Source organism: Eumetopias jubatus, unplaced genomic scaffold (genome assembly GCF_037043125.1).
Source record: "Eumetopias jubatus isolate StellerSeaLion01/CBP00866 unplaced genomic scaffold, mEumJub1_p1.0 scaffold_8, whole genome shotgun sequence".
Lineage (NCBI taxonomy): Eukaryota > Metazoa > Chordata > Mammalia > Carnivora > Otariidae > Eumetopias > Eumetopias jubatus.
The window spans coordinates 46,839,181-46,983,359 of record NW_028274814.1 but is presented as its reverse complement, the minus strand read 5'-3'; the positions used below and the strand labels follow the sequence as shown (position 1 = coordinate 46,983,359).

Here is a 144,179-nt window from a genome sequence, read left to right as displayed (position 1 = left end):
GTTTCAGCATGGGGTAATAATAAAAAACACATGACTTTGAAAGACAGTTGGCAGTTTCTTAGGATAATGAATACCATTGGGGTGTCTGGGTGGCTCAGGTCATGATCCCAGAGTCCTGGGATCCAGCCCTGCATCCGGCTCCCTGCTCAGTGGGGAGCCTGCTTCTCCTTCTCCCTCTTCCCCTAGCCCCTGGCTCATCTCTCTTGCTTGCTTGATCCCTCTCTCAAATAAATAGATAAAACCATTTAAAAAAGAATAAGAAGAAAGAAGAAACTAAATACACTTATCCTATGATCCAGCAATATTGCTCCTTGGCATTTACACAAATGAGGTTAAAATTGATTTGAAAACTGATGTCCACAAGAAACCTGCTCAAGCCTATTTGTAGCAGCTATATTTGTAAGTGTCAAAGTTTGGAAGCATCCTGTCAACAGATAGATGGATAAACACAGTATGGAACAAATTTAGACTGAAAAAAGAACTCCTATAACAGACAAAATTGAAAGAGTAAGGCATAATAAAGAAATGAAAAATGAGCTAGCAGCACTTAACACAGAAAAAGAAGGTGAAAAATACCTCTGGTATTCTTAACAGAAATATAAGAATGCCCACTGATACCTGTTAAAGGAAAACTATGTTAGAGATATCATGATGTAATATTGACTCTGCGAACCAAGTCAAAGTAATTAAAAAGTGATTCTTAAGAAAGAAAAGAAGTTCTGACGGGCATAAAATTAGTATTCCTGAAGACTAGCTCACAGTAGAAAGTAGCTAAGCATTAACAGAAGAAAACTTTCCTGAAATAAGAAGACAACTAAATATGAGCATTGAATAAATAAATAAAGCACATTTTGGTAAAGTTTCTTATTTTTCAATATAAAGGTAAAGTATGTTGCTCACAATGGGGAGTGCCAACCCCACCTTAGACTTTGCCACAGCCACATCAATGGCTGTAAATAAAAGAATAATGTCAACACTGTCTGAGAAAAACATTGAGTGAGGCAAGTTCTTATGCCCATGTCACTCTGTAACTTTTACAATTTAATTTTCTTAATTTCATATTTATTGGCTGATCAAAAATGTATTAAATGAATTTCTACCTTTGCCAGAAGAATAATTAAGCTAATTTACATTTCTTATATTTACATATTTTTTTAGGTAATGATAATTTCAATTGTGGTTTAGCCTTAGTTTTTACTGTTGTAGGATTTCTTTTCCTTTAATGCCCAATGGAACTACAAAATAGTCAGAAAGCATTAATAAGATGGCATTATGAAGTCCTTACATATCAGTAATTACTCTAAAAGCAAATGGATTTAATTATGCAAATGAAAAGGCACAGAGTGGCCAGATGGAAAAAGAAGAGGAGAGGGAGGGGGAGGAGGGGAAGGAGGGGGAGATGCAGAGTGGGTAGATGGGGGGAGAAAAAAAGAAGATCCAACTATATGCTCCCTGTAAAAGACTCACTTGAGCTTTTGATAGCACAGAAATAGTAAAGGAATCATAAGAGACTACTATAAACAATTATATGCTAGCAAACTGAATAACCTAGAAGCAATGGATAAATTTCATTCTACTAGGAATGGATCACAAAAAACTTAGAATATCTGAGCAGACCAATAGCAAGTGAAGATATCATATCAGTAACTAAAAGCCTCCCAACAGAGGAAAGCCCAAGACCAGATGATTTCACTGGTGAATTCTACCAAACTTTAAAGAAGAATTAATACAAATCTTTCTTAAGCTTTTTTTAAAAAACTGGGCAGGAGAGACACTTTCAAAGTCACTTTAGGAGTCCAGCATTATCCTGATGGAAATTGGCCAATAACTCTGATGAATATAGATAGAAACATTCTCAACCAAATAATTAGCAAAATAAGATCAACAGCACATGAAAAGGATCATACAGCAAGATCAAGTGGGATTTATTCCTGAGATGCAAGGATGGTCTAACATATGCAAATCAATAAATGTGATACACTACGTTAATAGAATGAAATTAAAAAATTATATGATCATCTCAATAGATGCAGAAAAAGCACTTGCCAAATTATGACATTCTTCCATAATAAAAACTCTCAAAACTTGGGTATGGAAAGAAGATATCTCAATATAATAAAGGCCATATACAACATGCCCAGAGCTAACATCATAGTCTATGGTGAAAGGTTGAAAGCTCTCCTCTAAGATCAGAAACAATACATAGCTGTCATTCTCACCATTCTCACTCAACATAGTATTGAAAGTACTAGCTACTGGAAGTACTAGCTAGAGCAATCAGGTAAAATTAAAGAAATAGACGGGGCATCTGGGTGGCTGTTGGTTAAGCATCTGCTTTCGGCTCAGGTCATGATCTCGGGGTCCTGGGATTGAGCCCCAAATTGGGCTCCCTGCTCAGCAAGGGGTCTGCTTCTCCCTTTCTCTCTGCCCCTCCCTACCCTGGCTCCTGCTCGTGTTCTCTCTCTCTCTTAAATAAGTAAATAAAATCTTAAAAAAAAAAAAGAAATAGAAAGTACATCCACATCTGGAAGGAAAAAGTAAAATTGTCTTTACTTGCAGATCATATGATCTTATATATAGAAAATCCTAAAGACTCAACCAAAAAACTGTTGGAACTAATCAACAAATTCAGTAAAGTCATAGGATATAAAATTAACATACAGAAATTAGTTGTATTTCTATACACCAACAATGAAATATCTGAAAAAGAAATCAAGAATACAATCCCATGCATAATAACATTAAAAATACTTAGGAATAAATTTAACCAAAGAGTAGAAGACCTGTACAAATTTAAAGAAATAAATTGAAGACACAAACAAATGGAAAGATATCCTGTGTTCACAGATTGGAAGAATTAATATTGTCAAAATGGCCATATTACTCAAAGCCATCTATAGATCCAATCTATCCCTCTTAAAATTCCAATGGGCATTTTTCAAAGAAACAGAAAAAAAATCGTAGAATTTGTATGCATAGCCAAATAGTCAAAATAATCCTCAGAAAGAACAAAACTGGAGGTATCACCCTTCTTATTTCAAAGTATACTATAAAGTGATAATAATTTAAATGATATGCTATAAGCATAAAATGGATACATAGACCAATCAAACAGAATTGAAAGCCCAGAAATAACTCCCCAATAATGTCTACTAATATTTGACAAAGTAGCCAAGAAGATGCAATGGGGAAAGGATAGTCTGTTCAATAAATGGTAATAGGTAAAATTGGATATCCACATGCAGAAAATAAAATTAGACCCTTATACCACTCAAAAATTAACCAAAGATGGATAAAACCCTTAAACATAAGACCCCAAACCATAAAACATCTAGAAGAAAACATAGGAAAGAATCTCTTTGACATTGGTCTTCAAAATAATATTTTGGATATAACACCAAAAGCACAAGTCAACAAAATAATATTTTGGATATAACACCAAAAGCACAAGTCCACAAATAAGACTACATCAAATTAAAAGTTCCTGTACAGCAAAAGAAATAATCAACAAAATGAAAAGCAGCCTACCGAAACAAGGAAAATATTTGCAAGCCATCTATCTGATAAAGGGTTAATACTATATATATATATATATATATATATATATATATATATATAAACTCATATAACTCAATACACAAGCAAAAACAAAGAAAATGGGCAGAGGATCTGAATAGAAATTTCTTCCAAGAAGACATGCAGCTGGCCAACAGTAAGTGAAAAGATGTTCAGTGTCACTAATCATCAGAGTAATGCAAATGAACTCCATAATAAGGTATCACCTTATGCCTGTTAGAATGGTTATCATCAAAAAGTCAAGACATAACAGGAGAGCCTGGGTGGCTCAGTTGGTTAAGCATCTGACTCTTGATCTCAGCTCAGGTCTTGATCTCAGGGTTGTGAGCTCAAGTCCCGCACTCGGGCTTAAAAAAAAGGGCTTAATTTAAAAAAAAAAAATCAAGACATAACAAGTGTTAGTGAGGATTTAGAGAAAAGGGAACACTTGTGCCTGTCAGTGGAAATGTAAATTAGTGGATCAGCCACAGTGGAACACAATATGGAGATTCCTCAAAAAATCAAATATAGACCTACCATATGATCCAGCAATCTCATTTTGGGTATATATCCAAGGAAAAGAAATCACTATCTTGAAGGGATGTCTGCACCCGCCTGTTTATTGCAGCATTATTCACAATAGCCAAAATACAGAAACAAACTACTTATCCATCAACAGATGAATGGATAAAAAAATGTGAGATAGAAATATGATATAGACAGGTAGATATATAATGGAATATTATTCAGCCATCAAAAAAGATGGAAATCCTGCCATTTGCAATGACATGAATGAAACTTAAGGGCATTAAGCAAAGGAATTAAGTCAGACAGTTGAAAGACAAATACTGTATCATTTTACTCATACACAGAATCCAAAAACTGAACTCGCAGAAACAGATAATAGATTGGTGGTTGCCAGAGAAAGAGCTGTGGGACAGAAGTGGGTGAAGGTGGTCAAAAGGTACAAATGAAGAGTTATAAAGTAATGTACATCATGGTGACTATAGTTAATAATACTGTATTGTATATTTGACAGTTGCTAGGTGAGTAGATCTTAAAAGATCTACTTAAAAGATCTCTTAAAAGATCTTCTCACAGGAAAAAAATTATAACTATGTGAGGTGATGCATATTAACTAAATTCATTGCAGTCACTTCAAAATATATACATTTAGGTAATCATTATATGTACACCTTAAAGTAATACAATGTTACATATCAATTATACCTCAATAGATCTGGGGGGAAAAAGACAAGATATTGCACTCCCATGTTTATTGCAGCATTATTCACAATAGCCAAGATATGGAAATAACCTAAGTGTCCATCAACAGATGAATGGATAAAAAAGATGTGGTAAATATTTAGGATGGAATTTGTTAGTCAGCCGTGAGAAAGAAGGAAATCCTGCCATTTGCAACAACATGGGTGGACTTGATGGTAAGATAAACCAGACAGAAAGACAAATACTGTATGATAGCACCCCTGTGTGGAATCCAAAGGAGTCAAACTTGTAGAAACAGAGAATAGAACAGTGGTTAAGAAGGGCTATGGTTCAGGAAATTGAGGAGATGTTGGCCAAAGAGTACAAGTCTGCAGTTAGAGAGTGAGTAAGTTACGAAGATCTAACGCACAGCAGAGTGATTATAGTTAACAATGCTGTTTTATATATTTTAAAGTTGTTGAGAAACTAGATCTTTAAATTTCTCACCACATAAAAGCAATGATAATCATATGATATGATGGAAATATTAACTAATGCTGAGAGTAATCATATTGCAATATATAAATGTATCAAATCAATATGTTTTATGCTTTAAACTTACACAATGTTAACAATGTTATATGTTAAACTTATCTCAAGTAAAAAAAAAGACTGAGGGGCACCAAGGTGGCTCAGTTGGGTAAGTGTCCGTCTGCAGCTCAGGTCATGATTCCGGAGTCCCAGAATGGAGCCCTGCATCGGGCTTCCTGCTCAGCGGGGAGTGACTCAGTCAGTTAAGCTTTGGGCTTCTGACTTTGACTCAGGTCATGATCTCAGGATCATGAGACTGAGCCCCACTCAGGCTTCTTGCTCAGTGGGGAGTCTACTTGAGATTCTCTCCCCTTCCCTCACCCACCCCCTGCCCGCTGGCATGGGCTCATGTGCTCTCTCTCTCTCTCTCTCTCTCTCAAATAAATAAATAAATAAATCTTTTTAAAAAAATCTTTACTTCTGGATATTTAAATTTGAATTAAGTATAAACTGCTCTTTAAAAATTTTTTCCAACAATGAAAAAATGTAAAAACAAAAAATGTTTCTAGTTTGCGGGCTATAAAAAAGAAGGTGGCAGGAAGATTTGACCCGTTCATTGATCCCTGATATAAAGGTTATAAATTGGAAGAGCTTGAGTCAAGTGATAACATCCTTTAACTCTTTGAGTACAAACAAAATAACTATTACATATAAATCTGGATTAAATGGGTTCACTTCTTTAATATATTAAGAGTTTTAAATATTCACTAAGAAAACCTCTAACGATTCAATATAAAAATAGTCAAATGGCAAAAACAGAAGATTTACCAAAAGGATCTAAAAATGGCTCCAAAGCACTGAGCAGATTCTCCACTCACTCAGAATAAAAGCAATATAAATTTTTAACCAAGTTAGATAGATAGATGATAGATAGATGATAGACAGGTAGATATAGATAGATGATAGATAGATGATAGATAGATGATAGATAGATAGATAGATAGATAGATAGATAGATAGATAGATAGATGATAGATAGATATAAAAATGTTACCACTAAAGACCTTAATAAGGTTACAAAACTTCCAAATTTCCAAAAGAAGGATGTGCACTTATGTACTATGCAAAGAAAACGTATATCATATAGCAAAAGATAATTATAACACACATATGCACAAACACATGCACAAAATAAAGAGATAAAATTTTGGGCAATCTGTTATAGCAACAAAAATACATTGCCACTTGTATGAAATAAAAATTGCTTATTATGAAATGCATGTAAGCAAAAACAAACTCGAAACCTTGAGATTCTCCATAGAGCTAGATCCAGAGAATGAGATCGATGGAGCCACGGACGGAAATCAAGTTTCTCTTTCCCTGAAACGACCTAGGACACTCCTCTTCTAGTCAGCTCCTCTCCTGCTCCCCTACCCCCAACAACCTCTCATCGGACCTTCCCCTTTTGTCACCAGAAAGATTTTCCACTCCTCCGCCTGGCCTGCGTTTGCTTGGCCTCTCTGCCAGACGCAGGCGGTGGTGGCCGAAAGGCAGACTCTCTTGCCTTCAAGAATGATGCCAGTTCTCATGTGGGTGATCTTTTGTTTATTTCCACAGAGGTGATTAGTTTGGGGAACAAAGAAAAGCACTCTGAATAAAAACCATGCCCAGTATCATGCACGTCCTCCTCTCCCCCTCCCCCTCCCCCCTTTTGATGTCTACATGAACCAACAGACGGCATGCATGGCATGCATCGATGGATCGATGGATCGAACGAGCGAACGAACGGAAGAACGAAGGACCAGGGGAGAACGCGGGTCTCACCATGAAAGAAGCCCACCTGGGTGGGACCGTCACTTGTGGAAAATGTAGTGAAAGCAGGATCGATAAAGAGTATGTTGCGGATTAGAGATACTCCAGTTTGATTCCTTTTCCCCCCCAAAGCAAGCGCTTACTCACTTTGGATGCCGTGTCTTGTTTCTTCGTTCGTTCATTTATTATTCTTTTGCAAGATTTTATTTAAAAAAAAAAAAGATATGGAAAATAAAAATATGACCCAGTACATATTTGGGACTTACAGTTAAAAAATTAAATAAGTGATTCAATAAAATAATGCCTCACATACATAACATGTATTAACACTTATGCCCAGGCTTCCTTTGCATCAAGTTAAAAAATGAACAAAATTTACAGATCCTACTAAAGCTGTTTTTTTTTTTTCTTTCCTTTCTCCCAAAGTTAACATCTAATCTGAGATTGGTGCAGACAGTTTGCATGCATGCCTTTTATGCATTTACCATAAATGCATGTATTGATAAATAACATAAACAATAGTTTTATGTAATTTTCTACATTGCATGGTGTTCAAAACCCAAGCAGGTTTTTTTTTTTAAGGCTTTTTTTTCCCTTCAGATAAATTCTCTTACCTTTGCCACCATCTCCCACACCACAACCACCCACCCATCAGCTGGGAATTTACCGAACCCTTTTATTTTTTTCTGAAAACCAAAATTGTACTTTACATTGGTTGTTGCTAACTTTGTATTGTGTATTTGTATTTTATATTTAAATTTTACTTATATAACCCTCCCAACAAATAACATGAAGTATAACATAGTAGATGCTTCATAAATATGGACCAAATGACTGTTGAAATAATCACATGACAAGGGGATCAAATTACTTTATGAAATAAAGACTGAGAATTTGACTTTTAGCAGCTGTCTTATATCACATGTACCTCCTCTATGTTTGATAATACAAACATGATAAAAGAACTGTGCTACTCTAAAAATAAGCACAATTCTTAGGTTATATAAGCAAGTGTTGTTTTGTTGTTGTTGTTGTTGTTGTTGTTGTTTTTCTTTAGGTAGGCTCCACACCTGGGGTAGAGACCAGCGCAGGGCTTGAATTCACGACCATGAGATCAAGACCTGAGCTGAGCTCAAAAGTCGGATGTTGAACCAACTGAGCCACCCAGGTGCCCCTATAAATATGGGTTCTAACAATATTGATCTTCATTTTAGTGGTTGGACGTCAGGCAGATGCTAACAGGGCTAGTGCTGCCTGACCATAGCTGTAAAAATGGAGATGTTTCTAGGAAGATATTTGTGGTATTTCCTGTGCATAAAGGCAACTGACCTCTTTTGTCTGCAGCGGAAATTTCTGAACCTTAAACACGAAACATTTCTGTGCAGTATCTTTCTCATCACAACCTCGAAAATGTTCTCAATATTGGCGTAACCCATTATGAAACAAGCTACAAAAAGTGCATTGACCATTTGAAAAAGTTTGTATTTTGTCTTGGCTTAATCAGTGGGTTCAGTTGGTGTTTAGATATCTTTAATTTTTTTAAGATTTTATTTATTTGTCAGAGAGAGAGAGAGAGTGAGCACAAGCAGGGGGAGTGGCAGGCAGAGGGAGAAACAGGCTCCCCGCTGAGCAAGGAGCCCCACTCAGGACTCGATCCCAGAACCCTGGGATCATGACCTGAGCAGACGCTTAACCAACTGAGCCACCCAGGCATTCCCATAAATAGCTTTTAATTTTTGCAGTATTATCAGCTTATATTAATAATTCCAAGTTCAGTTATAGACACTCCAAACCATCTTTTGCAGCCAAATATAACCATTAGGCTGGTTTAAAAGTGGGAAATTCATTAGGATGTATTATGGATTGAATTGTACTTCCCCCAATCCTCCAAAAAAATATTCATATACTCAAATCCTAGCCTTAGCACCTCAGTATGTGAATGTATTGTGGAAAAAGGTTTTCTGAAGAGGCAATTAAGTTAAAATGAGGTTGTTGGTGTGAGCCCTTATCCAATATGACGCTGTCCTTATGATTTATAATCTCTTCTACTTGAAGTGATTAGGACACAGATGCAAAGAGATCATGGGAAGACACAGAGAAAAGACAGCCATTTACAATCCAAGGAAAGAGCTTAGCCTTAGAAGAAATGAACCCTGCTGACATCTTGAGCTTGGACTTTTAGCTGGACTTTTTTAGAGCTATGAGAAAATATGGTGTCTGTTGTTTCCACCCCCAGTCTGTGGAATCTTGTTATGGCTGCCCTAGCAAACCAGCGCAGACAGTGATTCTACATCTCCTCCCCAGTGCAAATATGAAGCACAGGACAATCACAGCATGTACATCACACATTCCTGCAGCTCTTCAACATATATCCATGTAGTTATTTGCTGGAATTACAAAACAGCCATGCTGCAAGGGAAATTTTCCATTTAATAACCAAACCATAGCTATTACCACATTGCAAATAAATTACAAACATGCCTTGCATGCAAAGTCTGCAGGAACACGGAGCAAGAAGGGATAAAATGTCTGTTTTTACAGAACACTGAAGTACAGACTTAAACAACAACAACAACAACAACAAAAAACCTGATACTTAAGCAGTGCAGCTCACTAATGAGTGAGAAAGCAAAGCGAAGAGATGACAACCAGTAGCCAAATGCTGAGTTCTTTCGTGGTTTGCTGTTATTTCTCTTACTTCTCTGAAACCACGTCTTACCCTTTAATATTTTAAAATTTTCTTAAAAGGCAATAAGTTTAATTGTTTAAATACATCAGGAATCATTTTGTTTGTAATTCTGTATCTGAATAAGCTAGTGAATGGTGCACACAAGTTCACGAGTCAATGTTAAAGGAAGGAGAAACTAAGTGAGGCCATGTTGTTGCACACTTTAATTCTTAGAGACATTTACTCCACTCCCATCTTCCAGCATCCCCTTGCGTTCCTCCAGCAATTGACCAGTTTCCAATTCTCTGGGTGGGAAGATATTCCATTGAAAATACTGTCCTTACATCTTGAGTATTTTCAGATAATATAACCTCCTTTCCCTTATTTGTCATTCTGAATGCTAGTTTTTTCCCAGTTACACTTTTGTATTTTTTTCTATTGTGGCAAAAACACATAAACATGTAAAATTTACCTTCTTAACAGTTTCTAAGTGTAGTTCAGTGGCGTTAACTATATTCCCATTGTGAATTGCAAATCTGAAACTCTATACTCATTAAACAAATGATTGCCCTCCCCCACTGCCAGTAGTCTACTTGCTGTTTCTGTGAACTTTACTATTTTAGATATGTCATCTAAGTGAGATAATACACTATTTGTCTTTTTGTAACTGGCTTATTTCACTTAACGTAACATCCTCAAGATTCATACATGTTGTAATATGTGACAGGATTTCCTTCCTTTTGAAGGCTGAATGATATTCTATCATGTATATATATCATATTGTTTTGGTCATTTCTTTTTTTTTAATGAAGTATAATTAACATACAATATTATATTGGTTTCATTTATAAAACACATTGATTCAGCAACTCCATACATCACTTAGGGCTCACCACGGTAAGTGTAGTCACCATCTGTTACCATATAATGTTATTACAATATTATTGACTATATTCCCTATGCTATACTCTTCATCTTCATGACTTTTTATAACTGGAAGTTTACCTCTTAATCCCCTTTTTATCTATTTTACCCATCCTTCCCACCTTCCCTCTGGCAACCACCACTTTGTCCTCTGTATTTAAGAGTGTTTTTATTTAGGGGCATCAGGGTGGCTCAGGTTAAGCATCTGCCTTGAGCTCAGGTCATAGTCCCAGGGTCCTGGGATGGAGCCCTGCGTTGGGCTCCTTGCTCAGCAGGGAGCCTGCTTCTCCCTCTCCCTCTGCCCCTGCTCGTGTGCTCTCTCACTCAATCTATCTCTCAAATAAATAAATAAGATCTTTTAAAAAAGAGTGTTTTTATTTATTCATTTCTTTGTTTCTTTGTCTTGTTTCTTAAATTCCACATATGAGTGGAATCATGTGATATTGGTCTTTCTCTGTCTGACATTTCACTTAGCATAGTACCCTCTGGTCCATCCATGTTGTCAAAAATGGCAAGATCTCACTCTTTCTTATGGCTGAGTAATATTCCACTGCATCTCTCTCTCTCTCTCTCTCTCTCTCTATATATATATATATATCCATACATGTATATATATGTATGGATATATATATAGCTAATGTATATACATGTATATTTATATATCTTACATCTTCCTTATCCATTCATCTATCCATGGCTACTTGGGTTGCTTTCATATCTTGGCTATTGTAAATAATGCTGTTATAAGTGTAGGGATGCATATATCTTTTTGAATTAGGGCTTTTGTTTTCTTGGGTAAATACCTAGTAGTAGGATTACTGAATCCAAGAGTATTTCTATTTTTAATTTTTTGAGGAACCTCCATACTCTTCCACAGTGGCTGCACCCATTTTCATTCCCACCAACAGCACATGAGGGTTTTTTCCTCCACATCTTCACCAACACTTATTATTTCTTATCTTTTGGATCCTAGCCATTCTGACAGGTATCAGTGTACCACTTCTGCTCCATCCATTCATCTGTCAATGGTTATATGGGCTGCTTCCAATTCTTGGCTATCGTGAATAGTGTTGTTATGAGCATGATTATGCAAATATCTAAGACCCTGCTTTTAATTCTTTGGAATATATACCCAGAAATGGGAATAATATATAATATGGTAGTTTTATTTAAAAATTTTAAGGAACTTCTATATTATTTTCCATAGCAGTTGCACCATTTTACAATCCCACCAACAATATACAAGGGTTCCAATTTCTCCACATCCTTGTCAACACTTGTAATTTTTGCAGGGGAGGGGTAACAACCATACTAACTTGTGTGAAGTGATATTTCACACTAATTAGTATGGTTTTCATTTGTTCAGATGATTAGTGATGTTGATCATCTTTTTATATGCTTATTGGCCATTTGTATATCATCTTAGAGATATGTCTATTCAAGTCCTTTGATCATTTTTTAATCAGGCTCTTTGATTTTTTGTTGTTGCTATAGATGAGTCATAGAAATTCTTTATACATTCTGGATATTAACCCCTTATCAGATATATGATTTGCAAACATTTTCTCCTATTCTGTAGGCTGATTTTTTTACTTTGTTGTGTCCTTTGATGCACAAAAGATTTAAAGTTTGATGTAGTCCCATTTGTCTATCTGGGCTTTTGTTAGCTTTGGGGGCGGTATCATATAAAAGAAATCATTGCTGGGGCACCTGGGTGGCTCAGTTGGTTAAGCGACTGCCTTCGGCTCAGGTCATGATCCCAGAGTCCTGGAATCGAGTCCCACATTGGGCTCCCTGCTCAGGTGGAAAGTTTGCTTCTCCCTCTCCCACTCCCCCTGCTTGTGTTCCCTCTCTCACTGTCTCTCTCTCTCTCTGTCAATTAAATAAAATCTTAAAAAAAAAAGAAAGAAATCATTGCCAAGTTCAATGTTATAAAGATTTTCCTATATGTTTTCTTGTAGAACTTTTACAAATTTAGGTCTTACATTTACATTGCTAATGCATTTTGAGTTAATTTTTATATGTAATGTAAGATAAGATTCCAACTTTATTCTTGACATCTACTTCCCAACATCGTTTGTTGGAGAGATTCTTTTTTCCTCTTGAGTAGTGTTGGCACACTTGTTGAAGATGATATAGCCAAAAACATGGGAGTTATTTCTAGTTTCTCTATTTTATTGTTTCATTTGTCTGTCTTCACACCAGTACCACACTCTTTTGATTACTGTAGCTTTGTGATATGTTTTACAATCAGAAAGTATGAGTTCTCCAACTTTGTTCTTCTTTTTCAAAATTGTTTTGTCTATTTGAGGTTCGAGAGATTCTATATGAATTTTGGGATGATTTCTTTCTTTCTTTCTTTTTTCTTCTTTTTCTTTTCTTTTCTTTTTTTTTTTTTTTTTTTTGTGAGTAGGGGCCAAGGGAGAGAAAGAGAATCCCAAGCAGGCTCTAAGTCCAGCATAGAGCCCAACATGGGGCTCAGTCCCATGACCCTGAAATCATGATCTGAGTTGAAATCAAGAATTGGACACAACTGACTGAGCCACCCAAGCACCTCATTTTTCTTTCTATTTCTGAAAAAAAAATTGTCATTGGGATTTTGATAGGAATTGCATTTAATCTAAAGATTATTTTATGCAGTATGCACATTTTAACAATATTAAGCCTTCCAATCCACGAACATGGGCTACATTTCCATTTATTTATGTATTATCTCATTTCTTTCAGTAATGTTTTATAGATTTCAATATACAAGTCTTTCATTTCCTTAATTGGGTTTATTTCTAAGTATTTTATTCTTTTTGATGCTATTGTGAATGGAATAATTTTCTTCATTTCCTTCCTCCCATGTCTGCCTGCAATACTGTAGCTCTGCTTGCTGCTCACCTGTTTTCAGTAGTTTATCTTGAGTTGGTCCCCTGTGCACTCTGAGTCAGGCAAGACAGAAGCCAGTTCCTTGAGCAGCCCTCAGACAATCCAGAATGTTGGGTGCATGGTACACTCTTTTTTTTTTTTTTTTCCATCTTGAAGGAGGTTACATGGGGTTTCCTCCTGATGGCTCCACAATATGCTGTGTAGGGGTAAGGGCACTAACGAGTGTACCAAATGCTGGGAATTATCCTACCCCTTTTGGTGGAATGTTTTCTTGGTTTTACAGTGGCCTGGGTGCTGCAGTTTCTCAGCTGGTCTCTAGAGTTCTTACAGAGATGTTCTGGTCCATATATGGTTGTTAATTCAGTGAAAGAAAGTGAGCCTGTAGCTTCCTAGTCTGCCTTTTCTTTTATATTATAAGCCTGGAATGGATTTTCTTGTCTCATGATTACCACATATTGCCTCTGTGTTTTCACCTTCTTGCACCAAATTATTCTCTTACCACTCATTTCTCCATTTCCTAGCTATCTTCTGGCCTCTGTTATATTTCTTCACATTCAAAAGTAATGTTTTTATTTTACTCTCTCTTCCTCTCCACTCCAACTCCCACTATGAACCTAGGAAAGCTCAATGTCAAAATAGGTGATATAGTAAAAAGAAAACTATCTTTATTGTTTTTTGAGCTACTCAATATTATTGCTACTATTACACATTCTAAATCTTAGAGTTTGCAATCATTCATTCTCTGAAATATTTAGCTTTAACATCATATATATTATGTGTGCCTATCTCTGTATGTATGTGTATATGTGTATATATAGTCAGGAATGTACTGTCACATATATATGCATATAAGATATATGCATATATATGTGACAGTATATTCCTAAATTCTGATATGCTTTTTGCAAAAGTGCCATCTAGATGATTAGATGAACATAACTAGAAAAATTCTCCAGGTGTGAATTCTTATAAAGGGTTTATGTATACAATCACGATCACACAATAATTGTCTTTTGTGATAGATGATTGTGAAGTTGGCTGTAACAAACAAAATGAACCATCAATATGTTGTATAGTACATATGCACAAGAAAAGACTCATCTTTTGTTTCTACTTCTCTTCGAGCCAGTTTATGCTTTTGCAGTTCAGACTTTTACAAGCTTCTGTTTGAAGGAAATGCTCTGAAAGGAACATTCAAATAAATTATTTTTCATATGGCCATTGTGGATTCCTAATAATCAAATCATGCTGCATAACTTTACTTTTTTTTAAGATTTTATTTATTTATTTGAAAGAGAAAGAGAGCATGAGCTTGGGGAAGGGAGAAGGACAAGCAGATTCTCCACTGAGCGGGGAGCCCTACACTAGGCTCCATCCCAGGACTCTGAGCCAAAGGCTGATGCTTAATGAACTGAGGCACTCAGGCACCCCAGTGTTGCGTAACTTTAAATTAAACTTTAGTGCACTAAAAACATTACTTAAATCCCCTGATTATCAGACTTCTGTTCACTCTATTGATCTTTCTCAAATATCCTCACATTTTTTACTTGCTACATGAGTGTTTTTTTATTTGTGGCTCATGAACCACCTCAGTTACCTGGGATGATTTTTTAGCACATCCCCACCCCAGACTAACTGTATCTTAGGAAGGGAAGAGTATATGTAACAAGATTCTACATTATTAACAAGTTTTCAGGTGGTCCTTGTATAGACACTAAAATTCAAGAATAATTGTTCTATCTAGGTGACCCAGTATACCCTTCCATAATCCTGGCAGATTATGTTTACTCTAAAAATTTAGGTGATTTCAAGTCAAGAAGTTATACAAATACCAAAAAAATAAAGATCTTTACAAATGTTACTTATAATTACTAGACTTTCCCAAAGTGTTTTTTACTTACATTCACTTCTGCCATTAGCCATCAGCTCATTATCATCTTCCTGCCAGTGTACAGTTTCTCTCTCATTCATTGTTAGAGTCAAGATTGGGGAAAACTGGAAATTCATTCTAATTAATTATATTTCAGTCATTTCTATTTTCAATCTTTTGGCAAGGCCCAGGCATTGACACAAACATTTTCATATCAATATGAACTCTATTTTTTATCAATGGAAATTTTAAGAAAGGCAGGGTTGCCATATGGATTTAAATATGGTTGTCTAAAAAGACATGTTATTAAAACTGCAAAATATTAACTCAGTTTTTCATTCAATTATTGTTCTATCTGTAAAACATGCTATATATATTTGATATTTAATTAAAATCCTCTAGGGGTGCTTGGATGGCTCAGTCAGTTAAGCCTTTGACTCCTGGTCTCAGCTCAGGTCATGATCTCAAGGTCTTGAGATCGAGCTCTGTGTTGGGCTCCATGTTCAGCATGGTGTCTGCTTGAAATTCTCTCTTTTCTTCTGCCTCTGCCCTCCTCCCTGCTTGTACATGTGTGCTCTCTCTATCTCTCTTTCTCAAAATAAATAAATAAAATCTTTTTAAAAAATAAAATAAAATAAAATAAAAATTTAGGTGAAGTATGTGACAAAACCAAATGAAATAGCACAAATAAAGTGACTCTTAGTTACCAAATAGTCGGATAGTTAAAGAACATTGTCACTGAGTCACTGGAGAGTGCATACAATGGTACTATCAACCTAAGCTAGTTTTAGTGAGCCAATATATCATAGTCAAGACTCAGAATTTTGGGGGAGGGTGAAACATCCACCTTCTAAATAATGGTGGGTAAACACTGGTGCATCACTCTAAAAATTAAACTCTTACAAGAAAATAAAAAGAAATGTATTAGAAATTTTTAAATTCAGAATATTGTTATCAACAATGCTGGATATATTTTATAATACACATATAAAATATATAACATATATTTTTCATATGTTTCTAAAAACAGCAACTTCTGTTTTTCCCACCATCAGCTTAAGGATATATAGATTATAAATGTAATGGGGCGCCTGGGTGACTCACTCGGTTAGGCATCTGCCTTCAGCTCAGGTCATGGTCCTGGAGTCCTGGGATTAAGTGCCCCCCTTCAAGATCCCTGCTCAGAGGGGAGCCTGCTTTTCCCTCTCCCTCTGCCACTCCCCCTGCTTGTGCTTGCACTCTCTCTCTCTCTCTCTCTCTGCCAAATGGATAAATAAAATCTAATAAAAAATTTTTTTAAATGTCATACTTTTCTTTGTGGGTCATTCAACTCACACATGCTTACTTTTCATAATTATCAGTAATCTTTAAGGAGTAAGCATGTGCTTCTATAGCAGGCACAGAATGAAAACTTTCTGCTGTGAATAGACACTTCCTGCCTTCTGGGGAATCAAAGCCAGGAGACAGTTTTCACTGTCCAGTGATTTTCAGCATTTGGTACAATTCTGCCCTGATTACGGTAAGTGACTTTGAGGAAATCCCTGGTTTTCTCTTTTCTCATTTGTGATGTGGGCATGTCAGAGTTCAGACTTCATGGCATCCAAGGTCTTATGCCTGAAAATCCTTGAAAGAGGAAGTTCCACAGACTCAAGTGCTCCACCTTCTATAATTCTGGCGGATTTCAATTTTTTACTTATGTGCAAACTTTGTTATACTCACGAATGCCTTTAGAACTAAGCTAAGAGTGGTTTATGGGTGCTTTATTTAATTATCTTATTAAGGAGCCGTTTCCACATTTAAATGCTATTTTCCACATTTTGCAGCTTTATTTGGAACACAAATATTTCAGGATGAGAATTTAGAGCTTTTAAAAGGCATCCTGCCGTTTTTGCATAAATGTTTATTTTTTGTAACTTTACATTAACTATTATTTCTCTTGATTACTGAGTCTTTTTGGAGAGTTCCTTAAATATCCACCCTAGATGAGTGTCTCATTTGCCTCATGCTGGTCCTGACCCTGAGAAAGATACTCAAAAGGGATGGTTAGAAGGACAACAACAAAATCTTCCCAAAATTTTGTCAAACAACAGACCAGTTAATTAAGAAAAGTAGATATTACATACCCAAGTATGTCAGACACCCAATAAGTGAATTGTCTCCCTAATTTACAGAGGAAACCCACAGCTAAAAATATGGGTGGGAGGGGTTACAAGAGAAACAACAAAGCATTTCAGACTGGGCACTTCCTTTTGCTGATCTTGACTCACAGAACTTGGAGTCTGTCCTTATACACACGTTAAGTGCCATATTCCCCTGCTTACAATGGATAGACAAGTGGTATATGCTGACTTAAACTTATCCAGGGGCTCTTGCTTTGCAAGTTCATCACCCCCATCACTTCCTCAAGGTAAGTACCTTTGATTTTCCTTTTGGCATTTGTTTATCTTCCAGAGTTAGAATTTCCTCTCATATTTATGGTTTTAAATCACTGCTCTGAGGATGAGCAGCAATTCTATATTATGGTTGCAGTGGTGAAGCAGAGTTTGTCTGTAGGTAACACTAACTGCGAAGAAAAGCACGCACCTTGTAGATTTCTTTTTTTATCAAGATATTAGTGTGGGGGCGCCTGGGTGGCTCAGTTAAGTGCCTGCCTTCGGCTCAGGTCATGATCCCAAGGTCCTGGGATCAAGCCCCACATCAGGGATCCTGCTGCTCCCCCTGCTCGTGCTCCCTCTCTGTCAAATAAATAAATAAAATCTTTAAAAAAACAAAACAAAGATGTCGAGAACCAAAATACATTTCATTGATTAATTAATTACTTAAGCCTCCCATTTCATTAATACAATCACAAAAGAAAATAAAAAGAAATACCTTAGAAATTTTTAAATTCAGAATATTATCATCAAGAATGCTGGATATATTTTTATAATATATGAACATACATTTTTCATATGTTTCTTTTTTTGCCTTTTATTTTTATTATTTAATTTTTTAATTCAATTTTATTACGTTATATTAATCACCATACAATACATCATTAGTTTTTGATGTACTGATCCACCATTCATTCTTTTCATAAAACACCCAGTGCTCCATCCAGTACGTGCCCTCCTTAATATCCATCACCGGGCTAACCCACCACCCCCCACACCCTCCCCTCTAAAACCCTGTTTGTTTCTCAGAGTCCATAATCTCTCATGGTTCATCTTTCCCTCCAATGTCCCCCCCCTTCATTTCCCCTTCCTTCTCCTAGTGACCTCCACGCTATTCCTTACGTCCCACAAATAAGTGAAACCATATGATAATTGATTTTCTCTGCTTGACTTATTTCACTTAGCATAATCTCCTCCAGTCCCATCCACGTTGATGTAAAAGTTGGGTATTCATCCTTTCTGATGGCTGAGTAATATTCCACTGTACATATGGACCACATCGTCTTTATCCATTCATCTGTTGAAGGGCATCTCGGCTCTTTGCACAGTTTGGCTATTGGCGGACATTGCTGCAATGAACACTGGGGTGCATATGGCTCTTCTTTACACTACATCTGTGTCTTTGGCGTAAATACCTAGTAGTTCAATTGCTGGGTCATAGGGTAGCTCTATTTTTAATTTTCTGAGGCACCTCCACACTGTTTTCCAAAGTGGCTGTACCAACTTGCATTCCCACCAACAGTGTTAAGAGGGTGCCCCTTTCTCCACAACCTCTCCAACACTTGTTGTTTCCTCCTTGTCAATTTTTGCCATTCTAACTGGTGTAAGGCGGTATCTCAGTGTGGTATTGATTTGAATTTCCCTGATGGCTAATGATGATGAACATTTTTTCATGTGTCTGTTAGCCATTTGTATGTCTTCTTTGGAGAACTGTCTATTCATGTCATGTCTTCTGCCCATTTTTTGACTTGATTATTTGTTTTTTGGGTGTTGAGTTTGAGAAGTTCTTTATAGATCTTGGATACCAGCCCCTCATCTGTAGTGTCATTTGCAAATATCTTCTCCCATTCTGTGGGTTGCCTCTTTGTTTTGTTTTGACTGTTTCCTTTGCAGTGCAGAAGCTTTTTATCTTGACGAAGTCCCAAAAGTTCATTTTGCTTTTGTTTCACTTGCCTTTGGAGATGTATCTTGAAAGAAGTTGCTGTGGCCGATGTCAAAGAGGTTACCGCCTATGTTCTCCTCTAGGATTTTGATGGATTCCCATCTCACATTGAGGTCTTTCATGCATTTTGAGTTTATCTTTGTGCATGATGTTAGAGAATGGTTGAGTTTCATTCTTCTGTATATAGCTGTCCAATTTTCCCAGCACCGTTTATTGAAGAGACTGTCTTTTTTCCATTGGCTATTCTTTCCTGCTTTGTCAAAGATTATTTGACCATAGAGTTGAAGGTCCATATCTGGGGTCTCTATTCTGTTCCATTGGTCTATATGCCTGTTTTTGTGCCAGTACCATGCTGTCTTGGTGATCACTGCTTTGTAATATAGCTTGAAATCGGGCAACGTGATGTCCCCAGCTTTGTTTTTCTTTTTCAGCATTTCCTTGGCGATTCAGGGTCTTTTCTGATTCCATACAAACTTTAGGATTGTTTGTTCTAGCACTTTGAAAAATGTCATTGGAATTTTGATTGGGATGGCGTTGAAGGTATAGATTGCTCTGGGTAGCATAGACATTTTAACAATGTATTTTTCATATGTTTCTAAAAACGGCAACCCCTTCTGTTTTTCCCACCATCAGCTTAAGGATGCACAGATTATAAATGTACTGGGGCACCTGGGTGTCTCACTCAGTTAGGCCTAGGGATCAAGCCCTTCCTCGGGCTCCCTGCTCAGTGGGGAGCCTGCTTCTCCCACTCCCCCTGCTTGTGCTCTCTTACTCTCTCTGTCAAATAAATAAATAAAATCTTTTTTAAAAAAAGATATTAGTGTGAAAAGTCAACATCACTTCTATTACTGAGCCTTGGTTAAAAACCAGGAAGAAACATTTTACACATATGAACAAAGTAATATTTTTTAGAAACACATTGCTACCTTCCTGCAATGGTAACCTACCTTATTCCAAATCCCTTCACAAAATACTAAGATTAAGTTCCAGTGAATTCACTTCCATAGTATTTTTTTCACAATGGAAAGTATTAGCTTAATGATTAACATCCTTCACTCTCCAAAGAGAAGGGGGGAAGAATTTCTGGAAAAAATCATATTCAAGATTGAAGACTTCAGTATAATTACAATGTGATGGTTTGACATTGATAGCTTTGACACTTGATACTTGAAAAGTATCACAGTTTAGGAGATAAGCCTTGAGACACTGGAGAATATCATTAACGAAAGAACCTATTTGACACTTGCTGGAATCAGCACTTTTCCGTGTCAGTGAACAAAATAAATAAATAAATAAAATGGGGACGTGTAGTATGAAGTAATAGGTGAGGGATGCCATGACCTGGACATGGGTGAAAAAAGACCTGGAACTAGGCAGAAAATACGTATGAAATTATCATGACTTTCTGAAATCTAACCAAATGTAATATTGGGATTTTTATCTAACCTGGTATTTGTTTCATATTGGGCTAAGCATGTGGACTCTATTCTTTTAGGATGACTTGAGGTGGGTTTGAAACTCTTAAATTATCAATGTTCCAAATTGGGAAAAAAGGTTCGGGGTTACCAAATAAGTTTCACTATACTTTTCATATGGGGATTAAGGGGAATTGGAGGATTTTGGTAACTTACGGTTGGCGTTTGGTCTAGCCACAGTTATTTTTTTATGGGAAAGAGTAAAACTTCTCTGACCCTATTCAGATCTAGCAAAAGTGGAGAGAAAGGAAGATGGTGTTGAAAGGGGATGTCAGAAGAAGGGAAGAAAAAAAAAAGGCAGGGAGATTTTCCTCAAAATCTACTCTCTATGACCCCAAATCAATGGGTCCAGAAAATTTGTCTGGTCTGATTATATTTTCATCCTACAAAATATCATCCTAAAAACGAACCTGAAAAAAAGTAGGATAAAGTCAACAAAATGTGTCATTAAAAGACACTGAGCTGATATGACAATTACTGTGACACCACTCCTGAGCTTTTGGCTGTTTTTCAGGCTGTGGTTACCATAAAATAGTGAGAAAACCAAAGGAGTCAGTAAAGCCAGGCAGAGATGTGAGCGTTGACCTATTTTGTTCCAGCCGAGGGGTTTGGTCCCTTAGCAAAGTAAGTAAGGTGTTGGGAAAATGCCTCTAGAGGTTATTCATTCATTCAAAAATAAGCACCTTCTGTGTGCTAGGCCATCAGTGCTGAGATGACAGGAGTCAACAAAATACAGAAAAAAATCTTTTCCTTTATTATGTTTATATTATACTACTATAGACACAGATAGACAAAGAACTAAGTATATGTAAAAAAGAGCACATGATATTAAGTGCAACTGATAAAAATAAAAAATAGAAGTAGAATTTAGCTTTGGGGGAGGGACAGTATCAAATGGAATATCTACAGAACCTGATGGCAAGATGACATTTGAGTCAAGACCTGAAAGAATTGTGGGACAAATTTTTTTATTAGAAAATTATTCTCATTATTTTTCCCTATGAAATCCAAATTTTTAAAGATGTCTAGAACCAGGATGCCTAGGTGGCTCAGTCAGCTAAAGCATCTGACTTTGGCTCAGGTCATGATCCCAGGATCCTGAGATCAAGCCCCCATCAGGGAGCCTGCTTCTCCCTCTGCCTGCCACTCCCCCCTTCTTGTGCTCTCTCTCTTTCTGTCAAATAAAAAAATAAAATCTTTAAAAAAATAAAACAAATATGTCAAGATGTCGAGAACCAAAAACATTTCATCAATTAATTAATTAAGCCTCCCATTTCATTAATTAATACAATCACAATCTGATGAATATGAGATATACAATACATTGTAAATGATATGACTACAGAGAAATACAAATGTATTTGATATTTTGTTAGACTATGCAATGTTGTAGACATCAGTTGGTGCTATGTTACATTCGTTGAAATACTGAAAATAATATGCAGCTTCACAAAACACTCTTCCTTGAATGCCATACATCTGACTCAAGTTGGAGATAATTGTTTTAGATGACAATAAAGTAGAGGAATCCATGTCCAAGAATAGAATTGTTGTATATCACCGAAACCTAAAATGGTGCTTAGCACAAAATAGAGCCTCAATAGAGCTCTTTCTAAAACACCTTGAATGGACAATGGCCATCTTTTTTTAGACAAAATTCTTTGACTTACTCCCTATAATATGGTATTTGTTTCATTTTCACACAGCACTTGGAATTTTTCAAAACTTTTCATATCTAGCCCATTTGATTATTATACCGATCATTTGTACATAAGACAAGCACAAATATATCTGTTTTATCAGTGAGCAAACTCTCAGCTGGATCTGACTGAGGATCCACCTCGTGGGTCCCTAATATGGCTGATTGTTCTTTCCTGCCCCCAGCTCCCATCCTGAATCTGTCTATACGTGATCCAAAACACCCTTGCTTTTTGTACCAGATTAACTCAACTGGATTAACTGAGTGTATTTTCTTAACTTCTCAGATGTCTGTCAAGGTTCACCTTGGCATCAATTTGCTCTGAAACTTGGTTGTACTGTGATTATTCTTCTTACTTTGACTGTGATTGGACTGAGTGTTTCAGGTAAGTAATTCAAGATCATTTACTTCAGAATATTTATATTATTTCTATCACAAATATTAGAGTATCAACATCATTTGGCCACCCTAAACTTAGTGAAAGACCAATAAAATAAAAACAATTACAAAACAAAGCTTTTCACAATGCTCAGCCCAAATCTCTGCAAACTTCAGCCTTTCACATTTCTCTTCCTAATTGTTCTGATCGTCTTCATGGGGTATTTTAGATGTGCTCCCAGAACCTGAAAATGATCACAGCTATAATAAAAACATGACAGTGACAAAGAAAAATAAAATTTTCCCTTATTTACAGTTTTTTAAGTGCCTACTAAATTCCACATTGCACTAGGCAACCTCTCCCATGGGGTAGACATAATTATATTTATTTTGAAGATGACAAAGCTTGGTCAGGAGTATAAACAACTTAGGAGTAGACAGCAGGTAAGTCAGTGTCTGTGTGAGTTCACCGTTCCATGTGTTTTCTTGTGTATGTATTCTGGGTTCTAACTAGACTCTTGGCTATATTACTATCGCTTTATCTTCTGTCCACACTCAGCCTTGTTGAGATAATATAGTCTCCTGAAGTGATCAATGTAACATATCCATTTCACCACATTCAGCATTTAATCTTCTTAATGGTTTCTCCTTACTTACTAGTGATTTTCTTAAGACGAAACTCATTCATAGAAGAAAGCCGAGTGGATGCTCAAGAGAACAGGAATGAAACAACAGGTAATTTGGTAGCTTGAACTTCCTAAAAATAATAGCCCATATTTGACAGATACTATATGTTACAGTAGTAAAAGCTCCTAACAACCCATAAGTTAAGATGGCATTATCTTTCTGATTTTATGTTTGACAAAACTAAGGAATGGAAAGGGAAAGCAACTCACTTAGGGTCATACACCTAGTAAGAAGTGACAACGGAAATTACACCTATGTTTGACAAAATTAAGAAATGGAAAGGGAAAACAACTCACTTAGGGTCATACACCTAGTAAGAGGTGACAATGGAAATTACACCTGTGGCCAGAAATTACATCATAGATTAAGTCTATGATCTTAATCACCAGTTCACGCTGCCTCATGGGAAGTTGCTGTTAGAATATTCAATAATTAATAGCCAAATACCATGTTAAAAAGTTAACTATGCACTCACACAAAAATATTTGATGATCTTAATGAATATGTCAAAGAGTTAACTTTTGTCCATTAATCTTAAGACATCAATCTTGCTCCAGTAGGTAGTGTGAGTTAATAAAGACACTATTGTTTAATGACTGTAGCAGAATGTGATCATGGATTGTGCACATTCTTACAGAACAGAAATTTTAGGAAACCTGGAAAATCCTTCTGGAAAATGTTATCCAATAGATTGCCTTAAGTTAGCAAATAGATAATTTGGCAATTAGAAATTTTCCATAGAATTTGTCATTAATTTAGTGAAATCAATTATTATCTGCCTTGCAGTTTACATGTTGTTTAAAGTAAACATTTTTTAGATAACTACATATTGGATGTATAATGGAGTCAGCACTAGTGATGGATTTAAGGAAACTCAGGAATAGTTTTGACTCTACCACCATCTGATTGTGTGGACTTAAATTATTCTGTCAGTGCCTTAAAAAGTAGGATGTGGCTGCTTAAATGATGTTGATGGTCTTTCCCTATTCTAATATTCTATGACTCCATTTATGCTCGATATAACTGGTCATGAATTTCCAATTCTTGATACCAGAATGAACAGTAAGTCTCAAAAACCTCAAAATTATAATAAATTCATTTGTTGTTCTCACAGTGATAATTAGAGACTTCTGTGCATCTATAATGACCTGTGCATGTGTGATTAGTTGTGGTGAGTGGAGACAGGATAGAAATATAACACTTATTTATTTCTTCTTTCTGTTTACTTCAGAGAAAACAGATCTGTTAAAGTGCCCAGAAGGTTGGCATATACTCACAGAAAAATGCTTGTTTCTTTCTCGTGCTTCCAACACTTGGAAAGATAGTCTGACTGACTGTTCCACAAAAGAATCCAGTTTGCTGCTTATTCGAGATCAGGAAGAATTGGTAAATAATTAAATAAGATACCTTAATAAAGCTTAGCACTTTTTTCTAACCATTCCAAGATCTTTGGGCTTTAGCCCAAAGGTTCTATGCAGATAGAAGTAGCAAATTTCACTTCAAGATGCTCACAGTGTGAGAGACTACACACAGGTGTAGGCAAATAATTGAATATAATTTGATGCATGCAGCAATATGGATATAAATATAGAGACAATAATATCACAAAGAAGGAATAATTAACTCTGATGGGGAGCTAGGAAAGGCATCATAGACTAGGTGAGATTTGAACTCTGTTTTAGAGAATGAGTAGAAAAATGCAAACCATGAATAGATAATGCAGATTCAATATTCAGTCATTTCTTTTCATTTTATTGATAGAAACTCATACGAATGTGGATAAATGAAAAGGGAATGCTATTTTGGATTGGACTAAATTTAACATTATCGGAGAAGAAATGGAAGTGGATAAATGGTTCATTTTTAAATTCAAATGTGTGAGTATTAGATCAGCTAATTTGAATATTCACTCCCAAATCAGGTTAATATTTCAGAATAGTAACACTGTTATGGAAGATTGAGGTTTGTGGTTTTAATTTAGTTTAGAAATTTTCAAAAGGTTCAGAATAGACTAAGATGAATGATGTTGAAGTTGGTTGGTTGAAAAGTTCCATATGTGAAAAGACATCAGCCCATTATAGCAATATATATTTTTATCTGCAAGGGTGTTTTAGAGGAGAAGGGAACAGACTAACTTTTTTGGGGAGGAGCATATAAAACTAAGCAATCTCTAGCTGGAGGTTTTTATCGTGCAAGCATTTTTAAGTAGTGTTTTTCAAATTGTGGGACAATATATCTTGGGAGGTCATAATCAGCACTGGAACAGTAAATATAAGAGGGAAAAAAAAGTAAATATCAGCATGCAGAACCCAGACACATGAAAAGCCTTATTGATTAACATATATTTTATATGTTATATGTATTCTATACCGTATTCTTACAATAAGCTAGAGAAAAGAAAATGTTATTGAGAAATTATAAAAACAGAAAATACATTTACAATACTTTACTGTACTTATCGAAAAAGAAAAAAATGCATAGAAGTGAACCTGTGTAGTTCAAACAAATGTCAGTTGAGGGTTAGCTGTATATTTTAACCAGTGGTGTAAAGGAGACAGTTATTTGAGGGAATGGGATTAATATGGCATAGGCCACAAAGGATCTAATTGCTATTTTCTCTTGGGTGTCTCATTATAGTTTCTTGTGTAAGATGGTCAAGATAACTAGCAGTGTAATAGGAGGGTTGATGCTGCACAGGTAAATTACATATTTTAACAGAATTCATGGTTAATTGTACAACAAAGGAAGAGTTTTTTTCCCTCAGAAGCAAAAGTATGTAGGAATTCAATAATGTTTCTGTAAAGAACTTTTTGATAAATTTTTCAGAAGAGATGATATTATGTTGTGTTTTTTTGTCTGTGAATGATTCAATCAAATTTGTATAAATTATAGTTAAAATTTTTTTTATCCTTCAAAAAACATGAGGAAAAAACATGAAATTTAAGACGCAGGAGCTTGTTCACGTTTATCTAAGCTATAGTGATAATTGTTATGGAAAAGTATTAAAGCTGGCTTAATTAGTAAATTTTCACATTGTTTGACCCATGTTCTAAACTATTTTTTAAAATGTGATTCTTTAAAAGATTATTTTAAAATAAGTGTTCCAGGAAACGCAGTTGGTTAAGCACCTGGCTCTTAGTTTCAGCTCAGGTCATGATCTCAGGGTCCCGGGAATCGAGCCTCGTGTTGGGCTCCCCATTCAGCATGGAGTCTGCTTGGGATTCTCTCTCCTTCTGCCTCTCCCCGTGTGCTCTCTCTCTCACTCTCTCTGAAATAAATAAATCTAAAATAAATAAATGAGTAAGTAAATAAAATAAGTGTTCTGGAGTAGAATAAACTTACGAAAAGGCAAGCATACTCATTCTGTTAAATAAAATCTATCCTCACATCACATGTACACAACAAACACACCACAAACACACACAGCAAAACACACCAAAAACAACACCCACATACACCAAACACACATCCCACATACACCACACACACCACACACAAAACATACTCACTACACATATACAACACACATGTACACCACACATACCCTACACATATGTCACACCCACACACAAATCTATCCTCATTTTTATATGCTTTCTGGGTATTATTTTCTATACTTTATTTACATATAAATGAAAATTTGATATTGACTTATTTTTATTTTTTCATGCATAGTAAAAGTTAATTTTGGTTGATTCAATTTAGTATGTGTGTATACTTATTTTACTGAGGTTCATAATAAAATTGGAAAACACTGAAGTGTCTGTGAGCAGAAATATAGATAAAGTGGATGGATTAAATTCAGCTGAACATTCCATTTTACTCTGGGATAAAAATGATGCTTTGATTAAGATGGCAGTGATCAGATCACCCTGGAAGGTGTCAGGTTATAGTAGAAAGGGTATCAGATTCTGCTTTCATTTTTTTTTTTATTTTTTATTGTTATGTTAATCACCATATATTACATCATTAGTTTTTGGTGCAGTGTTCCATGATTCATTGTTTGTTCATAACACCCAGTGCTCCATGCAGAATGTGCCCTCCTCAATACCCATCACCAGGCTAACCCATCCCCCTACCCCCCTCCCCTCTAGAACCCTCAGTTTGTTTTTCAGAGTCCATCATCTCTCATGGTTCGTCTCCCCCTCTGACATACTCCCCTTTTCTTCCTCTCCTGTTATCTTCTTCTTTTTCTTTTTTCTTAAAATATGTTGCATTATTTGTTTCAGAAGTACAGAACTGTGATTCAACAGTCTTGCACAATTCACAGCGCTCACCGTAGCACATACCCTCCCCAATGTCTATCACCCAGCCACCCCATCCCTCCCACCCCCAACCACTCCAGTAACGCTCAGTTTCTTTCCTGAGATTAAGAATTCCTCATATCAGTGAGGTCATGTGATACATGTCTTTCTCTGATTGTCTTATTTCACTCAGCATAACACCCTCCAGTTCCATCCACGTCGTTGCAAATGGCAAGATCTCATTCCTTTTGATGGCTGCATAATATTCCATTGTGTATATATACCACTTCTTTATCCATTCATCTGTCGATGGGCATCTTGGCTCTTTCCACAAACAGTTGAAATTAGAGCTACCGTTCGATCCAGCAATTGCACTACTGGGTATTTACCCCAAAGATACAAATGTAAGGACCCGAAGGGGTACGTGTACCCCAATGTTTATAGCAGATTCTGCTTTCATTTTAACTGTCAGCCTGGCTTCCTGGTAAGGAGAAAAATAGAGGGTGATAATAATTTTTCTCTCAGGACTGTTTAGGGATTAAATAAGGTAAGTTTAGAGAACCAGTCTGAGATTGAGGGCCTTTTGGAAAGACAATCATTGACCTGGCCATCTGAGCATTAAAAAAGTTATCTTGAAAGCTGAAGAATGCATCAAAAGCACAGAAGAAGTAAAACATGGCAGACTTCGGCAATAGCCTAGTTGAGAGAAGTTCAAAATTTGACAAGAGTGTCAGACCCTGGGGAGGAATCAAACTGGTTGCTCAGGCCCAAGGGGCTGCATGAAGAAATGCAAGGAAGTAACAAAGAAAAGCTGTGACAGAACCTTGTCCACCACCACCACTCCACTTGGTTTGAAACACATGAGTCTTGAACTCACCCCATCCCAGCACCTGGCCCTAATGCTGCCTATTCCGTTGTTGATTCTACTCCTACCCTCACCCGCAGTGAGCCACAAGCCTCACACTTGTTGGAATTAATGGCATATTGAAGAAGACACCTGCCAACCTCTGTTTGGAATGGAAAAAAAAGGAAACTCCTGACCACATACCACACAAACGAAACCTCTCCTAGCTGCGTCCAAAGTCTGTAGACCCTGTATGCCCATCACTCACTGTGTACTTAATGTTTACTGAGCACGTATATCATTTAAGCATTGTCATACTTTCACATGTGCTACCTCAATGTCTCCCCCAAATATTAGTGGTTATGTCCTGTATATTTAAGAAAATTGAAGTTTGGTAAAGAAACTTTTCACATGATATGTCAATGGTAGAATAAGAATAAGAAGAGAATCCCAGTTTCCAAAGCTTGTGTTCTTTGCATATGTTATTATGAAGCTTCTTGTTAGAGGATGCTTTTCCAGTGAAGATGAACTGGCAAGTTCCCGAGATTTATACAGCTTTAAATTAAAAGTTTATTCCAGGGTGCCTAGGTGGCTCAGATCTCAGGGTCATGGGGTCGAGCCCCGTGTCCAGGCCGGAGTCAAGTCCCACGTCTGGCTCCACACTTAGCACGGAGTTTACTTGGGAGTCTCACTCTCCCTCTCCCTCTGCTCCTCCCCCCAGTTGTGCTCTAAATAAAACTAAGTAACATAACATAATAAAATAAAATTTAAAAATAAATAAATAAATAGGGCACCTGGTGTCTGCCTTCGGCTCAGGTGATGATCCCAGAGTCCTGGGATCGTGTCCCACATTGGGCTCCTTGCTCAGCGGGAAGCCTGCTTCTCCCTCTCCCACTCCCCCTGCTTGTGTTCCTACTCTCACTGTCTCTCTCTCTGTCAAATAAATAAATAAATAAATAAATAAATAAATAAATAAATAATCTTTTAAAAAAATAAATAAATAAGTAAAATATTTTTTAAGTGTTTATACCATCCCATATGTGACAGTGTACTTACGCTATACTTAATAATGTAGCATCCCATTGTTTCCTGAAAGTTGTAGGAGACATTGCCTAGATGAAGAGAATTAATTAATGTTTGAAAATCACAAACACTAAGGGAGGTTTTTCTTTTGCTCCACAGATTACAAATTACTGGTTATACTCAAGAAAAGAGCTGTGTTTCCATCTCACCAACAAGAATTATTTCTGAGGACTGTGACACAGAAAATCAATGGATCTGCCAAAAACAATTAAAACCTGTCAGAAATAAAGTATGTTCTGACTCTTAACTATACATCCCTCTTAATTTCTTTACTTTCCATTATAGGTCTCTGCAATTTTAACTATATATACAGTTAAACTGGTCTAATGTATATTTAATAGCACAAAGTGAACCAATACTGAGAATTCTAAAACTATTGTGAATCTTACAGAAGTTCATGTCTAATCTACTCATTAAATGAATGAGGAAACAAATACATAGGGAAAATATGTATCATTTTAAGATACAGTGTTCTATGGAAAGAAGCCCAGAGCAGCTGAGAGGAATGGTTTCCAGTCCTGGCATATATGTGTGGCCTTCGTTGATCCCCTCTACGCCTTAGCTCACTTCTAGAAAAGTTTTAGTAAAAGATCTCTAAAGTCCTATGAATATTTCATAGTCTATGATTTTTCATATTATTACACAACTGGATTGTGGCAGAACATTGACTTAAGTCCATTCTCTTGACTCTGATATCAGAATCTCATAACCAAAGGATCTTGGGAAGGGATCTAAACCCGCCTTTCCAGTGTTCTTCCCATTTTTTCTCATTACTTCTCTATTTTCCTTCTACGTCTCCTTTCTATGGCTCACATACAAGCTGTAGGAAATATGTAATTAAGTTTTCCATTATTTAATGGAAAATAAGTGTTTTTTCAACAAAAGAGAAATGTTTATTCAGATAAATATCATGAGTGTTCACTTTTTTTAAAACATGCCACATCTTCTATGGAGATCAAATAAATAATAATACTGGAGGCTTATAATAAAATTTCTGAAAAATAGGTATCTACTTACTCTGATCATTCAATGCCAATTTGAATTATATAAATTCGAGTACATACTATAATGACCAAAATAACATTTCAACTTCTGTTTTCCATGATGATACTTGTTAATATACAATTTTGACTATGTCAAAACCCAAAGTATAATTCATTTGTGTCAGGAAATAAATTACTTGGGGAGACATTCTAGACAAGAACATCATTATGAACAGTATATGATAACAGTGAGATTTTGAACTGTTTGGCACTTTTGAGGAAGAGACCTATAAAGAACAGAAATCTGAAAAAAAAGTGTTTCCATAATTGACAGTGTACATGTCCACCCCTTGAAATAATGTTCAATGCAACCCTCTAAAGCGAATCAGGATATGGTTTTCTAAATCCATCCAGTTAATCCAGAATTCATTCCAAACATGGACCTCTTTCTTCTCCTATACTCGTTAGATCCCAAATGAAGTGCCCCTAAGGGACACATCTGTAAGAATGTTTTACAGTGAAATTGACTCCAAGAAGTTAGGTTCTGTCACAAAGATTTGCTATTGCAGTATTAGATGATCAATTAAATTTACCAGTGGAGATCATCTCTGAGACTCAAACTATAAAGATGCAGCTCCCTGAGGAAAGAATGTCTAACCATATTCTAAGCGGATTAAAAAATATTAGATCTACAGTATTTCAGTCAATGTTTATTGACTAACTGCAACTCGAAAACATGTCAAAAGAAATACTTGCTACGTCATTCAAGATCTGCCATCTACATTTCCTCTAAGTGGCCCATATGCTCCTTGTGCAGACTCCTTACCGATCTCCAAACACCTCCTGACATTGTATGATTTCATTGTTTAATACATGTTGTCCCATGAGTGTTAGGTCCTCTTTTCACACATCTTTATGCTTTGACTAGAAAAACCGGAGAAGTTGTGGACGGTTTAAAGCAAACGTTAATTCCTTTCTGAATGTTTCCTCAAGCTTCTGACTCTCACAATTTGTAATTTATTTCTCTTTACTTTTCTGAAATATAATCACAATTCTTCTTTGCTATATTGTAATAAGTTGCTTTTATGTTTCTGAGGCTGATTCCACTGCTCTCCTGGCTGACATTACACAAGTACCAAGACAGAACAATGAAAGGAAGAAAAGGAAGTCCCTGACTCATTTTAATACAGTGAGCTAAGCTGAGTAATGGCACAGTACAGTCTATTCATGCTGCTGTAAATTGACCTTGAGGCTGGACCAGGTAGATTCCTTCCATGCCATGTGCTTGGATTTGAAATCCATTTGCTTCTGTTTTACTGCCGGTTATCTCATTCCACAGCAGGCTTTGATAGGTGCAGTGCGCGGTAAAAAGTAGTTCTCGTGGTATCATATAAGACTGATGAATCACAGGCTTGTACTTCTGAAACCAATAATACATTATATGTTAATTCACTGAATTTAAATTTAAAAAATGTTTTTAAAGGAAAGCGTGTGCCACTGCAGTAGCGAGGGTCCAGTGCTGGGGAAGGAAGTGAGCCTCTGAGGCGTGGCAGCCGAGGAGGCAGCTGGTTGGTGCTCAGACCCCTGCTGCAGGGCAGGTCCCTCCACGTGTTTTCAGCAGCGACATGGAGCTGGAGGAGTTGGGAATCCGAGAGGAATGTGGCGTATTCGGGTGCATCGCCTCAGGAGAGTGGACCACGCAGCTAGTTGTGCCGCATGTGATTACTCTGGGACTCGTGGGGCTGCAGCACTGGGGTCAGAAGAGTGCTGGTATTGTGACCAGGGATGGGAATTCAGGACCAACATTCAAAACACACAAGGGAATGGGTCTTGTAAATCATGTCTTTCCTCAAGAGAATTTGAAAAAATTATATATTTCAAACGTTGGAATTGGACACACAAGATATGCCACTACAGGAAGCTGAATTAGAAAATTGTCAGCCCTTTGTTGTTGAAACGCTTCATTGGAAAATAGCTGTGGCACATAATGGCGAATTGGTAAATGCTGCTCAATTAAGGAAAAAGCTTCTGCGGCAGGGTATTGGTTTGTCAACAAGTTCTGAGAGCAAAATGATTACACAGTTACTGGCATATACCCCTCCTCAGGAACAAGATGGCACCACAGATTGGGTAGCAAAGATTAAAAACTTAATGAAGGAAGCACCCACAGCATACTCCCTGCTTATAATGCACAGAGATGTTATTTATGCAGTATGAGGTCCTTATGGAAATCGTCCTTTATGCATTGGACGTCTTATGTCTGTATCTGATATAAATGATAAAGAGAAAAAATCTACAGAAATAGAAGGATGGGTGGTATCTTCAGAATCTTGTAGCTTTTTATCAATTGGTGCAAGATATTACCGTGAAGTCTTGCCTGGAGAAATTGCGGAAATAACCAAACATAGTGTCCAAACTCTTGACATTATACCAAGGTCTGAAGGAAACCAGATGGCTTTTTGTATCTTTGAATATGTTTATTTTGCAAGACCAGATAGTATATTTGAAGACCAAATGGTTTACACAGTCAGATATCGCTGTGGTCAGCAGCTCACAACTGAAGCCCCTGTGGATGCAGATTTGGTTAACACTGTTCCAGAATCTGCTACACCTGCTGCTCTCCGTTATGCAGGAAAGTGTGGGCTTCCATATGTGGAAGTGCTATGTAAAAACCGGTATGTAGGAAGAACCTTCATTCAACCAAACATGAGGTTAAGACAACTTGGTGTTGCAAAAAATTTGGAGCATTGTCGGACAACTTTAAAGGCAAAAGAATTGTTCTTGTAGATGATTCACTTGTAAGAGGCAATACCATTTCACCCATAATCAAATTGCTCAAAGAATCTGGTGCAAAAGAGGTACACATTATAGTGGCTTCACCACCAATTAGATATCCATGCTTTATGGGAATAAACATACCAACAAAAGAAGAGCTTATTGCCAATAAACCTGAATTTGAACATCTTGCAAAATATCTGGGAGCAAACAGTGTTGTATATCTGTCAGTGGGAGGACTGGTTTCATCTGTACAAGAAGGGATAAAGTTTAAAAAACAGAAAGTGGAAAAGCAGAATATTATGATTCAAGAGAATGGGAATGGTCTGGAATGCTTTGAAGAGAATGGTCATTGTACAGCTTGTCTCACTGGAAAATACCCTGTGGAATTGGAATGGTAGCTGGTAGGGACAGATAAGATTTTTCAAGATATAAAGTTGGTCAAGAAGTTTTAGTGGTGGTTAACATCCTATCCATATAGAGGCGGAGCAAGATGGCGGAGGAGTAGGAGACCTGGATTTCGTATGGTCTCAGGAATTCAGCTGGATAGGGATCAAACCATTCTGAACACCTACAAACTCAACAGGAGATCAAAGAAAAGAATAGCAACAACTCTCTCAACAGAAAAGCAACCACTTTCTGGAAGGTAGGACGTGCGGAGAAGTGAATCCGAGGTGATATTCAGGGGGATAGACGGTGGGGGAGGGGGCCTCCATCGGCTGCTTCTGGCAAGTGATAGAGCCACAGTGCACAAAATCAGAACTTTTAGAAGTCGGCTCCGCTGAGGGATGTCACTCCAGTGGCTAAGCGGGGGGTGGAACCCTCGCAGGACAGTATGGTCTCAGGACCCTTGGGGTCACAGAAAGACTGGGGGTGACTGAGTGTGGCAGAGCTCCCAGGTATCGGAGCGGGGAAGCCTGCTGCAGAGACGGAGCCAAGGCGCAGGCTCTCAGCTCGGGGTTGCCATAAACCATGATCCATGGCACAGTCGGGCCACTGCTCCCCCAGCAGCGACCCAACAAGCGGCAGATCCGGGAAGACGCCCCTTCCTCCCCCAGGGGGAGTAGTGGGGGAGGGCACCGCAGGGATCTGCTGGGTTTGGCGACTCCACATGGGGTCAGGTGCTAGAGATAGAAATGCTCGGTCACAGACCAGGTGAGCACGGAGTGCAGCTGGAGACCGGGGAGATGGGAGTGACTGACTGCTTTTCTGTGGGGGCACACTGAGGAGGGGGGCCCCGAGTTCTCAGCTCCTCCAGGTGGAGATTGGTAGGCCACGATTTTCACTCTCATCCTCCAAGGCTGTACGGAAAGCTTGCAGGGAACAAAAGCTCCTGAGGGCAGGAGCTTAGCCCTGCTCCAGATTACTTAGCCCAGACCAGCAAGGATGGGGCAATTCTGCCTCTGGCAAAGACATTTGGAAACCACGGCACCAGGCCCCTCCCCCAGAAGATCAGCAGGAACAGCCAGCCAAGACCAAGTTTACCGATCAAGGAGAACAGGAGAAATCCAGTGCTAGGGGAATACTGCACATAGAATTCATGGCTTTTTTTACCATGATGCATTAGTTTTTCAAAGTTAATTTTTTTTAACTGTTTTTTTTTTTTTAATTTTTCTTTTTCCCTTTTTCAACCAACATCTTATCAATCCCATTTTAAAAAAACATTATTATTTTTCATTTTTAGAGTCATAGTCTATCCCTTCATGGTAGTTACCCTTATTTTTGGCATATATATATAAGTTGTTCTCGCTTTAAAATTTTGAGATGCAGTTTCTTCTAACATATCAAAATATACCCTAAATCTCTAGTGTATGGCTTTGTTCTTGTCTCCTGCCTGATCACATTCTCTCCCCTTTTTTTTCTTTCTTTTTTTAATCCTCTTTTTTCTTTTTTCAAACACCTTATAATTCCTTTTTTAAAATTTTTTATAATTTTCATCTTTACAGTCATATTCCATCCTTTCATTGTATCAACCCTTATTTTGTACATATATAAGTCTTTCTTTCTTTACAATTTTAGGAGGCACTTTCTTCTAACAGACCAAAATACACCCAAAATCTAGTATATGGCACTGATCGATGCACTAGCCTTATCATATTTGATCATATTCTGGTTTTATTTTGTTCTATTTTTGTTTGTTTTTAACTTTTTCTTTTTTTTTTTCCTCTTTCTTTTTTCTTTCTTTCCCTTTCTCTTCCCCTGGTTTCAGGTCTTTTCTGATTTGTTTAGAGTATATTTTCTAGGGACGTTGTTACCCTGTTAGCATTTTGTTCTCTCATTCATCTATTCTCCTCTGGACAAAATGACAAGACGAAAGAAATCACCTCAACAAAAAGAACAAGAGGTAGTACTGTCTGCCAGGGACCTACTCAATATGGACATTAGTACGATGTCGGAGCTAGAGTTCAGAATCATGATTTTAAAGATACTAGCTGGGCTTGAAAAAAGTGTGGAAGTTATTAGAGAAACCCTTCCTGGAGAAATAAAAGAATTAAAATCTAACCAAGTTGAAATCAAAAAGGCTATTAATGAGGTGCAATCAAAAATGGGGGCACTAACTGCAAGGATAAATGAGGCAGAAGAGAGAATTAGTGATATAGAAGACCAAATGATGGAAAATAAAGAAGCTGAGAAAAAGAGATAAACAACTACTGAATCACGAGGGCAGAATTCGAGAGATAGTGTACAATAAGATGAAACAATATTAGAATAATTGGGATCCCATAAAAAGAAGACAGAGAGGGGCAGAAGGTATATTGGAGCAAATTATAACACAGAACTTCCCTAATGTGGGGAAGGAAACAGGCGTCAAAATCCAGGAGGCACAGAGAACCCCTCTCAAAATCAATAAAAATAGGACAACACCCCGACATCTAATAGTAAAACTTACGAGTCTCAGAGACAAAGAGAAAATCTTGAAAGAAGCCCGGGAGAAGAGATATGTAACCTATAATGGTAGAAACGTTAGATTGGCAACAGACCTATCCACAGAGACCTGGCAGGCCAGAAAGGACTGGCATGACATATTCAGAGCACTAAATGAAAAAAATATGCAGCCAAGAATACTATATCCAGCTAGGCTGTCATTGAAAATAGAAGGAGAGATAAAAGGCTTCCAGGACAAACAAAAACTAAAGGAATTTGCAAACACGAAACCAGCCCTACAAGAAATATTGAAAGGGGTCCTCTAAGCAAAGAGAGAGCCTAAAAGCAGCATAGACCAGAAAGGAACACAGACAACATACAGTAACTGTCACCTTAGGCAACACAATGGTGCTAAATTCATATCTTTCAATAGTTACCCTGAACGTAAATGGGCTAAATGCCCCAACCAAAAGACACAGGCTATCAGATTGGATTAAAAAACAAGACCCATTGATATGCTGTCTGCAAGAGACTCATTTTAGACCCAAAGACACCCCCAGATTGAAAGTGAGGGGCTGGAAAACCATTTACCATGCTAATGGGCACCAAAAGAAAGCTGGGGTGGCAATCCTTATATCAGACAAACTAGATTTTAAAACAAAGACTGTAATAAGAGATGAGGAAGGACACTATATCTTACTTGAAGGGTCTATCCAACAAGAAGATCTAAAAATTGTAAATATCTATGCCCCTAACATGGGAGTAGCCAATTATATAAGGCAATTAATAACAAAAGCAAAGAAGCACATTGACAACAATACAATAACAGTGGGGGACTTTAACACCCCCCTCACTGAAATGAACAGATCATCTAAGCAAAAGATCAACAAGGAAATAAAGACTTTAAATGACACACTGGACCAAATGGACTTCAAAGACATATTCAGAACATTCCATCCCAAAGCAATGGAATACACATTCTTCTCTAGTGCCCATGGAACATTCTCCAGAATAGATCACATCCTAGGTCAAAAATCAGGTCTCAATCAGTACCAAAAGATTGGGATTATTCCCTGCATATTTTCAGACCACAATGCTGTGAAACTAGAATTGAATCACAAGAGGAAAGTTGGAAAGAACTCAAATATATGGAGGCTAAAGTGCATCCTACTAAAGAATGAATGGGTCAACCAGGAAATTAAAGAAGAATTAAAAGAATTCATGGAAACCAATGAAAATGAAAACACAACTGTTCAAAGTCTTTGGGATACAGCAAAGGCAGTCCTGAGAAGAAAGTATATAGCAAACCAAGCCTTTCTCAAGAAACAAGAAAGGTCTCAAATACACAACCTAACCCCACACCTAAAGGAGCTAGAGAAAAAACAGCAAATAAAGCCTAAACCCAGCAGGAGAAGAGAAATAATAAAGATCAGAGCAGAAATCAATGAAGTAGAAACCAAAAGAACAGTAGAACAGATCAACGAAACTAGGAGCTGAATCTTTGAAAGAATTAACAAGACTGATAAACCCCTGGCGAGACTTATCAAAAAGAAAAATGACCCAAATCAACAAAATCATGAATGAAAGAGGAAGATCACAACCAACACCAAAGAAATACAAACAATTATAAGAACATATTATGAGCAACTATATGCCAGCAAATTAGATAACCTGGAAGAAATGGATGCATTCCTAGAGATGTATCAGCTACCAAAATTGAACCAGGAAGAAATAGAAAACCTAAACAGACCTATAACCACTAAGGAAATTGAAGCAGTCATCAAAAATCTCCCAAGAAACAAAAGCCCAGGACCAGATGGCTTCCCAGGAGAATTCTACCAAACATTTAAAGAAGAATTAATACCTATACTCCTGAAACTGTTCCAAAAAATAGAAATGGAAGGAAAACTTCCAAACTCATTTTATGAGGCCACCATTAACTTGATCCCCAAACCAGACAAAGACCCTATCAAAAAGGAGAATTACAGACCAATATCCTTGATGAACATGGATGCAAAAATTCTCACCAAAATACTAGCCAATAGGATCCAACAGTACATTAAAAGGATTATTCACCACGACCAAGTGGGATTTATCCCTGGGCTGCAAGGTTGGTTCAACATCTGCAAATCAATCAACGTGATACAATACATTAACAAAAGAAAGAACAAGAATCATATAATCCTCTCGATAGATGCAGAAAAAGCATTTGACAAAGTACAGCATCCTTTCTTGATCAAAACTCTTCAGAGTATAGGCATAGAGGGTACATACCTCAATATCATAAAAGCCATTTATGAAAAACCTACAGCGAATATCATTCTGAATGGGGAAAAGCTGAGAGCTTTCCCCCTAAGGTCAGGAATGCGGCAGGGATGTCCACTATCACCATTGCTATTCAACATAATATTAGAAGTCCTAGCCACAGCAATCAGACAACAAGAAGAAATCAAAGGCATCCGAATCGGCAAAGAGGAAGTCAAACTCTCACTCTTTGCAGATGATATGATACTGTATGTGGAAAACCCAAAAGACTCCACCCCAAAACTGCTAGAACTCATACAGGAATTCAGTCAAGTGGCAGGCAATAAAATCAATGCACAGAAATCAGTGGCATTCCTATACACCAACAACAAGACAGAAGAGAGACAAATTAAGGAGTTGATCCCATTTACAATTGCACCCAAAAACATAAGATACCTAGGAATAAATCTAACCAAAGAGGCAAAGGATCGTACTCAGAAAACTATAAAATACTCATGAAAGAAATTGAGGAAGACACAAAGAAATGGAAAAACGTTCCATGCTCATGGATTGGAAGAACAAACATTGTGAAGATGTCAATGCTGCCTAGAGCAATCTACACATTCAATGCAATCCCCATCAAAATACCATCCACTTTTTTCAAAGAAATGGAACAAATAATCCTAAAATTTGTATGGAACCAGAAGAGACCCCGAATAGCCAGAGGAATGTTGAAAAAGAAAAGCAAAGCTGGCGGCATCTCAATTCCGGACTTCCAGCTCTATTATAAAGCTGTCATCATCAAGATAGTATGGGACTGGCACAAAAACAGACACATAGATCAAAGGAACAGAATTGAGAGCCCAGAAATGGACCCTCAACTCTGTGGTCAACTAATCTTCGACAAAGCAGGAAAGAATGTCCATTGAAAAAAGACAGTCTCTTCAACAAATGGTGTTGGGAAAATTGGACAGCCACATGCAGAAGAATGAAACTGGACCATTTCCTTACACCACACACAAAAATAGACTCCAAATGGTTGAAAGACCTAAACGTGAGACAGGAGTCCATCAAAATCCTAAAGGAGAACACAGGCAGCAACCTCTTCGACCTCAGCCGCAGGAACCTCTTCCTAGAAACATCGCCAAAGGCGAGGGAAGCCAGGGCAAAAATGAGCTATTGGGATTTCATCAAGATAAAAAGCTTTTGCACAGCAAAAGAAACAGTCCACAAAACCAAAAGACAACTGACAGAATGGGAGAAAATATTTGCAAATGACTTATCAGATAAAGGGCTAGTATCCAAAATCTATAAAGAACTTATCAAACTCAACACCCAAAGAACAAATAATCCAATCAAGAAATGGGCAGAAGACATGAACAGACATTTTTCCAAAGAAGACATCCAAATGGCCAATAGACACATGAAAAAGTGCTCAACATCACTCGGCATCAGGGAAATCCAAATCAAAACCTCAATGAGATACCACCTCACACCAGTCAGAATAGCTACAATACAAGTCAGGAAATGACAGATTTTGGCAGGGATGCGGAGAAAGGGGAACCCTCCTACACTGTTGGTGGAAATGGAAGCTGGTGCAACCACTCTGGAAAACAGTATGGAGGTTCCTCAAAAAGTTGAAAATAGAGCTACCATACGATCCAGCAATTGCACTATGGGGTATTTACCACAAAGATACAAATGTAGGGATCCGAAGGGGTACGTGCATCCCAATGTTTATAGCAACAATATCCACAATAGCCAAACTGTGGAAAGAGCCAAGATGTCCATCGACAGATGAATGGATAAAGAAGAGGTGGTATATATATACAATGGAATATTATGCAGCCATCAAAAGGAATGAGATCTTGCCATTTGCACCGACGTGGATGGAACTGGAGGGTGTTATGCTGAGTGAAGTAAGTCAATCAGAGAAAGACATGTATCATATGACCTCACTGATATGAGGAATTCTTAATCTCAGGAAACAAACTGAGAGTTGCTGGAGTGGGGGTGGGGTGGGAGGGATGGGGTGGCTGGGTGATAGACATTGGGGAGGGTATGTGCTATGGTGAGCGCTGTGAATTGTGCAAGACTATTGAATCACAATCTGTACTTCTGAAACAAATAATGCAATATATGTTAAAAAAAAAAAAGAAGATAGCAGGAGGGGAAGAATGAAGGGGAGTAAATAGGAGGGAGGGGGAGACAAATCATGAGAGACGATGGACTCTGATAAACAAACTGAGGGTTCTAGAGGGGAGGAGGGTGGGGGGATGGGTTAGCCTGGTGATGGGTATTAAAGAGGGCACATTCTGCGTGGAGCACTGGGTGTTATGCACAAACAATGAGTCATGGAACAGTACATCAAAAACTAATGATGTAAGGTATGATGATTAACATAACAAATAAATAAATAAAAACATTAAAATATTTTTAAATAAAAAAAACCACAAAAAAAACATCCTATCCATTTACTGTTACTCCCTTGAAACGATGTAAAATGCCACATGCTTATGTTTACCTTTATAAGTTTTGAGAGTTCTGAAAAGAGTACCAAAGTGCTATGCTTTCCTTAACAATCCTAGATAAATATTTTGGTGTTATCTAGGAATTTGGATGATCCTTTCAGTTTTATTTAGTAGTTTAGTACTTTGAGGCTACCACTTCTGAGATCATATACATTTAATTTCACATCAGCAACAATAATGCAAAGAATAGGTAAATTTCTGTTTTAGTGAGGATTGTCAGGCACAATACCTTCCCACAGATTCTTAGAGAATTTTGTGGAATGTTTCTTGAAAGTTATTGAAATTCAGTTGTGGAATATTTTCATAATTGAAACCTTGCTAATCGTAAATAATGCTACAACATTGGTGTTTCTTTTGTTTTTTGTTCTTTTTTTTTTAATGCACAAGCATCAGCTAGCCTTTTTTTACCTGGTCAGAGAAGGTGGGGTAAGTGGCATTTGCCAGGTCCATGCTTTAAAGAGTTTGCAAGAGGTTAGACTAAGGTGGTGTGATGTAAACAGGACATGAGTTAAATATAACATTTCATGCAAACCTTGAATCCATTATATCCCAAAAGTGTCAGGCTCCTGGAGTTCTCACTGTGGTTTTGACCTTGGCTTCCCTGTCTAAAAAACTTAAAACAAGAACAACAGATACATACCTTTTTGTGCCTCACTTTTCCTGCCTGTGCAACGGGATACTTATATTACAAAATTAAATAATTAATAGAAATGTGAAAAAGTGTCATACTTTTGGTGGTTAGAGCCATCATTTCACCCCTCAGTTTTAGATAGCGCATGATTATTAGTTTTTGAAATGTTGGCTGTTATTCTGAAATAGAGATTTCATTATGTTGAAGGGAGACAGTTTAGCAGTGCTTTGCCACCTGTCTTTGAGATGTCTTGAAAATGATTCTAATAAAAACATGTCTGTGGAAGGTGCTTTCCTACATTTGATTATAAGGTACACTTGATTCATACTACTTAATGCCCTTATAGTATAAACCCAGAAAGTAACCTAGTACATTTGAAGTAAAAAATTTTTAGATTCTAACAACCTTTTTATCCTTATTAATTATATTTTCTTTTAATGAACTGCTTGATCATTTGCAAACATATACACATATATATGTATAAATATATATACATAGTTGCAATTAAGTGACCAAGTAGAAACATTGTAGGGGCCAGTTTTGCTTAAGAATCAAGGTGACAACTATTTCGGAATTAGCATGCCCTTCTAATTCTAAGCATCACCTTATCACTTTTTTCTACTTTATTTTATTGGGATTTAACAATTTTTTAAAAGTGTTTTCTTGTAACCTCTGAGATTTAAAATATTAAGTTGACCTGCCCCAACCCCTGTTTATGTAAGATTTTTTAAAACATAAAAGTGTTTGTTTCTGTGTTATTAAGTTACCTTAATTTGATGTATATAGTGTCCAAATCATCTAGAACTTTAATATTTATTCATAACTGAAATCTTCTGTCTTCATTTGGTATATAGTCTCATATGTTATATTATAGCAGGCCAAGATAAAATCTTGACAGCTCTTTAAGCCCATGCGCAGCAGGCAGCAGCAGTCCACATAACCCTATGGCAGTGACATAAGCAAACTGGCATTTGAAAAAAGCCCTGGGACCATTTGAGTATATAGCCTCTTGTCTTAAATGTATTCCTCATGTCAGCATGGAGGAGGCAAGACCTGTGGGTCAATTTTGAATTGGCCTCAGTTACGTTGGGTTTTTAAAAACAAGAGACTTGGGGAAAGTACTAAACCAAAATCTCTGATTTGACTTTTGTGTTTTCCATAGTTTTTGTCTCCCATTGTTTTTATTTTATTTTATTTTATTTTTAGATTTTTTTTTTAATTTATTTATTTGACAGAGAGAAACACAGCGAGAGAGGGAACACAAGCAGGGGGAGTGGGAGAGGGAGAAGCCGGCTTCCCGCCCAGCAGGGAACCCGATGCGGGGCTCGATCCCAGGACCCTGGGATCATGACCTGAGCCAAAGGCAGATGCTTAACGACTGAGCCACCCAGGTGCCCCTCCCATTGTTTTTATTTTGTTTTACTGAGATGCTTTTATAAAGGAATATGGTACTGTGAGAATTTGGTAATTCTACAAATTTCTTAATGTTTCTCCATCATGACCTTTTATTTCCCAAGTTTCTGAAGTCTGAATTAAATCACAGTTTTATACATATACTCTCAAATGTTGTTTAACTGCTTTAAATTAAAATAAGCAGAGTATTGAAAATCACAAAGGAGGTGAAAAATGTGTTTTCACAGGATCTATCTTGTGAATTAAACTAAGCCTACTTTTTTGTGACTTCATTGTGATGCATTGGTGACAAATGTACATGTACATGTAATAAGTATGTTAAAAAATAAATAAAAATGTTTTTTAAAAAAGCAGTTCTCATGGAAAAACCCTTACGGTGGAAAAGAATTAAATATAAGATATTCTTGATGCATTAGCCTAGCTTTTTAAGAAGTCATTGTTTCCAATGCCCAGATGTGTAGGCAGCCAGTCAGGAGATTCTTTTCCTTTGCAAGTAACCTGCCCTTGTACTTCCGTTGTTTGCTGTGGACTCCGTTCTGCCACCTTGTGGACATCCTTGGTTTGGGTTGTGGTTTCCTGGCTATGCTTGTTCTGTTCCAAGCAAGCAAAATAGAACAAAGGGAAAAACACCTGAAACTAATGTTGTGTGTCAACTATACTCAAATTTAAAAAATTTTTAAAAAGAGAATTTTGTCACAGAGAAATGACACAAACAAGAAATATCAGAAGAGGTTTATCCATTTTGTCCCACTGCAAAACCTTATTTCTTTCATAACATAAGAAATGGGGTAATTATTTTGTTTATCTGTTTATTGTTTTGTTATTGTTCTTATTTTGTTAGGCCAGCTTTTGATCTCGGCTCAGGTCATAATTTCCAGGGTTCTGGGATCGAGCCCGGCATGGGGTTCTGTGCTCAGCAGGGAGTCCGCTTGAGGATTCTCTCTCCCTCTCCCTCTGTCCCCACTCTTGCATGCTCTAACTCTCTCCCTCAAAATAAATAACTCTCTCTCAAAATCTTTTTTAAAAAAATTATGAGCGCCACGAAAGGAAGGACCTATGTAGTATTATTAACCAATGCATTGTTCTGACACATAGTAGGTTCTCCATGAGTATTTCCTGCACAAAAAATTATTGTACAAATTTGTTGACTGACGGCGCCTGGGTGGCTCAGATGGTTAAGCGTCTGCCTTCGGCTCAGGTCATGATCCCAGGGTCCTGGGATTGAGTCCCGCATCAGGCTCCTTGCTCAGCAGGGAGTCTGCTTCTCCCTCTCCCTCTGCCTCTCCCCCTGCTTGTTCTCTCTCTGTCTCTCTCGCAAATGAATAAATAAAATCTTCAAAAAAAAAATTTGTTGAGGCTTGCCGAGATGGTTCTTGCTCAGGGTCTCTAATGCAGTTGGAGTGAGATGGTGCTTGGGACTAGTGTTATCTCCAAGCAAAGCACTCCTCACCAACATTCATAGCTATTGATTATGACTGTTGCCCTGAACCTCAGCAGGGTGGCTGAGGTACAAGAATAGTTTTTCTAAAAAGACCATTTTTCAAATAATAATACAAGCAGCACATGGGGCACCTGGGGGGCTCTCAGTTGGTTAAGCAACTGCCTTCGGCTCGGGTCATGATCCTGGAGTCCCGGGATCGAGTCCCACATCGGGCTCCCTGCTCGGCAGGGAGTCTGCTTCTCCCTCTGACCCTCTTCCCTCTCGTGCTCTCTGGCTCTCATTCTCTCTCTCTCAAATAAATAAATAAAATCTTCAGTTGGTTAGGCATCTGCCTTCGGCTCAGGTCATGGTCCCAGGGTCCTGGGATCGAGCCCCCCATCAGGCTCCCTGCTCCGTGGGAAGCCTGCTTCTCCCTCTCCCACTCCCCCTGCTTGTGTTCCCTCTCTCGTTGTGTCTTTCTCTGTCAAATAAATGAAATCTTTTTGAAAAAATACAAGCAGCAGAGAATGACTTGTCAACATTTAGGAAGTGACCCACTGATAGAGCTAGAACCCAAATCTGATCTCCCAGGTATATGAAGTCATTTGCACACCTACCTCTCCATCTATCCCAACACAATCTAATGCGGCCCTTTCAAAACAAACATTTGAACGCTGCATACTTAGAGTGTGCTTTGGATTTATCATTTGTGATTCATGGGAAATTTTCAATATTCAATAACTTTAGGAAATAGGTAAGCGCTACATGGCTACTAATTCCCAAGCAAAGACATTCAGTAAGCATAATCTCTAAATGTAATCCAATTCTGACTTAAATTGCTCTCCAGAGAGCTTGTGTTCTTCTCCAAGTTTTTATTCAGATATTTTTATTCATTAGTAATGATTTTCAGGCTGAAAGCACGAAAGGCAGTATCCAATTATTACTATATTATTTCAACTTCTTGTTTGGTGCTAATGCAAATATAGGGTGACTTAAATTAATGATTCATTTGTACCTGAGTGATTTTGCCCAACCAGCAATGGAGGGGTGGATCCAGAATGCAAGCTCCTCAATCACAATGATCTCTGTTTCTTCACTGATGTGTCCCAAGAACCTAGAAAGATGTCAGGCACATGGCAGGTACTCAGTGAGTACTGAATGAACGATAATTTAAAAAGAAGAATAAGTATTCTCTGTCAGAGTTTATTTTGTAGGAAATTGTAAGTAGTTAATAAAACGATGTTTCAGGGGCACCTGGGTGGCTCAGTTGGTTAAACATCTGCCCTCCGCTCAGGTCATGATCCCAGGGTCCTGGAATGGAGTCCTGCTTTGGGCGGGGGGGGGGGGGGAGGGGGGTCCTTGCTCAGCTGGGAGCCTGCTTCTCCATCTCCCTCTGCCCCTCCCCCACTGTGTGTGTATGCGGGCATGCATTCTCTCTCTCTCTCAAATAAATAAATAAAATCTTTAAAAAAAATGGTTCCAGGAGCTGCTATATGGGATGAGATGCCTTTGTTTGTGCTGTTTTTCTGAGTGAATGCCCTTTCCTCTGTACCTGTTGGGAACTTTGAATATTTTTAAGATGCAAATTAAGACTACCTTCTATAAAGCGACTTGTGATTGTTTCAGCTGCAGGAGATGCTGTTTTGTGTGAAATTTTATTGCATTTTCGGTCTTGGTCATATACTTTGTGTTAAATATATTATCAATTCCTCTCTCTCTCAATTTTGTTATTATGCTAAGACAAATGCGGTCTTTAGAGTCTTTCATTGTATGTATTTTAAAATTTTCACACTACTGGACGTATAATTGAGCTGCTTCTGGCTTATCAGTATTCTTTCCTGAATTAACATCCATTGCAGTTATCAGACAGAGACAGACAAAAGCAACCCAAAGGAAGAATTGCTAAAACAAACCAAAATAATATCCAAAATTTCTAACCAATCAAATCAGAGCAAACAAGTCGGCAGCAAATTATTAAATTTTTCAGACTTAATTAATGGAATTATATAATGCTAAAACTGATTTATAATAGAAACAATAAGTACAAGTACAATTGTACTTGCTACCTGAGTCAGTTAAGTTTTCCAACATGACAGATCACCTCAAAACTCAGTGGATTAAAACACAATGATTTAGTTTTGCTTATGAGACCATGGGTTAGCTGGAACTTTCTACTGAAACTAGTTCAGCTGATGTTGTCTGGGCTCACTCATGCATCTGTGGGCTGCTGACCGACCAGCTGAAGGCTGACTGGGCTAGGGGGACCTTAGTCACCTGTGGGGCAGTTGGCTCATGTCCACATGGCTAGCAGGTCCAGGCATTTCTTATTCTCCATCAGGTTATCTCAAGTTATTCAGATGGTGGCTGGGAGAGTTCCAAGAGGTAGAGGGGCCTAGGTTTCCAAGTGGACTCTGTCACTCTCCCCACATCTGTAGGACCAATCAATCAAGTAAAAAAACTAGCCCAGATTCAAGGAGTGGGGGTAGTAGACTTCTGATCTTAATTGGAAGAGGTGCCAGGTTCCATTACAAAGGGCATGGGTACAATGGAGGGACAGAGAACCAGAACTGGTGCTATTTCTTTTTGCTCAATTTACATATAACCCTTTAAAATGATTTCTGGTTGTACCATACTTCACACAGTATGTGCAGGAATTTCTTCTATTAATTGGGATATTGGTACTAAATGTCCACAAAGACATTTTCCAATGGAAGGATTCAACAATTCTATGACTTTATCCCCCAAAATTAGAAGGGGGGGTAGATAAAGGGAACTGTTAATCAATAAAATTTGTCAATCAGTTTGAAAATTTGTTTTTCCTATGGAATGGACTTTGGTTTTGAGGTGGAAAAGAGTTGCAAATACTTTGATAACAGTGGATATGGCAAAAGAGGGAAGCTCTGGTTGCTTTGGAAGCTACCAGAAGACAGTAAAAAGACACCAGCCTCCTGGGTACGGCATGTCAGAAAGTTAGCAAGGATCATGAACAAGATGAATTGGTGCAGTATGGGAAAGATGAAATTCACAGGATAATTTATTCAGAACCAGCTCTATCTCCTTTTCCCATCGAAGAATTTATCATTTAAATCTTTCCAGATCTTTAGCATATGTCCTATTGCCCACTGCCTCTTCATCCCTCATAGCCTTGTTGCTTTATTCTCTCCACCTTGCTTACATATGGGATGGCAATGCATAGGAGCAGAAGAGGAGTAATTGTATATATGTTTTCAGAAACGCCTATCCATGTGCTGCAAACGGATATGGTGCACAGGAATATTTTATGGCATCTCCAATCGTATTTGTATATATCTTAAGAGGAACTATGTTTCTTTCTCCATAGGAAACTTGTCACAGCAACAGAATGTCAGTTGAGTTTATCAGGCATTTGCTTCCAGGGTCAATGTCTCTGAGGACTAAGAAGCAAAAATTCATTATTAGAGACTTACCATATTCAAGTTGAACCAAAAAGGGAAAAGATTGTTTTTTACAGCTGGAAAGAAAGTGAAAGATCCCAGAGTCTAATTTTTTTTTTCCATTTTACATGTGAAAGCTACTTATAGTTGACTTGGGTAAGGTCACAAATTAAGCATTAATTGAGCCAGGACTAAATACTATATTTCTCCCAATCAGTCCTTGCTTCTTCCTTTTTCTGTGTTTCTTCCACTTTCCAGCATGCCCGTGTGAATGTTAACTACTCAATTTTAAGTGTGAATTTTCTCAGTGATTCTTACCTCCCGAGATTTTTACACATTTCTCCAGCTGAAGATGTTGTGCTTAAGAAGTATTCTTTTCTGGACGCTCCTTTCACTGGAGGAGCGTCCCTAAATAAATTCAAAAGTGAGTCTATCGCCACCTTGTGACCATTATGTGCAACTGCAACTTTAAAAGTGCAGTTTTGGGGGCGCCTGGGTAACTCAGTAGCTTAAGCCTCTGACTTTTGATTTCCGCTCAGGGCCTGACCTCAGGGTCCTGGAATCTGGTTGGGCTCTGGGCTGAGCACAGAGTCTGTTTGTCCCTCTCCCTCACTCCTCCCTCTGCTCATGCGCTGTCTCTCTTGCTCTCTCTCTAAATAAATAAAATCTTTAAAAAATAAAGTGCAGTTTATAGAGGGAAAGTGTCACATTTTAAAAAAAAAGTTCAGTAAACACCAGTAGTTTTCCTTACCTAGATCTAATACTTATTACAACTTTTCCATATGAACTTTACCTCTCTTTTGCTTTTTATTACCCTCTTTTCTAAATGATTTGAAAGTAAGTTGCACACAGAAATTGATCTATACAAATTAAAAATTATTCAATGTATATTCTAAGATATATTTTGCATCCAAATTTTCCCAAAATGTCTTTAGAACCCCTTCCTTCCTCAATTAAAAAAAAAAAAATTCCTGGTCTAAAGGAGTTCCTATCCTAATTGTTTATGCTCTTACCGTATATACATTTTCAACAAAATGTTTCAATCTGTAAAATATTGTCTCTCAGTATTACATGTGGACACTATATGATTTTTTAATATCAGTCCCAAGTCATGTCTTACTTTTTATGTTTTGTTTGCTTCAGAGATGAGATAGAAGCTCTGAGAGACTGTTAGTGAGCTATTATTTTTTTTCTAAAAGCCTTTTCTAAACAGAAATGTCATATAGATTATGCAATGAGAAAATAAATGGGTTCAAGTCCTAATCCAGTCACAGGAATCGTATAATCTTGAATAAGTGAGTAAAACTCTTGGATACTTAATTTATCTACCAATAATAAGAGCACTCAAGACAATGATATTCTTTCTGGATAGGAAGGTGGCCCCAATCTTACACTTAGGGTAACGTAATGCTGTCAATATCGTTTATTATAAATACTCTGTAGTTATTGTTTGAAATTCTCTTCAGTTCAAGAGTTATTTAGAAGAGTGATCTCCTTTTTTCCAGGCATTTAGTTTTTTGTTTAAAATGTTTTAGTGGTTTCTAAAATGATGACAATATATTTAACTTTATGCTTTGTATTTTTTGGAAAAGAAATGGTGTATTCTCTGAGGTGCATAATTTTAAAAAGCTCATGAATCTGCCTTATTTTTTGTACTATAGTCTGTTATGTCCTAATGAGTCTTTAGTCAAGTGAATCTATGGCATAAGGAGTCTGGTATGACAAAGCTTCCCACTGTAATTTTGATTCTACACATTCCACATATATTTTAAAACATTTCTGTAGATATTCTTTACACTGTGGTACATTAAAGTTCAGAATCAATTATTCATTGAAGAAATAGTGGCTGACCTACAAGCCTGCCAATTTTTGTCCCGTGGGTTATGTCAGTGAACACACTAAAAGAAAGATCCCAGACCTCATTAAGTTTCCATTCCATTATGTTCAGAATAACAACAACAACAAAAAAAATAAGTAAACGTGTAAAAGGCAATAAATAATAAAGAAGGAAAAAAGGAAACAAAGGGTGATGGATTTGAGGGATGGTGGTGTTGTAGACTGCTCTACTAAATAAGATGGTCAAGGTCAGATACATTGAGCATAACCTTGAAGAGAATAGGAGATAAGACATTTAGGCAAGAGACTATCACAGTGAAAGCAGACCCGGGTAAAATCCAGGTCAAAGGAAGAGCCGGTGAAAAACAAATTTCATGTTCCAGGAACAGCAAGAAGCCTAGAGCTAAGACAAAAGGTAAGATCACATAAAACCTGTAGGTCATTGTAAGGAGTTTGGCTTTTCCTCTGTGGGGAATGGACAGCCACTGTGGGGTTTAGAGCACAGTAAGGGCTTGATCAGGTTTACATTTTTAGTTTTAAGTGTTCAGTGTGATTTCTGTATTGACAAAAGACTGTGGAGGGCAAAGACAGAAGCAAGGGGACAGGTACCGCAGCAGCTGTGATAACTACGAAGGTAAACATGGTGGCTCAGAGCAGGGTGACAGCAGTGAGGGTGGTGAGAATGGCTTAGACTCTGGATATGTTTTAAAAGGTGAAATTAATAACGTTTCTGAAAGATTGGTACGGAATGTGAGAGATAGAGGACAGTTGGGAATGACTCCAGATTTTATGGCCAGAGCATAGAAAGGAGATTTGATACCAAGTGAGATGGGGAAAAGCTTTGAGCAGAAGCAGATTTGGGGTAGATTAATAAGAGTTCCGTTTTGGGACAGGTGGGACCCAGATGTTCATTAGACATACAACTGAAGAGTCCTACTATGTAACTCAATACACACGTTTTGCGTTAGGGAGAGGGCTCTGGGCTGCAACCGGAAATACGGGGGTTATTAGCATATAAAGCTAAGGAACTAAATGAGACCACTGAGAAAGGGAATGTTTACAGAGAAGAGAAGAGGCCAGGACCCCCTCTGGTCCTGAACAATGGAAGTAGAAGAATCAACAAAGACTGTGGATAAGACACTAATGAGAAGAAGGAAAACCACAAAGGGCGCTGCTCTGCGAGGCAAGAGAACCAAAGGTATCAGGAAAGAGGAAGCGTGTCAAATGGTGATTTTTCTTTTGCAGTTAAGATATTATCTGCTATACTTTCTTGAATCGGTTAGATAGATGCTAGTCAGGAGCAGTGGAAGGAAGGCCCCGAGGCAGAGTCCCAAGTCCCTGAAGTTGGAATGATAGAGAACCAAGCGGAGGCAAGGACGAGGGTAATAAACAAACTACACCTTATAAGCCCGGGAGCTCAACATCTTGACCTTGTGCCTTCCAAGACCTTGGCCTGACAGATCAAAAACCACAGGTGCAGAACCTGCGCTCTCCTTTTCCACCTCTCTCCTAGGGTAACCCCTAGACTCATTATAATACACTTGCATATCAGGTACCGCCCCCGCCTGATGGAGAAAGGCTGCCCGAGCTGTTCCGTACACACCTCATAGGGTCAAAACTCCCCATGACAACCTGTGGGAGGAGTTTCCAAAAGAAACTAGGCTATTACTAGGCATCGGTCTCTCTTAAGAGAGAGCTTTAATTATATGCTGATTTTCAGTTTGTGTCAGCTAAATCCAAAGACAGACCTAATTGCTCTTTATCCTAAAATAAAGGAGTATTAGTGGAATTTTATGGAAGAGTCTTGTAAACATTTCCCCTGGGCTTACTGCTCTTCTAAATAGAGACCATCAGATCAAGATCTTCCCTTTTGCATCAATTTATTTATTTTTTACCTTCCTGCACTATATCTCATTTATACATAGAAGACACTGTCTGTAGTTTCCATATTCATGCAAGCTTTCTGTTTTTGTTTTTTATTCTTCTTCACATTTTGAGGGTTCTGAAAGAGAATAGTTTTTTGGCTACATTTATGCTTCATCTCTAGCCACTAGCTAGCTAGATTGCTGCAACATTTCCAACTGTCCAATTTACTGTCTTTCGGGAACAAGAAAGAAGAAAAACATTTAATACTTTTTTTTTTAATGCAGAGCAATTCAATTCTCCTTAGCCCTAACCCCAAACATTTTTCTAGGCCTTCTTTTATACATATGATGATACAGTACTCTTCTAAACGTAGCCATATACTATGGTTCCATCTGTTTTCTCTCCAAACTTTTTGTTCAAAAAGTAAAACGTAGGGGTGCCTGGGTGGTGCAGTAGGTTAAGCTCTGATTCTTGGTTTGGTCTTAGGTTGGGATCCTAGGGTCATGAGATGGAGCCCCACAGAGGGCTCCACACTCCATGCTTGAGACTTGCTGTCCCTTTCCCTCTGCCCTTCTGTCCTGCGCTTGTCTGTTTGCTCGCTCTCTCGCTCTCTCTCTCTAAAATAAATAAACAAATCTTAAAAAAAAAAAAGTAAAATGTAGTATAGATCTTCGTTTTCCACTGATACAAACTATGTCTGTCTACCTTAGTGGTGAGACTTCTACCTTGATTTCCCGAATCGATGTCTGCCCACTTAAGACAAGAACAAATCAGAGTTAGAGCTGGGTTGATGGTGTGCTATAGCAAGGGATACCCATACCATAGGAATCCACGGGTGCAAGGTTTTTGACAGTTTGGATATTTGAGCAATTGCAAGACTCCACAAAGCATACTTACATAAACCCTTTACCTAAAAGGCAGAGATGCAGGGCAGCCAGAGAAAGAGTATGTAAGCAAACATTTGGGATCCTGGAGACTTCCGAGCGCAGTCACCCCAGAGTTCTTATTCACACATAGTTTGCATTCTGTTTCTAAACTGAACTATCAATATCTATGCAAAGAACTGTAGTCCTGGGAAAGCTCAGGACAGAAGTTCTCATCTGGTTTTTTATTCCCCAATGGCCACATTATAGTCAGGCTGCCTAATTGGTTGTGGCCAGTTGGAAACCATCAACAAGCTTAGCCCTAGGGGTCATCATGGGAGTTTTGAAGTTTAAACAGCTCATCATAAATCCCACTGTGCTTATCTTTGCCAAGAGACAAAGACAGACAACCAACAGTCCTCAGAGATAGGCTATAGCTTTTCTTGTCCAGTTCAACGGTGAGTCAACTTTATCTTTCACAGTGGAATGTTTTAGTAGGAGAGTACTAGGAAGAGCTTGTTACAGGATTTGGCCTCGCACTAGGTCATTTGGGGGAGGGTCCAAGCATGGTCTTCCTCTGGATTGAATGCTTTCAGAAACTAGCATTTTGGTCCACAGAGCAATTTGATTACTGAGTATTGTAGAGGGATAGGGCTAACTTGCAGCTGTTTTGTGGTAGCTCTATGATTGTCTCCAGGGGTGCCTGAATAAATGCGCTAGTTAATAATTTATTATGTGAGGCTTAACATGCCAAAAAGCATGTGCATGTGCCCTCCATCAGCTCGACTCCATTTTTCACTGAAAATGTACAGATTGACGTTCTGTATTGGGTTAACCCGGTTTCAGAGGCAGGTTTTGCTCTGCAACCAGTGGGCGATAAAAGACCTCTCAATAGACTTGTCCCTTGGTTTCCCTGAGACCAAGATGTCATACGCACATCATACGAGTTCATGTTCCAGAGACAAAGCACGTCTGTGTGAAAGAAAGAGGACCCTGGATAGTGTCCAGGGGTATCTAGGACCTTGGTGATGTTTGCCTGTGTTTTCTTTCTCCGATGGACACAGATCTCTTGTCTTTATCAAAAACTCTATTTAAGTATGCTCTTTGGAGATTCCTTTCCTTGTATAACCCTGTGTAACTGCTGAAAGTTTTTCAGTAGTTGTAATGTAGAAGGCAGGAAGAACGTAGCAAGACCTGAGCTGTATTGAGAAAGAAGCTGGAGTCACATATGTCTCTGAAAAAGGGAGAGACTTGATTATTTTTGTAGTTTGCGCAAGGTTCTGATCTGTGTCTGTACTGTGAGTAGGAGTGGCCTTGCTTTTGTCTCACTTCGACATGATCCCGGAGCGATCTTGGGTAATGTTTGTATTCTCTAAAATTATTATGTTCAGCAGGAACACCAGCTAAGAGCCATCAGGGATGCTTTATTCTATCTTAATCCCCTGCTTTTGGTTAAAGGCCGGTGAATTCAAGCCGTAGGATATGAATCTGTGATACTCGGGTCTTCACAATTGCTGAAATTCTGTGAATCAGGAGATTTTCTAGAGAATGTTGTTTACCATCAAATGAGAGTTACTCCTTCATGTCGTTTTTGTAAGTTGTGGAATCATGTGATGTAATAATGGATGTGCGGTGGAATCTATGACGCTGGATAAAATGCAGTCAACTGCCAACACAGACATCTGCCAACAGCAAAACTGTATTAGTTGTTGAAATAGATAACAAAGCAGGAACCTAGATAACTAAACCCAGACCATTAAAACGTGTCTCAATATCCTTCTAGGTCAGTTTCAGAGAGCCAGGTGGCTTTTTCTGTTAGCTTAGTCATGGGCTGTTTACTTGACTGTATTTATGAGGTACAGAAGGAAGATTTGCTATGGTACAACAGCCCCCCGTTGGGAGTTCCTTAAGAGGAAATGATAGGCCATGTTAAATTTGATTGTGAATTTAAAATGGTTTGTTGAGGTGTTTTTTTTTTTAATAGATTTTATTTATTTATTTGGCAGAGAGAGAGAGAGAGCACAAGCAGGGGGAGTGGCAGGCAGAGGGCGAAACAGGCTCCCCGCTGAGCAAGGAGCCCGATGTGGGACTCCATCCCAGAACCCTGGGATCATGACCTGAGCCGAAGGTAGATGACCAACCGACTGAGCCACCCAAGAGCCCCTTGTTGAGTTTTAAGAGCAGAAGTGATGTCCATGTGAACAGTGGTAGCCCCTAGATGGGCACAGTCCCCATTGGTAATATAAGTATCGTTCATTCTAACAGGAGTGACTCAATCATTGATCCCCTAAGGCAGTCACATTTTCTGAGTAGAGTCAAATCATTCCTGTAGTGTCTCCGAGAAAACAGAAGAGACACTATTTTACTAATGATAGTTCTGAACTTAGTATACTTCTAATGGGCTGGATTTAGCTGCTAAGAATACAATGACCTCAATAGAAGCATTCTGTTGGGGACCGGGTGGGGGATTCAAGGCCCAATTTTTACAAGATTAAAGGTTACAATTAATAATGTAAGGGTAGTTTAAGTACCAGACAAGACCTGCAAAAGAAAATCTACCTTTTGAAATATTTTGACAATGTTTCTCAATCTTTCTTCAATTTTGTTCCCCTAAGGAGCTCTTTTGGGCATTTTGTTTCTAATTGTCATACCCAAGAAATTTTAATACCATAGATTTAGATATGCTGTATACCTGTTTATGTACTGTATGAATAACCATGCTTATACATAAAAAGGTAAGACATTTTCAACCCATAAGAACTTATTTTTGCTCTCTTAGAGGTGTGACCCCTGTTGAGAATGCGTATTTTAAAGAAACAGCTATTGGATGCTTGACAGCATCCTGTGTATCATCAAGGCTTATGGCAATTCCTTCAGCCATGGAAGTTCTAGAGTCTCTGAGAGCTTTGCCACTTTTCAGTTTTTTAATTCCATTTGTTCTCCTAATTTTCACTGAAGATGGAGGATAAGAACAATAATTTTTAAGTAAAAAGTAAAGCCTTACAAAGGTATTTAATAACATTCTCAGTGAAAGGTAGTTCTTAAAATAAGCAAATAATGACCAGGCATACTAGAACATGATCATTATTTGTTTAAATGTTGAACTTTATTTTTTTTTTAAGCTGGAAGGCACAGATAAGGATAATTAACTCAGTCATGTGGATTAATTTAAATTCAGGAAGTGGTTCATGTTCTAAGATTGAATTTAAATCTGTAATTGGATAGCCTGCTTGGTAATTTCAAGTTTTTATTTTTAAGTGTAAACAACTCTAAAATAAAATTAAATCAGGATTATCCAAGGAAATTACAAAAGGCCTGTGTAAAGCATAGAATATTTTCTAGCAGAGATTAAACCACTGAGGAGTTTTGTTAAGTAAAGGAAGGAGCACTCCTGGGTTCAGCATGTTACAATGGTGGATCGCTATGTTAACAAGAGCCAAATAGGAGGACTTTAATATAACTCTAAGTGCCTTCAATTAACAAGAGTACTTTAAACTAGGATCCTAGAAACAATAGCTTTTTATAAATAATTATAATACCAGTCTTTGTGCTTCAACATGAGTGTTCTTTTTTTTTAAGCTTTTTTTTTGTAATCCTTATTTACAATCATTGTAACATATTTACAATATATTACTTAGCTTATATGTCGTAAATCTAGGAGGATGTACTTTCTTCTAGATTTCTCAGTTCTTTTAAGTTTGGTAAAAAAAGTATTCTCACAGTAGTGTGAAATAATCAAATTTTGAGGCTGACAAACAAACTTGATTATTTTTATTATTATTATTTTATTTATTATTATAATATTATTATTCCCTACTTCTTTGAGTAAAATAAAGGAATAAATGTGATACCTGGGGGCCTTTCCAGGACCCCAAAATTGATTATACATAAAAAGATATCTCAACAGTTCTATTATTCCTATTTGGGGACCTAAATTTGAGAAAGGCAAAATTGACTATTGCCAAAGGAAACAAGAAATAAATAGAATGCTATGTTTTAAAGACACATTTCAACAAGAAGCAAAGATGAATAGGAACATTAATATTTAAAAAAGGAATTTTGTTAAAATATATCAAGATCAAGTTTAACAGAATAGATTGGTAAACAAAAAGAGCACTTGTTCTCTGGACACAGAAAAATAGTCATTTTACAGAAAAAGAAAAAAATTCTAATTTTGCTCATGTGTACCATTTATGCAAAAATTTGCAGTAAAGGATTTATTAATAAATTTCTATGTATGCATTTACACATATAAATATATATATGTATGTGTAGATATACAAATGGAAGATATACTTAACTAAAAATTAAAGTAAATTTAACTTAAAATATAATTAACACGGTACATTAAATAGGAGACTCTCTGTATTATATTACCATATAACAATGTTACATTGGGGCACCTGAGTGGCTCAGTCAGTTAAGTCTGCCTTTGGCTCAGGTCATGATCCTGGGGTCCTGGGATTGAGCCCCACATTGGGCTCCCTGCTCAGTAGGGAGCCTGCTTCTCCCTCTGCCTCTGCCCCTCCCCCTGCTTATGGTCTCTCTCTCTCTCTGTCAAATAAATAAATAAAATCTTAAAAAAAATGTTACATTGATAATACAGGACAATATTCATGTTATATTGAAATTGCCATCTTAATAAAGTGTAAAAATGTCCTTAATGAGCAGATAAATCATATTATCTTGTATACAAAATCATGTTTCTCTGTAAGCATTGAACCAAAAATGTTTAATCGCTTAGATTAATTACCATATTCAACCACATTGATAATTCTCTATATACAGGTATCCTCTATAATTTAGTGCATGCAGAACCAGTAATTTTCTCAGCTTACATTGGTTTGACTCATACAGACTTATAGATTTTCATATTTAAAGAAAAAGATATTTTATGTAAGTAAAAAGAATTTATTATAATGTAGTGTACTAGATATAGAGATTTTGCTTGGCTCTTCTGGGATCATTTTTCTGAGCTTCTCAAGTTTTTACTCTCCACATAATGAGCTAATAAAACTAGATCTAAAAAATATGGAAAATCTGTATTGTGTGACTTTTTTAAAAGATTCATTTATTTATTTTAGAAAGAGAGAGCATTAGAGAGAGGGAAAGAAAGAGAGAGTCTCAAGCTGACCCCATGCTGAGTGCAGAGCCGGACTCAGAGCTTGATCTTAAGACCCTGAGATCACGATCTGAGCCGAAACCAAGAGTCTGACACTTAACCGACTGTGCCACCCAGGAACCCCAAAATCTTTATTGTGGACTACTGCCATCAGTTGTGACTAGGTTAGAAGTCCTGGTTTCACTCTGATAATGATGGCTTTGCAATTCACAACTTTATGCAGAAGGTACTACCTAGAGTTATCTCTAAGAATGACAGTATTCAATACCAGTTGAGTCTTTGTGGCACATCTGGTTCACAAAATATCTTTAATTTGTTCACTTATACACTTTTGTTTTTTTTACTTCACTGATGCACCAGCATTCTTCACTATCAAAATATTGAAGCTAAAAATAGTTCACTTCTTCATCTCCATATAAAAATAACTCATTATGGGGGCGCCTGGGTCGCTCAGTCATTAAGCGTCTGCCTTCGGCTCAGGTCATGATCCCAGGGTACTGGAATCGAGCCCCACATCGGGCTCCCTGCTCAGTGAGGAGCCTGCCTCTCCCACTCCCCCTACTTGTGTTCTCTCTCTCGCTGTGTCTCTATCAAATAAATAAATAAAATCTCTTAAAAAAATAATAAAATAACTCATTATGGATCTTCCAGGATAAATTAATCTTAAAATAGTTAAGTGAACTAATTTTCATAACTTGAATATATTTATTTGCCTAAACTTAATATATTATTTTGGCAAATTTTATATTGAATTATTCATCCTAAACATAATCTCACAGGATTATTTTCTTCTTGGGGTTACTTCTGGAACATGCTCGTAAAACTATGGTGTAGACTGACAGTCTTATAGGTGCATCAAAAAATAAACCCAACAGAATGAATTTTAGCCTAAATGCTTCACATTCTTCATTTAGATACTTAGGATTGGTCAATCCTAAATGTAATTCATCTTGTTGACTTGGGCTGGAGAACACATAGAATTGAATATATGGGAAAATTTTCATTCAAATTGATTAGAACATTTATTAAGCCAATACTGTGTTTAGAGGTCTGTACTTCAGTTATATAATGGGAATTGCAACAGTAACAAGAAAATTCTATAACTGCGATAATAAAGAACTCAATGGCTCATATTTTTAAGCCAACATGAGCTGGGGTCATGCATTCATTTTGTTCTTCAAGTCTTTTGGTAAGTCCATGGAACATATCTGATACTCTACAGTACTTTTTCATTTAGAATAATCTGACAAGAATAAGGGAGGTACAAATTCTTATGGTCAAAGCATTATATATATAGTCCCCTGAGATTTATAGATATTAGTGTTCTTAAACCCTAATAAACCCTGCCAAAAAGTATTTTTTTCAGAAAAATTTTGACCTAAAGTAATGGATTTATATTTTAAATCCAGATACATTATGAAAATATATTAAAACTCAAAAGAATAATTATGAGTTTGGACCTTTTATAAGTCCCACTTGATGACATATCAAAAATCTTTTAAAAGAAACTTCCAGGGAATCTGCTTACTATAGAAGTATATAAAAACTAATTTTTATAGCAGATAAATATAACTGTTACTATTGGTTTAATAACCTAAAAAAATCTGACTGGCTAAGCTTGACCAATATTTGATATGAATATTAACTATATACCAACCAGGCACAAACTTCACAAATTTATATCTTTAGCTCCCATCCCTCCCCTGCACTCCAGACCAATTTATCCATTCGTCTACTTGACATTCCCACATGATGTCTGAGGGGGAAAAAAAAGTGTTCATATTTTATACACAACACGTGTAAAATAGAACTCTTAATTCTCTATTCATTCATATTCCACTTCAGAAATTGGTTTTAAGTAGTTATTCAGTAGCACTAGCTAAAATAAAGGATTCATTCTTTACTCCTCATGTTCTTTTATTCTTCATAGTAAGTTAAGGTTCCTTCCCTCTCATAACATATTCCAAATATCTTCTCTCTTCTCCATCTTCCCAACTACCATGCCAGCACAAAGCTACATTACCTCTCTTCGCATCTCTCCAGTAACATCCTTAGTGGTCGACCTCCTTCCATTTTTGGTTCCCTAAAACCTATTCTCATCAAAGAAGCTGAAGTAATTACTTTTAAAAAATCAGACTCACAATCATTACTTGAATGAATGATGTTCTACCATAATATATTTATATACTATACTATAATTATATACATTAAAAAATATTTATTGAACAATTACCATATGTTACAAGTTTCAGTTCAAGGCACTGAAAATACAGTACAAAAGAAGGCATAGTTTCTAAGTCTCTGCCCTCATTAAGGTTGTATTTAAGTAGGAGACAACAAATACTGAATCATCAATTTCAAATGCAATACAATACGAAGGAGAAATCGTAAGTGGTGCCATGGGTAAAAAAAAAAAAAGCGATGGTGAATTATGATAGTTTGAAGATATTGTTTCCTAATATATTATCTTATACCTGTGGTCTAGTATAGAGGTTTTCCAAGAAATGAAAAATAAAAGCATCCTCATTATAGAGCATAGCATGGGGAAAAGACCTTTCTATTTGAGGAACTGAAAGAAGTCCACCAGATCTTAAGTGGAGCAAACATTTTTTGAAAATACATTTGCTTTTTTTGCAGACTTTTGTTGAGCTCAGACTTTGTAAATTAGGGCTTGAAAAATAAAAGCACGTTCTAACTAGAAAATTTGCATTATTCTAAAGTTATGTAAATGAAATCCATATAAAGCAAAGAGTGCCAGTTCTCCACATCTTCAAAGAAACAGACGACCTTTGTTTAGAGTCTTGACCTCCATCAGTTACACTGGCTCCATGCAAGGTCAGCTCCTCTTGCCAGGCACCTCAAGCCTCAGGGTTATTCTTGATAATATTCATAAGTAGACTAAAGTCCGTAGTCCTAGATATTGTAATACAGAGGAAAGTGAATGTGATTTGACTTAAATATTAAAGGAGGAACTATTTTTGTCTACTTTTGGTAACATTTTTTGTTCAATTGTTTATTGCAAAGGCATTATCAAGACTGTATTCTTACAGATACAATGAGGCAAAAACTAGTTGGTTCAAAATATTAGCTTGTTTTAGCCATGGACCAATTGTCTAAGAAGTAAGATTTCAAAGACATGGATAGTATGGGATCTAAAATATAGATGGAAGAAGAATTTACCTTAAATGAAGAAGGGACGTTTAATCTTCTGACATAAAAAAAAAAAAGGAGTTGAGGAAAAATGGATTCAAATGTATTTGAAAGTTTGTGAGAGATGTGGAATGAAATCATATGTGATGTTCTCAATTTTATTGATGCAATAAGATAGAACTTTGAAAAATTAGAAGAATTCACAGGTGATACTGAGTGACTGGCTTGGCTGGACCATCACCAGTTTTGCTCTACAAAGGATTAACTCGTGTAGTTGTGTTATTTCTTCAAAACGAGACCGTGATTAAAAAGGAAAGCACATTTATTCTTGGTCAGTGCTATCTAGAAAAATAAGAATTTTACAATTTAAAAAATGCTCCATTTCTTTTGTTGAGTGCAGGATAATAGATTGGTAGCTTCTCTCTTTACTTCTTTGTAATACTTTAAAGATATCACAGATCAATAGACAAAAAAAAAAACATATACCATTCATATCTTTAAGAGGCTTTCAACAAAGAGTCATTCGTAATTCTAGAACATTTTCTAATCCCAAATAAGTGCTTTCTTATTTATACAATCTTTAGTTTACAAAGGAAAGTGCCTGGCTTTCTAAAAGCTCAGTTACCCGTGGATTTTTCTTTTTTTTTTTTTTTTTGTCCCAGTGAATGGGTTTGGTAAGGAAGAAATCTGGCCATGTTTGCATTGGACTAGATTAATCAAATATTGTTGTACTAATTTGCACAATTCCAGACCAATTAGGCAGAGTCCAAGTCACAGCAAGCAACTGATTCTCTTTCTCCTAGGAACGATGCAAATCACTGCCCTGGCACCAAGCAAATGACCACTTGCTCTCCTAAACAATCGATTCTATTTATTTCTTGAAATATCAATTAGTCTAACTTCAGAGATAGGATGTATAAGCATAGAAGGAACCAGAGAGATTGCTCAATCACCACCTTCGGCAAAAGCAGACTTGAGGCCAGGTCAAAGAGTTTTTTTTACTTTGCTTATACCCTATATCTTACTTCCCCTTACATGTCCTAACATTTACTGAGTTTTTACTATGTAACAAAGGTTGTTCACTTTATCTTTAATAACACATTTAATCCTCAGAAGAACACTGTAAGATTGGTACTGTTATTTTCCTTATTTTGCAAATGAAGATGATCAGTTTGCAAGAGGTTTCAACCTGCCCAATATCAATCTTTTTGTAAGTGAAAGAGCCTGGATTTGAACCCTGTCAGGCTCCACAGCCCACACTTTAAACACAATATATTCTACCTCTCTTAATACTAACAATATTGCCTAATGATTACTCACATGTGTAAGATTATACACAAATATTTTCACTACTTTATAGTATGCCTTAGTCACATTTTACATTTTATTTTTCAGTATTAAGAACATAATTTAAACTATACTTACTTAACTTTAACAAATATTGTATTTATAGGTTTAGACAATCGTGAATCCCTACCCCATGTCTACTCATCCCACTGATGCTTTTATGAAATGTAGCAAAAGCTGTTAACACTGAATCCACTACAAATATTATACCACAAAAGTAAGCAGCAATGTTTCTTTCTTTTATTTTTAAAGATTTTATTTATTATTTGAGAGAGAGAGAATGAGAGATAGAGAGCATGAGAGGGGGGAGGGGCAGAGGGAGAAGCAGACTCCCCGCCGAGCAGGGAGCCCGATGCAGGACTCAATCCCAGGACTCCAGGATCATGACCCGAGCGGAAGGCAGTTGCTTAACCAACTGAGCCACCCAGGCGCCCTCTTTCTTTTTTTTTAGGAATGAATTTTATTTTTTTTTAATTTTATTTTATTATGTTATGTTAGTCACCATACAATAATACATCATTAGTCTTTGATGTACTGATCCACCATTCATTGTTTTTGTCTAACACCCAGTGCTCCATGCAGTACGTGCCCTCTTTAATACCCATCAGCGGGCTAACCTTCCCCCCACCCCCCTCCCCTCTAAAACCCTCAGTTTGTTTCTCAGAGTCCATAGTCTCTCATGGTTCATCTCTCCCTCCGAATCCCACCCTCTTCATTTTTCCCTTCCTTCCCCTAATGTCCTCCACGCTATTCCTTACGTTCCACAAATAAGTGAAACCATATGATAATTGACTTTCTCTGCTTGACTTACTTCACTTAGCATCATCTCCTCCAGTCCCATCCATGTTGATGTAACAGTTGGGTATTCATCCCTTCTGATGGCTCAGGAATATTCCATTGTATATATGGACCACATCTTCTTTATCCATTCATCTGTCGATGGACATCTTGGCTCTTTCCAGTTTGGCTATTGCAGATGTTGCTGCTATGAATATTGGGGTGCATATGGCCCTTCTTTTCACTACATCTGTGTCTTTTCAGCCACTTTGGAAAACAGTGTGGAGGTGCCTCAAAAAATTAAATATAAAGCTACCCTACGACCCAGCAATTGCACTCCTGGGTATTTAACCCCAAAGATGCAGCAATGTTTCTCTAGAAATTTTATACTACAGCATTTTCTCCCTTTTCTAGTCAGATAATACCAACAAATCTTAATTACAATGAATAAAGCATTTCTCCCGCCCCCCCCCCCCGGGGGGCATAAACAAAACCCAGCTTCTTTCTTTCCTTTGCTTTTTAAAAGGATGATTTCCATTGCCAGGCATATAGCAGGTACTCAATAAATATGATGACTTAATGAGTATAGAGAAAAGAACAAATTCATGCACATCACAGAAATCTGAACTTTTTTCCTCTGCAATTACAATCTGTAGAATTTTCTACCTAAATGGTAGTGAAAAATATACATCTAAAACTGTCATTATTTGCAGACAATATTACCGTATACTTGGAAAACTCAAAGGAATCATTTAAAATATTCCTATAAAACAAGTCAGCAAAATGTAAAATGAATAATCAGAAATCAATGGTCTTCATGTGAAAAATAAAAGACCTCTTATGATACATAATAAAAGATACCATTTTAGTAGTAACAAAGAATAAAATAAAATAACCCAGAATAAACTTAATAGAATAAACAGAATAACTTGTTAAAATATCCCTGAAGGAAACAAAGGAGACTTGACAGAATAGACATGCAATGTATTAAATGGGAAAATTCAACATTCTATAAAAGCATCAATTCTCCCTAATTTAATGCAACTCCAATAAAACCAACAACAGATTTTCTTTTATCCTGGGAATAAGCTGACTCTAAAAAGATTATGGTAAAAGAAAGAGTCAAGATAAGTCAAGAAAACTCTAAAAAGCAAAAGCACCAAAGTAGGCATGGGAATTAGAGAGAAGGCAAGCATGACCAGATATTAGAATAGATTTAATTTTTGATCATGTAAATGGGTGCTTGTTTATGTTGCACAAGTGGATAGTTAGACTGAAGGAATGGAAGAGAAAAGCAAGAAGTAAACCAATGTATGCATGGAAATTTAGTACTTGATATAAACAACATCCAAAAAAGCAGCGAGGTAATAAATGATATTTAAACAGCTAGATTGTCATCTGGAAGTGGAAAAAATTGGAACTGAACTTCACACTGTACATCAAAATAATTACCAAATTGATCAAAATGGAGATGTAAAGGAAAACCATAAAAAGTCTAAAAAACAATAGAGGGTAATTTCTTCCTTACTTTGGGTTAGCGACCTTTTTAAAGATAACTCATAGGGAATGGTGCAGAGGACCATAGGGGAAAGGAGGAAAAACTGAATGGGAAGAAATCAGAGAGGGAGACAAACCATGAGAGACTCTGGACTCCGGGAAACAATCTGAGGGTTACAGAAGGGAGGGGAGTAGAGAGATGGGGTAACTGGGTGATGGGTATTATGGAGGGCACGTGTGGTGATGAGCACTGGGTGTTATATGCAACTAATGAATCACTGAACACTACATCAAAAACATGATGCACTGTATGGTGGCTAATTGAACATAATAATAGAAAATATAAAAGAAAAATTAAGAAAAAGATAACATCCAGAAGCCAAAAGAGAAAAGATTTTAAAATTCATCTATATAAAAATAAAGGTGCCTGCATCATTTAAAGAAAAAAAGTCATAAGCAATGTCAATGACAAATGAAAACATCACAACACAAAGAGCTATTTTTCTTTGGGCATAGAGAGCTACCAGAAATGGAAACAAATCAGAACAGCAACGCAGTGGAAAAATAAACAAAAGGTTTTAACCAAAACTTAGCAAGTAAATAAATATACATGGCATTTAAGCATATGAAAAGATGCTCAATTTCACTCATCATAAAACAAATACAAGCCAAAACTACTATTTTCACCTATTGTATTGGCACAGGTCTCAAAGTTGGGCTACACATTCTGTTGACAAGGCAGTTATCAAACAGGCCTCGCTCTCTAGTGGTAGTACAAAGTGGTACAGCGCATATGGAAGACAATTTACCAGTCTTTATTCCAGTCGAAATTACATTAACTTTGACCTAGCAATTCCACTTCTGGCAAAGTTTTCCAACAGATAACACTTGTCCATGTATAAAAAAAATATATATTAGAAGTTATCGTGCACTGTTTCTAGGAGCAAAAGATTAATCTAAGGGCCCAGATAATTCTATCTCCGTTCATGCAAAAGTCAATGATGGCGCACTCTATGTAAGATTTCTAAAACAGATTAGTAAGTGAAAAAAGAAAGAGGCAAACAGTGCATATAATATGCAAATATTATTGGTAGACCATTCTCCACAGGTCTCTGTGCACATTTTGGGAATAGAGACTAATATTTTTTTCTTCCAGACTATCTTTTCAAGGATACGTATACAGTGAACAGCCTTGGATAATACAGACCACGTCTCCCTCCAGAGCAGAAGGCAGATTCATTTGCTATCCAATATAATAAAAGTAAGGTCTCTTTTATTTTTAAAATAATTTATTTAATCTATTTTTAGTATTTAAAAAGAATGACCTTTGTCTGAAGCAAAGATCAGGTAGGTTTGTTTGCAGCCTACTGTAAAAGATCAAGGTTTTTTGTGGTTTTTTTCTTTTAGAGATTTTATTTATTTATTTGACAGAGAGAGAGCACAAGCAGGCTGAGTGGCAGGCAGAGGGAGAGGGAGAAACAGGATTCCCACTGAGCCAGGAGCCCGACGCGGAGCTCAGTCCCAGGACCCCAGGATCATGATCTGAGCCAAAGCCAGACACTTAACTGGCTGAGCCACCCAGACGCCCCAAGATCAAGGTTTCTTAAGGTTGGGGCTGTTGAGCTGTGATTCACCCTCACTACTTACGTAGCATCTCTCTGGGTCACTCCATGTTGTCCCAGTGGAATTGGGAGGGACCATGGAAACCAAAGTGAACATGTGATTTAAACTGCTTACCATGAATAATAAAGTTGCTTTGTTTCTACTCCAGGAGTCTAGTGTCTTCTGCTGGCACTCATGAAATAGATGGCTAACTTGTTAGCTTGAAAATAGGATAAAATCTCAGATTCTTCACAGTTTTTTGACACTTTTAGAGGATGAAAGTGTGATACTGACAAAACATGCCCTTCTAGAAGAGAAAGAACAAGAGTTCCGTGGGTCAAGCTAGGGAATATGAGAGAACGTCATAGGATCCGCTGGTGAATGCTCTTCCTCAAGTGGTAGGTGAGTAGAGAGAAGCAAGGGTACTCTACTGTCCTACCTGTTAATGAATGCTTAAAGGCTGAGTGGTTAAGAGGTAGAATTGCAACAAGTTGCCTGAATGGTACCTTAATTGCTTACTCTCCTACATGCAGCAGAAGTAAGGGATGTGTATTAGCCAGAGTTCTCCAAAGAAACAGAAACAATAGTGTATATAATGATGACAGATGACTGACAGATAGAGGATAGATAGATAGATAGATAGATAGATAGATAGATAGATAGATGGTAGATACATAAAATAGAGATTTATTATGGGAATTGATTCATTTGATTATGGAGGCTAAGATATGTCACAATATGTTGTCTCCAACTGGCGGACCAGGAAAGCCAGTGATATAAATCACTCTGATTCCAAAAGCCTAAGAACCCAGAGCTCTGATGTCTGAGAACAGAATATGGATGCTCCAGCTCAAGAAAACAGAGAATTTGCCCTTATTCTGCCTTTTTGTTCTGTTCTCGACTTCCATGGATTGGATGATGCCTGTCCACATTGGTCAAGGCAGATTTTCTTTACTCAGTCTACTGATTCAAATGCTGATGCATAAAATTTTCTGAAATAATGTGGCCAGAGTCATATATAAACATATTCTTTTAAATCTCACCATAATCATCACAATGAGCTCGGTGTCCAGACCAGAAGGGTTACTCAAGGTAGTTTGATTGCTCAGATAGTCACAATGAAGTAGGTCAGATCCACTCAGCTAAGGTTATTTCATTTTATGATACTATCTCTTCATTTAGGAAGATGAGGAAAACAGACACAAGAAAATAAAGACACAGTGTCCCAGTGCCTCCCTTGTTCTTTGAAAAAGCGCCATCTTAATTGGTTTTATCAATCTAATCGATGATAGAAGGAGAAAGAACACCACCAATTCAGAGGAATTCAGAGACCCACGTTAGCTAACTTTTATCGCCTTTTATTCTGGGGAAGAAAGAGAAAATCATACCTTATCTCTCATGCCTAACATCCAGGTTCCAAATTCAAAACTTTTTTTGGCCCTAGAGTTTCATACCCTATCTTCTTCCAAGTTCCATTTATTGATGTACCATTCAGCCTACTCAAGTTAAAGTGTCTCAGCAGTTCTGGGTAAGGAGTACATCTAATTGAGGCTTCTGATTTTTATTTTATTTTTTTTAGATAATAATAAAATTAAAAACCTGAAGACTCTTTGTCGGGATCCTCTTTGATCCTGCTTTCCTCTAGGCGGAAAACTTCCTAAAACCCATGTTTCTTTATTATTACATTTGCATGATCTGGAGTTGATCTTGAACTTCTCTTACCAATTATATCACCATGTTCTTGAAGAAAATAAACCATGTATTATTACTTTTTTCGTTTCTATCCAATCACAGACCTATTATTGATATGTGGTCATATCAAACATACTATGAATATTTTATGAAGCAATGACTAAAATCTCTGAGTCAGATAAGTTTAGTTGGAGTCAATGTTTTGCTAAGGCCACGTTTCTACAAGGATGGTCACAGAAATTTCCAGGAGGATGGTGGTTCCAGTGAAGAATCACATAACTATAAATACTACATTCTTATACGTTCTTCCTCCATCTCACCCACCCCTCACCTCAGCCTTTTTCTCTAGTAAAGAAAAGGGTTGTAGAACTGAAAGTATCTGAACCACCATATGGGTGGTAGCATTTGTTAAAGACTCCATTTGACATTTGTCTGTTAATTTGTCTGTTTAGGTGGATTGATATTTAGGATTGGTAGTGGAGTCTATGGCCATACCACCCTGAACACGCCTGATCTTGTCTGATCTAGGAAGCTAAGCAGGGTCAGGCCTGGTTAGTACTTGGATGGGAGGATTGGTAGGGGATGCTTAGGCAAATGGAAGGATAAAACTGCCCTAAATGATCTTGGATAATCTTATCTTTGACCCTATTGAATTTTGTTTGCAGAGTTGAAAAATATGTCTTTGTAAACCTAGTCACATCATAAATATTCACATGGCCATTCATCATCCATCTGCTTTTTCCCCTTACTTTTATTTTAATCACTCATCCACAGGTGGGTATTGTGTGATTAGAAATTTCTTGGCAACCGCTTTTTTCGCAACGGGTTTGCCGCCAGAACACAGGTGTCGTGAAAACCACCGCTCAACCTAAACCAAAATGGGAAAGGAAAAGACTCACATCAACATCGTCGTCACTGGACATGTAGATTCGGGCAAGTCTACCACTACTGGTCATCTGATCTACAAATGTGGTGGGATCGACAAAAGAACTATCGAAAAATTTGAGAAGGAGGCTGCTGAGATGGGAAAGGGCTCCTTCAAGTATGCCTGGGTCTTGGATAAACTGAAAGCTGAACGTGAACGTGGTCTCACCATTGATATCTCCGTGTGGAAATTCGAGACCAGCAAGTATTACGTGACCATCATTGATGCCCCAGGACACAGAGACTTTATCAAAAACATGATTACAGGCACATCTCAGGCTGACTGTGCTGTCCTGATTGTTGCTGCTGGTGTTGGTGAATTTGAAGCCGGTATCTCCAAGAATGGGCAGACCCGTGAGCATGCCCTTCTGGCTTACACACTGGGTGTAAAACAACTAATTGTTGGTGTTAACAAGATGGATTCCACTGAGCCACCCTAGAGCCAGAAGAGATACGAGGAAATCGTTAAGGAAGTCAGCACCTACATTAAGAAAATTGGCTACAACCCTGACACAGTAGCATTTGTGCCAATTTCTGGTTGGAACAGTGACAACATGCTGGAGCCAAGTGCTAACATGCCTTGGTTCAAGGGATGGAAAGTCACCCGTAAAGATGGGAATGGCGGTGGAACCACACTGCTTGAAGCTCTGGATTGCATCCTGCCACCAACTCGTCCAACTGACAAGTCCTTGCGTCTGCCTCTCCAGGACGTCTACAAAATTGGTGGTATTTGGTACTGTCCCTGTGGGCCGAGTCGAGACTGGTGTTCTTAAACCTGGGATGGTGGTCACCTTTGCTCCAGTCAATGTTACAACTGAAGTAAAGTCTGTTGAAATGCACCATGAAGCTTTGAGTGAGACTCTTCCTGGGGACAATGTGGGCTTCAATGTCAAGAACGTATCTGTCAAAGATGTTCGTCATGGAAATGTGGCTGGTGACAGCAAAAATGACCCACCAATGGAAGCAGCTGGCTTCACCGCTCAGGTGATTACCCTGAACCATCCAGGCCAAATCAGTGCTGGATATGCACCTGTGCTGGATTGTCACACGGCTCACCTTGCTTGCAAGTTTGCTGAGCAGAAGGAGAAAATAGATCGTCGATCTAGAAAAAAGCTGGAAGATGGTCCCAAGTTCTTGAAATCTGGTGATGCTGCCATTGTTGATATGGTTCCTGGCAAACCTATGTGTGTTGAGAGCTTCTCTGACTATCCTCCTCTGGGCCGTTTTGCTGGTCGTGACATGAGACAGACGGTTGCTGTGGGTGTCATCAAAGCAGTGGACAAGAAGGCAGCTGGAGCTGGCAAGTTCACCAAGTCTGCCCCGAAAGCTCGGAAGGCTAAATGAATATTATCCCCAATACCTGCCACCCCAGTCTTAATCAGTGGTGGAAGAACGGTCTCAGAACTGTTTGTGTCAATTGGTCATTTAAGTTTAATAGTAAAAGACTGGTAAATGATAACAATGCATCGTAAAACCTTCAGAAGGAAAGGAGAATGTTTTGTGGACCATGTTTTGTGTGTGTGTGTGTGTGGCAGTTTTTAGTTATTAGTTTTTAAAATCAGTACTTTTTAATGGAAACAACTTGACCAAAAATCTGTCACAGAATTTTGAGACCCATTAAAACAAAAGTTTAATGAGAAAAAAAAAAGAAAGAAATTTCTTGGCAACCTTAACAACCAATCAGTGATGCAGAAGATAAGCATCTGAGAATGAGAAGGGCGATTTCACTTGTCAAGCAGGTTGTTTTAGGAGGAAAAGGTGATTTCCTTTTCAATGGATTGCAACATCAGGAATTGAATAGTTTTATTTTCTAAAACATAACTAAGTGCTTATATATTACTGGTCTTGAGAAACACTCTTATTTGTAATGTTGACTTAAACATTTCATAAAGGTGAGCTAGAAGTTCGGGATTTTATCAGGAACTCTGAAATAGATTTTAAATTTCTGTCACTTAAAATGGACTATTATTAATTATGTAGCTAAGAAAATCAAGAAAATTTTTCTCGTTGTTTAAAGAATTTGTAAACACATAATGTCAAAACATTTTAAGGCATTGCCTCAGATTCACCTCAGTGGTGCTAGGGAAATAAACCAGTATTGCCCCATGCCTGATAAATATCATCCAGCTTAAGTAGCAGAGAAGCTAGATCTTCACCAGGCTTTCTGGTACCATTGGCTACCTTCCTTCCCTTTGTTAATGATTTTCCTCCATAATTTTAGCAATCCGTGATATTTAACATCATATATATGATGTAATGATTTCCAAATCTATATTCGCATCTCCAACTTTTTCCAGAGCACCAGATTTATTATTTAAACTGTCTACTGGGGATCCCATCTTTTTTGCACTGTAGTTCCCTCATATTTAGTATATACCAAACTTAAATCATCACTTCATCTATATATTCAATTTGTCTTTCCTATCTTGTCTAATTGCAATGGCGCTCAACTGGAGTGTAAAAAATATTTCTTGAGGAGATACTGCCATTGTTCAGTCCCTTACCTTTGTAACTTAGAATAGTCTTTGAGCAGACTTATATATGGCTCTCTTGACACCATTTTATTACTCTCTGTTTTCCATGGAGTACAGAGTCATTATATCCATTACCCTTCAAAATAACATTCAGTCTCCTTATCACAAGAACAGACTCCTCATAAGCCAACCGCAACCTTTTTCAATCTCCTTATTGAATGTCATTCCACACCACATTGTTTTCTCTACCAATACTGAACCAATTATTTTTAAATATGCATAATATTTAATTAGAGTTTTATAATTTTCCTCAAAAAGCTTTTATTTCAGAAACAACAAATATTGATGAAGTTGTGAAGAAAAAGGGACTCTCATTCACTGTTGGTGGGAATACAAGCTGGAGCAGCCACTGTGGAAAATAGTATGGAGGCTCCTCAAAAAATTTAAAATACAATTACCATATGATCCAGTAATTCCACTATTGGGTATTTACCCAAAGAAAACAAAAAACTAACTCAAAAAGATATATGTACCCTATGATTTTTGCAGCATTATTTATAATAGCCAAGATTTGGAAAGCAACCCAAGTGTCCAACCATAAATGAATGGAAACAGAAGCTGTGGTATACATATATACAATGGAATATTACTCAGCCATAAAGGAGAATGAGATCTTGCCATTTGCAACAACATGAATGGATCTAGAGGGTATAATGCTAAGTGCAATAAGTCAGTCAGAGAAAGACAAATACCATATGATTTCACTCATATGTGGAATTTAAGAAACAAAACAAATGAACAAAGAAAAAAAAAAAGACACAAACAAAAAACCAGAAACTTAAGTATAGAGAACAAACGTGCTTGCCAGAGAGGAGGTGGGTGAAGGGATGGGTGAAATAGGTGAAGGATTAAAAGTACACTTATCATGATGAGTACTGAGTAATGGATAGAATTGTTGAATCATTATATTATACACCCGAAACTAATAAAACACTGTATAGTAATTATACTTGAATTAAAAAAAAACTTTTTTAAATTTGTTACATCAGTAATAGTTTCTTTAATTTCTACTATACCTGGAAAATTCATAATCGTAATATTTCCAACTCAAATCCTTCTTATTAAATTATTTTCCAACTTTCCAATTTATTGTTTTAATGTGATTCCATTGAGCATTGTTCATGGTTTCAATATACAGTAGTCTTTCTATCACATGGCACTGCATTTTGTGCTTACATATCCTGCAGAGTGGACAGTGAACTAGTCTAGGAAAAGAAGTGGGCTCACTCATCTGTTTATCGCCAGGATCTGGTTTAATACTAAGTACTCCCCAACATACATTCCCATGGTGCCCTATTGTTCTCTTCTGTGATACTTACCATGATTGTAATGAATTATTAGTTATTGAGCCTCTGCCCTTCCTAATGGAATGATAACTCCAAAACTTACATTCGCCTCTTCATTCCTACCATCTACCACAATTCTGGCAGATAGTAGGTACTTAATAAATACGTACTGAGTGAAGTGAATAGAGCTATTCCCTTAGCAGTAAATACCAATAAGTTAAACAGTGTAGAAGGTACTTAATAAATACATACTGAATGAAGTGAATAGAGCTATTCCCTTAGCAGTAAATACCAATAACTTAAACAGTATTGAATCTGTCAAATGATGATGTAATATCTATTTCCCATTGCATATGCCTTTGCTCAGCAGAAACCTGAGAATTTAGAACATAATATATTAATCCATGTCCTTTCATATTCTTACATATGAACATAACCCTTTGATCTCATTCAATGTATGATTGTTAAAAGAACTTCTTCCCAGACTTACTGAGAGACTCTGAAAATTAATGACTTCTTCTGGTACTGTATTTTCTTATCTCGTAAAAGGAGAGTAAGTAATACATTTAAAATTGTATTTTCTGAGGATTCAATGAGCTACTGCCACTATCAGCCGCTAGTATACTGCCTGCTACATGTAGAGTACTCAGGAAATAATCCTCTCTCGTCTGTAGTTCCTCCCTTCCTTCATGCTCTCTCCCTCCCTCCTCCCTTCTCCTATGTCCTTCCCCCTTTCCCTCTCTTCCTTTCCTGTCTTTTCTTTCTTCCTTCTCTTCTTCTATCTTCCCTTCCTCCCTTCATTCCCTTCTCTACTAGAAGGTAAACTGCTTTAGAGAATTGAGTCTTACCCATCTTTTGATCTCTAGAACCTAGAACTATTGCCTATACATCGCAAGTACTCAATAGGTAAGTTTGGATTAATACCTGAAGTCTCTGGGACAAGAGCCCATTAACCTGAAGACCACGCTAATCAGATAAAATTATATTTGGGGAAAGTGATATCATAAAAACATGTTAGTCCCGAAGATGAATTAAGACAATTGGGTACACACATTTTTGTTAGCAGTAAATTGCCTTGATTAAAGTTAAGATAAACAGAGTCTTTAATCAGCATGAAAGTTCTACACTTGGAAAAATGCAAATATTTTAGAGAAGTTTCAATCCTTTGGATTTATCAGCCTTGGGAATAAAGAATTAGTTGCTTTGATCTATAAACAATCTGCCTTGTGGCGCTGTCTGCCTTGAACTGGTGAGTGAAAGCTGGTGAGCTTCAATTGTTCAGGAAGCTAGTGATTTATCTTATGAGTCTGGGGAGTGGAGTGGAGAGATTGCTCTAATAATAAGCTTGAGGGGCTATCAGAGGTTAGGATGTTGGTCAAAAACAGAGATGAACAGTTTGAGTTTCCAGGGAAAAAGAAATTAAATCATAAAACTGGCAGGACAGGTGGACAATTGAGGATTAACGCTGAAGCAGAGAATTCAAGAGATTTGGCTTCTTATGCAGGAATAGAGAAAAGGCAGACAAAAACAAAAGTCCTACATAGAAATGAGGAATTGCACTGAGAGAGCAACATGGTCAGAGACTTTGTGAACACACTTCGGCAGTGGAATATGAAGTGTGGTCTCCAAGGAACCCTTGCTCTCACATTCCTGAGGCCTCTTACTACCTCATCACAGCTCCTCATCTGTATAATTGCTATGGTTTTTCACTTTGTATTTGCCTTTGCCCTGTTGCCTGCCAGCCTATTTCTTTCAGAAATAAAGACTGAAACCAGTTCTCTCTTCTTGACACAATGTAACATTCTTCAAACCACATGTTCTAACTCCATCAATACTTGAAATAGAAAATATGTTATAAAAAAGAAAGAAAGAAAAGGGCACCTGGGTGGCTCAGTCGGTTAAGCATCTGCTTTCAGCTCAGATTATGATCCCAGGGTCCAGGGATCGAGTCCTGCACTGGGCTCCCTGCTCAGTGGGGAGCCTGCTTCTCCCTCTGCCTCTACCCCTCCCCTTCGCCCTGCTTGTGCTCTCTCTGTCAAATAAAATCTTAAAAAAATTAAAATAAAAGAAAGAACAGAAGACACGTGGGAAAATTAACACACTAGAGACACAGTCGAGATCATGAGTTTCTTTGGCATGGCTCATTTTCCTTTTAGAAATGTTTTGGAATCAAAATTATGATAAAGCCTTTTTTGGGGGGGCGGGAGCCTAGAAGTGATCAGTAGGTGTGTACACACACATATATTTATTACCTTTTCTTTAATTTTTTTTCTTATTACATTTAGGGTAGAAAAGGATATTGAACATTGTAAAGAAAATCTTACTAAGAAAACCATAGTAAATGTTGACCACATATCAACATTTTAAATGTTGTATTCTGTATTAGGAATTTATAAAAAAATAACAACAGTCTCAATTACCTGTAAGATGAGCCTATATTGAGATATCTATTTGCATCTGTGTTTTGACAACATCAGATATACTACTTTTCTCAGCAGCTTGAAAAATTTACCTTTTGGCAGTTGGGATGATAACAGCTCTTCGGAGAGGTATTTTTCTTCCAAGTGCAAATTCCTGTCTATTACTGCTTTTGATACTGGGATCAGCCCTGGGAGGGAAATGCTAAATTAAACTAATGAACTCCCACGTGTCACACAACTGCTTTCTTTGTTTTCTCTTTCTTCCTGCCCAACCTGTGCTGCTGATTCCAAAAACAGAGAGCAGCATTCAGTGAACTTGAGAAGGAAGTTGTATGCAAAATGACAAGCACCACCATGACCACCCCTCCCCTGCACCCCACCCCTCCAAGTAATGGGAGACGTCATCTAAATGTGATTGGTGGGTCCTCTGTGACTTGTTCCAAAAAGTAGCTGATCCTGCATTGTGGGTTACTATAAAAGCAAAGAGGTACAGAGCGAGGCAGAGTAGAAGGAAGAAAAGAAAGTAGCTAGTTGGGGCAGCTAACATATACTAAGAAAGAGGGAGATTGAGTATTTACCTTTAAGTCTTTATTGTTCAGACACCGGGATAAAATGGTGCCCATCATTTTTCTGAGCACCTTTTGGCTTCATTTTGTTGTTTCTGCGGCCTCAGAACCGTAAGGAAATGTTATACCCTTTATTCTTACTATAGTACTAGCAAAGTGACCTTATTAAATGCATTCTGTGTTAAAATTTGATTGTATTTCACCATTTCAACTTCTGAGACTGAGTGCTGGTTTGCCTTATGAATTTTAAACAAGGGTATGAAGGGAATGGACATATTTTTCTTAAGATAACTCTCTGCATACTCAAGATTATTGTAATGCAATGAAAAATGTTTTAGAAATATTTCAGTAAGCTAAAATTTTTCTTATGCATGTGCTGCATTTCTGCTACACTTGTTTAAAGTGTTGATCACTTTCTTTGCATAGAAAGTACATCCTATGGGTCTCCTCCGTGATGCAGAGTCATTCTGCAGAAAAGGCTTGTCTCCACCTTTTAAACCTTAATGAATCCATATCCTTGAGTGTCGTCTTAGAATATGATGGGTACAATACCACAATTTTTGACCAGTCTGTGGAAGAAGATAACTTCTATGCTTGTGCAGATTTCCAGGTGAGGCACTGGATTTGCCCTTTCAGAGCTTCTGTTGGGGGGAAGGAATTATTGCATAAAAATCATTTTAAGAAAGATAACAAATCTTGATTTGGGATGAGTTGTGGAAGCTAGGGAGTAGAACTAAAGAATTCCTGAGAGGAACCCATGACACAAAACTTGTGAAATATTGCCATTTTTCTTTCACAGGGAGTTATACTAAAATGCAATCACTGCTTCTTAAATAGAACCATTTAACAATATGAGGAAAGAGAATCCAGGTAAAGAGAAGCAAGACTGGGACTCAGGGCGAGGAAGAAAGAAAATAGAAGGCTAGAAGACAGAAAAATAAGTTTATTAGAAACTGTCCTCATGCTCAATAAAGGAATTGTAAAAAGTGGTCTCCACACCTCCTGTTAAGAAACAATGTGCTCTCTGGAGGCTCTCAGCTTAAGAAACCAAATCAAGACATTGTTTACCAGCTTAGTGTCTAAAAACTGTTTTCCCATTCTCTGCTCTTTAACATAAACAGGTTTCTCAGAAGTCCTCTGAGCAGTTGGCTTTTGTCACATTGTTGGCTAAGGGAGAGACGCTTAGAATCTTCGAGAGGAGATCTGTAGCACTCACTTCGGAGGAGACGGTAACTTTTATGCAGACAGATAAACCCATCTACAAACCTGGAGAGAATAGTAAGTCAATGTGCATGTTTCCTTTGTATCACTGGCCTCAGGAACACAGTCTTCAAATTTAAAGCAATCCAAACACGTGAATGTCAGTCTTAAGTTTAAAAATGTTACGGGATCCTGGGAGGCTCAGTTGGTTAAGCATCTGCCTTCGGCTCAGGTCATGATCTCAGGATCCTGGGATTGAGCCCCGCATCGGGCTCCCTGCTCCACAGGGAGTCTGTTTCTCCCTCTCCCTCTGCCTGTCGCTCTGCCTACTTGTGCTATCTCTCTGTCAAATAAATAAATAAAAATCTTTAAAAATAAAAATAAAATAAAATAAAATGTTACAGGATCGTGGATTTCTAGAATTTCTACTGGTTGTCCAGATCAGTTAGGAAATAGTGCCCTCCAACTCCATTAATTGAATGCTTGGCTTCTTACACAATTGTGTAAGACTGTTGAATCTCAGGCCTGTACCTCTGAAACAAATAATACATTATATGTTAAAAAAAAAAAAGAAGAAGAAGATAGCAGGAAGGGAGAAATGAAGGGGGTGAAATCGGAGAGAGAGACAAACCATGAGAGACTATGGACTCCAAGAAACGGACTGAGGGTTCTAGAGGGGAGGGGGTGGGGGGATGGGTTAGCCTGGTGATGGGTATTAGGGAGGGCACGTTCTGTGTGGAGCACTGGGTGTTATACGCAAACAATGAATCATGGAACACTATATCAAAAACTAATGATGTAATGTATGGTGATTAACATAACATAATAAAAAAAATTGAATGCTTGGCTTCTTAAACTCGTGCATGCCACTTTCACGGTTTAAAAATTCTAGTGACAGACATCCACAATACAATGACTACGAGCAAACCATTATTTGGTTTCACTTGTTGCCCCATAATTTACCAAATGGGCAAGCTAATTAAACCTCTGTTTAGACTCATTTTTTTTTCTTCTGTAGAATAGAGATACTAAAAATGACTCACTTGCAGAAATACTATAAGAATAAAATAAGATAGTCAATGTAAAATAGTACCTAGCACCCAGGAAAGACTCTGCAAATGATATTATTATTATTATTATTATTATTCATACCAGTAGAAATAATCACAAATCTGATAACCTAAGCAGAGCAGAGTCCTTCTAATTTTCTTTATTATTGTGTTAAGTAAAAGGTAGCAGAAAGAACACCAAACTAGGATTCTGAAGGATGTGGTCGTTGTTTTGGCTCTGTTGATAAATTATTGGGTTTTGCCAAGTAAATTTAACTCTGTGAGATTTTCAGTTTTCTCATTTATAAATTTAGGGGATTGGATGACAGCATCTATATATTTTCTTCTAATATTATATATTTGTATGATTTACTTAAAATAATTAAAACAATTCATATAGTGAGATGTTTTGCTGCGTTCTCTCAACTTGTTAAAAGCTATGATGACAGCTATGTATACAAAGGTAGTTAAAATGGTCTTTCTGGAATTCTACTAAAATTAATTTAATGTTTGCTAACATTAATATATTTTTCCAGGGCAATTGTAGGAGAAGTGTAACTCCTACTATACATATTTCACACTTGTCTTTCTATGATTAATTCCGGCACCAATTTTTAAGATACCCCTGTGGGCCTTTAGTGTAGAAGTTTCTGGTGGTGGCAGCCGCTACTGTCAGCTTTGGTAATAACAGAGCAATGGGCAACAGAGGAATTATAAATGTGTAATAAGAGATCTTTCCAAATAGAACCCAAATTTCAAAGGGTCAAGTGAGAGCTAGGGGAGAAGGGAGTATAGCATTCTGTAATAGCAAGACAGTTAATTTCTATATCTATTTACAAGCAATCATACCTGGGAGAGGAATAACAAGAAAAAAATATTGTCCCCTCTTCCTCTTCTCTTGTAGTTCAAATTCGCATTGTGACACTGGATACCAAGTTCAGACCTGTTGAGGATTTGGTGAGTTCAGTAATTTCTAATGGTACAATTAAATCAAAGCAAATTAAACAAATCCATTGCTGTATAAAGTGTCATCAAGGAAGCTTTCTATAAGTACGGAAATCAGTTCTGACATGGAGTACTATACAGGCATAGTTTCAAAGCTGACCCCCAAATTGAAAACTTCCCTTTAGAGTGAGTTAATTATACCTCTTTAGGTCTTCTCATCATATAAGGGGGAATAATGGGTTGCATGGAACCTGCTTTTGACTTCCCTGATGAGGTTCAGGATCTCCTTCGTGTTTGAGGTTTTCTTGGCAGGCTTAGCTATAAAAATTTCGTCTTCTGGGAGAGTTAAGACTGTTTCAACACTAAGTCAGATAATCTTAATAATGCAATATCTGACCAAAAAAAGGCACTATTACAATATTAACCTGCAGGTTCTTTTTTTCTTTTCAGTATCCATTGATCACACTTCAGGTAAGCGATCACTTTATCACAATTTCTCAAGATTAACTATTTTCTGAAAGCACTCATTTTTTAAATATTCAGATAAATAATGATATGTGTCTAGTTTTCATTACATGTGTTAGAAATTAAGATAACTGAAATAAGTGGAAGAAAAACCTTTATCGCCATACACAATGTAAGGCATCGGATGAAGATGTAAATAAAGGGCTGCCACGTTTAGTGTAGGTCCTGTGTGGCAAGTGCAATAATGAGTTTTCGTGGAAAATAAAAGATTGGGCTCCTTCTAAGGGAGCTTTATATTTAAAATTGCTTAGTTTGGGCTACTGGCCCTTCTCAATCTTAATTTAACCACATCTTGTTTTAAGGAAATAGAAAACATAAACATCTAAAGATTTGAAATAAATTAGGTGATATCATTACAAAATGGACACTTTGCTTTCAAATCTCTATTGCAGTAGTGTGGCTTTCAAACTCATTTCAAATCTTATGTCTGTCAGTAAATCGTCTGTATCGATCAACTCCAACATATGCATTTTAATTTCTACATGCAATATGTGCCATTATTATTAGGTCAGTCTAAATGTTAATACACTGAGATCTTCATTAATGAACGTGTATGTATATGCCTAGTTCAGATAGCCTTCTTTATAATTTGAATTTTTTTTTACTTTGTTATATGGATGGCAAATAGCTCATCCTTCTAGTAGGATAAATATCAAATTGGCCATTTTCATGTTTTCTACGTCATTAGTAATCCATAAATAGTATTATCTTCACATCCTAATTCAGCTAGTGTCGTGTTTCATTGAGAGCAACAGAGAGCTTAACTAACATTGGCTTCAATGAGTAAAAGGTTTATTGTTTTCACAAACTGCTATGCTTAAGTGTAGGTGCTCAGGGATGGGGGCGGTAACAGCATAGTATTACCAAGGATCCAGGCTTCTACTTAACCTCCCTGCCATCCTCTGTGCATTGTTTTATTCTCAATGCCAGCTACATCTGATTCTTTTAGAAATAATTTCCCAATGCAGTTGGCCAACACTTAGTCACATGGGCAGTCCTTACTGAAAGGAAGCCTGGAAAATTAATTTAGTTTTCTAGACTTTATCATAGAAGAAAGGGAAAAAAATTAAAATTAAGTGAGTAGTAAATAATATTTTTGTTTCTTTGTAGAAATCTTTTTATCAGGAGTTCTTTAATCAGAACTGGATGATATCAATAAATTTACGGAACCAGGCTCACATAAGCTGCAATATACTAAAAGCAAGTAAAGTTGAAAGGGTGGCATTATCAGTCCATTCTTATTATAGAACTTCCACTGAACAGCTCTTGCATGCAGTGTGAAAATTCATGACCAATTTGCTTACCAAATAAAACACCAGGGACAATCTGTATAAGTATCTGTTAGGATAAATACCTCCTTATGCTTCTATTGGTGTGGGTCCACTCAACTTTGGAAAGCACTACTCTGGAGCAGACACACTGAGTTTTACATTTTTTTAACTATGCAGCTCTGGTTCAGAAAGACAAAAATCCAAAGCATTCATTACAGGTTATTGTTCTTATTTTAGGGGGTGTTTCCCAGAAATGTACTATATTCATTGAATATTAATATTAATTGAATTTGAGTACCTGAGAAAGTCATGTTATTTTTACAGTGTGAGGTATTAGTTCAATAAAACAGTAATTTTCTTTACTTACAGTAAGTACAGAAAATACCCAAAATAAAGAAGGAAAGACTAACACTCTTTGTGACCTCTGATTTTACTTCTTCTTTATTTCTAGGATCCTCAAAACAATAGAATTTTTCAATGGCAAAATGTGACCTCTTTTCAAAATATAAGCCAACTCTCATTCCAGCTGATTTCAGAACCAATGTTTGGAATTTACTCTATTTTTGTGAGAATAAAATCAGGAAAGACATTGACACACCAATTTACTGTTGATAGATACGGTAACTAAATACTACTTATGGTTGTTCTGTATAAATGTAGGCCTCAAAGGACTCAAAAAAATTTTTTTTTATGTTAGATTTAGGCAAAAGTCGATGAGGCTTGATTTAGTTTTCTGCCATTTTCCTTTCTTGGGGTTTTCTGCTTTATCATCTCTCTTTTTTTGTTCTTCACTCCTTGTCCCATAGCCTAATTCTAACCCCTGACTCTTCTACCTGCAAAATATCTCATCTTCTAGATCCAGACAATCTTCTACGTGATGTAAAACTATAATAAATAAAATGTGAAGTTCTGAGAGTAGAAAAGAGAAAGACACTATCACTTACACAGAATTTGGGGCAATTGAAACGTGGTGTATATAGATGCATACACAGGACAATGTTGTGCACAGAGGCATACTTAGTTACGTGATTGCGATAAGTTTTTCTCACCAGTGATTATAGGGACTGAAGTCTATTTCTTTGTATTTCCAGTGTTGCCCAGGTTTGAAGTTAAGGTCAGTGCACCACAAACAGTAACTATTTCGGATGATGAATTCCAAGTGAATGTATGTGCTAAGTAAGTATTCAGGAGATATGACTTCACAGGTCAATTACAAAGCTCGGAAAGAATGAGAAATAAAATTAGCCATGTAACTTCAATTACCTATATGCTTACGTTAAGATTATTAGAGGAGTAATGAATTCTCATTGTAAAATATTTGGAAAAGATAAAGAAAAATATAAGAAATTACATGTAATTAATTCTAACAATTGCCATTTACGTTGTGATTTATTTCCTTCTAATCTTTTGTGAATATTTTGCACAACTGCAATCATACTTTTTTACCCACCGTAATTAAGAAAACATGTCTTCATATTCAACCACTCTTTCATGAATTCCAACTGCTTGCTACGTGAGTATATCTCTATATGGCCATACCAAATTAACTTTTCTTTTATTATATAACATATAGGTTATTTGATTTTGTTTTCCTAGTAAGAAATACTATTATAGTATATGTCTTTGTGTATAAGTGTATAAGAAGTAGCTTCTGAATTAAAAATTAATTACTTAAGAAAGATGTCCAGTATTGGAATTATTAAGACAAAATGTATAATGCTCTTTCAGGTTTTGTTTTGTTTTTTTAAAGATTTTATTCATTTATCTGACAGAGAGAGACAGAGTGAGAGAGGGAACACAAGCAGGGGGAGTGGAAGGGGGAGAAACAGGCTTCCCACCAAGCAGGGAGCCCCATGTGGGGCTAGATCCCAAGACCCTGGGATCACGACCTGAGCCAAAGGCAGACACAACGACTGAGCCACCCAGGCGACCGCTCTTTCAGGTTTTGATTGCCTTATTACTCATTAAATACATTGTGTCAGCATAAATTCCAACAGCTGATACAGAAGTGCCTGCCTCATTGAATCAGTACCATCATCGGTGTTTTCATTTAAAAAAAAAAAAGAAAGAAAAGAAACTCTTGAATGTGTCATAGTGGGAAAAAAGACATTTTATCAACTTAATTAGGATTAATTTGAATCCTCTTAATGTGAAAAAAATTCATATGATTTGAGAAATTTTCATTTTCTTTTTGAGAAATTATTTCTAATATCTTTCTTTTAAGATTCTATTTATTTATTTGACAGAGAGAGAGAGAGAGAGAGAGCACAAGTAAGCAGAGAGACAGGCAGAGGGAGAGGGAGAAGCAGGCTCTCCACTGAGCAGGGAGCCCGACGTGGGGCTCCATCCCAGAACTCTGGGATCATGACCTGAGCTGAAGGCAGCCGCTTAACCAACTGAGCCACCCAGGCGCCCCTCTAATGTCTTTTATGTTTTTATTTTTATTTATTTTTCTTTTTTAAATATATTTTTTAAAGATTTTATTTATTTATTTGACACAGAGAGAGAGAGAGAGAAAGAGCACAAGCAGGGGGAGCGGCAGGCAGAGGGAGAAGCAGGCTTCCTGCATGAGCAGGGAGCCTGATGTGGGGCTTGATCCCCGGATCCTGAGATCATGACCTGAGCTGAAGGCAGCGGTTTAACCAACTGAGCCACCCAGGCGCCCCTGTCTTTTATATTTTTAAAAGTGTGACGCCTTTTCTCAAATTTCTAATAATAATTAATATAGTTAATATTTACTGAATGCCAGTTACTGCATTGAGCATTGCATTCATTATATTCTTACCACAATGGTATGAGATAAGAGCTATTATCATCTCTATTTTAGAAAGAAGGATAACAAGACACAGAGAATTGAAATAATTTATCAACATTAATGGAGCTTTTGGATGGCAGACGTAGCATTGGATTTAGACCAATGTTATTTGGCTTCAGAGGTACTCTCCTAACCAAGACCTCTGTTATAATTTATATAAACAATTAAAAATTTAATACTTAACATATTTGTTTAAACTGTTTATTTAATTGATGACATGAAATTACTTCCTTTTGAGCATTTTCAAAGTATTTAAATTTTTTTTTTTTAGTATTTCAAAGTATTTTTGAGAATATTCAAAGTATTTTAAAGACATATTGGGTAAAAGGCTGACACTTTTTACAATGTCCTTTGGACTCTAGGGAAATCATAACAATATTTTTTTGTTTCAGGGAAGAGTAGCTGACATATGCCAGAATTTTATGAATGTAATATATGAGAGATGGAGATTATGTGTGTTAAAAATAAGGGCATAATCAATATAAGCTTCAAAAACTCCAGGATCCTAAACTAGTTTTACTGGTAAAACCCTACCCGGAGCCAGAATTGTCAATGGGATTAACACCTATAATTCATCTGCCCAGTGTTATGCTAAAAGAGTACAACACACATATCAGGAGAGCCAAAATATTTATCAAGTACCGCCTTTGTAAGAGCCGTGCTAAGCTAAATATTGATACGGAATTGGGATTTCTTGACACGTCTTTAACATTACATTCCACTTAGATTTGACATTAAGTAGTATGTCAGTATCAGCAATAATGATATCCTGCAACAGGACCAGGTGGTTGAGACAGAAGCTCTGCTGGCTACAAGGTTATTTCTGGGCCGGCTGCAGGAACAGAAGGAATGAAATCAGTATGTCCAGGAGTGAACAGGAGTGAATGAGTTGCCTACTTCAGGCTGTATGTGCTGTGTCTGTGCATTGTTTCTTTTTTTTTTTTAAGTCTTTTTTTTTTTTTTTAAGATTTTGTTTATTTGCTAGAGAGAGAGAGAGAGAGAGAGTGACAGTACAAGCAGGGGGAGTGGCAGGCAGAGGGAGAAGCAGGCTCCCCGCCGAGCAAGGAGCCAGATGTGGGACTTGATCCCAGGATCCTGGGATCATGACCCCAGCCGAAGGCTGACGCTTCACCGACTAAGCAACCCAGGCATCCCTCTGTGCATTGTTTCTTTAGTATTCCCCAGACTTAACTTGGGACAACTAGAGAAAGTAACAGCAAATCAGATTATTTTAGCCAACAACCTCCAAGATGAATTAAGCTTTTAGAAGGGAAGAAAACTTACCTACAGGCAAAGGCATTTTAAAATAAACTGCATTGGTATCCACCAAAAGCTTTTCAAATCACAAATCTATTCAGAATTTTTTATTCTTTCTGATCTGTATGAAAATTTGAGCTACGTATTTCATGGGCATGTTAATACTACATAGATAATACTACAATAAGAGTTTTATTTTGTAAGCAAAAGACAGTAAGAACTAACAAGATATGTGCAAGTATAACATTTGTGACCTGATCTTAGTCTTGCCTCTATTTTGCATGTGATTGATATTTAGAGATCACAGATGATTGTAGTGATTTGGGTTGAGTCTCAGAAGCATTGAGAATTTTTAAATAGAGAAAAACCAATTAGTGGAATGTGAAGAGCATGGACTATGGGAAGTGAGGAAGATCTAAGTTTGAATTTTAATTCCATATCTTACAATGTGGAGAAGTGAGTTGCTTCATCTCAATTATATTAATCTGTACAATGAGATAATACACCTACATCTCAGAATCACTTAAAAAAATAAATGAGATAATCTACATAAACATCGGGTATATACTAGTGTCCAACAATTAGGAAAAAAATGTTATAATTGATAAATGTCATTATATTCATATTTGCCTTTCTGAAACTTTAAAAAAATTTGTGTTGTAGTTTTTTTGTGTGTTTTAGGAGAAAATGAGATATTTATTTAACCCCACCCCTAAGACATTATACCTTTCATCAAAGTTTATCTAGTTTATGCCAATCTCCATAACTTCTACATTTATTGGATGCACAATGAGAATTGTTTAAAGTATCGATCTAGAAGTTTTCTAAGATCCTGAATAATCCGTGTTACCTATATGCCTATATGTTTTCTGCTAAAGAAAAAAAGTGCAATTTTTATAACTTTTCTATCAGACTAAAATATAATTGTAAAAACTCAATTTAATCATTAAATTCTATTTACTGAGACTTTAGATTCTACATTAGCTTGAATTTTTTTTTTTTTTCCGTTCTTTCTTTCTCTTTTTTAAAGTGAGCTCTGGGCCCAACATGAGGTTTAAACTCAGGACCCTGAGAACAGGAGTCACATGCTCTACCAACTGAGCCAGGCAGGTGCCCCCTGAGTTTGATTTTTTGAAAAGCAGTTGAATCCTCAAACAGATCATGTGCCTAACTTAACCCAAATTCTGTGGGGAAGATAGAACCAGTAGATGAGGATTCCCAGTTGAATTTGGTCATTGGAGTAGTCATAGATTACAGATTTCATATATAATTTCTGAAGAAGCCCATAGAATATTCCCATGATATTTTTCATCTATAATTATGTACACTTTCTCCTACCAGGTACACGTATGGCCAGCCTGTGCAAGGGAAAGCCCAAATCCGGGTGTGTAGAGAATTTCTTTCCTCTGGGAATTGTGAGAACAACAACCATGAAATATGTGAACAATTTATTGCACAGGTAAGGATCATCATCTTTACTCAAAAAAAAAAAGTTCTTGTTCATTTCATTCTGTAGAGAAGGAAAAATTCTCCCTCTACCCTTCATGGTCTTCCACTGGACTAAGAATTAAATTTACATGAAGGAGGTTGACAGGAGAAAAAAAACAGAGTTTTATTAGGGGCACATGGAGGCCCCATATTGAAACAGAGCTAACAAAATGACCAAGGCAGGTAGTTTTTATACTTTTTAAACAAAGAGACAATAAATTTGTGAGGAATTGACAGGATAAAGAAAACAGATGTTTAGGAGCTTTAATTAGTAGGGAATTCTAATCGGAATTTGGGCTGAGGTAGTAAGTAGATAGGAAAAAAGTAACAAGGTTTATTTCCACAGCCTTCTCAGCTTTGAAATCCCTCCCTCTAGTGGTAAGGATGTCTATTTACTTTTTAGTGCAGCGAGAGTGCCTTTCATATGGGAGATTTGTTTCCTGCTTTCATGGGGACCAAGGAGGGTCTGAGTGTCCTCGCACTGGTTGTTTCTTAAGTAACTTTTATATAACATAATCAATATGCCAAAGTGGCATGTTTGGGGAGGACTGTGCTCAACCTCTACAATTCCATTTATAAAAGGGACTTAGCAACACTGTTTGTGGATAATGGAGGTTTCAGCTAGATGAGGTGAAGAAGGAAGAACAAGGGGCGCCTGGGTGGCTCAGTTGGTTAAACCGCTGCCTTCAGCTCAGGCCATGGTCCCAGGGTCCTGGGATCGAGCCCCACGTCGGGCTCCCTCCTCATGCAGGAAGCCTGCTTCTCCCTCTGCCTGCCGCTCCCCCTGCTCGTGCTCTCTCCCTCTCTCTCTCTCTCTCTCTCTCTCTCTCTCGCTCTCTCTGTGTGTCAAATAAATAAATAAAATCTAAAAAAAAAAAAAGAAAAAAATTCCCTCTTTGTAAAAAAAAAAAAAAAAAAAAAAGAAGGAAGAGCAAATACATCTACCAATAGTCTCTTATTCTCCAGGCCATGTAAATTGTCACCCACCTATGGATTCATAGATTTGTTAAATTTGAAAAATCTTATTGGTTTTCTTGTTTTATATACTGTCTACTGACCTCTCTAATCTTTCTGTGTGAAATCATTAGTCATCTGTTAAATAAATGAATCCCTGATTGTACACACCATGCAACCTAGAATTGTCCTTTTGAAAAAAGTTCACTTGTAAACACCTGCAATTCAGAGTATCTACTTGTATTACTTTAGATTTGAGGTTATTTTTGAAGCCACCATTTCCTTTCCCCATCTGCAGCATCTTCACCTAAGTAAACAATTCTGCCCATTTCTTTGAGGAGCAACTTTGGACTTTGAACATGAAATTTGTATACACTTCAGTTTATAATTTAAGTCTCATTGTCCTGAAGTTACTCACCAAATTGATGAACATTCTTTAGGTAAATATCACTATTTGATCAAGACAAGCAGAAATCTTTTAGATAGGAATTGCAGGTGAGGAAAGGCAGGGTGGAATTTTTCCACATCAGCAGTGCATTTTTCCATGGTATGATTATAACATACATTTAGTTAACTGTTTTACCAAGTGATAGACGTTCTCTTAGCTAATGCCTTTTTCCCCCATTGTGAAAATAGAGCAATAAATAATCTGCTAAAACTATCCTTATATATGAGTAGTTTTACTTATTTGATATAGATTCCTTGGAGTGGGTTCCATGAGTCAAAGTAGATAGATGATAGATAGATAGATAGATAGATAGATAGATAGATAGATGATAGAATTTTATATACATCCAATTTTAATTTTTTAAAAATTTTAGCATATTATTGTCCAAAATGTTTAAGCATTCAGATTCCTGTCAGCAACATGTGAGAACACTATTTTTCCCAAATTACTGTCAGTAATATACATATAGCAGTTTTTAAAATGTTGCCATTTTGATAGAAATTCATTGTTTTAATTTGCATTACTCATGAGTTTGAGCATATTTTCCTATTTTTGTTATCAGTTTGCATTTGTTCTTTTAAGAACTTTTAATTATCTGTTTTTCCTGTTCATGTGAAATTGAAATTTTCTTTTATTATGAATATTACCCTCCATCCTCTAAGCAAATTTTTTCAAGTCTGTTATTTAAATACTGACTTTGATTGTGTTATTTTTGAGATATCAAAGTTCCTAAAGTTTATAAGTTCTCAGCCTCAGAAAAAGGTCTCACCTACCACTGTGTTGAACAGACAGCTATTTAAGCATTTTAAGATTTTAAACATTTTTCTAATCAACATAAAATAGTTTTTTATTATATTCTAAAATAAGACATTTTGTTTTCTTCCAAATGGATATTCAGTTGTGTTAGCACCTAATCTTTTTCAAGTTTGCTCTCCTTCTTTATTCTAAATCATGCTCATAAAAGTTTCATCTATTTTATTGGCCTTTCTCTGACTTTCTCTGATTTTGTTTTATTATTTTCTTTCTGATATTACTTTTGTGTTCTTAAATCATTTATTTTTATTTTCAACATATTCATTCTTTACCCTAAAATTTTATTTAGTTGGGTTTAAAAGAAGTCAGTTGTTTCTTTTTGTTAAAAACACACTCTCTGGGGCTCCTGGGTGGCTCAGGTGGTTAAGCCTCGACTCTTGATTTCGGCTCAGGGTCGTGATCCCAGGGTCCTGGGATGGCTCCCTCCTCAGTGGGGAGTGTGCGTCTCCCTCTCCCTCTGCCCCTCCCCTCTGCTCGTGCTCTCTCTCACTCTCTCCTTCTCTCTCTCTCTCAAATAAATGTAAAAACCTTCGGAAAACACACACACACACACACACACACACACACACACGCACTGTGTTTTACTTTTTCCTTTAACAGTAGCTTAATACCATAGATTTTCATGCAAAGCACTTTTTCCCTTGGTATTAATGTTAAGATTCTTATCTCTTTGACTCAGGGATTACTGAAAAATGTTTTTCTCTTAGTTTCAAGGCACTTAAGAATCTTCTGATTACATTTTATATTTCTTTTTCATCCGTATTATAAATAGATGAAGTAAAATTATCTGTTTTTGTTGTTGTTAATATTATAGCTGAGAGTTCAGAGGAGGGCATATTCTGGGATCAGAATGCCTAGCTACCACTTTCTGTGTGACCTTGGGCAGATTATATAACCTACCTGTATTTCAGTTTATTCATCCATATAATGGAGGTCTAGCTCATATGGTAGTTTTGAGAATCAAATGAATTGATCTATCCCTCTAACATTTTAAATTTAGAATTAATAGACACTGTTTATTTTAAAATATAATTAAATCTGTATTTCTCTGATTCTTGGTGTCATTCATGAAAGATTATCTATAGATTTTTCCTTATTTTAAATAAACAGTTTATCTTAAAATGTGTTTTGGTGTTATGCACTTGAAGACTCAAGATGATTTTAATCTCTAATTCTTAAAATTTCATTCAGTTCCAGACTCATCCTTTATTTTGTTCTATGTTGTATCTATGTTGTATCCAAATACAAATATCTATTTGTATCTATGTTGTTTTCAGTAGAGTATCCCTGAAATCTGTAAAAAAATACATTACCTCCTTAATTTGCTTTAATTGCTGATGAACTCCCACCCCTTCTTTTGCAATTCTTGGCCATTTCAACAAGTTTGTGGGATGAAGCCATGGGGTGGTGGGGGGCAGTTAGAAATCTGTGCAAAAACTCTACATCCTTTTAAGACTTTTGAACTCCTAATCTTTTCATTATGCCTTCTTTTCATTTTTCAGTTGAGAAACGGTTGTATCACTCAAATTGTAAATACAAAAGTCTTCCAACTCTACCGTTCAGAATTTTTCATGTCCTTTCATACCACTGTAACAGTTACAGAATTTGGGACAGGTAATGATCGCACTTTATGGGCAACCTGGGGATATACACAGCTTACTGGGGAGAAGTTTATCGAGTTATCAATATTCACCAAATAGAGATCATTCGTTGTTAAACATAGTCAAGCGGAGTACGGTTGTCAATAGGTCAATTTGAAGGTTGCTTTTGAAAAAGATTTTCCTCATAATATGTAAAATAAACTAATTATGTAAATACCAAGTGTTTATATCTGCTTCTGTGCCTGCATCAATCAGAACAAGGATCCTTCTTCTGAAGTAGTAGAGCTAAGCTAATAAATTATGGATCTCTCTTTAACTTTGTGTAAATCAGTTGATAACCAATTGCCAGGGTTTAATCTTTGATTTAATACAACAGATCACAATATCTAGAATGTCACATCCAGCTCCATGCTTACTGATGTGAAGTTTATTGGAACAGGGCCACATTTGTTTACTTTGCTCAAGAGCTACAATTATAAGTTTGAATAGCTGTGCACCTTGTGGTGCACAGGCTTAGAATAGTAACTATGAGATCCTCTTCACAGAGGAAGTTTGTCAACCTCTAATTTGATACAAATGGAGACATTTGCAAGTGTAAAACATTGATGAGACATTTACAAGATGCACATAGTAAGTGCTCAATAAATAACTGTTACAAGAATGGAAAAGAAAAAAAAAGTAAGTGAAATTTAGTTTTGGGTGGAGAAAACCAGATTCAATTACTAATTATTTCTTGTTACCTCAAAATGATTGGGATAATATTATATTAAAGTGCTTTATATAAATGTACTTGATCAATTGTGTCATGGCATTCATTATGGATGTTTGTCACATTCATATTGTAACTTAGCTCGATGCATTTACCTCTGCTTATCACATGCTTTGCTGATACCACAGTGCATTTCCATTTACTTTGCTTTCAGATTTTTTTTTATCTGGCAAAAGTCTAAAAGCATAGTTATCTGGTAGGCTAAGGAAAGGTATAAAAGAAGTGAAAGCCTTATTCTAGAGATGGCTATGAAATTCTGTGTCAAAAAAGGAGTTACAAGCCAGAACTGAGTAGAATGGTCAGAGGAAGGAAATTAAAAGCATTTTCTCCTGCCTCTGATTCAAATACTTTCATATTAATTACATTGTTCAGTTTGATGTATATTATAACCACATAGATATGGAGTCTTCTGGAGCATGCTCCAAAGCATCCACACCTCCCTTTGAATGTAGAACAAGAATGTAATTCTGTGAACCAGAAGTTTGCGCATGTCCTCTAAGCTCTTTTTTCTTTCGAGGGTCTTGATCAAACAATGCATCCTCCCTTACACTATTTTTCATTTCTTTCAGGTGTGCAGATCAGTGAAAGAGCTTCTACTTTTATCACTCAATTGCTTGGGAGTGTGAGCTTTGAGAACGTGGATCCTTTCTATAGAAGAGGAATTTCTTATTTTGGAACTGTAGGTCTGACTTAAAAATACATGTTCTCATTTCATTTTCTGGGATCATGGATTGCTCTTTGAAAATTTCTGGACACGTTTTTCCTACTTTCATAACACATTTGTAGCCTTACTGCATCTGATAGATGAGAAAAATTCCCAGGGGAAAAGCAATAGATAAAATTATAGCTGTTTCCATTTTATGTATCTATGTAATAGAACATTTTTCTGTCTATAGGAATTTCATAAAATTACAAATAAATAATCACACTTAGGAATCGAAAAAATCTTTCTCTGTAGAAATGTGACGTTTTGGGTTTTAAAACTTAATGCTGTTTTTTTTCTTCTGTGCACAGCTTAAATTTTCCGGTCCTGATAATGTGCCGATGGTGAACAAGTTATTGCAATTGGAGCTCAATAACAGAATTATAGGAAACTACACCACAGATGAGAATGGGGAAGCTCCGTTCTCTATTGACACTTCAGATATATTCGATCAAGAGTTCAACCTGAAAGTAAGACATCAAAGAGTAGACGAGATCCCCACAAAGTATTTGAGTGTTAGGGTTTTGAACATAAGGAATCTCTTAAAAGATCATTTGTATTAAGAATATATTTTAGGGGCACCTGGGTGGCCCAGTCAGTTAAGCATCCGTCTCTTGATTTTGGCTGAGGTCATGATCTCAGGGTCGTGAGATGGAGCCCCCTTTGGGCTCCACGCTCAGTGTGAAGTCTGCTAGACACTCTGTCCCTGTACCTCTGCATCTCCCCACTCTCTAAAAATAAATAAATAAATCTTAAAAAGAAAAAAAGAATATATCTTAACAAGGTTTTAAAATTTAGAGTATTTTATATGTTTGTTTGTTCATTAAATAATACATGAGAATACTTATTCAAGAGGATGAGATAATAGCCTGGTACAATTGTTATGAAGTCTCTACCAACCAATATTTTCCTCTGAGAAACTAGAGATAGTTCATGAAGATAATTTGGCCTTTTTTTTCCCCTCTGATCATTTGATGCATAGATAGGGGAGATACTATGATGTCTATTTTTCTGCTTCTTAAATAGAGTTTTGGAGTTAAACACTTTGTCCGTGTACAAATATAGCTGAAAGACACAGGGTTAAGGCTATTCTCTGACTTCAATTACAAAGTAAAAATAAATTAGCATAGGCCTAACAAAATATACATACATTATGGTCATGTTTTGTATACAAAAGAGAGGGAAGTGTTACTATTTTACTTCCAATAACTTGGTATTTGAAACATCAGCCACAAGCTAAGATTCCTCTCTACTTTGAAGTGATAAGAAGCCTTCCATTCTGGAATAATCCCTGTCTTTAAGGGTCTTTATAGCTCTAAGATCCTTTGAATTTTTCTTTTCTTATCAGGTTTTCTTATCAGGAAAATTTATCTTATCAGGAAAACTTATCAAGTTTTCCTTTTCTTATCAGGCCACATATATTCGACCTTTGAACTGCTATCCTTCCAGCTGGCTAACACCTGAGTATGTGGATGCTTATTTCTCAGTTTCGCGCTTTTACTCCCGAACCAATAGCTTCCTGAAGATTGTTCCTGAGCCAAAGCAGCTTAGATGCAATCAACAGAAGACTGTTACCGTGCATTACTCCCTAAATGGGGAAGCATATAGGGATGATTCAAATATCAACTTCTTTTATTTGGTAAGCCTCAGTTGATGGATCCTTGGGTCTTGTCTAATTGTCTGCTTAGCACAGTGCAGCTTGGAAGGGGTATGTCAATCATGCCACGGTATCTGAGTGAGCCAACCTTCTCACTTTGCTGGGAAATACTATTGGATCTATTAAGAACAAACAGAAACTAGTAAATGAACACATAAACATAGGCAAATAGACACATAAAAAAGATCCAAGGCAATTTCAATTTCCCTAAGGTTGAAAAACTTACTATTCAGAGTCTACTATTTTAAGCACTCTATTATAACTCATATCGAGGATTCATGACCCTTCGGGAGAGTACATTAAGCAGATACCAGAGAGTAAGGTGCAAAGCTCATTTTGATAAGCGGTAAAAGGAATTCACTCTTTTGGTTCTGTCCCCGTATTTATCCATTCTGTCCTTATAAGGCAAGTGAAAAGCTAGACTTTTCTGCCCAACTGATATCTCCATCTCATAAATAAGGAAACAGTGAAGAAGTGAAATGACTTGGCTTACTCGAAGCCGGACCATCTAAGTAATTCAGAGCTTTGTATACCCCCTTGCACAGTACACTGCATATTATTCACCCAGTTTCTAGCACATAATAGGCTTTCAATTAATCATAGTTTCTGTGTTCTTTTCCAAATTGTGTAGAGTCTACTTTTTATACTTGTTCTTAGAAGCTACCGTCTCTTTGGAATAGAATTCTCATTAGACCATTCATTATCCATTTTTAATATCTGTGAAATAGTATGATGTTACACATTTTGTTTTCTTTGTTCTGCACAGGTGATGGTGAAAGCAGCTATCTTCCTCGGTGGGCAGAAGGAAATCAGAAACAAAGGCATACACAATGCATTCATTTTTTACTATGGACTCTGCCTTCATTTTTCTTTCCTTTTAAGGAAATGTTATAGGGATAGAGTCAGGAGGTTAGGAAGAGCACTTAATGTTAATGGTCAGTGGCTGCAAAGCAGTAGTATGGCTCAGGATATCCTTCCGACTATTTCAAAGAAAGATTTCTCCTTATTTCTATTATCGCCAGGTTATCAAGCGCGTTATAGAAAAGTGATGGCCAAAACCCAAATATTGTCAGTGCCTAAATGATGCAGTCTTTTTTATTTGTGTACATAGTTCCCATTATTTAATTGATTTGCCTTTAAAATAAAGCCCAATTTGCTCTTCCTTTCCATAAAGCATTCTCTTTTCGCTGAGTGTAGCCAGTGAGCCAGGAAACTTCGGGCACTGTATCAGCTAATGCCATCTCCTATTTACACAGCCTGGAATGGCAGTTTCTCATTTCCGATGAACATCAGTGCTGATCTGGCTCCCGTGGCTGTCATGCTGGTCTACACCCTTCACCCCAGCGGGGAAATTGTGGCTGACAGTGCCAGATTCCAGGTTGACAAGTGCTTTAAAAACAAGGTGATGCTTCTGTTTCTTGCCTGCTTTGCGAGAGAGCAGTGAGCAGTTTTCTCCCTGTTGTCTTCTAATGTAATTACTATCACCTTTACATGGTGATCTCAGAGTAAATGTTGGTATAACTAAATTATTAGGGATGGGGGAATCGCCAAGCAGAATGCGTAACTTTTGGTAGCAGTGCCAATCCTGATATGATAGAAGGATGGTGAAGATGTCCTTGTAGGGAGAGTTAAGGGTGAGAACAGGCAGGAGAAACACAGGTACAGAAATTTATAAACAGGGCGCCTGGGTGGCTCAGATGGTTAAGCATCTGCCTTTGGCTCAGGTCATGATCCTGGGGTCCTGGGATCGAGTCCCGCATTGGGCTCCCTGCTCCTCAGGGACCCTGTTTCTCCCTCTGCCTCTCTCTCTCTCTCTCTCTCTCTCTCTGTCTCTCATGAATAAATAAATAAGATCTTTTAAATTAAAAAAAAGAAATCCATAAACATTTATTTGGAAAAGATGGTGTTCATTCAAATTATTTTGAATGTATTCAAATGTATTTATTCAACTTATTTTTAAAATTATCTTACTCTCCTTTTCTTCTTCCACTTTAGGTTAGCATAAAGTTCTCTAAGGAGCGGGGGTTACCCGGCTCCAGCACCAATCTCTACCTGCAAGCAGCCCCTGACTCATTCTGTGCACTCCGGGCTGTGGATAAAAGTGTTCTTCTGCTGAAATCAGAACACAAGCTGTCAGCTGAAAGTGTAAGCTCTCTGATTTTTTCATTTTCATCCGGATTCCTTCCCTTCAGCTTATGTTTTGTTTGTTTGTTTGTTTGTTTTGTTTTTTAAAGATTTTTTTTAATTTATTTGAGAGTGAGAGAGAACACGAGAGCAGGGTGAGGGACAGAGGGAGAAGCAGGCTCCCTGCTGAGCAAGGAGCCCCATATGGGACTCCATCCCGGGACCCTGGGATCATGACCTGAGCTGAAGGCAGACGCTTAACGACTGAGCCACCCAGGCGCCCTCAGCTGATATTTTTATTTGAGATGAAACATGCTGAGAATATCAAATATTTTCTTCCTTTGTTCCTTCATGGGTTACATACTTCATTTTTCTTGAAACCTAAAGTTAAATCTCTGGTTGAAGGATATGTTTGGATACAGTATCTAAAGTTGTCATCTATTAACAGAGCTTATATTTTCATAAGCATTTCCAGACCAGCAAGTCTCGAGTTTGACAGCAAAATTGTTTTCATTAATAACTGTTGGATATTTTCCCTTTATTTTTTAGCATAAGAACATATAAATATTGAGATGTATGATCCTATTCACAACAAATTTAATAATTTAAAATTTTTCTTATTAAAATTATACCTATTGCTTTAATCTATTTGAGCTGCTACAACAAAACACCCCAAATTAGGCAGCTTATAAACAACAAAAATATTTCTCACAGTTCTGGAGGTTGAAATTCTGAGCTCAGGGAGCCAGCATGGTAGGGTGAGGTCCTTCTTCTGGTTTGCGGACTTCTTGTATTCTCACCTGGTGGAAGGGACATCTTTTATAAGGGCATGAATCTCATTCTCTACTTTCTCCACCCTCATGACCCAATCACCTCCCAAAGGCTCCACCTCCCTAATTCCATCACTGGGCATTAGGATTTCAGCACGTATATTTTGGTAAGACACATTCAGACCACAGCACCTGTGTAGTGTAGAAAATGTGCAAAATACACAAAGACATAAAGAAGGAAATCCTCAAAATCATTCATTATCTTGACACTTAGACATATTTTTTTATTTCACAAAATGGACTCTTATTGTGCAGAAATGAACATTTGTGATGCAATTTTTAAATCTCTTTTCTGAAGGCATATATGTGTTATAAATGAGATCTCCCTGAAAAATGCAATTTTGTTTTCTGCTTTTAACATTCTATAGTACAGCTAGTTTTAAATATAAACTGTAAAAATTAATTAATAACAATATGCTAATAATGATTAACCATGACATAAAACTGTATATTTTTTCCCGGTGTAAAATTTAAATACATATAAATTTCTTATTGGTGCTAAGAAGCTTCTAACTGATTTCAGAGGCAGTTAGAAAAGTATCAACAAATAAAGGAGAAACTTATCTATAAATGTGGAAAATATATATGCACTTTTTTTCTAAGAGTTTCACGGAATCAGAGTAAATAGTTTCTGCTCATTCTTCCTACAACTGGAGGTAGCAAGGTCTTAGAAAAACCATTAAGGGTCCTCCAGTAGAAAATTTCAGAAGCGCTTCACCAGACCAGAAGATTCAAGTGAATCTGAATATGATATCAAAGCCAAAAGAGGTTGCCCTTGTTTATTATCTATAGCCATATTAATAGTGTAAATCAAGCAATGTTATATAAATGAGTGTATTCCAATTCATTTTATTCATTGTAGTACTTTTAATATTATGTTAGTTTAATTTTTAGTTTTAAATAATTTTAAAGATTTTATTTATTTTATTTTAGAGAGAAAGAGAGAGAGAGCTGCGGGGGGAGAAGGGGCAGAGGGAGAGGGAGAGAGAATCTCAAAGGGACTGCACTGAGCGGAACCCGACACAGGGCTCAATCTCCCAACCCTGAGATCATAACCTGAGCGGAAACTTAGAGCCAGAAACTTAACCAAATGAATCATGCAATTGTCCCCCTTTTTTAAAAAAGATTTTATTTATTGATTTTATTTTGAGGGGGGGCAGAGGGAGAGGACAGAATCTCAAGCAGACTCCTTGCTGACCATGGAGCCCTAAATAATTTTTTAAAATGTAAGAATTATACAGAGAACTCTCACATACTCTTTACCCACATTCACCAGTTTTTAGCATTTTGCCACATTTATTTTCTCTTTCTCATTCTGTCTCCCCCCCACCACAAACACATATGCCTCACATATATGTACATAGCATTCCCATTTTTTTCCTAAACCATTTGAGAGTGGGTTGAATACTTCATTCTGTACTATTCCTTAATATATCAGTGTTCATTTCCAAAGAGCAAGGATATTCTCCTGCATAATTACAATACAGTTATCAAATTTAGGATATTAAACATTGATTCAATACTTTGGATCTAATCTGCCAGCTATGTTCAGGTTTCATCCAATGTCCTCTTTTCCTTAATTTTTTCCTCCTTATGTGTAACTTTTATTTTGTATATTTTTACTTTCTTCCTTTTTTTCTCCTTATTAATTTGCTAGTGAGTGGTTTATCTATTTTGTTGATTTTTTCAAACTCAGATTTTGGTTGATTAATTTGATGTAATGGGGTTTTTTGGAGTATTGTACTACATTAATTTTTGCTTTTATTACTTTTTATTACTTCTTTACTATTGCTCTTTTTGTTGGTGCTATTTTTAGCTTTTTTATTTAGTAGTTTATGTAATTTTCATTTATTTATTTTTATTGGTTTAAGTGTTAAGGCCTATGAATTTTTCTTTGGTCTCTATTTTTAAAGTATCCCTTAGATTCTGATCTGTAGCAGTTAACTTCTTCATTTTTCAGAAACTCTATAATATTTGTACTTAGCCTTTCACTGAAAACTTGACTTAGTGGAACATTCTATAATTTATATGTAGACAGGCCTCCCTATTTGGGGATTTTTTTAAATTTCAAGTTATATTGCCTCATGATCAGTAATCTTTCTATTTTGTGGAGACTACTGATATTTTTGTGTGTGCCCAAATATATGAACAGATTTTGAGAATGCTTCACTTGAGTTCAGAAGATGTAGTCTCTTTTATCAGTTTGTTTTATATCCATAAGATCTGACTTTTTTCCAAGTTTTTATTTAAATTCCAGCTAGTTAACATATAGTGCAATATTAGTTTCAAGTATACGATATAGTGATTCAACACTTCCGTACAACACCCAGTGCTTAATCACAAGTGCACTCCTTAATCCCCATCATTATTTAACCCATCCCCCACCTCCCCCTGGTAACCATCAGTTTGTTCTCTATAGTTAAGAGTTTGTTTCTTGGTTTGTCTCTCACTCTCTTTTTCCCTTCTTAAATTCCACATATGAGTGAAATCATATGGTATGTCTTTCTCTGACTTAGTATAATACTCTCTCGCTCCATCCACATCATTGCAAATGGCAAGATTCCGTTTTTATTTTTGTATACACTTGACCTGTCTCGTACTGAGAGTAGTGTGTTAAACTACCCTATTAAGAGTGTTTCTGTCTGCTTCTCCTTGCATCTTTTGTTGTTTCTGCTTTGTGTACGTGGCTGCTCTATTATCTGGGGCACAGATATTCATAACTCTTATACCTTTATTACACAATGGAGGGGTTGCCTTGGAAAGTGCTCTTCTCTATCTTATTTGATGCCTTTTGGCCCTAATTCTACTTTTTCTGATATCAAGATAATTATAACCTCTGCTTTCTTGTTAATTTCACTTACCTGGCCTTTAGTTTTAATATTCTGAAATATTGTATCTCATGGGGTTTTTTCTATATAGTGCTGGATTTTGCTTTTTTTAAAAAGCCATTTTTAAGGAGAATTAAGTCCATTCACTTGTATTGATATGAGTGATATGGTAGATATCAACTCTATCATAATGTTTTTGTTATCATTACTGTGCATTATTTAAATTTACTTTATTTCTTTAGCTTTTTGCGTTTTTCTTTGCTACGTTTTCAAATTTCTTCTTGTATTGAGCTGAGGCTTAATTTTTCTTTTAGTGATTGTATTTATATCTTTCATAATACTCTAATCTCACTTTTTTCTTGCCTCATAATTAAATCTAGCCATATTTAAGTAGTATCCTTTGACTCCTTCCTGTTACCTACACCACAGTCCATAATTTTATTGTATTTTTCCCTTTTCTCTCATTTTAAATTTGAATCTTTTCTTCTTTGTCAAAACGTACTACATTTACATTCTACTTTTCTCTTCATAGCCACAAAGTTCTGCCCACTTCCTCAGTCACCTTTTGGTTGTAGAAAGCTTTTTTATACCAGACTCCTCAGAAAGTCATATGGGTATAGAATTCCCTGATTTTCGCATATTCACAATTGTTTCACTAAAGCTTTTTTGTGGGAAGGACAAGTTATCTATATCTTAAATCCTTGTTTCCCCTTTCTTTAAGTTTCGTGACAATGATGTTCCGCTATTACCTTACTTTGAATATTGCTTTCAAGAATTCTGACATGTCTAATTCATTTGCCCTTAAAAAGTATTTGAATTTTTTTTTTTTTTTTTTGGCCTGAAGGCCTTGAGGGCTTTTCTTTCTTTCTTTTTTTTTTTTTTTAATACTTGAAGTCTAACAGCTTTAGTAAAACTATTCTAGTAAAATCTCTCAGAATCTATTGTTTGGGAGAAGTTTCACCAGGTATTCAGTAGACCCATGCATTGTGTAAATTCATCTTTTATTTCTAAAATTTGTCTTGGATTATAATTTTAAATATTAGTTTTTCCATTTTCCTCCTTCTAGAAAAACTCTATAAATATACTGGATCTTCTTTGCTGGCTTTCCAGTTCAACTGTTTTGCCTATGACTCATTCTAATTTATTTTTCTCTCATTTTTAGTCATTTTTTCTTTATTTTTATGCTGCTTTTTAAAGTTTTCTTTCAGTTTGTTTTTTCTTGAGCTCCTTATGGAGTTTATTTCTGATATTATTTTGACTTTTTCTGACTTTAATAAATTATCATTTTATTTCTTCCTAGGTTTTGTTCATTTCCATTCTTCCATCCTTTCTTTATTGAATTTCTAATTCATGGTGCTATTTTAATACCCCAAATGAATGTTTAAGATTATTTGATTTATATGAAGTGTTTTGGGATGGCTTTTCTGTTTATTTATTTATACATTCAGTTAGTTAGTTACTTTAGCAGTTAAGTTGCATTAGCTAAAATGTTCTGATTTGTATTTTCTATTTTATCTTATACTGGTTTTGTATGGAATTAATTATCTCCAGTTCTTAATACTTTTGTGGACAGTGTTCCTGGGTAGAGCGCCTTTTACTGTTATTTTAATGAAATGCAATTTCTTTAAAAAAAAAAAGTTGTTAATGATGGAAATAGGAGTGGAGATGGGCATATTTTTATTTCCCTTTCCAAGGAGCATCACACCTGCTCTAATAATCTGACTATTACCCATCAAACATGCTTTTGGGAGCTGCCACTTCCAGGCCCATTCATTTCAATCCCCTTCCTTGTATCATATATGGCATCTAAGAGCTATGACTCATATTTTGACACTGAACGTAGTACTTTCTTTATCTGGAGTTGATTTGGTGTGTATCTCCTCTCATTTCTCCATCCAGTCTCTTCTTTGTCCTACTCCCTTAAACCTTTCCTCTCCAACTTTGCATACCCTCAGATTTTCAGCAGCAGTACAGAGCTGTGTTGGAATATGGTGTTTATTTCTTTACTAACCAGTAATTTGAAGGTATGGTATTATCTATATCCCAGTAATGTTAAAGACACAATCATGCATATTATTATTTCTCTTTGATTTTATATTTGCTTTGGGAAGATATGTAAGAAGATTAAAATCAGACAGCTACCAGTCAGTTGGGGGTTCTAGCATTATAATTGCAATGGATCTTGTGTAAATTAGGCCTCGGAATAATCCATAGATCTTCAGGCGTCTCTTGCGTACATGCTATCCTAAGTCCTGAACCAAACCTGAAAAATTTTATGAACATGACATTGACCATCTCAAACAAAATTGAAGTTTCCCTCTTCTGGGAAAGGATGAATTGACTCAAAGGTGTTAGATTAAATATCATGGCTCTTTTTTTTTCCTTCAAATTTTTATTTAAATTCTAGTTAGTTAACATAGAGTGCAATGTTTGTTTCAGGAGTAGAATTCAGTGATTCATCATTTACATACAACACCCAGTGCTCAACAGGACAAGTGCCCTCCTTAATACCCATTACCCATCTAGCCCATCACCCACCCACCTCCCTCCATCAACTCTGTTTGTTCTCTATCTTTAAGAGTCTCTTATGATTTGCCTCCCTCTCTCTCTTCCCTCCATATGTTCATCTGTTTCATTTCTTTAATTCCACATATGAGTGAAATCATATGGTATTTGTCTTTCTCTGACTTGTTTCGCTTAGCATAATACCCTCTAGATCCATCCACACCTTTGTGAATGGCAAGATTTCATTCTTTGTGATGGTTGAGTAATATTCCATTGTGTATATATATATACACCACATTTCTTTATCCATTCATCAGTTAGTGGGCATCTGGGCTCTTTCCATAGTTTGGCTATTGTTGATAATGCTGCTATAAACATCCGGGTGCATGTACCCCTTTGAATCTGTATTTTTGTATCCTTTGGGTAAATACCTATAGTAGTGCAATTGCTGGATCATAAGGTAGTTCTATTTTCAACTTTTCAAGGAAACTCCATATTGTTTTTCAGAGTGGCTAAACCGGTTTGCATTCCCACCAACAGTGCAAGAAGGTTCCCCTTTTTCCGCATCCTCACCAATATCTATTGTGTCCTGTGTTGTTAATTTTAACCATTCTGACAGGTGTGAGGTGGTATCTCATCATGGTCTGCTTAGTGTTTCCCTGATGATGAGTACTGTTGAGCATCTTTTCATGTGTGTTAGCCTTCTGGATGTCTTTGGGAAAATGGCTATTCAGGTCTCCTATGTGAGGGCAATGCTCTTAAAGAAAAGAACAAATTATAATGGCACAAAACTCCATCTGTGGGATTATGACTGACCGCCTCTAAGTCAGAATCCCACCCAGGCGGAACGATATGGCAGCGCCACGAAGCCTCGGATAGCCGGTCTCTCACCATCCCCACCAGCGGGCCACCGGGCGCGCCCCGCCTGGCGTGACGTGTCCCGCGATGGGACTGGGGTCCGGTGCGGAGAGCCCCTCCTCCCAGGAAACGGGCATGGCTGGAAAGGGGGCCGCCCCCTTGCCCGTCATGCAATGCACGTTCGTGGGGAACCTGGTGCTAAACCATTGTAGACACCTGCTTCTGGATGGGGGTTTCGTAGGTAGCAGAGCAGCTCCCTCGCTGCGATCTATTGAAAGTCAGCCCTCGACACAATGGCTTGTAAAAAAAAAAAAAGAGAAAGAAAGAAAATATATATATATAATGGCACAAAACTTGCCAATTTTGTAAAAATAAAAGGAATGCTTATCATTGGGAACCATGTGATTTTTCTCATAGGTGTACAACCTGCTTCCAAATATAGAACTCTATGGTTATTTCCATCATGGGCTCAACCTTGATGATGGCAAGCTTGACCCTTGCATTCCTCAAAGGGATATGTTTTACAATGGTTTATTTTACATACCTGTAAGCCCCTATGGGGATGGAGACATCTATGATATTCTCAGGGTAAGATCACCTAAGATTTTAAAAATTATTTCATCTCAATTTTAACTTTAGTATTCATAATGCATATCTGTGTTTTATTAACTGTGTACTTTTCTTCCTATTCTTGGAGATTGGTGTCCGTAATTTGTTTAAAGATCACTCAGAAATTGTCTTATAAAAAGGAGATATTAATTTTGTTGATTTTTCTCTCTTTTTTAAAAAATAAACAAGTGGCAGTGAAGTTATAAAAATCTCACGTTTGAAGTAATGAGACAGTTTTCAATTTACTGCAATAAATGTTATGCAGAAATCATCAAATCAAGAGGCTAAAATATAGTCCAGCCTCCATCTATACCGAGGCTATCAATTAGATATGCCGAGGCCTCCACAAAAGGATCTTTATAATTGAGGTCAGACGTATAGAAGAAAAGAGGCATATAATTAGACAGACTTTAGCTTCAGTCCCAACTCTCCAAAAGACTGACTGCATTGTGTGTGTGTGTGTGTGGGTGTGTGTGTGTGTGTTTGGTGTTAATTAAGGTGATGATAGTGCTTATCTCATAAGTATTTTTCCCTTTGAATTAAATGAGGAATGATTTAAAATACTTAGCCAAATCCTAGCAAATAAATGCTAGATAAATCATAGTGCTTATTATTTTTGTTCCAGATTAAAGACTTTCCATACATCAAATAGAGGTGACTTGACTTCTAAAATCCCAGACCCTTGCTAGCAGAGGAAACCTGTATATATCATCTACTTATGATTATAATATAGTTGATAGGCCTTTTTGGCTCTTGCATGAAAGAAATGCGCAACTTTCTTTTGCTGTTTGTTTCTTTGAAGGCTATGGGTCTGAAAGTCTTTACCAATCTTCATTACCGGAAACCAGAAGTATGTTCAATGGAGCTAAGGCTGCCAGTCCCTAGGCCATTGTATCCAGCCTCAGAAGAATATGCACTGGCGTACAGTTATGCCCCATCTGGAACTGCACGTGGGTAACCTAGAATTTTGTGTCCAAGAGACGGCGAAAAGAATTCATGGAATTGGGTGTATTTGGGATAAAACTATAAAAATTGGGATTTAGGTGTGAATTGTAGCATGTTTTTGGCTACATCTAAAATCTTGCAAGTGAATAAAGCAGGATAAGTCAGACCAGAAATGGTTTTTGTTTTGGTTTGGTTTTTGTTAAAGGAAAGATTTAGCTTCAGCTATGAAAAGAAATTTATTTTTATTGGGTAGACTACAATATCAGAAGAGCATAGGAAGCAGGCAAGGTGTAGGGATGAGGGATGTGGGAGGACAGTCGTTATAAGTGAGTGTGATACAGGAGAATGAGGTGTCCTGATGGGGCCCTTATACCTTTATTATGTATAAACCATAATACATACAGTTCAAGGCAAAGGGTATTTTAACTCCAAGATAGCCAAAAAGCTGGTATCAGAGAAGCATGTTCCAATATTAGTCCATTTTCTATTGGAAAGGCTATAAGCACAAAAATCAGCCACAGTCTTAGATGAATGGGGTAACTAGGCAGATTTTCAAAACAGAAATTTAGTCAGAGAAGCAAAATGAAACAAGATCAGCAAAACAGAACTAAAATCAAAGCTGAATTCCAGGTCAATACTTGAATAGCACTCTTAAATCCTTCTACATAACGTTGAATTAGTCCATCAATAGAAGTGGGTCTGATCCTGAAGATGAGCACCAGAAACTACTCGAGAAAAATGAAAGGCCTGACAACTTTATACAGGGGTGGACTTGGTGAGTAGTCAAGAGGCCCTATAAAGTCGAGTTTGAAACCACTTTGGAGTCCTAGTCAAGAGGTTGAAGCTCCCCACTTTTCTGCTATTCGATGACACCATATTCAGTAAGCTTTATCAGAAACATTTCAACTTTTTAGTATCTTTAAATAGAATATACTGAAACCCAAAGTCATTCATTTTCATCTCTTCTTTCTTCAGTTATGCATTTGTTAATTCACTCAACAAACATTTATTGAGGCCAGGCACTGGTCACACATTGTAAATGCAGTGGCCTAATCTCTACTGTCCTAGAACTTTTAGTCTAACAGGGAAGCATTACAGTGAAACAGGTAATTCCAAAAGCCTTGGAAGAGTGCATTACATGGAAAGAATGTGAATAGAAGATATAAATTCCTCAAGGGCCTACTATATCCCCCTAAAGGAAAGAGCATTTATACCAAGACCTGAAAGATGAATAATAATGCACCACAAAAAGAGACAGAGGGCATTCCAAGCAGAGAGGGAAGTACTCTGAAAGACTAGCTAAGAAAAGAAAAGCAGTTCAGAATGTCAGAAGGGTGGCTCCAGAGCCAAGGTAAAGGCAGCCGAAGCAAGAGGGATAGACAGCTCATGAAGACAGTTCATGAAGACTTAGAGAGTTTGGAATTCATTTTCATGAATAATGCACTATTGACAAGTTTTCAGCCAACAATCTAATATGTGTTTTTAAAAGAGAACCCTGGCTGCTCTGTGGAAAAGGGGGTTGGGATTTGGGCTGTTTGTATGAAATGTTCTAAATGCTAGTAATTAAGTTGAGAGACAGTGGTGCTTGGACTACCATAAAAAGGCAGTGGAAATAGAGAATCATGGATAGATTTGAGAGCTGTTTTCCAGCAGTTTTCATCAGGTTGGTTAGGATAGGAAATGCAGGTTGAAAGTGTGGGATCAAGGACAACTCAAGTTTCTGATTTGTGTGAGTGGATTTTGGTACCTTTCATGGAGACAGGAAATACTGACGAGAAGCAGGGGGAAGATATAATGTGTCTACTTTTGGAAGAGTTGCACTTGAAATGCCTAAAAATCATCTGAAAAGAAATATGTGCATAAGGGTGTGACATGCATAAGTCTGGAGTTCAGAAGAGAGGTCCAGGCAAAAGACACAGAGGTGGAAGGAAAGGGGCAGACATCAGCTCAGATATTGTAATGGCGCCATGTGTGAGGCTGTCAATGGGGAGACAGTGAATAAAGAAGTGAATAAAACAGAGCTCTTAGGAACAAGTCAAAGAGGGAGAGATTGCATCCTCAAATGAGAATGGCAAAAGAGAAGAGAACAAGAAGGATATGGTGCCACAGAGGTTAACAACAGTGACTGTTTTAAGAACACCGTGATTAAGAATGCCAAATACAGCCTAGAGGCCAAGCAAGTGAAAGAAAGTGTTCTTTAGGATTAGTAATACTAATGACACTAGAAACATCAGGAAAGGTAATATTAGCATAGTGGAAATGGCAGACACCAGGATGTCCAATGAGAAACTCCATTCAGTGAATAAAAATCACTTTCTCTAAATTTGGTTGTAGAGGAACAATGTAGCCTGATTATTGTTTTTGTCTGTCGTTGTTTTTTGTAATGGCAGAGATTTGAACAGCAAAATGCTGATGCCTTGGTTGAGATGTACATTTATTGGCAATGAGCCCTGGGAGCAAAGCATGTGTGGTTAAAGAAATGGCTAAAAGTGTGTGTCATTGAAGCCCATACCTTTATTCTCTCCAAAGAAAGCATTTCTCTTTTCTTTTAGCTCGTGAAGGCATGAAGGAGAATTTTGACTATGTAGAACAGTCTATAAGAGAAACGGTAAGAACAAACTTTCCAGAGACGTGGATATGGGACCTCGTCAGTGTCAAGTGAGTTTTTGAGTTTTCTCTCCTACATGTCTTTATTTCTATTTTCTTTTTGTTGTGATCTCTTAAATTTTACTCCTGGATATATAAAGCAGTGCCATATTTGTAAAATACATTATACTATTCATTTGTATGTACTGACCACGTAGTTTATTTTATTTTTTTTCTATAGCATTGTTTCTCATTTATTAATCTCATGCAGACAGAAGTAAGCTGCCTCAATTTTTAAAAAATAATGCAGTGTTTAAAGAAATGTGAGATTTTTAAGGATAAATTTCGTAGAAATCTAACTCTCAAGATTGTTATCTAATGCTCTGTCTAAACCTTTTAACTTACTTTTAACCTTCAGTTAATACCTTTTTGCTTGCTCTGGACTAAATTTCCTTGTTTAGACAAAGAATGCATTTCATCAGTGATCTCTCCTTAGTTCCTCAGGCTCAGCAAATCTGTCCTTCCGCATCCCTGATACTATAACCCAGTGGCAGGCAGATGGCTTCTGTGTGAATGGTCATGCTGGATTTGGCATTTCATCAACAGCTACTCTGGAAATCTCCCAACCTTTCTTTGTTGAAATGACCTTGCCCTTTGCAGTTGTTCGAAATGAACAATCTGATTTGATTGTCAATGTCTTCAGCTACCTGAACACATGTGTAGAGGTAAGCTGTTCCCTTTGACCTGGAGACAAAATCTAACAAAGCCAAAAGAGCTCTCAATATTTTCCTTGAATATTGCCATATTCTTCTTATTCTCAAGGGCAAATGGTACTATAAAGTGTTAAGACCTGTTTCCATATTCCTTAGACAAAGACAGTTGCTTTAATGCACAGCAAAGATTTAAATACTGCCTTGACAATGTCATTTCATAATGATGTGTGTTCTAGCCTATTTTTCTTCTTGTGAAAAGTCATTTGGTATCTTTAATTTTTGCTAACTTAAAATAGTTCATTTTCTCAAGATGGGAAGAGGAGTAGTAACAGCAAATAATTTAGAGTGCCACCCTCATTACATGACTGTTTTTTGGGTTTTTTTTTTAGATTTCTGTTCAGCTAGAAGCATCTCAGGATTTTGAGGCAAATATCAGCACCCCTAAAAACAATGGCAGTGAGGTTATCCAAGCTGGAGAAAAGAAAACTTATGTCTGGACTCTATTACCTAAGATGTTGGGTAAGCAGCTACGTGTATGCCAATCTCTCATGGAAAGCCAGGCTTTTTTTTTTTTTTTTGTTCTGACTTTTTTTTTTTTACTTTTAATTCCAGTGCAGTTAACATATAGTGTTATATTAGTTTCAGGTGCACAATATAGTGATTCAACAATTCTATATATTATTCAGGCCTCGTCATGGTAAGTACACTTTTAATCCTCGGGATGGGTGAAGTAGGTGAAGGGGAAAACCAGCCTATTTTTAATGCCTTCATTTATTTTCCTTACATCTTCTATACAAACATAATTTTTTCCCTCTCCTTTTTTAAAATTCTCAGTTAAAAATCCTATTTTTATATTCTAATTTCCAGTAGCTCATGCTTATGTAGAGCAAAACCACCATTCATTTGTATCAAAGCATAACGTGATTGAAATACGATATAAATGCCAATTTTCATGATCTATCAAATCCACATATCATATCCTAAGAGAAAGTTATATTTTCATTAATGTTGCCCAATTCCTTCACTTCTAATTTGCTCCTTCACCTACCATCATGAACAGGTGTCACCCATCCCAAAATTATTCCTCAATCACAAATTGCCAGGATTTGCGAATTTACTAAATATATCATGAGATACCAAAAATACTGAACACTTGGATGGAGATCAAACACTGAGTAGAGTATTGTCTTCATGCATATATTATCTGTAATATAAAAAAAATAGATTTGAAAGTATCCTGTTGAAAATACAAGGGAAAGGTTTAAAAGAGTCTAGTACACAGAAAAAGCTAGGTGTGGTAGATGCATGATACTCATTATCACTCATGTAAAAAATTGTCATTAAAATTTCCTTTATTTCATGTCCCCTATTCATTGTATTATTTGTGGCAGCAAAGAGTTTATTTATGAGATTGTTTTAGTTCACCTGTGAGGTTGGTCTGACTAAAACTAGTTTTCCTGATAGATTTTGTTTCTCAATTGTTCTGACTACACTATGTTTTCAAAAATCTTACCTTGGCAATTAAGATAGAACACTGCATGGCATTTTTTGTGGCAAGTTTTATGGCCTTAAGTGGGGGACATAGTTTTAAGAATCGAAAATCAAAGCCTTTCTTAAAAAGAAACAAATGAGACAAAACACAGTGACAAGCAAAAACAAGAATAGTAAATTGGTTATATATATATATATATATATATATATAGACATACAGTAATACTAAACAAAAGAAATCTTTTTTTTTAAGATTTTATTTATTTATTTGACAGAGAGAGACAGCGAGAGAGGGAACACACGCAGGGGGAGTGGGAGAGGGAGAAGCAGGCTTCCTGCTGATCAGGGAGCCCGATGTGGGGCTCGATCCCAGCGTCCTGGGATCGTGACCTGAGCTGAAGGCAGACGCTTAACAACTGAGCCACCCAGGCGCCCCAAGAAATCTCTTTTTCAATCATCTAGTTTTTACAAGTAAGGAAACTGAAGATCAGTTTTAATTGCATGACCTATGATTCACAGGGAGTTTTCAATCTTCTAATTTTTACAAGTAAGGAAACTGAAGATCAGTTTTAATTGCATGACCTATGATTCACAAGAAGTTAAAAAAAAATGGATTCCTTGCTAGCATTAATTTAAATCCAATGCCCTTTCTACTATGTCATATTTTACTATTTTTGTTCGTTCAAACTTGGGAGAAGTTAGGGGTCCTGGCTATTTGATGTTATGTGCCCATATTGGCATATATAACCTTTATAAGCAGTTATCAAGGAACTGGCTCTGTTGGCTTTGCAAATTATTTTTCCTTAAAATTTCTTACTTTTTTTTTTTAAAGATTTTATTTATTTATTTGAGAGAAAGAATGAGAGAGAGAGAGCATATGAGAGGGGAGAGGGTCAGAGGGAGAAGCAGACTCCCTGCCGAGCAGGGAGCCCGATGCGGGACTCGATCCCGGGACTCCAGGATCATGACCTGAGCCGAAGGCAGTGGCTTAACCAATTGAGCCACCCAGGCGCCCTAAAATTTCTTACTTTTTAATTAAGTAAATGAGTCACTTATTTTTTGTTTGGTTGATTTTTAAAAACTTTATCTGAGTATAGCTGGCTCACAATGTGACGTTAGTTTCAGGTGTACAAATAGTGATTCAATATCTCTGTAGGTTATGCTGTGCTACCCGCAAGTATAGCTGCCATCTGTCACCACACAAGGCTCTTACAATATACTGACTCTATTCCCCATGCTGTGCCTTTTATTCCCAGGACATTTATTCCATAACTGGGGGCCTGTATCTCCCTCTCCCCTTTACCCATTTTGCCCATCCCCCCAACCCCTTCCCTCTGGCAACCATCAGTTTGTTCCCTGTATTTATAGGTATGATTCTGCTTTTTGTTTGTTTGTTTTGTTTTTTAGATAACGAATATTTATTTAATATAAGGAATCTTGAAACAGGTGCAGGTAAAACAGAACATACCAAATTATCTTCAGGCAAGAGAAAGAGCACGTTGTTTTGGTCTAAGCATAAATATTATAATAGTATTCAGTTCATTCAATTCAAGATGTGGTTCATCAGACTCTAATCATTTCCCATTAAAGGAGGGGCCAATCATCATTTAACTTATATTCGGGAATGTTTTCCAGGTAAAGTGAATATCACTGTAGTTGCTGAGTCCAGACAAAGTAGTGCCTGCCCAAAAGAAGGACCTGAGCAGCAGAATCTAAACTGGAAAGATACTGTGGTCAAAAGTCTGTTGGTAGAGGTATGTACATGCAAAACTGTCAAGCTCTTCCAGATAAGAAATAAGTTAAATATGAAAAGACATTCTTTTTGAACAGTCTTAGTTAATTGACTATAGTTACTTTTACACAAGATATATCATTTTATATGAATTAAAACAGCAATAAAAATGAATCCTGGAACACTACATCAAAAACTAATGATGTAATGTATGGTGGCTAACATAACATAATAAAAAAAATAAATAAGTAAATAAAAATTTAGGGGAAAAAAAATTCATCCTTTCTTTAATACCTGACCCCAGGATAGTAAAACTTAACACTTGAAACAGGCTTGATGATATCTTGCTAACTCCTGCTCACGTTTCCTGTAGGCCTGTTGCTCTTCCCTTCCTAACTGACTCTCAAATCCGAGACAAAACTTCTTGTCCCACACTGCCATGTCGTTCTCATCATCCTCAAAAAGAATTAACACTCGTCAGTGTATATTTCTCACGTTGCCTCTTGGCCTGTCCATACTCAGCAAAACACTTTCATTTATCCTTTGGAGATGCTAGACAGGATCAGAGGAGTTGAGAGTGTCCCACAATGACATCAAAGTTATCTCTGTCTGAACTATGGGAACACAGGTTCTAAAGTGGGTCTTGGTAATAATGTACAGTGACTTTCAAACTTAAACAGAAGGGGGCGATGAATGGATCATCTCACAGGGACAAACGTGTGCCAGCCATGTCTATATGAGCTAATGCTTGATTATGTTTCCTACGTGGAAGGTGACCCAGACTCATTATTTTGTGCTTGTTTTTGTTTACTCTTTGACAGCCTGAAGGTATTGAAAAAGAAATGACTCAAAGTTTCCTTATCTGTACAAAAGGTAAGAAGACCTTTTAGGTGGTCAAATTAGTCCCAAAGAAAAATTATCAATAGGATCAGTTGATTTCCTCTCCTTCTACATTGGCTTCTTTGCCACTGAGTCATCTCAGTGATTCCCTTTTAAGTACCTAGTGGAGGATTACTTCATTTCATGTCTTATCTTCATTGTATAATTTTGACTAATAAAAAGTATATTTATTTATGAGATTTTTTTTTTTTAGTTTACCTATGACATTGGTCTGCCTCACCCCATTTTTCCCATCTTATATATTTTTGGCTCTTCTTGTCATGATTGCAGCACAGTATTGGACGGAGGAAGATCAGGATTATGCCCTTTGTACTCTTGGGATAAAGCATCTGAGAGCTACATCGCTGCCCCTCAATCACCTGCTTTGTGGCCATTTGGTGATGCTGATCTGATTTTAGTGGGAGTCTCCAAGCTTTTCCTTTTGTGTGTGCTGTTTTATATGCCATAGTCAGTAGTTTTTTACACTTTTTTCATACATAAGTAGTTGAGGCACTAAACTAGGGGAAAATAAGGGCCATTATCCAATACAAACATATACATACCATTTTCTGAAAGTACTGTTATTCTAAACTAGATCGGAAATGTCAGTTTCATCTTTTCTAACAAGCAACTTGCAAAATAAAAGTAAATAACGGAACCTATTTCCTAATATGTTTGCCCCACACATCTGCTGTTATTGTTTATAAAAGAAAGTTATCACATTATCTTTTTTATCAATATTTTCTTTCTAGGGACCAAAGCCTCCAAGCAGGTAGTTTTGGACCTGCCAAACAGTGTAGTAGAAGGATCTGCCAGGGCCTTTTTCACTGTCGTGGGTAAGTTGGTTAAATTTTGTCTTTCACGATGTTTTGAAAATTTTGATTGAGGTTATCTTAAAAAAATAATAATCCTTAAAATAACAGGATGGAGAGACTTTTCTAAAGTATTATTTGGAGGGAAGTGCTGTTGAAGGTCATCCTGTATGCTTGTTTCCACGTGGGATCTGAAGGGCTTACAGTAGTACCATTTTCAAATCTATGTCCCTAGGAAACACTTGTTTTGCTGGATGATAAATGGCATTTAGAAAGCAAAGGCTTCTATTATATAGTTCGTTCATCAGAAATATTAAATTCCCTTTTTTTAAAAAAAGACTGTATTTATTCATTTGACAGAGAGCACAAGCAGGGGGAGCAGCAGGTGGAGGAAGGAGCAGGCTCCGGGCTGAGCAGGGAGCCCGATGCAGGGCTCGATCCTAGGACCCTGGGATCATAACCTGAGCCGAAGGCAGACCCTTAACTGACTGAGCCACCTAGGCACCCCTTAAATTCCCTTTTGAAGAATGAGAATAAACTCTGCTTGTTAAAGATGGTGGGAATTTCCTCAGTAACAGGAAAACTCATGCACAATAATAATAACAAGCAAACACACACACACTTTTCTAACTTCCCCCTCTCTCTGGTAATGAGATTGTCAGAAATATTTTTCATACCAGAAACTCCTTTAACTTCATCCTTCATGCCTATCTCCTCTTTAGAATTACCTCATGAGAACTTTCCTTGTCTCCACCTTTTAAATGCAATTTTAAATATTTCCTGCTTCCACCATGCCTCTTTTATCCACAGTTAGTAATGCTGAGATGCCAACTAGCAGCAATAGTAACCTTCTGCTTTTCTGATTTTTAGGGGATATTTTAGGACTTGCAATGCAAAATCTGGAGAATCTTCTCCAAATGCCCTATGGATGTGGAGAGCAGACTATTGCCCTACTAGCATCTGACACCTATGTCCTTGACTATCTGAAATCTACTAAACAGTTGACAGAGGAAGTTAAATCTAAGGCTTTCTTTTTCTTGTCTAACGGTGAGACCACTTAAGTAATTTCTGCCCAAAGAAAATAAAATCAATTGTTACTAATACTACGATGTCATAAAGCTATTATTATGAGGTATTCTCGTGGAGAGAAAGTGGATCTGAACTCTGAACTGGGGTGCTCTGAGTCCTCACTGTTCTTTTTTTATTTTTTACTTCAGTATCTTTGTAGTCATTTAGCTTCATAACTTAGAACAATAACATTTCAAATTCTGAGCCCGGTTTTTTTTAATCTGAATATTTTGCCAAGCTACTTCATTTGTTGCTACTCTAATAGTAGCTATAAGTAGTTCACTTATTAACTTCTATATTTGTTTGCTCAATGGTGTTCCATTGCAATGAAGTGATTGGATTTGTATGTAGAAAAAGGGTATATAAATCTTGTAAAATATGTTCTCAAGGAGAGGCCCAAGGGTACAATTTCTTCAGGTTTTCTTTTCAGAAAGATAACACAGAAGCCAATTAACCTTAACGAAACGGTATTAAACGATTGGTTAAGTACCTATTACTGAGCTGGGCATAATCACATGTAATATCTTGTCATTAAAACCCTATAAAGTAGGACTTAGTTTTTCTCACTATGAATAGAGACCCTGAGTTTCAGAAATTAAAATTGAAATGATCAATCTAGTAATTTATGTCTGTCTAAAACCCAAACACGAGGCTTGTACTATGCCATTCTTTTTCTTCTCATTTTCTTAGATTAAAAAGATAATTTCCTATGATTTTTTACTTTAGGTTATCAAAAGCAGTTGTCTTTCAAAAACCATGATGGTTCATATAGTGTGTTTCAGCAGAGGAATCAGAAAGGAAGCATGTGGTAAGAGATGAAAATTTTATTTTGAATAGTATAGGAGTCATCTGAGGAGGGCTTGGGACGGTCTGAGGGAGTTGAGTATGGTGGGATTTGGAAGTAAAATGGGTTTCAAAGTGAATTTACAGAGATGAATCAGAGAAGCTAAAGTGTTTGATTCTTCTAATTCTAATGCGACCATATACCTGGAGTGCCATGTCAATTTGCCTAGAAGTCTCATCATTTACTGATAGTCCCCTGAAAATGGCACAGGCTAGTCCACACTTCTCAGAGACCCATGTGGATAGTCAGGGGAGAGGAAAGTAAAACTAGAAGGCCCGAAGGGTGCCTGGGTGGCTCAGTCGGTTAAACCTCTAACTCTAGATTTTGGCTCAGGTCATGATCTCAGGGTCTTGAAATCAAGCCCTGCACTGGGCTCTCCCTCTCCCTCTGCCCCTCCCCACCCTTCTCTCTCTCTCTCTCCATCCCTCTCTAAAAAACAAACAAACAAACAAAACAAGAAACAAAAAACCTAGAAGGCCCCACCAAATTATACCCATTCCATCTCCATGTATAGATAATCCAGTGAACCATAAAACAAGAATCTTGTTTGTAAACATGCTGAAATGACCCACTCTTCTTTTTACATACTGATATTCGGAACATTTTACTGACCCAAAGGAAAAATGCACTATCAATAAAGATTCTGTACGGTCAGCATTAGCCAAATTAGATGCATCCATTATCCGAAGGGAACAATGGTGATGAACCCGTGGAGTAGATGACATTTCTTTCTTATCTAACTTTTGCCTAACTAGTGATTTGCATTACAGGCTCAGTGCTCTTACTTTTAAGACACTAGAGAGAATGAAGGAATATGTTTACATTGACGAACAAGTTCAAAAAGAGACCTTAATCTGGCTTTCAAGCAAACAGAAAATAAATGGCTGCTTTAAAAGTGATGGCAAGCTTTTCAACAATGCCTGGGAGGTGAGAGACGAACAGAACGAGGCTTTCCTTGCCCCTTTGCATTGCCTTACCTTTCCTATCTCTGATCTAACTAACCTGGAACAGGAATATTTTTCCTGTGAATATTACCCTTTCTGAGTCTGCTGAAGTCATAGGCTCATGGTGTATTGGTCAACAGCATCATTCCACTGCATGCATGCTAACCCTAGCTAGACTTAACTCCTCATGAATCTGTGGGTTGCTTTGCTGTCTTTAGTTCTTCCATACAACTAGTCTCCTTCAGTGGATAAACTGAAAACAGGAGAGAAGGAAGAGAAGAGAAACCTAGAAAGGAAACATTCATAAATGTTTGGAGCCAGACAATATGTCAAGGGTCGGGGCCCTGATTAGGGAATTCATTCCTATTTATGGATGTTCAGGAAGAATATCTAATAATTTACAGCATTTCAGTGAAACACTCTTCCGATACCTTCTCAAGTCAAATCATAAAGGCCTCGTTTGCTGTAGGTCAGAATGCAACTGAGATGAACCATGTCCTTGATGGTACCCACGCCTTCCCTTTCCCTTTCCGTATTTAGATAAATCACTAGGCATTTTCCCTTCTGATTTCCTGTCTTTGCATATAGCTCTCCACCTCCATTCCATCCTCTGTGTCCTTTATTCTCCTAATTTTTGTATTTCCCTTTGAAAACAATCCCTCTGATACTTTAGCATTAGCATCCCCTAATATCATCTGAAATAGTCTCAGCGCTCCCTCTACATCCTTCTTAATCACCACCCCTATTCTTGGATTTTGGAATGTAAAGCTAGTCCACTTCAAAATCTGGACAAATGACCACTCTGTGTGGAATTCAATTTAATGCAAATTGTTTTCAAATTGTTACACTGTGTGTGTGTGTGTGTGTGTGTGTGTGTGTGTGTGTGTGTGTGTGTGTTGAGTTGGGAAGGAGTAAGAAACAAAGGAAAAATAAAAACCTATACTGCAGTGGAATGGTGATAGAACTTGGTATAATTTAAATGGATCCCCACATCTTACTTTAGGGTTTCCTTCTACAGTTATTTACACCTTGAAAACTGAGCTCCTTGGATTTTCATTTTCTAAAGAAGAAAGAGGTCACCTTTTGCTTGAATAGAGAAAATGAGAGGTTTTTACCGGATCAGTGGATCTCCAATGCCATCTGAATGCTGTTTGCATTAGTATCATTAGAGTACTCATTCATTTCCCTGTATCTTGTTCCTGCCTGAATCAGAATCTCTTGTGCGGATGCTGGTTTACTTAAGGCTTAAGTTCCCCATGGCATTTTTGTGCACTGTCAGTTTACAATTGCGTAACTTAAAAATGCTTTTCTGATTTTACACCGTAAGAATCTATGAAACCTGACTATTGTTAGCTATTAGGATACTTTTCCAGGAAGGTTCAGGCAGCTGCACAGAAGCTTTCTGCCCCACCGCAATAGAAATTCTTTGTTTGCTTTTCCAAAGTAACAACAAATAGAGTAAAATAAAATCATATGAATTGCTTGGAATTCATGCCCAAGACTAGGTCACATCAATAGATTATATACGTCATTAGTATACTTGAGATTAATGGTATTTTTTAATTTCAATACTATAATGAATCTTGGTGGATTCTTAAATAGCAAAGTTATTAACCATTTAATTTTAAAATTACATTTAAGGTTTTTTTTTTTAATAAGTGTATTTGTTCTAGTGTTTCTTTCATACTTCATTTCATTTCAGAAGAATAGCTCTTTTTTTTAAATTTTTTTTTTTAAGATTTTTTTCATTTATTTGACAGAGAGAGACAGTGAGAGCAGGAACACAAGCAGGGGGAGTGGGAGAGGGAGAAGCAGGCTTCCCGAGGAGCAGGGAGCCCGATGTGGGGCTCAATCCCAGGAGCCTGCGATCATGGCCTGAGCCGAAGGCAGATGCCTAACGACTGAGCCACCTAGGCACCCAGAAGAATAGCTCTTTTTTTTGTGGTCTACTGTCCTGTCCAATTAATTGTCCCTTTCTGTTTAGGGTGGAGAAGAAGAGGACATTTTACTCACTGCATATGTTGTTGGAGCCTTCCTTGAAGCTGGACTCAATTTCACTGTATGGCTTCCCATCGTCCTTGAGTCCCAGTTACTTAAATGCACATTAAATCAATTATGGATTCAGAGTGATCTGAAATTCTCAGACTGAATGAAACATCAAGAGAGCGTTTAGTTCATTACCACCCCTTAAGTGAATGCTGCTCACAGTTTTTTTGATTTGTAGAAACTGGTGATGAGCACTCTTTTGAGTTTTTCTCTAGGGAGAATACACAAGTGCACACATACACAAGCTTTTCATACCATTTCGGGTATTGAAATGTCTCCTGAAGTTCAGCCATGAATTTCAGGTTAAGAACCCCTATTCTATGTATATAAATAACCCAATATTCTGTTTGTCTAACCGATTCAGTGTGTAAACATTTTCAACTTAAGCATGATTCACGTTGGCTACCCCCAATCTCAAATTCAGATTATCTGACTCAAAAATCTATTCCTGAACTAAGATAGCAGGAATTTTCACTGTCATTAGTATATCTCAAAAATCATCCTTAGAAATATAAGCCTCTATTTTAGGCATTAGAGTAAAATACCTTGGTTCTAAAAATAAATTCATTCATATGCTTTGCTGCATAGAAGAAATATGTATTATTAATTAAAATATAACTGATGAGATATAAAAGTACTATTTTCATATTACTTACATTTTATTTCCCAAATCCTAATATCACCATTAAAAATAAATTCCAACAATATTTATAAAGTATAGTGCATGTGTGTATATGAATAGGTTTGTATGTAAAATATAACTCAAGGATATATACATTTTAAAGAATGATTAGTTTAAATATTCAGCAAGCTTATAAAGTACTCAGGTATTATTTTAAAATATATTATCCTTCTCTTGACTAGTTTCCTGCTCTACGAAATGGGCTCTTTTGCCTAGAGGAGGCACTGGAAGATGGTGTCACTAATGGCTACATCCATGCAATTCTAGCTTATGCTTTTGCATTAGCTGAAAGAGAGAAGCAAGTGGAATCCTTACTCCAGATCCTGGATCAGTCTGCTACCAAAACAAGTATTATTCACTTTTACTAATGGGGATGACCTTGAGAATAAAGCAATGAAACTTACTTCGCAATCATATGGGAACCCTGTCTTCACTAGTATGCTTCTATTTCTCTTAAGGAATTTCTCAGTGGCCCCTTTATCTTTAAAGAACATTATATATTTTCTACTTCCCTCTTTCTCCTTTCTGCTAGTTCCCTTCCAAATGAGTGAAGTAAAGGAAATCAAGCATGATGACCATGCCATAGACCACGTACCATTTTTAACGTTAGGAGGTTGCTATGGGAGGCCATATTAGTGTGCTAGGGCCACCATAGCTAAATACCACCGACTAGGTGGCTTAAACAACAGAAATTTATTTTCTCATGGTTCCAGAGGCTAGAAGTCCAAGATTGAGGTGTCAACCAGTGTGGTTTCTTCTAAAGTCTTTCTTCTTGGCTTAAAGTTGGGTGTCTTCTCCCTCTGTCTTCATATGGGCTTTCCTCTGTGTGCCTGCCTATCTGGTGTCCCTTCTGTGTATCCAAATTTCCTTTTCTTATTGGAACAACAGTCATAGACCCAGCCTAACAGCTTCATTTTAATGGAATCACCCCTTTAAAGGCCCTACCTCCAAATAGAGTAGCTCACAATCTGAGGTACTGGAGATTAGGACTTGAATCTGTGAATTTGAGGAGACACACCCAGCCCACAGCATAGGCCAGGAATGGAATTTGCACTGTTCTTATGTGTAATTCCTGGTGTTTATAGGGACTGTGTGAAAGTTCTTCCTTTTCCTCAGATAATGTAATACATTGGGAAAGAGCAAAGAAACCCAAGACAGAAGCATCTCCATCCTTTATTCCTCACGCACCTTCTGCTGAGACCGAGAAGACTTGTTATGTGCTGTTGGCTGTGCTTTCCAAGAAAACTCCTGACCTCACCTATGCGACTAAGATTGTGCAGTGGCTTGCCCAACAGATGAACTCCCACGGGGGCTTCTCTTCCACTCAGGTAATTGATGTGGTCCCGATATTAATAACAATATGTGTAATGCTACTCTTCAATAATCTAGATAGCAAAGGTAATCATAGAAAATGCCTCCTGAGATGAAGAATATTTGATATTATGTGTCCTATTGTTTAGTCAACAGCTATTTGTTGGGCCATTCTTGTGTAACAGACAGTAGTAAGAATTCTCTATACACAATTGAATACACTAAGCCTCTTTTCAAGGAATTTATGACTTATTTATACCTCCACTTACACAGAAGTAGCATATAGGTCTAGAAGAGACTGTTGTCATAGAGTCTTGATGATAAGTCCAATATCCAATGATACTATGATACTATGTATCAACCAACCAAGAAAAAAGATTTCTCTGTATTTCTCTGGTGTGTACTTTGGGAAACACAAATGAAAGGAATGAGTAACAGAAGAAATGGGTATAAAAAGAATAGTGGTTTATGTCTTAACAGGAAAAAAATTAAAATTCAAAGAAATGCAGTTTCATTCCCACAAAGGAAATCTTTACTTCCCTCCTTACTTTCTTTGCTGTAGCCTTAGTTTCTGAATAAAACCATATGTTAGTGAATCTGCCAACATCCTTTTCTGATTCTGACTCCTTTCCTCAAAGATCAATGGGCATAAGCATTATCCAAGGCAGCCAAAATACTTAGCAAATTGACATAATGGAAATATTATTATATGATAATAATGTTATATAAACAATATTACATTAGGTCTATTTTTAGGAAAGATTGGGCACTATTTTCAACATCAGAGATTACACTTTGTAAAATCCTTTAGACTATTGAAATCTAAGATTTGTTGAGGGAGACTAAATGACAACAATTGCAGAAGCAAATGTATTTTCCTATTGTTTAGGATTTGCTTCTTGGTGTTCTGTTGACTTAGAAATATTTTTATGGACTGACTTAAAGTTCATGGTCAAATGATGACTTATATTTCATCGTAACAAGCTTAGATCTTTGCTTCTACTGTTCTTTGCAGGATACTGCCGTCTGTCTTCTTGCCATAACCCACTACATGAAGTTCACCTTCTCGGATGATCAAAACACTGTCACCTTTAGCAGTGAAGAATCCAATGAGATTTTCCAGGTTAACAATGACAATCGCTTACTGGTCCAGCGGTCCGAACTAACAAAAGCACGTGGACAATACACAGTAGATGTGGAAGGACAAGGTTGTGCATTTATCCAGGTAATAGAAATCTACCTGAAACAGAGACAAGTATTTGCCAGTTAAAGAGGTAGGCTATCCTTTCAGTTATAGATGGAGTGTTATTTTACCATTGTGTATTTCCATTATTATCTCTGTTCTTTGTCTCATTGATATTTTCTAATCAATAGCTGAAAATGCAAGTTATTTTACGAAGAGATACTTACTCTTAAGCATAGCTGGATAACTGAGGAGTTTCTTGAAGAATGTCACAGTTAGAAAGCATTCTGATATCTCCATTATGTCAAGATTATTTGTTTATGTAAAGATTCTTGCATCTTCTGAAAACTGAACAATTACATTTTACCTCATCCCTGATGGTAAAGATGTAAAATAAAGTGCAATAATAATGAAAATAAAGAAAAAATAAGTCCTTCAGTTCTTACTACAGGATAAATGAATGGGTTGTCTTCTGATATGCTATTCTTTCTAGGGTACCCTGAGGTATAATATACTACTATCTGAAAAAGCATCTGGATTTTCCCTTTCCTTAGAAATAATCAAGAAAAACTCTTCAGATACATTCCAGAGTAAATTTGACCTGACAGTAGCCCTCAAGTAAGTGTCCCATTTTGATATCAACTCCTGAGTTAGAAAGAGGGTAATAGATGAAAAAAATAATTGTTTTAAACAGTAGCAAAATCAATATTATGATGGTAACCCCGATGAGTTCATATGTTGGTGATGATATTTCTATAACATAGTCTCTTTCTAGCTCTCTGGGTATATGTCACAGTTTAGTTCTTACAAAAGTAAGATTTATACTGTAGGCAAGTACAAATTTGAAAGCTTCTGCCTCACCGTCCAGCAATACCTCCATTGTTTTGTGTGTATGAAAGTACTGTCAGATTTGGACGACGGAGATACTATTTTTCCTCTTAAAGACAGGCACAGGTGGGCCAGCATCAGAAAACTATGGATGCTTATTCTACAACTGTGTAGAGTAAAATTTTAGATTTTTATTTTTTGGAGTAGACAAAATAATTCTCTTGAATTAAAATATAAGTTATAGGTGCCAGAGAGTTTTAGCCCTCGTTAATATGTGGGGAAACACTGAATAAAACTCATTTGGGGGATTTGTCTTAGGATTTCCAAATGAAAATCTCTTAAACATCAGAGCTAAGATAAGAACTACATACACCATGGAACTCTCAACTTTGAGTCCCAACAATGCTGTGCAGAGTTAGGGACGTAATCTACATGGCTTGGGGACATGCCTACGCTAAGATTCTGCCAACATCTTGCTTTCTAAACAAAGATATCCTTTAAGTATTTTGCAAATCTAAGGCTAACATAGGTATATGTGATATAAATTTATCAGCTTTGTTTATAAGCTAGGACTTTGAGGCCTCAGGCAAGCTTGAAAGAGATTGGGGAGATTCCAGGTCCAGATAATTCACTCTTTATTCCAACTTATGTGTCTATTGTCACACTCTAGTTGTGCCCATTCTCAGATGTTTAAACGTGACTTTCTTCAAGTGTTCCCTCTTCAAGAGCTTTTTGCTTTTGCTCCAGACATATAGCCAGTTGGTATCTATGTATCCACCATCCTTGCCATAAGATAGGTCACTTTTCTAGACTGTTGTCTAAACTTGTGTTTGTTTTTAAATTTCAGGTATACTGGAATTCGCAATAACTCCAATATGGTCCTCGTTGATGTAAAAATGCTGTCAGGATTTACTCCAGTCATGGCATCCATTGAGGAGGTAAATAATAGAGGTCTACACTTTCAGCACAGAAAAAGCAATAGTGTGTAGATAAAAATAATTCGTTAGCCAAATAAAGTCATGCAGTTCTTCCTTTAAACAAATGTATTCAGAGTTCATGTTTATTTTTGCCATAATGCTGGAGAGACAGTGTTCTTAATTTGTAGCAATTGGCAGTCATTTTTCCCACAGTCCATAATTTATTTCTTTATTTAGTCCCTACTTGTGTTTATAAAAATACCATGGCACAGGGAACATCCATACTATAGATTCATGGCAATCGGTTAAGTAAAAAGCATGAAACATTCAATACTGGAAGGTATTCTTTAATATTTATTCTCCATCCCTCCCTGCCAATTTCTATAAAGCTTGAAAACAATGGCCGAGTGATGAAGACTGAAGTCAAGAATGACCACGTTCTTTTCTACTTGGAAACTGTAAGTTGAGCAATAACTGTTTTTTCTTCCATGGCTTTCTCTTCTTTTCTGAAGGTAATTGGATGCTTGTATCTTATTCACATGTAAATGAATATATATCCAGTTGACCCTTGAACGACACAGGTTTGAACTGTATGAGTCCACTCACACAGGATTTTTTTTAATGAACGCAGTACAATACTGGATTGACATATATTCTCTCTTCCTTACGATTTTTCTTAATAACATTTTCTTTAGCTTGCTTTATTGTAAGAATGCAGGATATAATACATATACCCTACAAAATATGTGTTGTTTATGTTATCGGTAAGGCTTCTGGTCAACAGTAAGCTGTTAGTAGCTAACTTTTGGGGAAGTCAAAATTTATATGCAGATTTCAACTGCACAGGGGTTGGTGCCCTAAACCCCTGCATTGTTTGAACGTCAACTGTATATATGAGAAGATTTGTCAAAAAATACAGGACACTAAAGATGATCAGTGTTCTTCAGTCCCACTGACAATCTTCTCCCTGTTGACTCTAACTTTATCTCATATATGCCTTGGCTACTTTACTAGGTGACTCTCAAGTCAGAAATAGCATTTCCCTGTTTTTCATTCCTCACAGCATCTAACATAGTATGGCCACAGAGCAGACATATAATCCTTTTATAGTTTGACCTGAACTCCAACAAAGGCTGCTATGAGTTTTAGAGTCATCCCTTCTATATGTACATCATTACCATTCACATAAATGCCTACATTACCCTAATGCTCGACTAGATTTCTTGCACCTCAGTATAAGCAATGGAACTTAAAATTTCATATAATTTAATGTCACCAAACTCATTATTTTGTCATTACTTGCCATTATACAAGATCCTGATACCCTAGATCTCTTTAATTGGGTAAATCATGAACTTCTGGAGATAATTTGCTCTGTGGTTTTCTTTTTGCAGACCTGCTGATGTATTTATACCTAATGTATTTATAATCTGTGTCTTTGTGTGATGCAGACCTGATATATTTATACTTTCTATCTTTACCAGGTTTTTGGTACAGCAAGCCATTTTACTTTCTCTGTTGAGCAAACCAACTTTGTATCCAACATTCAGCCAGCCCCAGTTATGATCTATGATTATTATGAAAAAGGTAGGCAAGCAAAGCCCATGCCCTAAAGCTATGGAACATTATGTCTATATCTAAGACTCCCTGAGCCACTAAATTTTCCAAAATCATCCTCCATCATCAAAGACTAAATGATGGCTGGTTTTACTTTATATACTGATATTTTTTCCTCCCTGATATATCTTCTGACTGGGTCATTTTCCACTTACCAGAGTTTTTCAACTCCTGGAATCCTCTTGCTACAGTGTGAGAGATCTCCCCTTTAACTTGAAATACAAACCATGCTGAGCCTCAAGCTCTCTCTGTTGTTACTTTTGTTGTGTTAATGCCTCAAGCTCTCTCCGTTGTTACTTTTGTTGTGTTAATGCCAAGACTTAACCATTTCATGCAACCTTGATGGACTTTGATTTGAGAAGGGGAGCAGGCAATATTCTGAAATGTTATAGGAAAGTCATGATAGATTAGGTTTTCCAAAACAATTACTAAGATGTTGTAAAGACCATAAAAATTTTCCCTGGAAGGTCAATGCTGTTAGTTAACTCGTTGAACGTCAAAGTCTGTCAAGAAGTGAGTGATTGACTGTCTTGTAAAATTATTGGAAAGATTATGTCTTAATCTGGCTATAGAAAGTTGGAGATTTAAGAAGGGTGAACTTTCCCTTTATTTTCCAGATGAATATGCCCTTGCTTCTTACAACATCCACAGTGTTTCAGTTTCCCAGTGAGACAAATAAATCTAGGAAAAGGTAAGAAAATTACAAATATCGAGAACATTGAAACCGTTGAAAACACATCTGGTGCTAAAGTGAAAACCTAAAAAAGATACAATGGATGAAGCAAAGAGAAGTCTGTGGTTAAGTCACAGGGTTTGAATAGCTATGTGCACCAGATGAGTATTCTGATAGTCATTAAGATTTTATTTCTTTAAAATAGCTCTAAAGAATTTACAACTATATAGGTGGTTTTTATCCATGTCTCATTTTTAAAAATCACTCATCTTTGTTTTATAACTTGATAGGTCATTAACTACATATGTACCTATATGTATAATATCCACATATATATCATATATGTATGCGTGTGTTTGTGTATGTTTGCATATTTGTATGTTTGCTTAGGTATATCTACATATTTATTTATATATACACACCCACAGTTATTTATTGTTTAAACTATGTTTTTAAATCCAGGTGGAAAACTATTTACTTTGAACAAACTCATTCTTCTGTATCAAACCTGGAAGAAAACCGTGAACCACCTCCTGTACTGAATATACTGTAATCTGCCATGACTTCTTATCAGATTTTATTTCTTTATTATCCCATAAAGTGCTCTCATTTCTCATCTGAGTCTGTGGTTTTCTTTTCTTTCAGTATATTATACATAATTTTCATCCTAGAAAACTCAGGACTTTCTTTGATGGCAATTTGCTATTTATTGTCATCAATTTGGAATTTAAGCTTTTAGAATTATGGTGTACATAATAAGGAATCCTACAATATCCAGAGAAAGAACAAGAAAACCAGGGTCAGTGAACGTGAGGGAAAGAGACTAAGTTGGAGAGGACTTCATATGAGCTCAAGGAAATAAAAGAAACACACACAACACAAAACACACAGACTCTTCTCCATGAAATATCATCAAAGAATGGGGGAGAAGAACTTAGAAAGTCAAAAATTAATTGGTGGATTCTTTGAGTTCCCATACTTGATTGAGAGGGTAATCCAAGGGTATTTTATCTTTTTAAAAAGTACTTTATTATACTGATCTTGTCACTTATTCCTGAAAAGCAATATTTAATGTCTATCCTTTGCTCAACTTAACACTACTGATAATATTGAGAAAACCGAGGCAGGAAGAAACTGGAGAAAATAAGGATAGAAATGAAAACAATTTCTCTACTGACTTTCATACAGTCTTCTAACCCTGCTGCGATACTGCTACAGGCAAGAAGCAGACACAGATAAATTCTCCAGTTGTGGGGTTAAAAAAAAAAAAACGGAAACAGAGTGTCCTAGAATCCATCATCAGTACCCAACAAATTAAAAATACAGTGTTTTAATAGACGATGGTTAAACTTACTTATTTTTGTAGTCTCCCTGCCTAGTGTATACTGTTAATAGTGCCTAAATTACAACTGGGCTCTTAATAAATGTCTATTAACTGATTCATCATAGATAAACTGCTGGTGTCAGTCCACATCTGGTGCTCCAAAAGTTTATTTCACTGTGTTAAGAATTTCTTTATACCTTCTCAGTTCTCTTATTTTACCAAAACATGGCAGGCACATCAGAGGTGTAGCTATGATTTCAGTACTCGTGGTTTTTTAAAAACACCTTAGGCTCTACATACTTGGGGATTTCACTGATGGAAAAATAAAACTCTTCTAGTACATTTTGTGCTAAAGTTTCAAGTCAAATAAAGGGAATTTTGCTTTGTGGTAAATAGTGTCTTTTTGTGGGAAACTTTTTTTCTGCCTAAATAATTCTCGATCCTCATTTTATTTATTTATTTAAAGATTTGATTTGTTTATTTGAGAGAGAGAGCACGAGCGCAGTGAGGGGCAGAGGGAAAAGCAGACTCCCTGTTGAGCAGGGAGCCTGACACGGGGCCCAATCCTGGGTCTTGATCCTGGGACTCCTGGTCCATGACCTGAGCCAAAAGCAGACGCCTAACCGACTGAGCCACCCAGGCGCCCCTCAATCCTCATTTTAATTGGCATGTATTAAATAGTCTGCTGATGTAATAAAATTATTTCTCAAATTCTAAGCAGGCAAGGACAGGATGGGAAGATCTGCCACTGGCTATGCTTCAAGGCACAGAGAAAGTCTAGAATTTAATGTTTACATTTGTAAAATTTCTTGGTGAGTATGGGAGGTGATGGGGAACTGAGATCTAAATATCTTCTGAAGAATAAAAGACTATTGATGACCAATATAGGTCTGTTGCTTGCCCTTTGCATTGAAACCCCTTTCCAGTTTATGTTGGACAGAAAACCAAAATCATTTCCCTGGTCCACATTTTAATATAAAATAGAGCATATTGGACATTCCAGTTTAGGAATGGGAAATGCCATTCCAGTGCTCAATGGGAAATGCCAACTTTTGATGTGATTGTGTGTGTTTGTGTGTATGTGTGTGTATTTAAGAAGGGATCTTTAGTAAACTAGACCACCATGGACTATTTCATGGAGGATGTATAGCTCTGATCTAGATGAGGCTCATGTTATCAAAGCATCTCATGACACTTGGCCCTCTACACAACAGTACTTGGACAATGGGAATAATCCATTCCCTCTACCATGTTTTTATGTAGTAATCACACTTTTTTGCCTTTTGAAATAAGTTATGTATACATTTAACAAGTACATGAAATACTTAACCATAACATCCCCTTTACTGTCTTCTAGAAATCTCATCAGGCACCTGGGTGGCTCAGTTGGTTAAGCATCTGCCTTTGGCTCAGGTCATGATCTCAGGGTCCTGGGATCGAGTCCCACATCAGGCTCCCTGCTCAGCAGGGAATCTGCTTCTCCCTCTGCTGTTCTCCCTACTTGTGTTCTCTTTCTCTCTGTCAAACAAATAAATAAAATCTTGAAATAAACAAATAAATAAAAAAGAAGTCTCATCCTCTTTGGCCTCCTCCTCATTCTATCAACTTTTTTCTTATTTCTCTTTTCTTAGGTGTCAGCCTCTTTCCTTTTATTGTTTCATTTTTCTTCCATCATCACTTAAAGTTTTGATTCCTCCCTCCCCATAATGTACACATTTCCTTCTCACTGTCAGATAATTGTTGATCTTTTCTTAGCTCCACTTTCTTTTCCCAAACATTAAATCATGTTTTTCATCATGATTCTAGCAAGTCCTTTTCTCTTCTCACTATACACATTAAAAATCCTGTGAAATTAAAATTTTACGTCCATATTTTTATGATTCCCAAATATATGCCTTTCTATCTACACCTTAACCCGTGAATCCCACTGTCTACCATACTTTAGCTAAATGTCCCACAGGTACCTCAATAATCTCCAACATTTACCTCCAAACCAGGTTCTTTTACTGAGATCCCCATCTCAGGTTGTGACAATATCATCACTAAAAAGTTACCTAAGTATCAACTTTAACACCTCCCCTGTCCCATCTCCCACATTCTACTCGTTACTGTTGATATCGGACCTGTGTTGACCTACCACGTGAATGACTCATTGATCCACTTTTATCCACACTGCCATGCTGCCTTAGTTCAGACCACCAGTCCTGAGTGCCTGTATGTGCCAAAAACCTCTTCTAGATGGTCAGGCTATATCAGTGAATGAAAATAGTAAGAAACAGCTACCCTTGTGGAGCTTACATTTTAACGGGAGAGATATACAATACATGTAATAGAATCAAACAACATATGTACAGGCATAAAATCAGCAGCATAGATAAGCAAAATGTAAGAAATTGGAAGGTGATAAGTGTTATGGAAAATAAAAACTGTAGAGATGGATGAGAGGATCCAGAACATCAAGGAGATGGCAAGAGAAGGACTGGAATAGTAGGTAGATTTAGGTTCAACCTTATTGAGGCAATGACATTGGAGCAAAGGTTTGAAGGAGGCAAGGGAGTTAGCTACACAGCTTTCTGAGGGAAGAATACTCCTGGCAGTGAGAGCAACTAGGAAAACAGGAACTTGTGTTTTGCTCTGGCCTCGGGGTGCTTTTGGATGAATCATACTTGTTAAGCCAATCACATTATCTCAGTTCCCTCTGACAGTGGGTGGTGTCCATGGGGTCAGGTTCCCCAGAATATAGACTCTGAGATGGAGATCTGTGTGTAGGGGGTTTGACTAAGGAGAGCTTTAAAGAAAAACACCAGTGGAGGATAAAAGAATCTGGATTGTACAGGGAAGGAGTTGAGCTGCAACGGATCCCAATAAAAATTTCAGCCCATAGAGAGCTTTGGTGCTGCGATGGGCTTTTAGAATTCTCCCATCTTAAGGCTAGGGATCCAGGTCTTTATACCACCACAGCACCCATTATGGGAAACCAAGCTGCCCTTACAGAGAAGGGGGAACTTGGATGAAAAGTTTCTCTGATACTGAGGGAAATTTTTAGAGCTGAATTCATCTGAGAGCCAATAGACACCAACACTTCTAGAAGTGGTATTGAAGGATTGCTGGGTCGGGAGGATTGAAGGTTGACTCACAGAGTCAACGAATGAATCTCAGGGACATAAGAGGGTGAAGTGAAGTTAAAGTTTATTAAGTGAAGGTGAGAGCAGGAAAGATAAAGTTTTCTAGAATTAGAGGGGTCCCGAATGGGTTGGCAGTATGGGATTTTAGTGGCAGCCTTCTATCGAGAACTTGACCAGGAAACTTGTGGCCTTGAGATTCTTATGCCACTTCGAGCAAGGACTATTGATAGCATCCTTAATGACTTACTTCTTTGAGGTCTGGTCATTTTCTGTGATTACAATGTAGCCACCAAAGAAAAACACTCTCTAACATCCAGGGCCGGGTGGTCTGGTCTGTTCTTATTCACTCTGGCTTAGCCCTTCTGCCTTCCAGGAATAGTTTCAAAGCCCAGCTAAGGGCCCCCTATCTCTCCCTGCCTATACCTTCACCCTTTCCTTACTCACTGGAATTATGAATATTTCTGCCATAGAGGAGAATATATGAAGGACACACCACAGATCACTACTTTGATCTAGCAATGAGATACAAGAACCAAATCTGACTAAGGACCTATACAGGGATGCCTCCTGGCACAGCATCTGGAATGATTTTGCTCCTGGGTAGAAAAAAAGAGAGAGAGAGAGAGAGAGATTCAGGAGATTCAGGAGAAGAACTCTTTTTCTGCTGACTCCTTTGTTTAAGATTGAGATATGATTGGGAATAAATAACATTTGGTACTGCAGAAGGCAAGTTGTCACTAAAAAGGCAAACAATACTGACCCACCGAGTGGCAGAGCAGAAAGAATGAAAGAAACCCTTGATGGCATTGATAAGCTGCTGAACCCGCGCCAGTACCACCTTCCTCAGAATTTGTGACAGAAGAGAGAAATGTTTGATATTTCTAAGTCTCTGTTAGTTAGGCATTCTGTTACTTGCAGCTGATAAAGATTTGCACATCATTTTTCCCCAATTCTTTGCCTTTTTTTTCCCTATTGTATCTTTATATGGAACTTGTGATATCTCCTTTTTTAAGTTCTTTCTAGATTACTAATCCCAGGGAAATCATTTTGGAGAGGGGCCAGTACAGGTGCTAATTGACTGACACGAATCACTCGTTGTTCACAGTAATGTTCTTCACAACTCGAACTTTGGGTGTGTGTGCGTGTGTGCGTGATACTACGTCTCAATAGGGACTTATCCAAGGTTTTCTATGTGTCAGGTGCTGTACCAATCACTTTTTTTTTTTAAGTGATAGAAGTTTATTAAGTGAAGATACAGAAAAACCCCTCTGACAGGGATGCCCACGAGGGTCTTTAGGGCTGGTCTTTTATAGAAAGCTAACCAGGGAACTTAATTCCTTTTAACATCTCTACTGATAACCCGTCAATGGCTTACTTCCTTTTTAGGGTCTGGTTATTCTTTGTTGGTCACAGGTGATAATCATAGAGACACCCACCCCACACGCCTAGGACAGGGTGGTCCTCCACCCCACACGCCTTATCTCTGGTTTCCTCACACCTCCACATTTTGGGGATTTCTGTGTACTAATCACTTTAAATATATTAATTTATTTAATCCCCACAACAAGCTTACAAAGTATTGTTATTATCATTCTCATTTATGGACAAAGAAAGAGAAACACAGGGAATTTAAGTAACCTAGTCAAGGTCATCCTTCTGGTAAGAACTAGGATCCAAACACCAGCTTTGAGGCTCTAGAGCCTTTGCACTGTAACTGCTTTACAAAGAAAGGAAGGAAAATTCTACACACAAATCACAACCTTAACATACTAATATTGAAAAGATGAGGTGAGTAAATGTGGTTTCCTTAGGGCTACAACAAAAGGAGGACTTTATTTATGCAAACGGATTGCATTTACTGCAAACTTTGCCCAGCACTGTGCATTCATTCCCAGTCACGCTCTGCCTGAAAGACTAAGTCTGCCTCTGCCGGCAAAAAGATTCTGGAAATTTTTATAACTTGCTAGAAAAACTTTGATGCCAAAATCAAAACAAGTTTACAGACACCTTCTTATTTTCAGTAACAGTAACTCCGAAGAGAACACTGTGAGCCTGCTAGCCCTGACAGAGCCCCACCGCAGGTACATACTCTGTGGGTCTTCACACAAAGAGAGGTCTGAGGGGAGAAAACAGATGACCATTGCTTACCATCTACTGCATGAAATATCTGCCTGCTGAGGTTATGGGTAGAATTCTCATCAAGAGCAGGTTCCACAGAGGGAAGGACAAGTTCTCATTTGTTATGTGACTCGTAGTAAGTTCCTGGCAGATTTCTCTAAGCCCTTTAGCCTCTACCCTAACACTGAATGTTATGCAAAGAAATGATAGTCAAAATTTGCAAAATGGTTAAGGTTTTTCCCAGAAGTTTCACATTTTAATATTAAAAATTACAAATACCACCTGCACTTTAAAGAAAGTGAAGCAAGAAAGGTGGGGAGGACAAAACAGAAGTTACACTTCAAAATTAACTTTGGAACTGAGAATATGTTTTCACTAAGATGGGAAACCTTATTTCATCTTTTTCTTTCTTATTTTGACCCTTCATGAGCATTTATTACCTATTACTTTTTTTTTTAAGATTTTATTTGTTTATTTGAGAGGGAGAGAATGAGAGAGAGAGAGCACGAGAAGGAAGGGGGTCAGAGGGAGAAGCAGACTCCCCGCTGAGCAGGGAGCCCGATGTGGGACTCGATCCCGGGACTCCAGGACCATGACCCGAGCCGAAGGCAGTCGCTTAACCAACTGAGCCACCCAGGCGCCCATTACCTATTACTTTTTAATAGTATATATTGCCTATGTACTTTTCAATCATTTTTCAATGTAGACAAGAGTAACTGTATATAAAATGTCTTTGTATATTAAATACATGAATATATTGAAATAAAAGCACACAGTATCTATTAATAACATTATTGCAATATATTCACAAATACACAGACTTGGACTTATGTCTTCTTTATATTTCATTTTGATAATTACCAGACTCATTCTCTTGATTTCATAAAGGAAGTCACTGCTCTTTTGAAAATATTTACCATAAAGTGAACTCCAAGATGCATTTTAGACTAGAGCAATGATCTTGAAATTAAGAGTGTTTGTTTGGACCTCTTTATTAGTAACTATGAGGAGGCCTTATCCCAACATTATACTTTCATACTTCATAATGAAATATATCTCTGTCTTACGGGATGAAAAAAATGTACAATGGAGGGGTGCCTGGGTGGCTCAGTCAGTTAAGCGTCTACCTTCAGCTCAGGTCATGATCCCAGGGTCCTAGGATGGAGCCCAGCCTCTGGCTCTCTGCTCAGCGGGGAGTCTGCTTCTCCCTCTACCCCTCCCCCCACTCATGCTTGCATGTGCGTGCCCCGCTTTCTCTTTCTCTCTGAAATAAATAAAATCTTTTAAAAAAATGTATGCTGGAATGTATGTGAATAGAAAAAGGGGGATTTACCATATGTTGGAAGTGTGACACCAATTTTGCCTGAGGAAAAACCCAACCTGAGAATCCGAAGCAACTGTTTGGCATTCCTTATAGACATAACATTCTTATTCATTGAATTTATCCTAAAAACCTTGTGTGTATCTGTGTTTTGGGGTACATACATATTTCTGTTATTGTTACTATTTCACATTTAAATTTCACATTCAGACATCTAGATAACTTACCAAATTTAGAGAGTGTGTTTGAGAGATACACACATGCACGTGTGCACACGCACACATACACACACAATGGTTACTCCAGAAATTTCACTTTGGACGTTCCGGGGGGACATCTCAAAGCAATAAGCAATCATAGTCTCAGTCAGACGCAACTGAATTACAATCAGAGGCAAGTATAAATAAGATTAAAACAATCATTCTCAGAGTATTATAATTCCATGGAAAAAGAAAATAAACCATAATTTCAAACATGAGCCCCAGACAGAAAATTCTAAGGGTAGATACTACAAATTTTAGTTGCTAATTGGCAATCTAGAGAATTCTCACATAGGGAAGTCAATTTAGTGAGCTTCAAGGTAGATATATATTTATTTGTCAGAGGAGTAGCTATTCAAATATTTAACGATTATGATTGTCTCTACCAAATCAGGTCAGATTACATGTATATGTGTAAATATAAACTTAATTCATCTTATTCAAAGGAAGTGTTATGCAAATTTTTCCTCATTCAACAAACTTAAACATTTATAGTAATTACCTTGTGTTTTCGAAACTCCTCATGCTGGATTTCCTCTAATTGATGTTAGATTTAAGGCATCCAAATGACAATGTGTTAATAAGGTCTTAGAAAACATTTGACTTCCAGATATGCCCCACTGCTGGTATGATTTATATTCTGTGTTTTAATTAATAAAGATGTTCTAAATGTAAGCTCCATTTCAGAGTCACATCTTGGAGGGAGTGTTATGACAAGGGGCAAAGAAAAGCCAAAGGATCAGTAATGGGAAAGCATAAAGAGAAGTAGATTTTTGTTGTTGCTTTTCATAAGGATTAACATACATGATCACCAATCTGAAACTGCTTCTTATCTGTGATGTAGAGAAGTCTTACGTTAAAGGCATAAAGGCATAGTCTTGGTCAACTAAGTGGGATCAATTTTCTTTAGGTTTGGCCAAAATCTTCAAAGTAAAGAAATACACAGTACAAGGCTGTCTTTTTAGAAAGAGGTGAGTGAAAATATAACAAGAAGAAAACACAAGTCAGTGCCTCCTTAAGTTGGCCATACCCTCTGCCAACCTTGTAAAAGAAAAAGGTAAGCAATTCAGCCAGCAAAATTGAGTTTATTCAAGAATAGCAGAGGAGTTACATACAATTCGACACAAGCAAAATATGGTGAACCATAGGCAAGTCCAGAGAACAAAGGAGAACAGCCTCATTTTCTAGAGGAAAGGGGGAAGTTGGGCCTTTTTAATTTAATTAATTAATTAATTTATTTTTATTTTTTAAAGATTTTATTTATTAATTTATTTGACAGAGAGAGAGTACAAGCAAGGGGAGCAGCAGAGGGAGAGGGAGAAACAGGTTCCCTGGACCCTGGGATCATGACCTGAGCTGGAGGCAGACGCTTAACCAACTGAACCACTTGGGTGTCCCACCACTACAATTTTTTAAAAAGATTTATTTATTTATTTAAGGGGAGGGGGAACAGAGGGAGAGACAGAAACTTAAGCAGGCTCCACACCCAGCATAGAGCCTGACACAAGGCTCCATCTCACAATCCTGAGATCATGCCTTGGCTTGAAATCAATAGTCCGACGCCCAACCCACTGAGCCACCCAGGTGCCCCTGCTAACTGCAATTTTGAGTTAGGTTTCCTTAACATATTTTCACATCCGAACACTAGATGATGACTGATTTTGGTCCTTTTTATTATCTGGAATGTGCAATAGTGGGAACCCAGCAACAGACACTATTGGTTGGAAAGGTGCATCTTTCTCCATTTAAGGAACAGTGTCTAATGATGACCCTGAGGGCATCGCATCATGCTAAATGAAATAAGTTAGAGAAAGACAAATAGTGTATAATCTCACCTACATGCCGAATCTAAAAAAAAAAAAGAAAAGAAAAAAAGCATAGAAAAAGAGATTAGATTTGTGGGTACCAGAGCTGAGGGATGGGGGAGGGGAATTGGAGGAAGACAGTCAAAAGGTACAAACTTCCAGTTAGAAGATAAATGAGTACTAGGACTGTAATGTACACCATGATGACAATAATTAACACTGCTGCATAGTGCATTTGAAAGTTGTTAAGAAAGTAAATCCTAAAAGCTTTCATCATGAGAAAAAAACATTTTTCTCCTTTTTTTTTGTATTTATATGAGATGATGTTAAGAAAATTTAATATGAACTTACATTTCATAATATATGTAAGTCAAATCATGATACTGTATACCTTAAACTTATACAGTGCTGTATGTCAATTATATCCTTAAAAAACTTAAAAAAAAAAAAAGGGCCCCTGGGTGGCTCAGTCGTTAAGCGTCTGCCTTCAGCTCGGGTCATGATCCCAGGGTCCTGGTATCGAGCCCCACATCAGGCTCCCTGCTCAGCAGGAAGCCTGGTTCTTCCTCTCCCACTCCCCTGCTTGTGTTCCCTCTCTCGCTGTGTCTCTCTCTCTGTCAAATAAATAAATAAAATCTTAAAAAAAAAAAAAAGAGTGCTTACTTCAGAAACATCACAAGGTAGATTCAGTGAATAGTTCTCTTTCTTGCTAGCATTAAACTCTCCTAATTTACTCCCTAAGAATATGTTTAGTTGCGAGCAGAGGCAAAATTCTATGCAAAATCTGAAACCGACTATAAGCATTAAGTAACTCAAAAGGTGCTTGCATTTTTTAAATATTTAAAATAGCATTGGCATCTACTAAGGGCTTGTAACAGTCTCACTATTAGAAAGTTAACCATAGAATAAAACATACCAGTAGTGCCTTTGAGATTCTGACAGCCACATGTGGTGTGACATAAAAGCAAACATTTATGCGGGAACATGATATTCTGTAATAGAGATATGTACCTGAGTTATGGGAATTTAAAGCAGTGCCAACTAATTTCATCTGGGGATTCACGAAAGTTTGAAGTGCACCATGAAGAAGGAGATACAGAGCTGACAGAAAGCAAGCCATGGAGAGACATTCTAGACAGAGGATTTAGCACATACACACATACACGGAGAGACAGAGTGTGTGGCTCATGTGAGAAATTGCTCGTGTTTTCATGGAAACTAGCAAAGTGTGTCCATAGGAAAGTGCACAAGGTAGTGAAGAACCTTCTTAAGAAGAAACTTGCTAGAGTTTGGGGTTTATCCTGTACGTAATTATGGACCATTAAAGAGTTTTTAAAGAGGGCATAATATTACTAATTTGCATTTTAGGGGGAAAAAGTTGTTCTATTGGCAGTGTAAAATTATTTCCCAGTGTTTCCAATAAAAGGGCAATATTAGAGGCAAAGCCCAGCAGAAGAAATCCTTTGTGATGCATGATGAGATCACAGCAATCATGAGATTATCTTCTAAGAGTTTCTTATTTAGTGAAAACCCCAGAGATAAAGTAACACAAAATAATTGGCCATAGTCTTGGAAAGGGAAATAAGCAAAGACAATGCAAAAAAGTGGTAAATGCTTCAGTGTCCTGCCAGGATACCTTTATTTCACAGATCTGGGCCTTGATAAGGCTTACCTAGTCCACTCAGACACATCTTTATAAGGTTCCCTAACGGAATGCTACAGTGATCTCATTATCTCCTGGAAGTCCTCTTAAGTTTTTAAGGCAAATTGTCCCACTACATACCTGAACCCAGCCTATCAAAGAATATAAAGAGATGTACCTTGAAAAGTAATGGGGTGGGGGACAGGAAGCACATCTAGGGTGGCCTCACTTCATATGTGACCACCACCTATCTGCCTTTTGATATTTATACATTGATCTTTCCCTTTTCTTCTGCGAAATTCCTGAAGACATAACATCAGTCCACCCTGAAAATTTTACAGGCAGTTATTGATGGCAAAGTTGTCGCAAATTTAGCCATTTAAAATTCTTTTTTTTTTTTAAGATTTTATTTATTTATTTGTCAGAGAGAGAGAGAGCGCGCATGCAGAAGCAGGCGGAGCGGCAGGCAGAGGGAGAAGCAGACTCCCTTCTGAGCAAGGAGCCAAACTGGGGACTCGATCCCAGGACCCTGAGATCATGACCTGAGCTGAAGGCAGACGCTTAACCGACTGGGCCATCCAGGTGTCCCTAGCCATTAAAATTCTTAAGAGAAGACCCATACATTATCCAGATACATTTTTTAACTTTATGTTTTCCAGTTTCACATTTGGCATTTATCATTCATAGAAATACTCTACACTTGTCATTAATGAATTATTTGAGGGCTTAACCAGAAGTATCTGCCTTGCTGAAAAGCTGGATACTTGTTTGGCCCTTCTAGAGTGTTGTCATCACTTCTGCCCAAATTTGCCAAGAGCAAAGAAAAAGCAAACGATGAAATGTAACTCAGAGATCAGAAATAAGGACACGTTAGCCGATTTATTTGCCTGCTCTTTTTACAGGGCAGTGACAATAGGGCAGACCTTAAGAAATTTAGGGTCTATGGGACGCCTGGGTGGTTCAGTTGGTTAAGTGTCTGCCTTCAGCTCAGGTCATGATCCCAGGGTCCTGGGATTGAGTCCCACATTGGACTCCCTGCTCCGCGGGAAGCCTGCTTCTCCCTCTCCCTCTGCCCTTCCCCCTTCCTCCCCCACATTCCCTCCTTACTTTCCCCCTTCCCCCCAGTGGTGCTCATGCTCTCTGTCTCTTTCATGCTCTCTTTCTCTCTCAAATAAATAAAATTTTTCAAAAATAATAAACACTAAATTTTAAAAAATAAAGAAATTTAAAGTCTATTTTACCTTGTATAATATCAGGTTGCAAGTCCCTCCCCTAAAGCGATCACCACCCACTACTAGCCCTGGAGTCCCACAATTCTATATCAGGAGTTTCGCTGCATTTGTTTCAAGTGTTTATCCTTCCTAGAACACACAATTAAGACAACAAGCCATTTTCTTTATTTAAACTCAATAAGTTCTCCTTTTTTCTTGAAAATACATACAGGTAAATCTATAAAGACACTGGGCACCTAAGTGGAGAAAAAAAATGCCATCAAAAATTTGAAAGATGTTTTAGCTCCAAAAACAAACCTCTAAATGTCATAAAATTAGGAAGGGGGGGTTATTTGCCCCTACCCCACCAAACCCAGAGTAAATGATAATACCTCCACTGCCTAGAAAAGAGTATTATGTTTATACTGACAATTATTGTCATTCTATGCGAAAGTTTTGTCTTATTTTGGCGATTTTGTGTTATCTAATTGTTATTTCACTAGAAATTTCTGTGAAGCATATGAATTTAAACTATATGCTTTGGAAGTGTTGAGATGAATATATATGTATTTAAATCTCATTCTATGTTCATAATTTTAGTAAATGAAAATAACTCCTCATATTTTTTTTAAGATTTATTTATTTATTTTCAAGAGAGAGAGACAGAGAGAGAGCACAGTGGGGAGGGCCAGAGGTTTCCTTTTGGGAGAGAATCCCAAGCAGGCTCCACACTCAGTGCAGAGCCCAATGCGGGGCTCAATCTCACAACCCTGAGATCATGACCTAACCAAAAAAATCAAGAATCTGATGCTTAACCAACTGAGCCACCCAGGTGTAAACCACCTCATATTTTTTAACTGAAAAAAATGTGGGGTTTTTTTCAGTTTTCATAGTTTTAAAGCTGGCAAAAATAATAAAATTAAAATAAATAAAATAAAACAAATAAAATAATAAAATAAAATAAAATAAAAAATCCGGGAAACTGAGTGTACTATAAGTTATTTTTGCTATGGCCTCATGGGGACTAGACTTTAAGTAGTCCACAAAAAACACATGTCATTTTTTTTAAAGATTCTTTTATTTTAATTTACTTTAACTTTTTATTTTTATTTTTTCTAGTTTTTTTATTATGTTATGTTAATCACCATATATTACATCATTAGTTTTTGATGTAGTGTTCCATGATTCATTGTTTGTGCATAACACCCAGTGCTCCATGCAGAACGTGCCCTCTTTAATACCCATCACCAGGCGAACCCATCCTCCCACCGCCCTCCCGTCTAGAACCCTCAGTTTGTTTTTCAGAGTCCATCGTCTCTCATGGTTCATCTCCCCCTCTGATTTCCGCCCCCTTCATTCTTTCCCTCCTGCTATTTTCTTCTTCTTCTTCTTTTTTTTTTAAACATATAATGTATTATTTGTTTCAGAGATACAGATCTGTGATTCAACAGTCTTACACAATTCACAGTGCTCACCATAGCACATACCCTACCCAATGTCTATCACCCAGCCACCCCATCCCTCCCACCCCCCACCACTCTAGCAACCTTCAGTTTGTTTCCTGAGATTAAGAGTTCCTCAGATCAGTGAGGTCATATGATACATGTCTTTCTCTGATTGACTTATTTCGCTCAGCATAACACTCTCCAGTTCTATCCATGCCATTGCAAATGGCAAGATTTCATTCCTTTTGATGGCTGCATAATATTCCATTGTATGTACCACATCTTCTTTATCCATTCATCTGTCGAACATCTTGGCTCTTTCCACAGTTTGGCTATTGAAAAAACACATGTCATCTTTTAACGAGATAAGTCCTGAATTGAATAAGTTTTACACTGAGATTTTCAAGAACGTATCTCTTACAAGAAGGGTGCCCCCTTATTAAAAAAAAAAGGTAATAAAATTAACCTGTTGTGATCTAATATTACATAGCTGTCTCAAATATTTCACAGGGTGTTGACACAATTCAAAAACACCTAGTTTACTCTGTGTTAAAAGAGGTGAAATGTGTTAAAAGAAGGGAAAAATGCAGTATTATTAAGGTGAGTCTACAGGGAAAATATACACGCAGATGTAAGCACCCAAACCACGAACCACATTTGGATATTGTTTCTGTAATTGACTTATAAGGAATTTGTTTTTGTCTTAGGAGTTTTGTCTTAATTTTCTTTAGTGAATACATGTTGTGTAACATTAAACTTTTGTAATAAAATTTCAATATCACCTAAACTATTTGACATTATAAGAAACATTGATTCATAATTCCACAGAAATCTGTCCTTCAAATCCACAGTGAATAATGTCATAGTAAATATCTGGTAGAGTCTTCATATTTTAATATGGCTGGAAAAAAATCAATGTAATCAACAAATGTACTGAACTCTTATTATATGCTGGGTAAACTGATATAGGGTAGCAATACAAAGGTGAATAAGCAATGCAAAATTCATAAGCAGGAAACTGATCAGGGACCCCAAAGGAAAATATGTATAATGCACCATAGTAACTGCTCTACAGTGGCATGGACAAAGTCTAATGGAAAAAGTACAATTGAAAGACAATAACATGATGAAATTTTCAGGTAATAAAGAAATATGTCAATGGGAATATACAGGAGTGAATTCGGAGAGATGAAGGAGGAAGTAGTTAACTAATACACAAAGTCTTCAAACAACGAAGATTCCAGTTGTGTTTGGGAGAATTAAAGAAGGGGCTGTCCCATGCTTCCAACGGCAAGGTAAAAGAGAAAGTGGCCCCCTGTACGGACGGGAAAGGGCAAAATGCATCCTACTAATAGCATTGAAAGAAGTACAGGTAAGGATGCACGAAGCCTCCTTTCCAAACGGTTTCCACCGTGACTTCCTGTTTGTTGTATGTTTCAGCAGCCCTGGGTTATTACTGTTCCCAAAGTTCTCTTGATTCTCCACCCCCAGGCCTTCACTAACATTGTTCCTCTGTTTGCAATATCCTCCTATCATCTCTATTCTCTAAGAAGTCTCTTCAGGTTCACCTGTCCCGTGAGACCCACCTGTGGCGCGCACGGCCAGTTCCCCACCCACATGTCCTGGATCCCTTTTACTAGTCCCACTCCCAGTTTCATTGTGCTTTGCTTCTAACGGCTTGCACCTATGAACTTTTATTTAAGAAGCCTGTCCTTGGGCTTCTTGGCAAGTCCTGGGGGTTTACTACTACTTTGGGGATTGCCCATCACTAGCCACTGCCTGGTGTTAGAGTATCGAAACTTAGCTTCCTTTCTTAAACGTTGGAGGAACTGAAGTGTAACTTAGCTCTGCAGCTTCCTGCCAGCCCAGGCTGAGGTTAAGTCATTGCCCCAAATCAATTTCCCCCCTTGACTGGCTTCTTTCCTTCCCTGTCTTGCTTTCCCCCATTCTCTTTTTGGTTTCTCTTGGGGCCACTTTCTTAATAACTCCCTGGTTCATTTCTTTGTGTCTCAGAATCTGATTCTGGGGAAGTTGACCTAAGATAATACCTCTCTTGATAACGAAAATAGGAAGCATCCATAATGTTTTCATTTACTTATCATTTAATTCACTCATCATACAATATTTACTCATTACATAATTTATTCATTATTTAATATTAAGAGCCTACTGTACGCCAAGATATCTTCTTCCAGATATCAAGGATACAGGAATGTATTTTATTTATACTTTTTTAATGTCACTTTGATTTTGGCTATTTATGTTCTTCTCCATGTACTTCTTAAAAAAAATTAAGTAAAGACATTTGGGTTACAGTTAGTCATAAAGTCGCCCTTTGTGTTTAGAGTAGAGGGATAAAAGAATTGGGGAAGGGTTCCAGGGCCTCTTCAGAAATTACTCATTACTTATGTCAGGGTAGGAAAAGTGAGAAGTGTTTTACCTATTCAGGAAAGTGACCCCCACCTCCCAGAAATCCAGAGGAATTATTTTAGAGAAACAGATCCGCAGTTAAGGGATTAAATAGCAAGAATATGGCAAGGGTAGTCTAAAACAATGTTTTATCAATGGGACAATACTATCCACAAGAGAATACTATCCACAATACTATCCTCTTGTGGATAGTATTCTCCCATTGAGAATCAATGGGAGATGAAATGATCAATGAAAGATCAATGAAAATGATCAAAAGGAAATGAATCATGACTTCCAAGAGAATTAAGCTGCTGTCAGGATACCTGCCATATTTCATTTCCTGTGTTTTAGAATCCAACGTGTTAGAGCTAAGGATTGTACTTGGGCTCCCACATCAATCTGTCTGCTAAGCTCAGTTACACAGAAGCTGGCTAAACTCACAGAGGCTACACAGAAAATAGACTTGTAAAAACTGGCAACTTTAAAATCTACTAAGAGCTACAGTATGTAGCCACGTGAACCCAGAGAATAAGTAATCAATTCTCTCTGGGGAATCAGAGGGCATCCTCATGTTTTGAATCACTAGGTTAGAATGTTAATAATTGGGAAGCTCCTTGTTGACATTTTCTGAGAAGTAAAAAAAAAAAAAAAAAAAAAATCCAGCATGCGACAAAATACACTTTCTTTTTTCTCAGGATCCACATGCTAATCAGATTCAGTGGGTGAATGTGGAGTCTCTGAGAGGTGTGGCACAGCTCTCCTTCCAGTTTACCTCACAGCCCATCCTTGGCTGTTATAAAATCACCATGGAGATGCTCTCTGAAAAGAAACCACATTATTGCTTTTGGGAGGCAGGTGGGGGGAAGACATAATACATAATAACTATGAAGATATTATCTGCTAATGATAAGAAAAATAATAAAAGTCTGCCCAGTTTTGGAAGGGCATGATTATTAAATAACACTCTTTTTTTTTTTTTTTAAGTAGGATCCATGCCCAGCGTGGAGCCCAGTGAAGGACCTGAACTGAGGACCCTGAGATCAAGACCTGGGCTGAGATCAAGATTCAGTCGCTCAACCGACTGAGCCACCCAGGTGCCCCTGCAATAGCATTTTTATATGTGTGTCTCTTCCTTACCTCCTTCCTTATACTCTTGTTACTGTTTCAGGATCCTCCACCTATCCACCTACTCAGTCCTTACCCCCTAGTTCAGCCTATAATCTTCATGTAATTTTCTGCTAACCTAGGATCCTTATCATAACTTCTTTTTGTGGTATTTGTAATCCAGTTTATATGATGGTTTCTGAAGTATTCTCTCTTTTAAAAAAAAAAAAGATTTTATTTATTTATATTAGAGAGAGCACGAGAGGGAGGGAGGGGCAGAGGGAGAGAGACCATCTCAAGCCGACTTTGAGCTCAGCGCGGAGCCCAACTCCGGACTCAATCTCACAACCCTGAGATCATGACCTGAACTGAAATCAAGAGTTGGGGCCCTCAACCGACTGAGCCACCCAGGCACCCCAAGTCTCTTTTTAAGACACATTTATGCCTCAAAGCACTCTGTATAAAAAGAATGGAATTAACATTAGTTGATAAGAATATACTCCCTTTTTGTTATCTTATAAAATCCTCAGAAAAATTCTATTTTGGTATCATTATTCCCATTCTACAGGGGAAAATATTGAGACACACTTTCCCGAGATCAATACGTCAGAAGTTATGGATTTGGAATTCAAATGTTCATTTTTCTACCCAATTCCAAAATCCAGCTCTTATGTCCTGCAGTGCCCTCCTAACACTATTTATTAACAGCAAATATAACAAAAGTCCATGATTTGTTAAGGGGAAACAACTGCTTTTTATGAATGCAATTAGTTATTTTTTTTCTTTTTACTGACAGTGTCACCCAAATGACTATAGATGCACAGAAAATGTCTTAGTTGTGGACCTTGAATTCAAAGTTAATGTCTGCATCTTGTCAGTTTAAATTGTGCACTTTTAAAATGATGTATTTACAGAAAGATATGAGAATAAGATGAATACAACCAAAAAGAAGTAATATATAAATATATAGAAGGCAAGGAGAAAAAAGCATGGAATCATATTGCTGATTTTATGAATTTGTACTATATGTCTAATTATTTGAGTATGTGTTATGGCACATGGTTTTAGTTAATAATTGAAGACTACTAGGTTTTTTAATTTAAATTTTAGTTACATACAATGCGATATTGGTTTCTGGAATAGAATTCAGTGGTTCATCACTTACATACAACACCCAGTGCTCACGATAACAAGAGCCCACCCACCACCCATCTAGCCCATTCCCCACCCACCTCCATCTATCAACTCTCAGTTTGTTCTCTATTGTTAAGAGTCTCTCGGGGCACTGGGGTGGCTCAGTCAGTTAAGCGACTGCCTTCGGCTCAGGTCATGATCCCAGCGTCCTGGCATCGAGCCCCACATTGGGCTCCCTGCTCAGCGGGGAGCCTGCTTCTCCCTCTCCCTCTGCCTGCCGCTCCCCCTGCTTGTGCTCTCTCTCACTCTCTCTCTCTCTCTCTGTGTGTCAAATAAATAAATAAAAAGTCTTTTAAAAAAAGTCTCTTATGGTTTGTTTTTGACTATTTACATCTCAAGATAATACAGTGTTTTGCACTCGCATACATGTGGCCATTGAAATTTCAATTAATTAAAATTAAATATAATTTAAAATTCAGTCTCTCAGTTATACCAGACACACTTCAAGTGCTCACCAGCCACATGTAGCTACTGAATTGAGAAGCACAAACATAGAATATAGAACATTCTCATCATTCCAGAAAGTTCTATTGGACAGTATCATGTGATTACTCTGACTTCTTGATTTAATCTTTATATATTATATGATTAAAGAAAAACTTTGTAGCTCAAAATTCCCAGAGAAAACCACTATGAGAGCTGAGGTGATTCCTGGGTAATTCTGCTGCACTGTGGGGAGGGTATCAAAGGCAGAGAGGGATTTTGGGCAAATAACAAGGCACTTAATTGGTGTATGGTGGAGTCCTAGCCAGGTAGTTCAAACTAATTTCTTTCCACCTCCTAACTAAGTGCAGAAGCATTAGCCAAGCTTGTGTAACCAGCAAGGACAGCTAGTGTGCAAACATAAAGCATTGTCTCCTCAGACCTGATGTGAGGATTAATTTTTTTTCTCTATGAATCAAATCTCATGCATATTACATTACTTTTGCTTTTGGATAATTAGAAATAAAAAGTACCCTGGAGATTTCTAGTTATAAGGAGAGTCTCATTCTAGTC

The 144,179-nt window shown here is 37.1% G+C and overlaps 2 protein-coding genes and 1 pseudogene across 3 annotated transcripts; all 3 read left to right on the top strand.

Moving 5' to 3' along the window:
- The first annotated feature begins 17,710 nt into the window (after window positions 1–17,710).
- Window positions 17,711–30,192, top strand: KLRB1 (killer cell lectin like receptor B1). The gene is made up of 6 exons (XM_028119658.1): window positions 17,711–17,847; window positions 22,996–23,094; window positions 23,748–23,822; window positions 25,006–25,160; window positions 25,536–25,651; window positions 30,045–30,192. The coding sequence occupies exons 1-6, from the start codon at window positions 17,763–17,765 to the stop codon at window positions 30,190–30,192; spliced, it is 678 nt and encodes a 225-aa protein (XP_027975459.1). The 5' UTR covers window positions 17,711–17,762.
- A 2,361-nt stretch (window positions 30,193–32,553) lies between these two features.
- Window positions 32,554–34,158, top strand: LOC114221725 (amidophosphoribosyltransferase pseudogene; annotated as a pseudogene).
- A 41,566-nt stretch (window positions 34,159–75,724) lies between these two features.
- On the top strand, window positions 75,725–124,219 carry LOC114221656 (ovostatin homolog 2-like). 2 transcript variants are annotated; one of them, XM_088025552.1, is made up of 35 exons: window positions 75,725–75,813; window positions 76,129–76,312; window positions 76,824–76,980; window positions 78,856–78,908; window positions 79,347–79,367; window positions 81,144–81,312; window positions 81,784–81,868; window positions 86,106–86,223; window positions 89,970–90,081; window positions 91,407–91,516; window positions 91,852–92,010; window positions 92,952–93,179; window positions 93,964–94,018; window positions 94,454–94,599; window positions 95,193–95,342; window positions 102,760–102,930; window positions 103,754–103,901; window positions 106,458–106,554; window positions 106,979–107,207; window positions 107,585–107,714; window positions 110,322–110,440; window positions 111,240–111,291; window positions 112,050–112,133; window positions 112,980–113,156; window positions 113,904–113,985; window positions 114,792–114,948; window positions 116,950–117,024; window positions 117,876–118,041; window positions 118,810–119,021; window positions 120,020–120,229; window positions 120,681–120,805; window positions 121,863–121,953; window positions 122,322–122,390; window positions 123,417–123,519; window positions 124,167–124,219. In XM_088025552.1, the coding sequence occupies exons 1-35, from the start codon at window positions 75,749–75,751 to the stop codon at window positions 124,217–124,219; spliced, it is 4,362 nt and encodes a 1,453-aa protein (XP_087881678.1). In that variant the 5' UTR covers window positions 75,725–75,748. The 2 variants fall into 2 exon arrangements, with proteins under 2 accessions (XP_087881678.1, XP_087881677.1); XM_088025551.1 differs by having other exon boundaries at window positions 75,749–75,813; window positions 106,449–106,554.
- The last annotated feature ends 19,960 nt before the right edge of the window (window positions 124,220–144,179 follow it).

What these genes read in the sequence shown, in the direction of transcription:
- KLRB1 (XM_028119658.1), top strand. Translation starts at nt 17,763, where the DNA reads ATGGATAGACAAGTGGTATATGCTGACTTAAACTTATCCAGGGGCTCT. An exon ending in ACCCCCATCACTTCCTCAAG is followed by an intron (nt 17,848 to 22,995) that starts GTAAGTACCTTT and finishes TTAACTTCTCAG; the next exon opens with ATGTCTGTCAAGGTTCACCT. An exon ending in TCATTTTTAAATTCAAATGT is followed by an intron (nt 25,652 to 30,044) that starts GTGAGTATTAGA and finishes TTTGCTCCACAG; the next exon opens with ATTACAAATTACTGGTTATA.
- LOC114221656 (XM_088025551.1), top strand. Translation starts at nt 75,749, where the DNA reads ATGGTGCCCATCATTTTTCTGAGCACCTTTTGGCTTCATTTTGTTGTT. An exon ending in TTTTCAACAATGCCTGGGAG is followed by an intron (nt 114,949 to 116,949) that starts GTGAGAGACGAA and finishes CTTTCTGTTTAG; the next exon opens with GGTGGAGAAGAAGAGGACAT. An exon ending in AAGCTGGACTCAATTTCACT is followed by an intron (nt 117,025 to 117,875) that starts GTATGGCTTCCC and finishes TCTCTTGACTAG; the next exon opens with TTTCCTGCTCTACGAAATGG.